Genomic DNA, 120332 nt, shown 5'->3' on the forward strand with positions numbered 1-120332 from the left:
AATCATTGCCTTAAGAAGTTCTTGATCAACTAAAAGAGGTGTGTTAGATCTCAAGATAGGTAGATCTCAAGGAAGAAGGTTGGTGACCGCTGCTGTATACTATAATGTCAGCATGAATTAGGGTCCTGACCAACTTAAGATTTTCATTGTAAACTTAACATTGTAAGGTGCTATTAGTAGTCAGAGGTATGCTGAAATTAAGAAAAGGATTTGCTAACCTTAAGAAATTTTTAATTATCATTTGTGTTGTGTTGGTGAAACATGATATGGGCAACCAACATATTTGTCATAAAATATATTTTGTATGCTTATTATTTGTATCTTCCTGGACATATCTTCCTGCTGTTCTTGCCTGGTTTCCCACTGAAGTTAAGCAGGGTTTAGCCTTCCCAGTACCTAGATGGGAGACCTCCTGGGGGAAACTAAGGTTGCTGCTGGAAGTGGTATTAGTGAAGCCACCAGGGGGCTCACCCTGTGACCGTATGGAGCCTAATGCCCCACTATAGTGAGGGGACTGTAAAAACAGCACCGTCTTTTGGATAAGATGTTAACTGAGGTCCTGACTCTGTGGTCATTAAAAATCCCAGGACACTTCTTGTAAAAGAGTAGGGGTATAACCCCAGTGTCCTGGCAAAATTCCCCCATTGGCCCTTCTCTGTCATGGTCCCCTAATAATCCCCATCTCTGAATTTGCTACATCACTAGCTGGTCTCCACCAATAGGTGGGTGTTCTGGTGCACTGTGGCTGCTGTCACATCATCCAGGTGGATGGTAGTGGTTGAGGAGCCCCCCCCCCCCCCCCCCCCCCACCACCACCATGTAAATTGAGTGTCTAAAAAAGCACTATATAAATGTAACTAACTAAATAAGCAAGTAAATAATCTATTAAAGATCATTTTCTGTGGTTAATCTACCCACAGTTACATGACATAAATGTAGATAATTGCTATTTAATTAATGCTGGTGGAAATCATGTCATTTAATCTGCTCTTAAAAGCTAAATTCTTTATTACACTGTACATACTGCATTGTATATGAAAACCATTTAAAACTTCTTTTATTTATTTATTTTTACAGCTATGGTAATTTTGCTTATTAATTTAGGTAATTATGTTGCAGGCCAATAGTAACTTCCATGGGATTGTTTTGGTGGAGAAGACTCGTCTCACTGAGCAATACTTCAGTGGACTGCAGAAGTTTGTGGTTTTGGAGCTGGGCCTGACCCTGCTGCATGTCCCAGGTCCTGGTGAAGCAGCTCAACTGATTGCACAGATGGTGAGTCACAGTCAGATGTAAAGCTTTACCCAAAATAGTTTAGCATTAATAACAAATACACTACTGTGTTATTTGCATTCATTTAAATAGCAATAAAATAGGTCTACCGTTTAAAAAAAAACAACACCACTGGAGTTCAATCTTAACTAAATTGAACTAAAACATACTTAAATGTTGTCCACTTGGACCACATCATAATAGACATTAAATGTCTTTATATCTAGTCTTGTTTGTTCCCATTAATAGAGAATTCCAAGCACTGTTAAAGTCTCAGTGAAGTGCATTGAAATGTGCAGCATTATTCAACGTGTTGACGTAATTAGCAAATTAAACACTCCTCTAAACCTGCACGTTAGGGGTGTAATGAATATGAATATATTATTCAGATTGAACAGATAATGCATCCAAAATAAAGATGAGTACAGATATGAATAATAGGTGTTTGTTTTTTTTTTTAATGAAAGCTTGCGAACTTCAGGGACTGGGATCCTGCTGGACAAAACAAAAAAAAAAGTTGGATGAAAACAAGGTTTTTGCTTTCATTTTTAACTTTAAAGAACAGCTCACTGTAGCTCATGGGGAGGGATGGAGTAACCCTGAAAAAACCCAAAAAACTTCCAAATCAAAAACTGCATTAAAAGACTTTAAACTAGCCCAAAATATTGAGGGATAAGAAAAGTTTTTTCTGATTTTCAGGATATCTCTGCGAATAGAGCAAGTTCATTAGCATGATACTAAGGGAAATGCACTCTTTGGTTTAGACTGCTTTATTGAGCTCCAAAATAAAACCACATATGTACCATATTTCTGTACAAATAAGTATGCTTTCACATATTGAGTCATGGCTCCATAGAGCGAACTCAGACTGTGCACAGGGCAGCATGTCTCTTGGGCTGTCCAAAAAGAATTTTGTAAGTCATATTGCAAAATTGATATGTTCACTGTTGTACGCTTGATATATCGCTTTGCTTGGATTTCCTCATTTGTAAGTCGCTTTGGATAAAAACGTATGCTAAATGAATAAATGTAAATGAAAATATGTTCATTGCTTTTGTTTTTTCATTCTTAAATGATCATTCTTCAAAGTTATTACAAGAAAATATTCTCAGAAGATCACATAGGCATTTTAATGAAATGATGCTTAAAGGATCCCATTTTGACTCACAGCAGCACTATGAGTACATCCCAGTTTTATAGTAGGCTCTGAGATCATGTCCAGTTAACTTTTCTGATCTTTTGAGTGCAACCCCAAAAAACCAAAGTTAATCTGATAAAATATTATTAGCTGGCTATTGTTGTCAATTGTAGCCTATATAACAGTTTCTTGATTTGGGTAAGACATTGTTGTTTTGAAACATGGTTAGCTTGCTTACTCAGTCACATTAGACAGAAGATTAAATGTTACCCAAGAAGTTCCGCAGGACATTTAGTATTATATTCTTTTTCCAGCAGTCCTGGGTTGTTTTTTCAGTCTTCTAGTGTTTACTCTAGCATACTTTACATTTTACTGAGGTAGAGTGAGGGATACGCATACTCAAGTTCCACACTGAAGTCCAGTAACTTATCCATGTGAATGCATGCGGATAGCTGTAGCGTTAACTACATTGTGTAGAATTGTGCATCATGGTCGGTGATGAATTACACAATAGCATGAATCGTGATCATTTTTGAATGTGAACTTTTATTTATGAGCATCACACATGGCAAGGCAGTCACTAAACACTAACTTAAAACAAAATAGCAGCTTTCCAGCTTGCTATGCACTTCTGCAAATTAGCTTGCCTTACACACAAAGCTCACTACTATTACAAGAAGGAGAGAGAAGCACATAAGTACATATTGGGGAAACAAATATCAAGATGTGCCACATCAGCCATTAGGTTCTCTCTGACTTGCCCCAGATCTCCTCCTTCACAAATCAGACTCTTCCTAAGTCACATCCCACTTGCTACAGTTCTTTCCGAATGCCATATTATAAATGTTTTCTCCCACAGGTGCATGGCGAGAGCAAGGAGAACCCATTCCGCAGGAGAAGCACAGCCAGACTGCTGGACCCAGTGGTGCTGAACCTGGTACAGCAGATCCCTGGGGTTGGCAAGGTGAAGGCCATGGCCCTACTCCAGCACTTCTCTAGCATCCATAAGATCAGCAATGTCTCAGTTGAAGAGCTGGAGACTGTTGTTGGGCAGGCCACTGCTCAGCACATCTGGGCTTTTTTCCATGATATACTTCCATGATATTCTGACACATGGCACTGTGTAGAGACTTTCACAGATGACTTATCTGTTCTTTGCCATGTGAAGACTCTAACCTAATGCAAACAAATAGTCAAACTCCAAGGCCATAAAAACTTAATAGAATTTAGTTCTTGTTCAAGGAAAAGTGAATTGTTTTTTTGTTCTGGCAAGCCGAAGAGTTCCAAAACATTGTTCTGCAGTGCAATTAATAAAATTTGGATAAGCTGTTTTTGTTGTTTTTTTTGTAATTTTTATTTGCTTATTCATTCATTTTCAGTCAACTTTGTCCTGGTCAAGGCACTAGAGCCTATCCCAGGAACACACCCTGCATGAGATACCAGTCCATCACAGGGAAGCATGCACACACACACATACATTTGAACATTCACTCGCATCAGGGGCAAAAAGATTAGCGAGTCCACCTACCAACATTTTTTTGGGAGTTGGGAGGAAACAAGAGAACCTTGAGGAAACCCATGTGGGACCCTGATCTCTGAGGCACCAACGCTAGCCATCATGCCACCATGCTGTCTTATTTCAATGAAACTTATTTCCTGCTGTTCTGCAATAGCGACTGAGCCAATTACAATTGAGTAGCCTGTTGATAAGTGTAAACAGTACACAACAGGGATAGATTTGAATCAGCCGCAATCCTGATGGAGTGTGTCCCTAATTAGCTAGACAGTCTTTCCCAGTTGTGGTCAAGTACACCTGCACTGCTTGATCTAGGGTTTTTTTTTTTATCTGTTCTAACCCAATGGACACATTAAAGAAACACTGAAATAGAAGAAAATAACCATTAACTAATGTATGTGATTATTTTTTTTAAATAATGTAGATGTATCTAGTTAATTTTGAACATTTCTTTTTGGATAGTCCTACAAGATGGAGCTGATGATAAATTGAGTTGAACTTCCTAAATATATATACTGCATTTGACGCTTAGACAGTATGTAGACCTTTATACGGACTATTATTTAATCACGATTTAAACTTTAGTCTTGTATTGCTGTCTTTTTGGTAACCTCAGAGTGCACGTATTTGTCTTGATGGTTGAGTAAGGTGAATTTTACCAACAGATGTCATATACCGTGAGTCTCAGTGTGTCCTATTTTTCGAACTGTAATAAATTCAGGGTGCTTTAGAGATCCGCTAGACTCTCAAGGTATTTAGTGAGTATGCTCTCATTGTCTCAACGACTCCCTCATTCAAGCAATCTGTCATTCCCTCAGTTTTGGTCTCTCTCCCTCTTTCCTTGGTGGCTCTTGTGATGTATTGGTTTTCTGCTCGACTTCTTCCTTTAAGGGCTGCACACTGCTGGCAGTGTTTGCGCCTTCCTGCCGGCTTACAAAGCAGCTCCACTTTGAACAGGCTCTCTGGCGGGGATCAACTGAATCCAGGGCCCTTCATTGTGTGACCGGCGCTGTTAGCCAGGGAAAAGCCACAGCACAAATTCACGACTTGACTTACTAAATTCCACGCCAGAGATCCTTCAAGGGTGAATAGGGGTGTGAGGAAGCTGCTTCATTGTAAAATACGTCTTAAGTGCTCCTGGAATTCCTTTATACGTTACTTCTGTGTTTTTACCTTCAACGTATGAGATTCAGCCCCCTCTTGAACTGCATGAGAGTAACATGGTTGGATTTAACAACAGTCTTGTTGGACTGGGATATAGGGAATAAAGGTTAATGTTCAGCATCAGGTGGAATAGCAGGTTCAAGTTACAGAGTGGTAAACAAAATGGACTTTTTTTCTACACAGAATTTCTACACATCTCCATCTGGAGACAGTGATGGGTCCGGTGATCGGTCTGAGAGCTCTATCCTACAGCAAAACCACAACTCAGTCGAACGTTGAAACACATCTAAAACCCATTAGTCACACGCCATTTCCTTATATAGAGCAGTCAACTAGTCCTCCACTCATTCACCTCTGAGGAGTCGTTAGCATTCTGTCCTGGACGGCGGCGGATGCTGCGCATGCGCCTTCTTTTCACCGTGCATCAATGCTCTGAGAGCAGTTCAAGAGAGGGAGAGAGCCGAGCTTGCTTTTGGGGCTGCTCGCTGAAATGCATGGAGCGGAGCGGCAGAGAAACGCCAAGCACAAGGCCGAGGCTCAGCCGAGCACCATGAAAGACGGAAAGGTAAAGTGCGACACGATCCCGGAGCGAGTGACTCTCAAAAAAGAAATAGGACTGCTGAGCGCCTGCACAATCATTATAGGTGAGCTAACGCACGTGCAAAAGTTTTACATTACTTTGTAATGGAAAGTAATGTAGTTACTTAAATTCTTCTTCTTCTTCTTCTTCTTCTTAATAATAATAATAATAACAACAACAACAACAACAAACTTTATAAAGGCTCCTTGAGAGAAACTTAACCTAGATAGACATGAGGTTTGGAAAACAATAAAAATTTGCACTGAGAAAGAACTTGAGGGAAAGAACAATTTATTAATTATTTTGATTGATTACTGCTTGATAAACAACTGCGTTTGATCTATAAAAAGTTATGTTGTCAAGAAGGCATGTTCATCTCTGTAATTAGCAATGTTCTATCACATGATTTATTTATTTATTTATTTATTTATTTATTTATTGTTTTGCATTGCACAGGGGGGCATAGTGGCTTAGTGATTAACACGCTTGCCTCACACTTCCGGGGTTGTTGGTTCGAATCCTGTCTCTGCGTGGTGCTTGCATGTTCTCCCTGTGCTTCGGGGGTTTCCTCTGGGTACTCCAGTTTCCTTCTCCAGTCCAAAGACATGCATTGTAGGCTGATTGGTGATTGTGCCTTACAATCAGTTGATTCCCCCACCTTGTGCCCCAAGATCACTGGGATAGGCTCCAGGCTCAACTGCGACCTTGTGTAGGATAAGCGTGATGGATGGATTATTTTGCATTCCACTTTAATAATTAGCTTAATGCTTTATGGTGTTACACCGTAATATAAGCTACAGTAGTGAATTGGGCTCATGGCATGCTACAAGCAAATGCTCATTTCTTTTATGACTTTATAATTTTATGAGGTGAACAGAGTCGAATTAGTAAATACTGTCACTTCAACTTGCCCACAGAGACGTTTTTTGTAACTGTCTATAGATGTGTGAGGAACGGATACGGACTCTGGCATTGAGATGAACACCACCTGACCTATTTAATTATAGGCCTGTGATTGATGGTTTGGAGTAAAAGTCTGGTTTGAGTTTTGTTGTTAGTGGTATTGTGGACAGGAAGTTACAATGTACACTGTAGTCTCACTCTAAATGCTTTCCATTTTTTAAGTAGATAAGGCACCATTCTAGCTCCGCTTTCTCTCTCTCTCTCTCTCTCTCTCTCTCTCTCTCTCTCTCTCTCTCGCTCTCTCACTCAGACACACAAATAACATGACGAATTAGTACACTATCAATGGTGCCATTCACATTTTTTCATTAATCAACTTTTTATTAGTTTCCAGCAGATAACAAGCCTTTCAGGTTTAGTAATTTTACATTGTCTCATTTACAACACAAAAGCATTTGGCAGAAACATAACAATTGAAAAAGTCCAAATTAGCTTACATACAGTCCCCTCCACTAATATTGGCACCCTTGGTAAATATGAGCAAAGAAGGTTGTGAAAGTTTGTCTTTATTGATTAACCTTTTCATCTTTCGTTTTAAAAATCGGAGAAATACTCTGCTCTCATGGATATTATACAATTGCAAACACAACAAATGTTTATTCCAAAAATATATATATTTGTTAAATATAGGTGTGCAACAATTATTGGCACCCTTTTAGTCAATACTTTGTCCTACCTCCCTTTACCAAGATAACAGCTCTGAGTCTTCTCCTATAATGTCTGATGAAGTTGGAGAATACATGGCAAGGGATCGGAGATCATTCCTCCATACAGAATCTCTCCAGATCCTTCACATTTCGAGGTCCACGCTGGTGGACTCTCCTCTTAAGTTCACCCCACAGGTTTTCTATGGGGTTCAAGTCAGGAGACTGGGATGGTCATGGCAGGACCTTGATTTTGTGGTCAGTAAACCATTTTTGTGTTGATTTTGATGTATGTTTTGGATCATTGTCCTGCTGGAAGATCCAACCATGAACCATTTTAAGCTTCCTGTTTCCTATGTGAAACAGGAAGTCATGGCTGAACAATTTCCTGTTCCTTGTCACCCAGGTGTATTAAAAAAAGTAAAATATCAGTCTGAATATACTGTAAATATATTTTTCTCATATGACTTTATAGGGGTGCCACTAAATGTGGCACAAATATATTTAACAAAGATTTGTTTTAATAAACCTGTGTTGTGTTTGCAATTGTTTGATATCCATGAGAGCAGAGTATTTTTCGTGAATTTTTTTTTAAACAAAAGATCAAAAGGTTAAACAAGAAAGACAATATTTCACAACCTTTGCTCATATTTACCAAGGGTGCCAATATTAGTGGAGGGCACTGTATAACCAGGGTGGAGTATAGGGCTTTAAAAAAAAAAGAATAATAATTTTTTTTAAAAAAATAAATAAATAAATAATATCCTTAAGGAACAATGCAATCCTTGGCCTTGGTAATATTGTAGCAGGTTTAGCTCTATTAATCAGAGCCTCTAAAGAGATATCATCATTATAGTATCAGTACAGCCAGCAAAAGTGAAATGTTTTCGAAATAGTACTTAAAAGAATTATAATCATTTAATAAACACAGACAAGCATCCTTCTCAAGTCAGATAGTGTTAATAACACATAGACCCAAAACCTGCCAATCACACCAAAGTCCTAAATCATGAGTAATTAGATACACACAGTGAACACATTACAGATGAATGCTATTACTATTTTGAACTTAATATCTAGAATGAGTCACAGACAGTGTGTGGACACATAGGGAAAGTCATATGCACGTATTCGCTATACTGCAAGTATACTTTTGACACCAGTATATCTGCTGACACTCAGTGCAGTAAATTACTGTTGCATGCTCTTATGTAAGCTCAGTGTGTACAACTTGACCTGTGACTAAAATGCTTGTTGGGGTGACTTGGCCGTAATTTCTGCATATTATTGCAGCACTATATAGACAATACAGGCTTTGCAATATTAGTAAAAACTTGACGTGGCATGTGTAAAGATTGACCTGAAAATCTGAGGCTGGTCACATGGCCACATAGAACAATGACACATTTAGTCATTTCATAGAGGGGCTCATTTACATACTGTAACTATCTACTAGAGGACTTTTCAGTTATTTTGATTGGTTTCAGCCAGGTCAACCATAGAACAGAACTGTCTGTGTTGTGGTATCCTCCTTGTAAAAATGATTTTCACTCATATCTCTCACATTTTCATTTATTCATGTTTTTCGTAGGTGAAAGAAACAGAAAAAAGACTTTCAGTTCTATTATTTTATTTTTCTATCTATCACTTTAATTTAATTTCATCCTTGTCATCGTTATCGTATATAGGCAGTGTCCTCCTTGGCCAATTGCCACAGCTATGTTGATGTACAGCTATGTTATAATGCTTTGCGTGATACTCTTTAATGTACATGTTTCATAAGGCCTAATTAAGCATTAGATTAGAGTGCAATTGTAAAATCTCACCATAGTTTATAGACTGAAAGAACTGCTACATTCCACGTGTTCCACTGTAAATGTATTTTAGGGGTCCTGAAACTTTTTTGCAACTACAGGATCCCTTATTCAGTGTAAAGAAAATTTAAATGTATTCATTTGGAGCAGTACGGCTTTGTAATCCTGAACTTTTCACCCACAGAATAAATGCATATTTATTAGTCTTATTTATACAGTCTTATAATCTAGAATCAAAATGATGTGTGTCATATTAACAGCAGTGTAATGAGTTGTGTTAATATTGCAGGTAAATTCACATTAGTCTGACATTAGCATCTTTTAAACCCATTCAAATCAAGTCACCTGTCTATTAGGCTTATACGTTTAATAGCTAAACACTAATAATTATATCAGCAGTAGTTGATGGTTGATATCAACCATCATTATGTCATTAGAAATAGAAATTTTAAAATTGCAATCCCTCTGCCTATATGTCACAGATCCCTGGGGGTCACCCACCACATTTTGAGAATCATGGCAGTATAACATCACAGCCTTTTTCTCTGCAGGTAACATCATTGGCTCTGGGATCTTCATCTCTCCTAAAGGGGTCCTGGAGCATTCAGGTTCTGTTGGATTGGCACTGGTGGTATGGACATTAGGAGGGGGCATCGCTGCTCTTGGCTCTCTCTGTTATGCTGAACTTGGGGTCACCATCCCTAAGTCAGGAGGAGACTACTCCTATGTTACAGAGATATTTGGAGGCCTTGTTGGGTAAGTTATCATTTTTTCTTTTTAAGTCATCAAGCTTCAGCTACTGTAGAATCTGCTTTTTAACTTTTGAATATACACCAGTGCAGTTCCTCTAAAAACCTTCATATGCTCAGTGCTGTAAAGCAAAGCTATTTGACATGTCTAAACATTGCACAAGAGTAAGGTATATTACAAATAATCAAGCATTAAGTTCAAACAGAAATTTAACTTCCTAAACTTCAGTTGTAAAGGTCAAAGTATTTCTTCTAACTGAGCGAAATTATGTTCTCATGGACTTCTGATTATGAAGTACATCAGCAACACCTAAAATATCCCATCTCTTTCCTCTTCCCACTTCTTCCAGGTTCCTGCTTTTATGGAGTGCAGTACTGATCATGTACCCAACTACTCTAGCTGTAATAGCCCTCACTTTCTCAAACTATGTCCTACAGCCAGCCTTTCATAACTGCGTTCCTCCGTATATGGCCACACGAATGCTCTCCACAGTCTGCATATGTGAGTAAAGCAACGTCTTATAGGTTGTTTCGTTCATTTTTCACACGTTGGCTATTTCTAGGGTAAATGGCCCTGAATTTTTTTTTTTTTAAATGACGGTTATTAATAAATGACTGTAGTTTCTTTAGTAACAGGGAGATAAATTAGTCAAATAAGCATGCTGTGTCTAGGCTGCTGTAGAAAACCTGTGGGAAAGTTCATTTTTCTGAATGGAGAAAGACAGAAAAGTCATAGACGTTCAGGGTCTGACGAAAATTCATAATAAAATCATGTGGAATGTTAATTCAAGGCATCACACTTGCATGTCCTGAAAGTTTGGAGTCTTGGCATGATGCTAACATATGTTTAAAGGAAAGCTTTCAACCGTAATTAATGTGCGATGATACTAACATGGACACCAAGACCAAAACGTGTGTAAGGGTTTAAATAGTAGGCACTTAGACAGTAATGTAAGAATTAAAGGCACCTCTCAGCATCATTTTGCATTAACACAAGCTGTGTTAGTTGAATACAATAGAATAGCACTATTCGTTCAATACCGAAGCACATAAAGATGCTAAGGCATATTTCAGGGTCTTAATGGGCTTGGCTCATTAGCACAGCTTAAGAAGCTGTGAAGCACTAAGAAGTAAATCTTACTCTTTTTTGGCTCTGTGTGCTTTAGAAATACCAACCTGCCTAATTGACCAATCAGCCAACCCACCCTCCCAGAGTTCCAGCAGCTACACTCTGTGAAACAGTGGCAATGTAATGAGAACTCAAAAAAAGTGATCAGTGAATAGAAACAACACACTGAATGATAAAAACCAAAACAAGAAGAGTAGACGGCCAATGTGTCACATGCAGAGCACATTCATTCTTGATTAGGCCAACATCTCACAGGGGGCAGTGAGCAACAACACGGCGCACTTGACTGTGCTGTGACGGAGACGACTAGGCGTGTGATTATTGCATAACCTCTAATTACTTACTCTTGTTTGTGGAGCCCACACAAGAGAAGAGTTCTGTAAAAGAGTGAGGCGCTCTGTCTTTTCACAGACCTGCTCATTGCCCTCTGTTTTTGTTCAATTACACCACGGAGCAGTTTGTTAGTTGAGGTTAAAAGGGACCTTATGTTTCACAGAGGAGAAAAAGAGAACATGTAGGAAAAGAGAGTGACTGGGACAGTGATGGATGAGCTAAAAGAATTACAATCCCACTCCTCCTTTTTTTTTTTTTTTTTTAAAGGATTCCCACATTCTCATAAGGGTTTTTTTTTTTTGTTTTTTTACAACCCCATTTCCAAAAAAGTTGGGACACTGTGAAAAATGCAAATGAAACAGAATGCAGTGATTTGTAAATCTCATAAACCCATATGTATGAGATTTGCAAATAAATGATTTTATTTACATTTTACAAAGTGTCCCAACTTTTTTGGAATTGGGGTTATAGCTGCTAGAATTCTTTTGGCACATTTTCCACTGGTCTTGGAAGAAGGTATATATCTTAAATGTTTGTTGTTGCACTGGAATTTGGAGCAAGAAGAACCAGGGTGACACTATTAAGTGTTACCCTAGTTTTCAAGCAGATGTTTGTGACAACTATTTAGTTTAAAACTTTATTCATATTAGGGTGCCGAGTGCACAGTATGTACTCCCAAATTTAAAACTAAATCCATGATAAGAACATCTGATTAAACAATTAGTCGTGGCAATGTTTTTATTTTTCTGCCAACAGCAGTGTCATTTGGTCTTGATAAATGTGCTCTATGCATAATGTCACTGACTGGTTTTGAGTAAGACTGTGTGATTTTGTTCATTTCACATCATTGTTTAGTAATTTGAAATTAAATATGCAGTATATAATATTAAAACTTTGTTTAGGACAAATTTGTTCCTTCCCACTACAAGCGGGTGTTTGGGTCGTTTTAAAGTTCAGTCATAGTGTAGCTTCTCCCCGTTCTTCTGTAACTCACCGAGTTTCCATGCTTCAGGTGCATGTGTGCGGTCATTTCGTACAATATCTGTGGAATGGAAACATATTTTTATATGATTTTTTTGTGCAGTCCTACACCAAACATGGATCTGAACCAAGAGCACAGCAGCAGATATCACTATCCTGGATTTGTAACTAGTTACCCTTGCAGTTCTATTACTCAACTACTGCTAACAGAAGTATGACTGGCTTCTGTTTTACTATTAGCTACTATCGTACCTTTTTTGTGGAGGAGTACATTCATGGTTATATAAAACATTAACAAGACCAACAAACTGAAAAGCAGCCAGCCACGCAGCTAAATTAAGAGAAAGTGTCACAGAGGAGAGTGTAGGGAGACGGATGCACATGCAGAACTTCTTTATTGCAGACAAGAGTCAGGGGAAACAGTGGCGTCCACAGCAGTGACGGGAGGGGCGGTGATCCAAGTGGGGCGGGGTGGGAGGTCAGCAGAGAGCCTCCAGCTCTGAGCTAGTGGGATAGACCTAGTCATTTCTATCCCACTGCCCCAAATGTCCCTCCTGTTGGTGAACAGGCTCTTAAGGTATCACCGCCTCAGCTCAAGAGCCAAAACCCACTCCAGTCATAACGCTTAATTTCTACTGCATCCATTAGTGGCTGGAGCATTCTGTCACAGAAGAGAGTCCAGGGAGACAGATACACATGCAGAACTTCTTTATTGCCGACAGGACATAAGGAAACAGTCTCAGGTTAACAGACTCAAGGAACAGGAAACAGTAGGGAACCAGGACAAAACCAAAACTAGAAAATACTCAGTATAGACACACAGTGCATAAACCAAACAATAACAAACGTAATAACACGAGAACCACAAACACAACCTGACTTCATGTAATGCTCCAGCAACTGAAGAGAAAATCCAGGGAACTTAAATAGAGCACTAATCAAGCAGGGAAAATAACAAATTCATGGGTATGGTTACACAGGAAATGAGGGCGACAACAGAAGAAGTTCTACATGGGGTAACGAGGGTGCCCTCTGTTGGTCTGGAATGGAACTACCCCTTGGGGGACATGACAGAAAGCCTTGTTAGTTTCAGCCATTGTAGAGATTTCTGTATAGTTGACTTTTTTTTGTCACTAAAGAATAGACTATATAATTGTAATCACTTTGAGTTATTGTAAGTTAGCATTTACTAGCAAGTATCCAAGCATATTAGTGATCACGTTCTTGCACAAGCTGTTGTGTGGGTGTTTGCAAACAGGTGACTGAAAATGACTGTAATTTATAGAGACTGGACCCCATTCTCTATTCTTAAATGTTTTTCTTTACATTATGAGAAGAAGACACCTGTGTTATCAAAAAAAAAAAAGTATGCATCCAGGAACAAGACTGTCGCTAATAGAAACTAGTCAAATTTCTGTTAGCAGATTTTATGTAATGTACATGGTTAGTTAGCGACAGTCCTAGAATAACAGTGTTCATTGATGAGCACTTGGTTCAGGTGAGAAAATGGCAGTTTTTGTGTGTGGTTGTGGCTAGGGGTCACTCTCCTTGCCACTCCAAATTCCAGCTGACTAACATATATTTAAGGTGTACACCTAACTTTGTATGAGAAATATCCCAAAAATCAGAAGCCAAAAAAATAATAATGATGTTTATCTTTGTATTATTTGTAGCAACTTTTGAAAATGCCTATAAAATAAAAGCTGGTGTTTCATAACACGTGTATCTCAAAATCAGTCAAGCCCTTTGACACACACACACACACACACACACACACACACACACACACACACACACACTCCTATGAAAGGGAACATATCTTTAAAGTCAATTCATTTGCACTTTAGAAGATGCATTCTTTTAAATCATCTTTTACAAATATCACACATATATCACAACTTTCAAGATTATGTTTATCACTAGAAATAGCTATTAACTAGCTGGCCAATTTAGCATGCATGTTTTGTGGCTGAAAGTGTCCAGGTACCATGTCATCCTCTAACAATTTGCACAAACATAATTATATACAGTTGACCCCAATTTCCTCTTGGACATCTGATCTTTAGTGTGTTTGGGTGTGTAACTATGTCTGCAGTATTTCTGACATGGGTGAACTGCTTCAGTGTGCGTCTGGCTACACGTATACAGGATGTCTTCACTGTAGGGAAGCTGATGGCCCTGAGCCTCATTATAGTGGTGGGGCTGCACCAGATCTATGAAGGTGAGAGCATTGTACAACCAGGTACCATTTAACACAGGTCTCATCTACGGACGATAATAGGAAACATGACTAGTTTAGTAGGAAAAGTACAATAATGATGATCTAGCTGTGTGGTAGATGGCCTTAGCCACTGAATGGTGTTACTGTACACAAGAAAGAGTAAAACATTCCTATTTAAAATATAGTAAGTCTTATATCCTAAATTAGGAATCCACTTACTCAAGAGTGGTACAATTTGCATTCTGACTAATAAAATGCATGAGAATATGGAAACGGTAGCGTCAAATCGTGACTCAGTCGGAGTATTAGGTCAAATCTAATTAGAGCAAACTCGATTCATCTTGATCTTTATCCTGGTCAGGGTTGCAGAAATTCCAGATTCTCCCCGTATAAGGTTTCAAGTGGTATTCCAAAGAAAAAGATTATCCTTTTGTATTTTATCTAACTGTATTCAGACCGATAAATGTAAACACTGATATAATGTCCTATCTCCTCAGGTAATTACGAGGGTCTTACACCACAACTAGCCTTTGAGTTTTATAAGACACCATCAGTGGGGCAGATTGCTCTGGCATTCCTTCAGGCCTCCTTTGCCTTTAGTGGCTGGAACTTTCTCAATTACGTCACAGAAGAGATTGTGGATCCGAGGAGGTGAGCATGGACTCGTTACATATTGAGTGTTTTGATAATGGTGCTGATAATGTTATATTGACTGTTATCAAGGAAAAAATACAGCATTTGGCATTGAATGTTGGCATTGGTTGAGTGCACTTTTAAAATAAATAACAATGTATTAATAAGGTGCAGTTACAGTTTGGTATATTGTAAATATGGTTTCATGGAATTTTGTTTCATATTTTTGGTGGCATTCAATGTACGGTCTGGGAAAAAAGCTTATCTAACAGCAACAAGTTCTCAAAATGTGCTCTTTTGGCTGTTTGATTGAAGAATAAAAACACACTGTCCATTTATTACCCACACTCTCAGTTGGTGATGTTTTATGTGCCAGTGATTGTAGCTGTATGATAGAATCCCTGAATATCTACATCTTACTGTATTTTTTCATACATCTGAAATACTTTACACACGTAAGTGCTGTTGAACAATACTCTAGTCAGCAGTACAGTGTTATAACAGCAGTGCTGCTGTTTCATCAGGAACCTTCCACGGGCTATTTACATCTCCATTCCACTGGTGACCTTTGTGTACACGCTTACAAATATCGCCTACTTCTGCTCCATGTCCCCGGATGAGCTGTTGTCCTCCAATGCTGTGGCTGTAGTAAGTACACAACACATTCTTCCCTCTCGCAAGCTACTCAGCTGCTCAGATTTTACATAATTTCCAGAACTTTAGGTTATATACCCCATCTCATTCTTAAAGCTGACATCTAATTAGTGAATGTCTTGAGGATGTGCTACATTCTGACGCTTATGTCCAACAGACATTTGGAGAGAAGCTGCTTGGAATGTTCTCCACAATCATTCCCATCTCCGTGGCACTCTCCACATTCGGAGGCATCAATGGCTACCTCTTCACCTCATCCAGGTCAGATCAGTCATCCCAGGACTTCTGTCTCCTAGAAGACATGTGATTGAATATAGTGAATTGCCTCCTTCTGGATGTACTGTGACCTACATTCAGTGTAAGTGTCATGCAGTGGGGACAAGTGGGGTCTGCGGAGCATAGCCTGGGGACTGTGATTTATTTTATTTTTTTTAAACTCCCATGCTAGAAATCAGAACCCAGCACTACTATTTATCTGTCTTTAATAACCTGGTCAGGGTCTTGGTGGACCTGGAGCCTATCCCAGGGACTCTGGGATGATGCAGAAATACAGCATGGATGGGACACCAGACCATCATGGGGCACCTTACATTTACACACTCATTCACACCTAAAGGCAGTTTATCATACCCAATCTACCTACTGGCAAGTTTTTGGGAGGAGGTGGGAAGAAACTGTAGAACTAGGAAACCAACACAAACAGTAACCTGAGCTCAGGATCGAACCACGGGACCTGGAGTTGTGAGGTGGCAATGCTGGGCCTCCTATCATCAAAGTTAATTTAATTTATTTTTGAGTTCTTATATTTATTAGCTCATTTGACTGGTCATTTGAATTGACTGGGTTTAATCCCGACCACAATTACTCAAACTCGAGTAGGCCTATAATCTAATGTAGTGTTTCAATGAATACTCCATGAACTGTATTGTTGTATTCACTCATAAGGAGAAAATAGGGAGTGAGAGATTTGGGACAGGTTGTGTACATATACCCTGAATTAACTATTCTAAATGAGCTTAGGAGTAGGACTTCCTATCCGTAATTACACTCAAACCTTTCCATTCTATTCTCACTCAAGAAAAAAAAAAGGGAATAGAACTGATCCTGAAAATGCTTGCGTACTGGCAGATGTTTTTTAATTTGTTTGCGCGTATTTATGTTTTACTCTGTGTGTGTGTGTATGCTATGTTTTTGTGCACATGCAGACTTTGTTTCTCTGGTGCAAGAGAAGGACATTTACCCAGCTTACTAGCTATGATTCACTTTAAGAGATGTACCCCAATTCCAGCCCTGCTTGTCTGTGTGAGTTGTTATATGACATACTGCATACTTCATATATTGTTTTTGTCATGGCTGAGTTTAACATCAGTTTGATATCAGCAAGTTCTAATGTTTTCATTTGCCTTTGTCTGTCTGTTTCTCTTCCTGTCTCTTTTCCTCTCAATTTCTCTCATTTTCTTATACAGTGCACTGCCACGATTGTCATCATGTGCATTGGTGAAACACATAACCTTATAAACTATGTGTCTTTCATCAACTACCTCTCCTATGGAGTCACTATTGCTGGCTTGCTGTACTACAGATGGAAGAAGCCAAACCTGTACAGGCCTATCAAGGTATCATTAAAACAAACCCCACTCAGAAAATAAGGTGCTTCTTTATGTGTCAGCTAAGATCACATTGATGTACCAAGGAGAAAACACCTCAGTTTTCAACTCTACTGATAGTGTAGTATACTGTATATTGTAAATTTATACCTTCTAAGAAATGCTGCTGTAGTCATAAATACTATCCCGTGCTCACCACGGGAATGTTATTCACATCACATTACATTACATTACAGCATTTGGCAGACGCCCTTATCCAGAGCGACTTACAATTATCTCATTTATACAACTGAGCAGTTGTGGGTTAAAGGCCTTGCTCAAGGGCCCAACAGAGGCAGCTTGGCATCACAATAGCTCATCACAATAGCTCATATTGAACATTCCTTCAATGCACATATTATTTGTTTTCCTTTACTCTGCTACACCTGTATACTGTAATGATTTATAGTGCCTTTATCCAGAAGAGGATGGCTTCCTTTTTGAGTCTGCTTCCACCCCAATTTTCTTGCTCATGTTGTCTCAGGGAGTTTTTCCTTGCCACTGCCACCTCTGACTTTCTTATTAGGAATCTAAATCTGGATTTCTGTAAAGCTTCTTTGTGATCATGTTTCTTTTTAAAAGCACTATATAAATAAAATGTAATTGACGTAGAAAAATGACATTAATGAACAGTTTGAATTTCTCCATTGACTTATTGCATCTAATCACATCTGATCTCTTCTTGTGTCCTGTGCAAAGGTGAGTTTGTTGGTTCCTGTGTGTTACCTCCTGTTCTGGGTCCTGCTGCTGGGCTTCAGTCTGCACTCGGAGCCTGTGGTCTGCGGAGTGGGACTGGTCATCATGCTCACTGGAGTACCTGTCTACTTTCTAGGAGTGCACTGGAAAGACAAGCCAAAGTGTATCTATAACTTCATTGGTAAGTTTACTATAATAAAATCTTTTTCATACAGTATCCTATTACATTTCAACTCAACATTGTCCAATAACTATAAATTAAAGGGCAGACTAAATCATAACCATGTAGAAATTATAACACTTGAATGTGTTTGCCTGGAAATTCATTTACATGTATTGAAATTGCATCAGTGTGGCTGGACCTTTCATAAATACTGTTTATAGTGTCTGAGACCGCACTTAAATCTGGGATTTTTTTTATCTCTCTCTCTATCTCTTTATCTATCTATCAATCTATCATGGATCTATCATTAAACTTTACACAAACCTATGGAGTCCCATGTCAGCTGAAGTGCATGCTGTCATTAAAAAAAGGCAGACATACCAAATATACTAAGAAGTTCTAAAATTCATGTAAATATTTCCAAGACTGTACTTTTTACTCACATTGTTGATAATATCATTTGTAATGAAAGCCATATTGATGTTTAAAGTTTAAACACGTGATTGTCTGTTGTGTTTGCTACAGAGTGGGCCACGTATCTGGGTCAGAGAGTGTTTTTTGTGGTTTTCCCTCAAGTTGACCCCATTGAAGACATAACACCAATAGAATGGACAGACAAGTCTTCTGCCATTCGCAAGGCCTCTGGACCTGTTTGACTTTTATATTTTTGTTTGTTTATTACCTTAATTGTATCATGTTTTTTCTTAAACATTAGTTGCCCTCTTATTTTAAAGCTCCAAAATAGGGTTCTTGGGTAAATATTCAAACACAAATGTCTATAAGCCTTGTATAATGTCTTTCTCTCCTTTTTTTTTTTTCTTCTTTTTTTTTTTGTATCTACTAGTACACGTAAGTTAACGTCACTATCTTAACACCTCAAGTGGACTTCCCATAGATGTACATTTAAATATTTTTAAAATATTTCTAACAATTTATTTGATATATTGCCTATCATCTTGTGTTTACTGTGCCTTACACGGAAAAGATACACTGAATACTTTAGTTTGTTTTAACTGGATTAATTCAGAATTATTACCTGAAGTGTTTAAGTGCCTTTGGGTCTTTCGCTAATAGTTGCCTGTCTATAAACATAAAATACATAACATACAGTTATGTACATACAGTTGTGCTCAAATATTTATATACCCCTTGCAGAACCTGCTAAATGTTAATAACTTATATATATAAAGGTGGATTATTAAAATTGCATGTTGTTTTTTATTTAGTTCTGTCCTGAATAAGCTATTTCACATAACAGATGTTTACATATAGTCCACAAGACACAATAATAAATGAATTTGCACAAATCAACCAGTTTAAAAGTTTACATACCCCTGATTCTTAATACTGTGTGTCGTTACTTGGATGATCAACAACTGTGTTTATGTTTTGTGATATTTGTTCATGAGTCCCTTGTTTGTCCTGAGCAGTTAAACTGCCCACTGTTCTTCAGAAAAATCCTCCAGGTCCTGCACATTCTTTGCTTTTTTTTGTTATTATTTTTGCTCATGAACAACTATCACAAAACATAAACACAGTCGTGGGTTATCCAGATAACGACACACAGTATTAAGAATCAAGGTTGTGTAAACTTTTGAACAGGTTCTTTTGTGTAAATTCAGTAATTATTGTGTCTTGTGGACTATATGTAAACATCTGTTATGTGAAATAGCTTATTCAGGGCAGAACTAAATAAAAAAACAACATGAAGTTTTTATGATCCCTTTAATTTTTTTTAATTATTAACATTTTGCAGATACTGCAAGTTGTATATAAATGTATGCACACAACTGTAAGAGCTAATGATGAATATATTTATTGCTATTTGGCAGTTAGAGAAGTCCTTGTATTTTGCAGTGTATGTTACCTCTTTAAAACGCAGGTAGGAATCTGCGATTCAGGAATGCATTATCTTTGCTAACTAAGTAGGGTGCATGAAAAGCTGCATACCCTATACCTTATCTTAAAACCCTTTACTTAATATTGGTTTAATTATAGTGACTTCAGGTGAATCATATTCCTCTATACACAAATGTTAAACCTTATATACACTCACTGAGCATATTATTAGGAACACCATACTAATACTGGGTAAGGCTATGAATTACTCTATGAATAATTATAGTGTGTCTTTATATATATATATATATATATATATATATATATATATATATATATATATATATATATATATATATATATATATATATATATACAGATTCAGCTTGTATGCCTGAGAGTTTAATGAAAACCACAAAAATGCTTTTTCATGAAAGACGTTTTACAAATATCTCTTCTGCCCTCCCTAAAAATGGTTTAGTCCGATGGCTGTTAATTATTTCAGCTTAAGTGAGTGACAAACAGCAGAGGGACCCAGTAAAATTGTATGTCCCACCCCAGCTAGTGATCAACAATCAGAATTGAGGCTGCTCTGAGAACAGTTGAAGTTAGAAGTAGTTACAGTGGAAGAACAGGAGATGTCGGGTAATTGAAAATGTGTGTGTGGGGGGGATAAATCTTGGGTACCAGAAACGTAATGAAAATAAGCACTATTATGTAAATAGAGTTGGTTTGTATAACATGTGGGGGGGAAATTATATGCGTATCACAAAGATTACAGACCTGCCAGATGCTGATGTGATATGTTTTTTTAGATAACAATACTGTCTAGAAAACATGAATACAACTCATTTCTTCTTGGATGGATATATTTATTAGCTTTATTTAATATGTTATGCAGTAGCATATTATCTTCATCAAAAATGAAGACAATGAGTAATTTAAGTGACTTTTTATTACATTGCTGGTACTTTCTGTTACTTTATTTTATTTTTCTTATTTCATGTCGTTTGTTATTATTTTATTAGTTTGTATTTATGTTGTCTGTTTTGTTATTTTGTAAGAAATCCCAATTAGGTTACATGGCACCGTAGATGTGGGCCTCGAGGCCCATGTCTTATACCATATATGATAAGGGTGGAGGACAGTAGGGGCACACAGCGATGTTTTTTATGGGGCCCAGTACTCCCTATCTATTGCCCTTGGTAGGGGCTCCCTTTGCTCTCAAGACAGCCTCAATTCATCATATCATGGATTCCACAAGATGTTGGAGGCATTCCTGGTCGATGTTGACATGATTGCATCACGCAATTCCTGCATATTTTTCAGGTGCACTTTCATGCTGCGACTCTCCCGTTCTACCACAACCCAAAGGTGATCTATTGGATTCAGTGACTTGGAAGGTCACTGAAGAGTTTTGTGACATGGTGCACTATCATGCTAGAAGTAGCCATTAGAAGATGGTAAGTTGTGGCCATGAAGGGATGCACATGATCAGCAATAATACTCAAATAGTTTGTGGCATGTAAGCGATGATTGATTGGTATTATTGGGCCAAAAGTGTGCCAACTAAACAATCCCAACACCATTGCACTACCTCCACCAGCCTGGACTGTTAACACAAGGCAGGTTGGGTCCATGGGTTCATGCTGTTGGCGCCAAATTCTGATCCCACTATCTGTGTGCCTCAGTGGAAATTAAGATTCGCAACCGCAGTTCCAAGACATCGCACCAAAACTGCCCGCATCAATTGTAGTCCAATGCCATCTCAACTGCTTCCAAGTGTCCCCAGGATTAACATATGGGGTCATCCTCAGCAACAGTGACTGGCCTCCAAGTGATGAGAACTCCAGAAGCAGGGCACCAAGACAGTCCAGGCCAGCCCAGAGAGCAGAACAGGTCAGGCCCACTGTTACCCCAGGAGCAACACATGTAGAGCTTGTGAGTGTGATGATTAGACGTTGGTATCATCCAGTCTTTGCAGGTGTTGGCGCCATCTGAAATCTTCGTAGAGGCTGATTCTGAGATGGAGCTGGCACATTCACTAATTACCTTGGGATAGGCATCCCGAGGTAGGAACAGGAAACAAATGGAGAAGTATTAAGATGGGTCCAATTAGCAACACCTCGGTTTTATCAGAATTTAGTAATAGAAAATTAAGGATAAATAAAGGAAACGGCAGGAGGCCTAACACCGATCCTTGCTTTACTGCCATTAATTTAGACAGTTTATCATTTAAACAAACAAAATGGTAGCGGTTAAACAGGTAGGATCAAAACCATTTTAATGACCCTGAATGCCAACGTACTTTTCTAATCTCTCTAAAAGTATGCATGATCTGTGGTGTCGAATGCAGCACTAAGATCAAGGAAAAACAAGCAGTGAAATGCAGCCTTGTTCAGATGCTAGGAGTAAGTCGTTTGTAATTTTGACACATGACACATTTTCCCTCCATTCTGATGGTTGATGTGAACATTACCTGAAGCTGCTTGCCATATCTGCATGATATTATGCACTGCACTGCTGCCACATGATTGGTTAATTTGATAATTGTATGATGTGTGGGTGTACAGGTGTTCCTAATAAAGTGATCAGTGAGTGTATATTTCAGTGCTCTGCACTTGTGGAAACATAATACTAAACCTATGCACATGACACATTTCCACAATGATCCCTGTTATGATACTGTACTATAAGTTTCTTTGGTATGTTTATGTAATATGTTGCTTTGGTTATACACTGCCCATCAAATGTTTGGGGACACAACTTTCTCAAAAGTTTTTTGTTTGCAGATTAACATATAACATTTTAAGCACTGACCATGCTTATTCTGATGAAAATTACAGTCTATCTTACATGTAATCATTTGTGATAGTCACTGAAAAAAAATTATTAAACTACACATTCATCAAAAATCTCTTAACAGCCGCACACACTTTCTCCATAAAACCGGTCTTTCCAGGCATTCCTAAGAAACGCTCTGCTGTGTCTCTTGCAGGAGACAACCTACAAGGATTTTGGAGCTGGTGTCTAAATCATCTCTAAAACCTTTAGCTCTAACTCCATGCAGAGCAGCTCAATTGGTTTAAGGTGGATTGACTTTTCACGCCATTCCATTACAGACAACCCTGCTTCATTCCACTCCAAATATGTCCTGTGTAACTTTGACGTGTGTTTGTGGTCAGTAAAAACAATTGGGACATTTCAGGAAATGGGCAAGGTGTCCCTAAACCTTTACTGTAAATATTTTTGCAGAGCCACTGAACTGAAATAAGCTTAGGAATGTGGAGATATCAAATCACCAGAAATCAAGCACGGTGTCAGTTACTTTAAGATGTACTTTTTTTCCAAACATGCTCATTTTTGCCTATGCAGACCTATGTAGAAGAATTTTCAATACCTTGAAATGAGATTTGATGCTGTAAATTATTTGTATAGTTTATTTCCAGTGGAAGAGATACTTCCATGTTTACCGGTTGTCTATCTTTTTGTAAATGATAAAATGGTTTAACAGTTCTGGTAGTGAATAAAGCATAATTAATACTATTTTGGGTTTGACTGTTGATTATTTAGCCTAATTCTACAGAATATATGGATTATCTGTGTCATTATTGTATCACACATCATGACGTTGCTCTCAAAAGGCACCGCTGGGATTCGAACCCAGGATCTCCTGTTTACTAGACAGGCGCTTTAACCAACTAAGCCACGGCGCCGCTGCGGTGGTGCAGTCACACCTTACTCAATGCATCCTAATACGAGGCGCACTTTCGATTCCTTTGCTATCGTTAGTCAGGACTCGGATAAAGAATATTAGCTAGGATATCCTGAGATGGGCCAGTATTTTTTTTTTTATCAAATTCATCCCCTGTCGAATAAAAATTAAAAAGTAAATTATATAGTAAAAAAATACTAATTAATAAATAGCTCAAGTAGAACCTTACAAACATGTCGACGTTACAAACAGTAAAATGGCGTTACACAGCCTATGCTAAGTACAATTGGCTTTTGGGAAAGTTTTAAATGGATACTATCTGCATTAGTGCCATTCATCTAGAAATTCATAGAAAATACGTCTTTAGTTTTACAAATTGTTTTACACAGTACGTGTTTTACAGGTTCTTGTTTTGTATTTAGCAAGTTTTTTTAAATCCGTGTTTTGGAAAAACAAAATAGAAACCTTCATAGAATTTGTAATGGTTTTAATGGTTATAATGGAAATTGTCTTGGTTTTAAGGGAAAGTGTAATGGTCCCTGTGGGTGTCTACTGGTAATTTGTTGCCTTCTATTGGTATGTCTAGTGGATACCATTAAGGAACAATAGTGGTAATGGTTTTAATAGTTAGTTGATGGTTTTTAATGGTATTTGTAGTGGAAACCATTAGAATTTTTTTGATCGTTTCTATTGTTTTGGGGTTGTTGTTGTTGTTTTTTTTTAGGATTTCACAATCATTACAAATTCACAGATGAACAGCATTAAACTGCCTCATAGGTTTTATCCTTATGCACAAAATTGTGTGGATACTTGACCATTATACCCATCCATATCTGCTTGTTGAAAATCTCATTCCAGATTTAGGCCCCTTTACTGTAATAAAAACCTCCACTCTTCTGGGAAGGTTTCGACTAAATTTTGGAGCATGGCTGTGGGGATTTGTGCTCATTCAGCCACATGAACATTAGTGAGGTCGGCCGAGGAGGTCTGGGGTGCAATCTGTGTTCCAGTTCATCCCAAAGGTGTTCAGTGGTATTATTTAATTATTTATAGTTTTTTAGTTACTTAGTTTTTTATTTATAAATTACAATTCACCTCCTTATATTTATTCATGAGTGAATGTAGTTTTTGTAGTTTATTTGATAAAAATGACTCAGGTAAGCTAGAGGGTTAAGCCTTTTTGTTTTGCTATACAAATTGCTATAAAAACTTAAAAGGCACCAATTTACCATAATGAGCCTTTTATTTTATTATTTGTATATGTAGTTGTTTATCTATATTTTATTTTGATTGTATATATGAAATTTCTGTATATAATTCTAATAAGAATTTATTTTTGCCATTTTTTATCATTATATATTCATAAATATTTACATTTATTTAGTTGCATGAATAAAAAGTTTTGTTTGTTCATTTGTTTGTTTGTTTGTTTGTTTGTTCCTAGTATTAGTGTCCACCCTGTTAGTACAGTATGTAGTGCTCTGCTTTAAGAAATCAGACAGTGTTTAGGTTTAAGAAATAACATGCTGAACAATAGCTCTGTATATGCATGTTGGATTTTTTTTTTCAACTAAATTGAGCAGTTTTGCTGGCAAGATAAGCAAACAAGTGACGATGTGCATCGTAATTATCTCTTTATTTATAAGGAAGATGTAGAGAATGGGGTGAAGCCACTCTGGATGTAAAGGCTTTAGTTGGAGGCGATGGTCTGATCAATCCAGGAGCGAAGCTTAGTGACCCGAGCGTACACTCCAGGTGAGGAAGTACTGCAAGTGCCGCTGCCCCAGGAGACGATACCAACTAAGGTCCAAGCTCCAGATTTCTGGCACACCAGGGGGCCACCAGAGTCACCCTGAAACAGAAAAGAAACAAAACATATGCATACATTTGATTTCCGGTTAATTATGTCAAATTAGCCTATTTCTATATCCAGAAATCTGTAAAGTTGCTCTGTGATAATGTCCATTGTTAAAAGCTCCATATAAATAAAATAGAATTTAATTTAATTATTAACCAGAAACATCAATATTTCCCACAGTATTGTGGGAAATGTTGTATTAAACTATATTGAATGGTATTAAACCTTGTATTAAATTATAATTTTATAATTTCTTTTTTCTTAACAACATTGTGGTCTAAAATATTTATTACATACTGTAGGGGTGGCTTTAGATTGATTTTATTAACATAAACCTAATATAATCAGCACATTAAAAAACAATTTGTTACATGTTTAGATATTTTGTTTTATTTGATATTAAAAACACAACAAAAATATAAAAGTTAAAATATTTGTTTCTGTCTAATTCTTTAACTTTTTTTTTTAACTTTATGCCCCCACCCCCTTGATCTGCTACATTGTTACTGATACAGTTTTAATGATGATCAAGATTACCATGCAGGAGGAAGCGCCAGAGGCTCCAGCACAGATCATCAGGTCGGTAATTTTACTTCCCCAGTAACGCTGGCAATCGGTGTTAGTCAGCAGTGGCAGAGCGGCCTGTTGCAGTAGAGGAGGAGTGTTTGCAGCTAAAAGAGACCAAGAGAGTTGACATTAATGGGAGAAATCCCTTCTAAAAAAACAGAAATAGTTCTTTAAAATCTTTAAAAAGCCTACAATTTCACTTGATATAGATAAAGCCTTTCCATTACCATTGTATCTGGTCAAGCCCCATCCAGTTGTGACACACTTCGAGCCACCTGGGAAGTTATCACTGGTCTCAGCCAAACACACAGGGGACACACGGTTGTTGAGCTGGGCAGGAGTGGCCAGTTTGATCACGGCAACGTCATTGTTGATCGTGAATGAATTGTAGCTGGGGTGCCTGATGGACTGTGATGGAGAGAGAATGGATATAATAAGAGTAGTTATCATTTTATTATTATCTTACTGGTTAATCTGAACCAGAAACTATTTTCTGATCAAAACATCAGCTTACTATAAATGTGCTAATTAACATCTGATTATATGAGTTCATGCACTTTTGTAGACCAAATACAAACCTTTGCAACTTTCAGGACCTGGATGTTCTCTGCATTAGAGGAGCGGTCATGCTCTCCAAGGACCACAAGGTGAGAGGTTCTGCAATCCAAAAATTACATTATATTTTGGTTTATAATTTAACTTGCTGGAAAAAAGCTTCACTTCTATATACATTTGTGTAAAGATCAGATTTCTGTCCCTACTTGACATTGCAGTGAGCAGCAGTCACCACCCAGTACTGATTGACCAGGGAACCACCACAGAAGTGGAAGCCAGTACTGTCCTGAGAAGAGAACAGCAAGAAAATGAAGCATGGTTCCATTCAGCTTATCAGTACCTGTATTGTAAAGGGAGTTCAGCATGGTAGAGATCAGAAGAGACGGGAGGGTGCGTCTCACCTGCAGAGACACTTGCCAGGGCCATGAATGGGGCACAGCCTGCTCACCATTCACAATCCTGGCATATCCAGAGATCACAGGAGTGATGGCAGGCACACCACAACCTTAACATTTCACACAAACACACACACACACACACACGCACACACAAATTCTTTTCTTGTTGAATTGCTTTTAAACCAATATTTCCATGTGTCACTATGATCTGAAACTCCTGAATCATCCTGAGGGCTATGGCCTGCTGTGCGACCATGTAGATACTCAACTAAAACAAGCAGTGTTCATGAGACTAGAAAGAAAACAACTGTAGGCAAGACAGAGCCTGTATAAGACAGTAAATAGCCTGAGTTTTAGTCTACAACACAAGTACTATGTGAATATTATTAGTATTAAATACAAAGTTACATACCGTATGTTGCACCAAAAAAGGCGAGGCAAGAGAGGATCCACAGGAGAGCCATGATTTCACACTGCTATAACTGGATAGAGTGAGGGTTTTTATAGAGCTACTGTGGCCTTGGTTTCACCGTATCTTGTTAAACCATTCTATAATAATCCCAACTTCACCTGTGCAGTTAGCGATATCAGAATATTTTTCCCATGACACGTAATGAAATTCTTATTGCAATTCTTGTAATAAAAGCATGACAAAGAGGATTTAAGGAATTATGCCTATTCATTTATTTGTTTGTTTGTTTGTTTGTTTTTTGTTCAACCTAAGCCCATATAACCCTTATGAATGCAATAAGTAATTATTTATCATGAAATTTATTTATTTGATCCTTACACTTGGATTAAAAAAAAAAAAAAAAACCTGGTGTAACTTTTATAATACATTTTTGTTGCTTTTATTCTGATTGTAAGACAAATAAATACATTAGATTATTTTAAAATACAAAATATCCTTGAACTGCCCTGTTAATACTTTGGAAAATGTTGATTCCTGTATTTATGAAATGTTTATTCAAGCATTGATAAGCAAGTTACTCTGTAACATGTAGGCTAAAAATAAGAGACGTGTAAGGGGTTGACTGTGTTTATGTGTTTATGTTCATAAGACAACATTTTTTGTAATTTTGCCACAATGGATTTGAAATGGATCAAAATGTGATTGAAGTCTCAATTGGGTTGAGGTCATCTGACATTTAAGAACATTTAATTTCTTTGCCTTAAGAAGCCCTTGGGGTGCTTTCGCTATATGTTTTAGGTCATTGTCCATCTGTACTGTGAAGCACCGTCCTATCAGTTTTTCCACATTTGGCTGAATCTGAGCAGAAAGTATAGCTCTATTTGCCTCAGATTTCATCTTGCTACTTCTATCAGTAAGCACAGCATCAATAAACACGGTTCTATTGATAGCCATACATGCCCATTCCATAACAGTCCTCCACCATGTTTGACAGATGATGTGGTATCTTTGGATCATTTGGATTCCTTCTCCAATCTCTTAGTTAATCCTGTTCCAGAACTGGTCAGGCTTTTTATTTTATGTATTTTTTTTATTATTATTTTTTTTTTTTTTTAAAGATTTTTTTTAAACACTGTCTAATCTGGTTTTTCTGAACTTGTGTGTTACCAGTGGTTTGCATCTTGCAATATTTGAAGGCTTTATGCCATTTTTATAAGCTTTGTGCCATTTAGAGAGGTTTTATTTCATTTAGAGACGTTTAGTGCCATTTGGAGAGGTTTGGTGCCATTTTGGAGAGCTTTTTTTTACCTGTGTTTGGATAACCTTACACACAATTTTAGGGGTTAGAGATAACTTCCTCATATTTTGGGTGTTCATGGACAAGTACTTGGGGCATCTTTGAGACCAGGAATGGCTTTGATATCAACATTTGCTGTGAAGCTATAACATTTGTGTTAAAAGTAAAAAAATTTTTTTAATAATTAAACAAAAAAATACTGAATGTATTGCTCCAGGTAGGCTAGGTCAAAGAAGAAATACTTGAAATAACTGCTAATTCTTAAAGTCTTGTCTACTTTCGTATGAGCCATTTACCACTACTGTGGTGTGTGAGATCACAAAACAAATCAATGCTGAACACAGGTACCCCCAAAACAGACAAAAATGCCATTTTTTGGCTACCGGTAAAAGAGGTTAAATTCATGAAGGTGTCTCTTGACAGTAGACTTTAACAATGATACATATACCTTCTCCAGAGTGTTCTTGACTCGGCTATATGTTGTGAAGGGTTTTTTTTTTTTCAACAAAAATTCTGCATTCATCCACTTTAGTTGTCTTCTGTGACTGTCCAGGCCTTTTGGTGTTGCCGAGCTCGCCAGTGCATTCCTTCTTTTTAAGAAATTGTTTATTTGGCCACTCCTAAAGTTTCTGCGATCTCTCTGATAGGTCTGTTTTGTTTTGTTCAGTCTAATAATGGCCTCCATCACTTGCATCGCCACCTCTTTGGACCGCATATTGAGAGTTGCTATGAACAGCTACCAAATGCAAATTCCACGCTTGGAATCAACTCCAGACCTTTTATCTCCTTAATTCATCGTGAAATAACAAGGAAACAGGCCACACCTGGCCATTAAACTGTTTTTCTGTCAATTGTTCAATTACTTTTGAGCCTGTGGAGGGACTTTTAAGAATGAAACCCCCTTTGAATTAAAGCTACACTTTAGGCTACACTTCAATCACATCTTGACTGCTTCATTTCAAATCCATTGTGGTGGTGTACAGAGACAACATTACAAAAATGGTGTCACTCTCCAAATACTTATGGACCTGACAGTAAATGATAGTATATGCATCCTGACGCTCATAGGGCATGGTGTGAAATCAGTGTACTGCTCATATCTTCTGTAAAGCTCAAAATGTCCTCAGTACACAGTCAAGTGTGACTTCAGTGTTAGATCTCTCCTTTTTTTTTTTACATTGTGGAGCAATTATTTTTTATATAAGTTTTCATAGTTAATTTCTAAGTAGTATGCCTTCCTATTTATTCACATACAATTGTTTGCTTTAGGTAAGTAACTGTAAATTTTCCACTTTATCCCACACACAACATTGCTATCATCATCCTTCCACTTTTACATCCAAGGACGCTTTGTTTCTATGAGAGACGCTTCCATTATCGCGTGCGTGGTTACAGTCAGAGGGCCAATCACTGTCCTCGGTCACATGATTGACGTGTGAGTGGCGCAATCTCCGCGTAGAGAGGCGGGACATTAAAAAGCAGACGCACTCGCACACACAAACAGAGTGAAATCAATTTAGTTCATTGTATTGCTGTTGATTTACTCCAAACGCTGGTGAGTTATTCATGCTGTCTAAGTTTACAACTTCACCGTAGCTACATTTATAGGAATATAGCGTCATAGCTTCCGGCATGTCTTTTTAAACAAACTTTAACTTGACCGTTAGCTATAGCCATAGTATTGTACAAGCTAACCAGCTAGTTAGCTAGCATTAACTTCATTCACTCCAGTTTGCTGTTGTTGTAAGCATAATAAAATGCTGTTAGATGGCTAACTAGACAAACACACTAATTATTAACTTCATGACGGAGTTAACAAAGTGAGCTAATTAATTAAGTTTTGTGAATTTAGGGAAACACTGCACTTCTCAATACTGCAGACCATTGAAGTGCCCCACAAACCAAAATTTTGTGGGATTTAACCCTTGTGCGTCAATTAAAAAAGTTATACATAGGTCCATAGAAGATAAAAATGTCTATGTCCAATAACTGTCTTATAAATATTAATATATTCATATTCTTTTCCACTTTCGATTTTTTTTTTACCAGCATCAATTCTGATCATAATTACCTAACATACTGGAATAAAATTGGTTTGATGTTCGATATTCGCAGATATGCGGAAATTAAGGGACCGTCTCTAAAGTTGCATACGACATTATACACGTTTCTAACTTCAATAGCATTTGAAGGGAATGACTTACAGTCATATAACCAACTGTAAAGTGTTCATGTAGGTATCTGCTATAATGCACACCTTTTTAGATTTTTGATATTTAATAAAGTAAACTATTATATCATATATAAAAATTGCCACGTATTTCATTACTGCATGGGCTCATCCACAAAATATACCATTATTTGAAGGGAATGATGTACAGTCACACATCCAACTGTAAAGTGTTCATCTAGGTGTCAGGTATGAAGCACACCTTTTTATATTTTTCAAATTTATTAAAATAAGCTATTAAACCACATGTAAATTAGATATGAATTACACTACCGAATGGGCCCATACACAAAATATACCATAATTTAAAGCTCAGTAGTATTTGAAGGGAATGATGTGCAGTCATGAAGCCAACTGTATAGTGTAACTATTTTGTGTACCTAGTTTAAAATAGATTTCTGAAAGCAAATTATGGTGAAATATTAAAATTCCAACAAAAATACTCACCTTTTGCAAAATTTATGCTGTTTGCATTAACACAGACAAAATGATATTTTAAAAAAAATTATGAAAAAAATGTCCATAAGGATGCACAAGGGTTAATATATATATATATATATATATATATATATATATATATATATATATATATATATATATATATATATATATATATATAATATAATATAATATAATATAATGTCCTTCACAAATATCTATATCTAGGGGGGAAAAAGTTTCTGTGGTCAGAAACTGACACTTATGTTCCATCTGGAACATTGTGGTGGTCCTGTTGCATGACTTGATGATTTAGAGGCCACTGAACTTCCATCCATCGCTTCTCCATACCTATCCCAGAGAACCTATTGCAAGAAGTCTGGGCACTAGGTGGGAGACACACTGGACTGGGTGCCAACCCACCGCAGGACACAATTGCACACACATTCACACATACCAATCAGCCTACATCGCATGTCTTTGGACTGGGGGAGGAAACTAGAGTACCTGCAGGAAACCCCCGAAGCACGTGGAGATCATGCAATTTCCATACACACAGGGCGGAGGCAGGAATCAAACCCCCAACCCTGGAAGTGCGAGGCAAATGTGCTAACCACTAAGGCACTGTGACCCCCACCACTGCACTTGCTATTGATATTTCTTGTCCTGCCAGGTTTGAAATGTCAGCCCTTCAGTCTGCCTCATCGAAAAGTTTTACCTCAACTCCACTCAAAACCAAATCCAATGTCCCGAGGAGCATGCCGAGAAGCAGGAGCGTGGAATCGACTGGCGACTCGACCTACTCCGTTCTGTCACCCATCTACCACGATAGCTTTGAATTATCAGATGACGATAAGGAAGAAGCACTGAAGCAGTGTCAGCCACATGATGACCCCTCTCTCACAGCAGATGAAGGTGAACCCATCAGTCCTCGCAGGTATATTCTTAAAATGTTCTTAAAATTCTTGCAAATGTTTCATATTATATGGTCAACGATTTGTCTAAATCTGTATGCAGTATGATGTATGCAGCATTTACAGAGTACGATGTGTTTGTTTTTTTCAGGGATGAGTCCCTTCATGCAGAAGATACTTCTAGAGAAATGCTGAATCTAAGTGCATGGGAGCAGTGGCTTGTAAGTAAAGCCAAAGAAGAGCGAATCAAAATGCATCAGAAGTCCCTGCAGGTAGATTTTATTTATTAGGGTATTTACTACAGTGCTGTGACCATTCAGTATTTTAGGGAGAGTTTTCTGTGATTTGATTAATGTTTAAATTTGTCATATACTTTTGTTCTGCTTTAGAACAAAATCATGAAACTATGTATAAACTATATATTTCAGCAACAAGCTCTGAAAGAAAAGAAAGAACAAGAAGAAATGGAGCAACAAAGAAAAAAAGCAGTCAGAGAGTGTAAAATTCAAGAGTGGCTTCAAATGAAGAGAGAACAGGTACCACTCACTTTCTTTCCACATTTTCTTTAAAGGGATGGAAATCATATACTAGACATATAAAATATGTGAGGAATAAAACAAGGCATGATGTTGTAGGAAAGTAATTAACGGCAAGGTTGTGTGATCCAGCTGACTCAAAGTAGCATTACTGTTACCACCCCAGAGTTGATTGTTTTCCAATAGTGGCACATTTCAACAATTTGTTTTCTGTCTCATACCACAACAACTTGCCAACTCTAACAATTTTTATTTTGTTAGCATGAAGTGTTCACCATACATTTCCATGACTGTAAATGCAAAAATGTAACAATGTGCATGCACTGTGCAGGAAATGTGTGTCAACATTGTTTTCTTTTTTTCTGTATTTAATGCAGTTGCACCATTTGAACACCAGAGGTCCCTATCTGCGCACCACATTAAGTTAAAATACATTCACAGAGTACTTTATTAGGAACACCTGTACACATTCATGCAATTATCTAATTAGCCCAGCGTGTGTCAGCACTGCATAAAATCATGCAGATACGAGCCAGAAGCTCTGGGTAATGTTCACAACAACCATCAGAATGGGGGGAAAACGTGATCTCTGTGATTTTGACTGTGGCATGATTGTGGCAGCTAGTGCCATAGTAGCTGGTTTGAATATTTCTATAACTGCTGATCTCCTGGGATTTTCACACTTGTTCAGTGAGCAGCAGTTCTGCAGACAGAAACGCCTTGTTGATGAGAAAGGTCAACAGAGAATGGCCAGACTGGTTCGAGCTGACAGAAAGGCTACAGAAATGCAGATAACCACTCGGTACAATTGTGGTGAGCAGAAAAGCATCTCAGAATATACAACATGTCAAATCCTGAGGCAGATGAGTTACAACGGCAGAAGATCACGTTGGGTTCCACTTCTTTCAGCCAAAAACAGAAAGCTGCAGTGGGCACAGGTTCACCAAAACTGGACAGTTGAAGACTGAAAAACGTAGCCTGGACTGATGAATCTCGATTTCTGCAAAGGTACACCGATGGTATGTTCAGAATTTGACACCAATTGCATGAATCCATGGACGCAACCTGCCTGTGTCAACAGTCCAGGCTGGTGGAGGTGGTGTAATGGTGTGGGGAATGTTTTCTTAGCACATTTTGGGCCCACAATTTACCCATCTTCTAATTGCTACTTCCAGCATAATGCACCGTGTCACAAAGCAAAAGTCATCTCAAGCTGTTTTCATGAACATGAAAATGATTTTGATAGTCAAAAGTCTGATAGCTTTGGATTGCAATGCTCAACATGCGTTACACAACCACATTATAATTGTGTTAAATTATACTAGGGCAGAAGAAAATGGTATTTTAGCTGACTTTGGAGCTCTGTTTGTGCTACAGAGCTCATTCTGTTTGAGTTGATAATTTTCCCTAGATCAGAGACTTTGTTTATTCAGTCATAATATTTGGGAGAATTTATACATTTATTTGTTTATTTTTAAGGTATGCTGAACTTGTAGTACATTTTGTTTACAATATTAAACCTCTGTTCAAAGCAACTTTTGATTTATTTGGTGTTATACAGACAAAAATGCACATTGGTTTGCATTTGTTTTCTGCATTCAAATTTTGTTTAAAATAATGAAATCAATCGAAATAATGAAGTCATTATTGTGAATTGAATCGAATTGTAACTGTAGTGTATTGTTACACCCCTACTAATAAATGAGCACCCTTGTATTGTAACACAGCTACCAAAAATGAGCACGAACTCAGCTGTATTAATATAAAAATAAAGAAAAAAACGAATTCCATTTCCCCCCACATTCGGGGTGTATTCTGTTCAATTACGTTAAACTTTTTGTAATAGCGATCAATTTTCTTTTTAAATTCCCAGGAGAAACAGGAAAAGCTTTGCCGGGAGTCCCAGAAAACAAATAAAATGCTCCATGAAGAACAGAAACGGTTGGAGATAGAAAAAAAAGCCCAAGAAAAATATAAATCGTGGCTCCATAAGAAAAAGCACGAGGAGAAGGAAAAGAAATTGAAAGAGCAAGTACGTTCATAGAGGCATTTCAAATTATTCACGTAAACAAGATGAACTGTTTTCACTTTATGTATGTATGTATGTATGTATTTATTTATTTATTTGGACTAACAGGAAGAAATAGCTAGACGAGAACAGGAGGAGAGAGAACGGAAAGAGAGAGCAGATGAGAAGTTTCAAGAGTGGCTTAAAAGCATAAAGGACAAAGAAAGACGTACAAGCCAGTCATCAGCATGTTCAGCTGGTAAGTGGAAAAAAAAATCTTCTTTGGAAATTAAATATTTATATCATCTTATCCAAATCTTTATATTTCAAAGTTTAGTCATGTAAAAATACACCTTCCCTTCCTTTTTTCTTGTTCTCAGGTGGCTATGACAATCTAAACTATCCAGCTCCCAGTTTTGTGAATCCTATTCCATGGAAGCCCATTCACATTCCCCAGCACGACAGAACACCAAGGAACAACTTGGCAGACAGGAAACGGCCAGGTCCCCCGAAATATCGCTCAACTCCATGTCTCGCTTACAAAACAAGACACGATCAGCTTTGCTGACAAAAGACTGTGATACTCTCAGGTTAATATCACACATGGAACTTTTACTGTGCAAAACTGTACAAATGTACATGTATGGGAGGATGATTTTAGAAATGCTTGTGGTCCTGATCTTGCAAGGTTTTACTGTTCAATGGTTTATAATGCTTACAGGCTAGTTTTTCACATCACTGACACTACACAGGAACGTGAGTAATTTTATAACTCTGTAATTTTGGAAAAAATTTGTTGAATTATCATTGTTATTTGTTTTTGTTTTTTTACTGCATAGGCAGGGATAGGAAAATCCAAGTTGTCAATATGTCAGCACACTCTGTATGTTTATTTTCATGTAAGTGTTTCCAAGGAACCAAAACAAGACTTGCTGGGAATGTGACTTGCTGGGATTAGTAATTAATGAGTCTTTATTCTTGTTTATATGTACAGGCTCACTCCTACACTTCTTTCACAAAGACTCCTCTGTCTCAACAGACAGCCTGTGTAAAAGGCTCTAAGCAGCATGTATTCAGTGGAGTACAGAATTCAGAATAAATAGTTATCATCAGCATATGTTAGTCCTACGTCATTTTCATCTTCACAAAAAGCAGATTTTTTTTTTTCATTTGTGTGGGCACAGGAAAGCTTTTAACCTAAAGTAAAAGCCAGATGTTCACTTCACACACTTGTGTACTGTCCAGTGCCCGGTAGTGCCTTGTGGCTCTGTGAACTGTGTTGACCACACAATTCTGTGTGTGTGTGTGTGTGTGTGTTTGTGGATGAATACGAAGGGGGTCTTTCACACTCGGACAGCATTAACGTCATAACTTATTACATAAACAAACTTTCTGGGACCAAAGGTAATATATCAGTTCTCACTTTAAGTTGTTTTTTTTTTTTCCTTCAGTTATTCAATGCTTCCAATGCAGGATGTTGTTGTTGTTGTTGTTGTTGTTATTATTATTATTATTATTATTATTATTATTATTATTATTATTATTATTATTGTCACTTGTATGTTTTACTTGAATGTGTTTGGTGTGAGGAGATGACAGTGGGAGAGAGAACTGAATGGACAACTTTTATCAGTCAGGATCTACTGTAATTCTCGGTCTAGTAATGAATGCTGTTGTGAAAACTGAGCTCCTTCTTGGTGTATAAGAACAAAAGGCTGTTAGAACAAGACAAGGCATGCTTCACTGAGCTACGTGTTTGCATGCTGCTTTGCCGACCAAAGGTCACCTCCCAAGACACTAAAATTGAAAATGTATGTGCTAATGTTTTCACTTTGCAAGGTGAAACTGTTGTTTTTTCGCCTATTTTAAATACCTGTTAAAAAGTGAACGAGGAAAAAAAAAAAACATGTCAAAGTGTGTTGTTCTCTGGTCACCAAGGTTTGCTTAAAAACATTTCCAGGAGATGCAGTGGTGCAAATGGGCTGGCAAATGGAAATCTCACCTACCAGGACAGGTAGGGGTGTGTTTGTTGACAATTTAGTTCTTGTAAAGCAGGGAAGAGAAAACAAAGGAGAAGCGGTGATCAGTTCATACAATTTATTCTTCGTTCATAGGAGTCAGTTAGTTAGTTACTTATATGTATTAAATGATGTAGATGATTTAGATGTAGAGGTGCTTTTCAAACCTTGGTTCATTTTTGACAGGAGAACTTAAACCCATTTTCGGTCATAATGATATTCTATCATATTCTGAACACTTCATTTTGAAGAGTGAAAAGCCATTTACATAGTTATAAGCAAGCTACAGGGATCAGTCGAATGTGGAAGCTCTAGGTGTGTTACAATCTCGGTGCTGATCATGACTATGCAGTCCACAGGAGTACAGGAAGAGGACGCCTGTGATTTCCTATTTAAAATTATCTTTGTTGGAGACAGCAACGTGGGAAAGACGTGCATCATCCACAGCTTAAAGTCTGGAGAGTTCAGAGACAAACAGCATAACACTATTGGTGTAGACTTCACTGTGCATACCATGGATATAGACGGCAAGAGGGTGAAGGTGAGTACCTAATAAAATAATTAATCATTGTTTTAGCAAAACTGATTTACAAGTATTAAGAGCTCAGACAAGATGGTAGGAGATGTATTTGTGGTATGTAGCATTTACCTGCTTTCCCACTGTATTGGCTTATTTTTGATCAGCATTAGAAGTTTAGAAAACTTCAGGTCCCACTGAAGGTCATTATGTACAGTGCCCTCCACTAATATTGGCACCTGTGGTAATTATGAGCAAAGAAGGCTATGAAAAATTGTCTTTATTGTTTAACCTTTTGATATTTTGTTAAAAAATACTCTGCTCTCATGGATATCAGACAATTGCAAACACAAAACAGGTTTACTAAAAAAAAAAACTTTGTTAAATGTGTGTGCCATAATTATTGGCACTCCTATAAAGTCTTATGAGGAAAAATATATTTAAAGTATATTCCCATTGATATTTAATTTTTTTTTTTTTTAGTATACCTGGGTGATTAGGAACCAGAAAGTGTTCAACCATGACTTCCTGTTTCACATAGGAAACAGGAAGCTTAAAATGGTTCATGGTTGGATCTTCCAGCAGGACAATGATCCAAAACATACATGAAAAATCAACACAAAAATAGTTTACTACAAAATCAAGGTCCTGCCATGGCCATCCCAGTCCCCTGACTTGAAACCCATAGAAAACCTGTGGGGTGAACTGAAGAGGAGAGTCCACCAGCATGAACCTCGAAATTTGACGGATCTGGAGAGATTCTGTATGGAGGAATGGTCTCCGATCCCTTGCCATGTATTCTCCAACCTCATCAGGCATTACAGTAGAAGACTCAGAGCTGTTATCTTGTCAAAGGAAGGTAGCACACAGTATTGACTAAAAGGGTGTCGATAACTGTTGTACACATATTTAACAAAGATTTTTTTTTTTTGATAAACCTGTGTTTGGTTTGCAATTGTTTTCAATTGAGCAGATTATGTTTTAACAAAAGACCAAAAGGTTAAATAATAAAGACAAATTTTCACAGCCTTCCAAGGGTGCCAATATTAGTGGAGGGCACTGTGTATAGAAATTTCTTTGTGTGAGACTTTATCTGACAAACCTGTTTTTCTTTGTAGAATATTAACTTTGTGTTAACTGAGCTATTACACTATTTCCACAAAATCTAACATTTTGGCCTGGGTTAATGATTTAAGGTCAAGCCTTTTGATTTTTAAATGTTACATGAATAGATTCGAGAATAGTCCCAGACTGGCTGACTAATCCCTAATGCTATATAGATTAGATTAGTTTTTCTCATGAAATAAATTTACCCAACCCCATATTAGCAGGTATGAGTGTGGCTGTAGTGTAGGCACTGATGCTGACTCTTTAGCACACGGTTTCCAACTGGGGTCCTGGAGAACCTATAGTCCTGCACGTGCTAGTGTTTTCCTGCTCTAACACATACTTGGAACTCTTAAAAGTGCATTAAATAAGATTTGTCAAAATTCGGCAAGATTAGGTCTCTAACGGTTAAATACGTGGCGTTAAATAAGCTCCACCCCCAGAAGCTACAGTGATTCAACTAGAGTTAGCATTAGCCAGGACTGTTATGACATCACTTTCAAGCACATATAACTAACAGGAGGCCCATCCAAACATAAACAAACACTCCAAACTGTAATGCAGTTTTCCAAGTGTGTTTACTGAGCTATATAATATACTTGTGCTGAAGCTATGGCTTGAACCATTATTGATCATGTTCTACACATGTTTTCTACATTACTCATTAAAAAACTGCAAAAAACTTTAATCTTTTGTTGAAAAAGGCGTGTGGTTAGCAGAGATTGGTTGGGAACCTGTGCCATTTATCAGTTATATAAAGAAGACTAATTAAATTTTGAACTGTTCATGATTTTTAAAGCATTTTGGTCTAATGTTTTCATTGCTAACTTGCAAAAGATGTTAGTAGTCAGTAGGCCCATGTTTTTAGTACTAATTATTTACAGTATAACAGATGGTTACCACAATAAATAGTGTTTGCCACATTACTTTCCCCAAGATACTGGTAGCTAATTTATTGTAGAACTATGAGAGTCGGGTCCTGTTTCTGGAGGATCCTCCTGCAAAATGTTGTTAAGGTTATTATTTGAATGTACCTGGTTTTCAATACTTATGGTGTATTGCAGATGCAGATATGGGACACGGCTGGCCAGGAGCGTTTCCGCACCATCACACAGAATTACTATCGCAGTGCTCATGGGGCTATGATCGCCTATGACCTGACGCGCCGTTCCACTTTTGACTCGCTACCTCACTGGATACATGCAGTAGAACAGTATGGAGTTGCCAATGTAGTCTTTGTACTTATAGGTATGAGTTCTTGTATTTTATTACTCTGTGTTAATGAACTTGAAGAAACCTCAGGTGAAACTTTTCGGATTGGCAGCCAATATAAATGAGTGCTATGTTTTAAGTGAGAAAAGAGGAACGTGATGGAAAGTCTGAAGGTGTGATTAAAGTCATTGTGGATTGTTTTGAAGGCATTTGTGAGAATGGAGTATATTGGAGTTTTTTTTTTTTGTTTGTTTGTTTTTTTGCTGCATTCAGTTGTGAATTACTTTAGTGTATATGATGATTGCCAAACAGGTCTATAGAGGACCAGACCAGGATTGGTCCAGGAATTCCTGGATATAATTAACTGGTAAGATACAGCAGGGGTTCGTCGCTATTTCGTAGAGAGGCCCCATTAACTGTCAAATAAATTCCACAGACCCATGCAGTGCAAATTTATTTCATGAATATTCATAGTGGTTCGAGTCATCGTGGTTTCTATTCCTGAACCTTCCACTGACAAAACACATTCCAAGATGACAATATTTATAGGCATACTTGTTTGAGTTATTGAAGTTTGGATTAAACCACTCTATTTAAGGGATAACGTTGATTATGGTTGGTTCTAAATTTCCAAATCTGTAAGACCCCCCTGGCTATTCTTCCCAGCTATGATTGGCACAACAACTAGCTAACTTCAGCTGACTGCTTGCTCTCAGCTTCCCTTGAGAGAACGACTTGGCTGAGCTACTTCCTGTAATGTCTAGCACTTGTTGAAAAAAGACACATTAGAAAATTTATGTGAACTCCAGTATTTAATAAGTGTAGCAGCAATAACCTCTACCAAACGTTTCCTGTAGGTGCTGATGAGGCTTGCACAACAGTGAGGAATTTTAGAAACTTGCTCCCTACAAAATCTTCAGTTTATCTTTATTTCTGGCATTTCTTGAATGAACTGCCTTCTTCAGGTCATGCTGCAGATTCTGGCTTGGAAAATCCCAAATTGATTGTCTAAACAATTAAGTTTTTGGTTTACTTGTATGTTTTAGGTCATTGTCTTAATGCATCAATGATTCACCCCCAAATGTCACACAGAGTATTAGGTGGAAGAAAGAAAAAGAAACTAACATTACAAATATACTGTGTGGCCAAAAGTATGTGGACACCTGACCATCACACCCATATGTGGTTCTTCACCAAACTGTTGCCACAAAGTTGGAAGAACACAATTGTTTTGAATGACTTGTCTGCTGTAAAATCTAAAATCTCAGGCTCATTCATACAAGGTGGACATATACTTGAGTCCTGATGACCTACAGAATGCACATTAGCAGAGGTTCCACTTACAAGAGAGTATTCATGAAGTTTATGTATACTATAGGGTCCATACCGTGATCACTCCTGTAACTGAAAATTAGGGATAAATTCACACACTTAAAATCTGTATAATGTGTTTATATGTTTCTGTAAAGCTGCTTTGAGACAATCTCCATTGTTAAAAGCGCTATACAAATAAAATGTGGACTTGAGCTTAAAATAAACGGACAACTTTTTGTAAAATTCCATAAGCTCTAACATATTTTCTCATTTCAGGCCATGTTGTTTTCTTTTGTATGGAATGTATAAAGTTGTACAGAATTGTTTTCAGGACATTTTGACTTGACCAAGAGTCCAATTAAAATATCTCAACATTTCCATTTTGTTGTTCTCTCTTTAGGTAACAAGTGTGACCTGCAGCCCCATCGACAGGTGTTGTTTGAGGATGCCTGCACTCTGGCTGAACAGAAGGGTGCTCTGGCCGCCCTGGAGACATCTGCTAAGGAGAACCATAACGTACAAGAAGCCTTTGAGCTGATGGCACGGGAGCTAATAGTACGAAATGGAGGCATAGTCCCACATGAAGCCTTGTCAGATTCCTCAAATCTCTTTCTATACGCTGAGACTCACTCAATTGGTGAAGTGGAGTCCCTAGAGAAGAAGTCCTGTGAGTGCTGAAATATTGGGATTTAAAGGAATGGTGTTCTTTCAGAGACCATTTAAAGACTTCTAAAACATTCTCAAGCGTTAAGTAGTTTTCAAATACTTGCTACTTGCTCTCACGTATATACACGGTGCACAGGGGGACGTGCAATATTGTGTGCAATATGATAGTTTAACTTATAAATTAACTTTGTGTGTTCTTTTCCCATGTTAATGAGAAATAAAATGGAAAAATGATCATTATGGCTGTGAACTTTCTGAAAACACTTAAGCCTCGAAAGTCTTATTTTTATTTTGCATAAAAACAAAAACAACTCGTTTTAAAACAGCACGTGGCAAAATATGATTCAAACATTTTTCAAACATCCTAAAATAACATGGAGGTTTTCATGCCAGCATACTAACAAAACATTTTACATCCAACAATAAAATGATGTTTTATAGGGAAATTATTACAATGCTTACAACCATCATGGCTTTACTTAAATATGGTAAAGATGATGTCTAATTTAAAACACACTATAAGTAGAACTTCTCCAACTAAAATATGGTTTTATTAATATATTGCCAATAAAAACACTTCACTTTCTATCTGTAATTTCTACAAATCCTAATCCTAGCTACTGTTAGTCAGTCATTTTCAGGGTCTTGCATTACAGTATACGTTACTGACCTGGAGGTGCACTGCATTTCTTTATGTGCAGGGTTTCCAGTGTGTGAGGTGTTCAGTTTTGTTCTTAAAATTGTCTATGTATTTGTGCTAGAATGAGAAGCCTCTGGATTATTCCAGACTAGAGCCCTCTTGTTGGAAGACAAGCCCCACAGCCTCGAGTACATCTTGAACTACAAAAGAAGGCTGGGTCAGGGTTGGATCGAAGCGGAAATCTCTGTGCCCATGGAAGATGTGCTGCTCTGTGACTGTTTGCTCGGGGGCAAGCTCCTGCTGCTCTCTGTTGTAGACACCTGTGCACACCAGGATGGAGCTGCAACTCTCAGGTAGACGGTGCTCGTATGAGCCCCCGACCATCACCTTGCCTGAATTTTTTGCATCATCAACGGTTTCATAGTGGAAATCACCTGCTACGTGACTGGCTGAGCCACCTTGTGCATGTACCCGAGTCCTGGCATGGTGCACGGACTGCAAGTAGCGGTTATAGAGGTTTGCACCATAGATGTCAGCCATGGGGTTATCCCTGTGGGAGGCATGAATTTTGTTAGAGGAAATCGTCATTAAAGGTACCGAATACTATAAAACAAGCTTTGTGATGATAGAGATCAGAAAGAGGCTAACATAGACAGCATTTTTATGATCAATTATTTTATTGTCCAAATGAACACGGCATCAAATAAAACAAAAAGCAAATCCTACAGCCAAAGGCCTTTTTTTTTAAAATCAGTAGCTAAATTCATCCTACAGGCCTTCATATACTTTCAGACAAATGAAGACGCTGAAACCACCGTTTTACAAGCTCACATACTCTCTCTGGTTTTTGGCTATTGGGTATTAATGATCCAATCACACGATTTGTCATGTAGTGCATGATGTCTTTGTTTTTTTTTGTTATGTTTTTGACTCAATTATATCATGTGAACATTGTCTCTGTAAGAAGTACACCAAGGCCTTAACTCACCCAATGGCATACAGTCTTTGGACAGGTTCTGTCCAGCCTAGCTTCTCTGCCTGCTGTCTGATCAGCAGCTCTGCGTAGTTATAGGTCACCACACTGGGCTTCCCAATCAGAGCATCATACTGCAGATCATAACCTGTGATCTTCTTATAGATGCTCTCCAAACACAACAGGAACATTCCATGACCGAATCTAAACAGCAATAACAAACCAAATAAAATATTCACTGATTCAAAGTTTTGGATTTCTTTTTTCTTTCTTTCTTTTTTTAAATAAGCGTGTTAACCACAATATGATATTAATATACAGGGTGTCCCAAATGTCTCTATACACAGGGGAAATTAACTCTTTTTAGCAAAATGTCTTCCAAAATCATTTCATACTTGGTTTATATTCTAGATGTATTTTCAGATAGCCTTTAAGAACGCCTTTGCCTAAAGAAGAGCGTATTGAAATCATTCTCATGGCTGGATCGGGAAGCTGTCTTAAGGTTGCGATGGACTTTAACAGGAAACATGGCAAGCACATCACACACGACACTGCTGCCAAACTTATTAACAAATTCAAAAAGACTGGAAGTGTTGCGAACCAACTGAGAAGAAGTGGACGTCCACCAACATCCACTGACAAAGGCACAAACAACGTGGTGCTGATCTACACAGTACCCTGTGTATGGAGACTTTTGGGACAAACTGTAGAAGTAATAAGTTTAACCACAGAATTGTACCTGCGTTTATAAAAATATGCATTTCAATGTTTTTGGATTTTCCCCCTGAGGAGGGTGAAGGCTAACATGTGCTTCCTCTAAGACACGAGGCTAGCTGACCACATATTTGTGAACTGCTGCGCATGTTGCATCACTGGGAGGCATAACACTCAGAGGAAAGCGCTTTCTGCCCTCTTACGCATAAATGAGCTCACAGACACCAACAATTGGCTAAGGTCACTGTGACTGACAGGGGAGAGAGAATATGGCCCACTTTTAATTTCAATTTAAATTAAATTGTTTTAGACTTCTGACCGAGCACTCTTTGCTTCTGCCATCCATAACAGGTCCATGTTGCAGGCCAGCACAGGGATATGTGGGTAATGCAGTGATGTCACAGGATTTCCTGGCTTCCCATTGGTCAGGAGAACATCCACAATCAGCTGAAGGTTGGTCTCCCACCTGATTGGCTCACCAAAGAGAATGAGAGCTGAAAATGAAAGCGTTTAGTGAAATCTAAGTGGAACTCAAAGTGTAGGCAATAGATTAAGTAAAAATAGTACATTAAACTTGAGTAATAATACCTTCAATTGGTTGGAGGTCCTTGGATGGAGGAACCTAAAAATAAATTGTGTGAAATTTACACTTCAGTACAAGTTTTCATGTTTAACTGTTTTCCTATTCAAATATTCCCAAGAAATTTCTCATGTTTTTCAAATGTTTTCAAGTTTACATGCATAAAGGAATGCATAGTGTGTAAGAAATGGGAAAAGGGGGTGTAAAGGAGCCATTTGTTATATGTATGAAAATATATTGCAGTTTTGTTTTGTGAATAAAGTATGAAGTCTTCAAACAAATCTAAAAACTAATTTTGTTTTAATCCCAATCAGTCATGTGAAAACTGTTGAATTACTGGAAATGTTGTTCCTCACCACATCTTTGGGTCTGCGATTGTGATCCACCATATCCAGTAAAGGGTACGCCTCTCGTAGCATATCAATAGTGACAACATTCTGAAAGCCTAAACTGGAGTTAGTTTCTGTTAAAGACAATTTTTTAAAAAGAAATTCCAGGATTGTTTTAAACTAGAGCAGTAATTATTATGCCGGGGTAGTGGCAGCGCAACATAAAGATTCCCCGCCCGTGACTAAAAAGTTGTGCTTTGAGTAACATATAAATAAATGTTATTGTAGGTACAGAATACAAATGCAAAGAAACTATACTCACTATGGTCAAAAGGTCAAGGTTTTATTTCAAATTACTGCTGCACAATCCATCAGCATATTTTGACTGAGGTGACATAAATATGAACAGCAACACAGGCTGTTGAGAATAAACAGAATAAACAAATATTTAAGGATACTTCTGTGCAACTTCCACAACCGGCCCCTGTCCAGACACTAACACACACATCTTATGGAACTGACTGAAGACCCGTAAAGGACTGTGAGACAACACAACCTGATCTGGTGACACCTAAAACAAACAAACAAACAACAAACAACAAAAACATTAAGAGATGAATGCTGACTTCTTGGACAGGGTAGCACTTTGTTGATCCGCAAGACTGACCTCTACTTCTAGCAGATGAGATAGCTGCTCTGCTTTTGTCTGCCGCATAGAGTTCCCTGCGTTGGTAACGAAGACCACTGGGACTTTATATTTTCCATTTCCATCCACCAGATTCCTAAAGCACTGCTTGGCTGCTGGAATGGGGGTTCTTCCACGGACCAGGACCCCATCAATGTCGAAAAGCAGACCAAAAGAACTGTGACTGCATTGCGAAGGCTTAAAAAAAAACAGTATTCAAAAACAGATCAGTCAGTTTCAAGAAATTATGCTGATGGAAAATATTCAAAATTCTACAGAAGCCCTAAGAAGCCATGCATTATTTTTTTTTCTTGTTTTGTCTAGATCTCGACTTAATTTTCCTGTGATCTCCACAGAACACAGTTGATTTCTCGTGATCTCGACTTTATTTTCTTGTGATCTGCATAAACAGTTGATTTCTCGAGATCTCGACTTATCTTGTGATCACAATACATAAATATATACATACAAGGCCTCTTAGAGCTTCCGGAAAATGCTTAATAATCGAATGGAGTTAATTTGTTTTGATGGACAAAAATATCCCTCAGTAGAAGGGAAGTCGTTTTATTTTCATTTTAAACTATTTGTGTACTTTGGAAGGACAGGAAAATTACAGTGATTTAAATCATGTCAACGACCATGAGTCAGGACACCACACGGTCCTGATCCACACAGACCGGCTCTTTCTAGTTCTGACTGCCGGTATTTTAAAAGTGTTATTAGTGTTATAATGCGCATGCGCACAAGCAAACAGCCAAACAATACCGCTTCCCTGACTACCGTCATTATCATTCATTATCGGTTCTCTCACAAACAGCTCTGTTGTTTTTAAACACCACTAGGAAAGAAACATTTAAAGTCGATGACTGGGTCAACTTACATTACTGTAGCGCCGTATTTGCGCCGTGCTGCTGAATTTCAGAGCCTGCCACCCGAATTTAAACATGTTCAATCGCGACATGAACTCTGCCATTTCTTTACAGTGTCACGATGCAGTAGTAACTAGAAAACGCCCTTGTACAGTAATCACACTTCATAGGTTATAGTTTCAGTTTCTAAACATCTGGTTAAACTAGTTTAACTCTCTCGGGCTAGTTACTCAGGCTAACCATCGTTACCGAATACATATAATAATTTGCTACCTAATGGCATTAAATATTTATTTACAGAAAACAGGACACGGTCCTAGTCCATAAACAGTATTCCAAGAACCGATTAGTAAAGATACATAAATGGCGAGGATTCCGTCGACTGATATCAGCAGACACAACTACCTAAAACTCTTGCTGCATGTTTTGCGCATATAAGGCGCAGTATTGATGCCCACTGGTTTACCCTATCGCTGATCAACTTCCGGATTACGGGCAAAAAAAAAAAAAAAACAACAAACAAAAGCACGGATTTGTGTCACGTACAAGGTAAACAATGAATTATACGGCAGCAGTTTTCAAAATAATAATTAAATATAATGAAGCGCGTTTTTTAAACAACATTATAAATAAATTAAATCAATTCCAGAAATTTGGCTTGCAATGCTAATAACGGCCACTGCTCTTTATGCTTGTTTAGGTAACTTTTAAGTTGGGTAACAATTTTTTTCAGCGTTTAATCAAAATTTTATTTCAATTTATAGCCATACAGCTGGGTTGTACATATAATAAATGCATATAAATATTTAAATAGGCTACTGAAACAGATTAGCCAGTTGCCTGGCCTGTGTAGCGCAAACGGTTTTTGTCTGTTTAAATTTGCCGTCACTGTGCTGCGTCATTTCCGCTTGACAACCGCGCAGTATTTAACAACCACTCGCGGTGTTTACGCCACTTTACACTGCCTGTTTTTACTCCAAGGCTTCATTTAATGCAACGTTGCAAACATTACTTATATTTACACTCAAATTCTGGTATTTCAGTGTGATTTCCTGAGCAGTTTAGTCATCAACCGGTATGTAAAATCCCGATACTACTGAATATAAAGAACGGTACGTTAGTACACATTGGATGTTTTGGCTATTTTACTTGATACTTGATTGTGCTGTTTCCTGTTTTTCCAGGCAAAAGAAGCCTGATGGATTCACTAACACGTGTCAGAGAAGGGTAGGTGTTCAGGAGTCCACACAGTGCCACATACACTATGGCCAAAAGTTTGTGGAAACCTGACCAGGGGTGGCACCACTGCTTTAAAAATGGTGGGGCAAATTTCTTGTCTGAGAGAAGAGGTACATCTGTCACTTGTCTATAAAAACATACAGACTAATTACATATATTGCTCTGGAGCCAGGGTGTGATTATAGTACAATAACAGGGCACCACACACCTTTTAATGAACGTCAGCGTAGTTTGTTTCGACCTCACACCCATCATTTTGCATTTTACTCCTCGGGCAGCTAATCACAGCAAAAACGTCATTCACAAAGGCAGATAAAACTCGAAGACATGTTCATATTCTGCGATCAGCTGTTTGTCACTGTTTCGCAAAACATTTTTCCAGCAAGCCTTACTTACTTTATTTGAAGGACGTAATTTGAGGAACGTGTCTGTAATCGATTCAGAATACAGAATATGTGCATATGTCACTTAAAATATTGAAACGTTAGCGATACTGACTCAACACATGTTTATTAAGCAGTAGTGAGCCCCGAAGCATGATTAACCCTTTATCGCTCATAGGAGATTCCCTTTAGGAGAAATGTCCGACAACCCAAGCTGAACTGATTGGTTTTTCAGCCGAGTCAGACCGGTCTGTTATTGCCTGAAGTGCTGGGTCACCGCCCCAATAGTTTGAAAAGTGCCGGGCCAAATGCCAGCTCGTGGCCCTGTACCTGACCATCACATCCATATGTGCTTCTTGAACTTCCCATTCCAGGTTTAGTCCTCCTTTACAGTTATAATAACTTCCACTCACCTGGGAAGGCTTTCCACTAGATTTTGGAGTGTGGCTGTGGGGATTTGTGATCATTCAGCTACGAGAACATTAGTGAGGTCGAGTGCTGATGTCAGGTGAGGAGGTCTGGCACACAGTGAGCATTTCAGTTCATCACAAAGGTGTTCAGTGGGGTTGAGGTCAGGGCTCTGTGCAGGACACTGAAGTTCTTCCACTCCAACCTTAACACACCATGTCTTCATGTGCACAGGGGTATTGTCATGCTGGAACAGGTTTGAGCCTCTTGGTTCCAGGGAAGGAAAATTGTAATGCTACAGCATACAAACACATCTTCTACAATTGTATGCTTCCAGATATGTCAGGTGGTGGTATTTGTAAAATGAGTGTCAAAATTATTAAGGTATAATTAGATGGAGTGCACCATAAAATCTCTTGTTTATCCAGATCTGAGTTTTGGACTTAATTTTTTAAACTAGAATTTTCTTTAAAAGTGGCAAGATGATTTTTGTGGTTGTTTACTGTTAATTATAAAATGAGTTTTTTGCATTTGTTGATGACTGTTGAAGACAGTTGTAATTAACTCATTTTGCCTTATTTTAATGATTTATCTAAGTATTTCTTCTCTCTCACCTCACAGCATAGCCTCGAACCCAAGTTGATTTTTTTTTAATGAATATGTTCTACAAATCTGGCTTTACAAAGGTTTTTGTGAGCTGTTTTAAAAAATTTAAAAATCTCTACTATAATGTAGTTTGTAGTAAAACTCTCAAAAAAAATCTGGAATATGTAGACCATGTTGGTAACACCTTACTCTTCTTTCATTTTCTGTGTGGATTAGCTGTGAGACCATGCAGGAGACCGACTCCCCGCTGCCTCCCATCTCTGAGCGCTTGGCTTATCTGAGACCATCTCGTGAGCTGCTGGAGTTTTACAGACAGAAAGTGGCTCAGTTTGATGCAGAACATGATGACCTGCTGCAGCTGCTTGAGAAGTATAAGAGCACTACAGAGGACCAGGTAGGACTTTACAGTGCGAACAGTGAGGAAATGTGTGTACACATTCCTGTGTGTGTGTGCTTGCATATGTATTTGTACTGATGTATGAATATGGAGTGCTCACAGCACGAACCACAAAGTTTAATTCTGCGGGTGTGCACTTGTGTGTTTAAACCTCGGTGTGTTCCTGTAGCACAAGCTGCAGTGGGAAGTGCGTCAGCGGGAAGAGGAGATCGCAGAACTGCAGAAGGCTCTGAGTGACATGCAGGTCTACCTCTTTCAGGAGCGAGAACAGGCTCTTCGGCTGTACGCCGAGAACGACCGCCTGAAGATCAAGTGAGACTTTAGTTTTTGCAGTTTGCAGGATTGCTGTGGTTCTGGAAATGGTGAAAAGTCATAGAAAATGACATTTTCTGGTGGGGGAAAAAAGTGCTGAAAAAATGTTTTGGCAGATGACACAATATCCATTAGGTTTTGGAATAGTAATGGGATTTTTCGTTATCCCCAATATCATCACCACACTTTAAAGTGGCTATGTTTTTAAAATAAAAAAACAGATAATGTGCAGGAGATGGCTTAGAGCAGGGATTCCCAAACTTTTCCAGGGCAAGGCCCCCCAAATGGCATTAATTTTGACTGAGGCCCTCCTTTTGCAAGATGTCTTTAAAGCACATTAAAAATACAGACTTCTGAATATATCCCCCTTTTTTATTAATAATTACATCTTGCATCCTTACATTACATTAGGAATTGATGGTGTGTGTGTGTGTGTGTGGTTGTCTGGTTGTCTGAGAGTGAGAAAGAGAAAATCATGTATTTGTTTATTTTTCACACCAAATTGTTGAGGCGCCCCCTGGCGACCCCCACTTTGAAGACCACTAGTTTAGAGAATAAAATGTACAGGGAAAAAGGCCCAGGGAATGAATCCAATACCTCTGTGCTAAACTGTGCGAGTGTTTTTATATTTGCAATATTGTGGGAAATGGAAGGTATGTGGGAAATTTTGGAAGTTCTGAAAATGTAATAGAAAAGTCATGGAACATATTTAGTAAAACGTGTGGGGAAAATGAGTTTATTATATAATGAACTTTAATTTCATTCACTGAGCACCATTCATTCACGCAATTCCTGCAGATTTTTCAGGTGCACTTTCAGGCTGTGAATCTCCCGTTCTTCCACATCCCCAAGTGATCTACTGGATTCAGATCCGGTGACTGGGAAGGCCACTGAAAACACTGAACTCACTGTCATGTTCATGAAACCAGTTTGAGACGACTTTTGCTTTGAGACATGGTGCATTATCATGCTGTAAGTAGCTGTTAGAAGATGGTAAATTGTGGACAAATTGGGGGATGCACATGATCAGCAACAATACTCAAATACGCTGTGGCATTCAAGCGATGATTGGTTGGCCAAGAAAGCATTCCCCACACCATTACACCACCTCCACCAACTTGGACTGTTTACACAAAGCAGGTTGTGTCGATGGATTCATGCAGTCGGTAGCAAATTCCGACCCCATCATCTGTGTATCTCAGGAGAAATCGAGATTCATCAGACCAGGATACGTTTTTCCAGTCTTCAGCTGTCTAGTTTTGGTGAGCCTGTGCCCACTGCTGCCTCAGCTTTCTGTTCTTGACTGCCAGAAGTGGAACCCACTGTCATGCTGTTGTGAAATTCCCAAGAGATCAGCCATTATAGAAATACTCTAACCAGCCCGTTTGGCACCAACAATCATGCCATGGTCAAAATCACTGAGATCACCATTCTGCTGGTTGATGTGAACGTTACCTGAAGCTACATGATTTTATGTATTGCACTCCTGCCACACGATCGGCTGATTAGATAATTGCATGAATGAGTAGGTGTACAGGTGTTCCTAATAAAGTGTTCCATGAGTGTATATAGCACCTTTTTTTTCTTGCATCATTTCTAAATGCTTTACATAAAACATTACAATTTCTGACGATAAAATAAAAGTAAAATGAGTAACAAAATAGTAGCTTTACAAAGTATAAACCTACAGGACCCAATAAACTAAATATGGCTGAGTTGTACTGCCTGATTAATTTGGCATAATGATTGATTGTATAATTGTTCACATATACACAGTGAAATTGTTTTCTTCACATAGCCCAGCTTGTTAGGAGGTTGGGGTCAGAGCACAGGGTCAGCCATGATGTTTAAAGTGACATTAAGTTGTACAAGAATCATCAGATTCCCCCTTACTGTATATAAAATTGCCAAAGTGAAAAGATTTAACAGTCTGGTCTATTGCTATCTAGAGAGCTTGAAGACCGGAAGAAGATTCAGCACCTTTTAGCGCTGGTGGGCCCAGACACAGGCGAGATCACCTATTTTCACAGAGAGCCTCCACACAAGGTTAGATACTTTATTTTTGTTGATGCTGACATTGTTGCTGAGGCATAAAGGTAAACATCAGCTTCCTGTGCAACGTTTCATTAGGTCACTATTCCACAAAAGAAACTCCAAGCCAGAACCCAGGAGTATGGAAATGTGGCAAAACCAACGCCTGGATCATCTAAAGGTTTTTTTGTTGTTTTTGTTTTTATGAATTATACATTTATGAGCTAAATTTGGTCTCAGTTCCTCAATTCACCATTTGTCTCCTGTAGAAGGGAGTAAGAGACTGTCCAAAAGTGGAGGAGACGACACAAACTCTGAGCAGTACAAGAAAGACAACCAGACACTTTTATTACAGGTGTGTATCAGAAACTTTTTAAAATCTCACTTTAAAATGCTCTTGAATGTAGTAGCTTGTGTGCATTTGTGTTTCAAGTGAATTCAGTCCAATGTTTCCCCTCAGTGCTGTGTCAGTTTAGTGGTCTATAAAGAGCATTTGAAGTGAGTGAGTTCAAACACTGTGTTGGTTTCTTGATGACAGGAAGTGTGTGTTATGATTGATTGATTGGTCTTTCTAGGTGGAGGCACTGCAGGCACAGCTGGAAGAGCAGACACGCCTGGCTAAAGAGCAGGTGGAATGCCTGCTGGAGGATAGACGAATTCACATGGAGGAGGGGCAGGTCCAGCATCAGAGAGACCAGGAGAGAACCACTGCATTAACTGAGAAGTAGCTCCATCCTTTTGAAAAATCCTTATATTTATTTCCGAATGACCTAGAGCTTTAGTGAAAATTGACTGTCTACATTGTATATAAATGTACTTTCTTTTCTTGATCCACTTTTGCTCATCTCTTCAGACTCCAGCGCACACAGAATTTGCTCTACGAGAGCACCAGAGACTTCCTGCAGCTGAAGTTTGAAAGTCGAGCCCATGAGAAGAGCTGGATGGTGGAGAAGGACAGGCTCCTCAGAGAGATGGACTCGTGTCAGGAGAGGTTAAGGGAGACGCGCAGCTTCCAAGAGAAGCCGAGAGCCTTCACAACCCCGTTGTTTCTCACCCAAACCACTCCAGAGAGCAGCCAGATGCATCGTGATGAGATCAGGGTAGGAGCAGAGAAACCGTGTCTGCATTCTAAAACTGTTTTAACATACCGATGACAACTTCCTCTTGCAATTTACCCTGGGAGGAATCCCTGTTACCTACTTCAGGAAGTTTGGTAGATGAGACATAGGAGAGTTCAGGAGCAGACCTTAGCTATAAGATATTGCAGTGTAATGCAATTTTCTGTTTATTTTCAAACCAGAAAAAACAGGATTGGTAAATGTGGACCACATGTAAAAACCAATGGACTACTGAATATTTACATAATAATAATAATATAATTGCTGCTTAATTTAGTTTTTTTACTCATTATTCTGATGGATAATCAAAATAGCTTGTTACCAAACCAGTTAGACGACATGCTGATGTAACTGTATATAGAAAACAAAAATGCTACAAAAATCACTTTATTGAATCAGCTGTTCTTACAATTTAAAAAATCTGAAAATTCTACTTCATCTGGAAATGGCCACTTGTGTAACTTGGATCATGAGGAATATCAAAACAGCATTGAAATGCTTTTCTTTCTTTGTGGCCTTTCCTGCTTCAGTCGTTCACTTCACCATGGAGGAGTCTGTCTATTCCGCGACTGATCCAACAAAATACTCTAAATAGAAACATCTTCTAAAGAAACATCATTATCATCAGTGACGACCTCAAGTACGAGTTGCTCTGTTCTTTCTTACTTAGGCGCTGCAAGAGGAGTTGAAGCAAGCCCATAAGCTAGCAGACATGTACAGGGAGCAGTGTGTAGGTCTAGAGACTGACCTGGCACAGATCCGAGAGGAGGGAGACGTAGGCAGAGAGATCTTCAAGGCAAGTTGAGAAATGTAAAGGCACTTTAATGGTGAAATGAAATTTGAAGTGGTGTACATATGATGCGACATGTATACGTGGGTGTGCAGGAGCGCTCGGACAAAATGGCCAAGCGTCTCCAGTTAATGACTCAGCGTTATGAAGCTCTGGAAAAGAGGCGCTCCATGGAGGTGGAAGGCTTCAAGACTGACATCAAACATCTGCGACAGAAACTCAAAGATGTGGAGAAGCAGCTCTTTAAGGTAATTAGCCAACATAAACAGTGTTGGGAATTATTCAAAAATATAGGTTCACCCTATCATCAATCGCACGTGAGTTCAAATGATGATGATGTCGAGGGAGCATAACTGGCTGTGCTCTCTGGGTGGGAAGGATAGCTCTCTCTCTCTCTCTCTCTCTCTCTCTCTCTCTCTCTCTCTCTCTCTCTCTCTCTCTCGTCAGGCACAGCAACACTAGCCAACTGCTGGCGTCTGAGCCTATAAAAAAAATGTTTTGATTTCTTCGCCATTTTAGCTCCTTTTGTAGTGTTTTTTTTATGGCTTAGCGATTAGTTACGTAAGGAATAAAACATCCTGGGCCATGCTATTCGAGGAAAATAATCAGTGTTTGGGTGCTGTAATGTAGCCAGATATATACCACAATTTGTCAATTAGTTTTTAAAATTATGTAAAGAACCAAGCCATCTTTTAATTGTTTTATAGATACTTTTAATATTGTGGCATGTCTGCAAGAGAAGTTAGTTTCTGTTTTCACTCATTGCTGCTCAGATATTCTCACCAGTGATCTGCTTATGAGCATAAATCAAATATCACTGTAACAAAACCTCAACATAATTTGGGGTATTTTGTGCTTTTTCGGAGCTGTAAAACACAGGGGATTAACTTGACCTCATGTAAATCCCATGTAAATGTAAATGATGACAATCCATTCCTTTTTCAGGTGACTCTTAACGTGGGGCCAGATCAGGATTTGGCCATCCTGCATGAAGTTCGACAGTCAAACGCACGCACAAAGAAAATCCAGGACGAATTAAAAAGCCTAAAAGCAAAGATATACGGACTAGAGAATGAACTGAGATTCAGCTGAATTTTAAAATGTGGAAAATCTTGCCCTTTTTTGAGCACTTTCTATGCAGCCTAATATCGATTTTTCACAAAGGAATGAGTGAGGAGTGAGTTAATCAGTTTTATTGATTGATTATGATTGACCGGTTCATTATTCAGTATCATTATTGTGTAACATTGGCGTGTAGACAATAGCCATGCAGAACAGAGGACTTGTGATTTTATATGGTTGGTATATGGCAAAAAATGTGTATTGTAGATTTTTCAGATGTTTTCTATTTTAGTCATTTATTTATTTATCTTAAACGGTTTAATAAAAAATGAAATGCTTTGCAGGTATTTTTGGCCTTTTTTTTATATTTATTTTTGTCTGAAGAGCAATTTTGCATAACAAAGTATTATCTCCATTTGCAGATCATTAATGAATTCATTAACAAACACTTGAATTTTTTTATTTTTTTTTATTTTTTTAAACCATTTAATTTTTTTCTGTTCTTAAAACATGGCAATACTGAAATGCTCAGAACGGACACAAAAAGCACACCACTGTACCGTACAATACCGCATGATGCAGTGCTACAATGAAGAGGTGTCACTAGATCATATTCTAGTTTTGTCTCAAAATAGAAAAAAAAAAAAACAGACAAAACGTGTTTTAACCTCAGAACTGAAAACAAAACTTGACAACATATTGCACAACAGCACAGACTGTACCATCATGATTAATTGGCAATAATATTCATGGTACTAAATCCAATACTTCCAAAACAGCATGTACAAATATAAACTCGTATCAGCGTACATTCAAAATACCGTTAAGCTGTAACAGGCATAAAAATGTAGCAGCACTCTACGTGTACCCATTTATTACATAACCCCTATACTGTAGCTTTCACTGCCACTTAATTGTTTTAAAAAGTTTTATTCTTTCTCCTGAGTATCTGAGGTACAAAGTGCATTGTCATAGATATGGATCATCGATAAAAATAGTAATACAAATAAAATATTGGAGTATTAGTGTTTCGGCTTCGGCCTTTTATTGGTGCTAGCGTAGTACCTTTTTTTTTTTTCCTGAAGGTTAATGGTGGTCACAGCTGTCTAGTGTCCTTTCCTCATATCACTATCCATTATTCCTGTCTGGCCTACATCTACATTTCTTCAGTCTGTGTATAAAGTGAGTGCTCCCTGTCACAAAGATTATTTGCGTGCCTTTATCCATTATTTTTGCACAGAAGCAGACGCAGTTCTTTTCACTAGGTGACACCAGTACCAATTCTGTTGCCAATACTTCAATGGAGATTCACAACAGGCACAAGAACAAGCACAGATCCACCAGAAGAAATTGTACACGAAGGCTGTAAAGGGTATTTTACAGCACTAGACCAAATAACATAACTGTAAAACAAGTTAAATGGTAACAGTGGTTTTCTCTCCACACACAATTCACCTTTACTTAAAAAAAATAAATAATAATAATAATAAGGTAAAGAATTTTTCAGTCATATTTGTTGTGCTAAATCCCACTGGCCCATTCTAGTGTGAAAAGTTTCAGATCATGTAATTCTTTTTGAGAACCTCCAGGTACTGTTGTGTGGCTCTGCTCAGTTTGTCCTGTGGCTCCACAATCAGATTTGAGTTGAGGTTCTTCTGGGAGCCGCAAGCAGAACCCACTGGAGACATCCGGGTAGAGGCACCCTCCAGCTCGCTTGTACCTGACCGAAAGAAACCAAGATTACAGATGTGTTTCATCCGGAGGAGTTTGGCTTCACAAACTTATTCGAGTTTGTTTAAAAAAACATAACTGTACGGTAATAACTGAATTATGTACGAGAAGCGGTGAAGACAGACAATGTTCTTTGCTGTATGTAAACAGAAGCGCTCACCGTAGTCCAGCTCCTTTGATATGTTTTTCTCCAGTTCAGACTGCATCTACATAGGGCAGGTGGACAAAAATAGATCATTACTGTATGTGCATCAGTTATTCTGCTGCTTTTATTTTGCATACCTCATAATATAGAGCAAAAGCACAGGCTGAATGTTTGGTTGCTGTAATAAGCTTTGATAATGTAAAAACATAAGGATTCAAGCACAATACTATGAAATGAATGCATGTAATGGAAACTACAGCACATCTGATGTTAAGTTTCCATCAGTGCTCAGTATGAAAGTTGAAAAATAAAACACTCAGAATTTTTTGCCAAAATTAACAGCTAAAGTTCGGATTAGTGAATAACTCATTTGAAAGCAAGGGCATGCTTTTTCATAGCAGTGAGTTACACCCAACTACACACCTGCTTATGAATCAGGCTGAAGAGAGGACAGGTGAGAGACAGACTTTTGAGCTAGGAGCTGAAGAAGTAAGAAACAGGAGAGGTTATGCGTGCAAAGTCTATAGGAAAACCCGGGGGGAAAAAACAAGGAGTGACAGAAATAGGAAAAGTGGAAGAGCAGTGTTTAGTCGCTGATGTAGAAAAGAGTGGAAAGCTTTACTTTGCTGAAGAGTGGAGATGGCTGATATTTGACAAGGAAGGACTTGTTAATTCCTTACTTACAAATATGCCTGTAATGACACTAAAAAAGGAAAAGGTTTCGAAAGCTAAATCCCCACATGTACTGAATGCTGACTCGAGCCTGCTCCAGCATACCTTTGCCAGGTAGGTCTCCACACGGTTGGTGTGCTGTTCCCCCACAGGGCTGAGCAGAGACGCTCCCAAACCCAGGCGGCCCAGAGGGGGATGTGTGTCCAGAGCCGGTCCTCCCAGACTTCCGTTGATTATACTGCTTCCGAGGAGAGATTTGCTGCGCTGCCTCTCGCTTAGTAGCTTTGCGTTGGCCTCTGCTAGCCGTTCATTAGACCTGAAAAGAAAAATTATATCGGTGATAAAAACGTCACAATGCATATAATTGATTGTGGTACATAACAGCAATGCAGCAACGTATTTAATATTTAGTTCAGCATTACAAGAAAAAGCAACCTGTTACCAGTGCAGATGTGTGTGCGTGTGTGTATGGCTCACCTTTCAAGCTTGTTAGTGAGGCTCTTCCGGAGTCTCAGCTCGTCAGTGTAGAGTTGTCTGTAGCGTTCAAGCTCTGTGCGGCTGGAATCTCTCTGCAGTAGACTGTCCTGCTGAGTGGTGTGTGCGCGGCTCAGGTCGGCCTCCAGCTCCCTAATGCGCTGCTCCAGCTCGGCTCTCTGACTCGCCTCGTTAGCAGCCTTCATCTGCTCCAGAGCTTCCTGAGACGCTGCCTGTGTCTACAAACAAATAACACGTTGTCACGGTTACTACACCTGAACATAGGCACGGCCTGAAAATCAGTTATACAACCTACTCGGATGACATTTTAAAATACTGCCACCAACATTTCATTTCATTCTGGAAGCAACACTTCTAAAACCAATGGCATGAGATCATGAGTATCTTACACGCTGCCAAGAAATAGGCTGTCCCGTTATAAAGGGACTGGAAGGACAACTGTTCGTATAAGGTGTTTTATTTTGCTCAGACCTGTTGTTCTAGGAGGAATATGTTTACACGATAAGCGCTTTATAAATAGAATTTTAGATAGATAAGGTTGATATTTGTTATTGAGAACTGCGTGGTGTCGTTCACAAAAAATAAATTCAGGTAGTTAATGCAATACATCCTAAGTGGCAGAATATGTATCTTGATAGCTTGCAAGATTCAACTGCTATCTACGAACAAGTTTTTAAAAAAGGGGTAATTTATAGAATATTGTAAAATCATAACTCATCATTATTGCATTATGAAAGTATAATATAAGGATTGTCTATTTGGCATCACTAGAGGTCAACCAAAATTGATTTTTTAAAATAACCTATACAGATATTTGCATGTTTATGTGCCTGATAACCGATATGCAGAACCGATATTTATTTATGTTTTGCTTGTTTCTGACACAATGATAACACCACCACTGAACTGAACAAACTGTTTTATTTATAACTATATTGTCAATTTTACTTCCTCCTTGCATACACCATTAAATAGAAAGTGCAAAAAATAAAAAATAAAGTGCATTATTATTAAAGTGTATTTATTTAGTAAAAGCTTCCATGAGGTAAACATATTACAGGACTCCATGAGTTTGTCTCTATTTCCTAGCACCAAGCTGCTTAAACTACATATCAAGCGTTTATGTAACATCAAGTTTATCCATGAATGGCTGTTATGTTAAATGAAGTTTATTAATTAAAGCAAAGCGAGTCTACTTTAGTGCTGCAATAGCGCTCTGTGAGCAATTCTGAAAATGGCCACAACGGTCACGGCACCATTTATCGGTTTTCCGATATTTCTAAACCGATAACCGATTATGGAAAAATGCTTAAATATCGGGAAAGATATCGGTAAAACCGATAACATAAAACACAAGTGATGCATAAATTACAATAAACACTAGCACTACAAAGCCTGCTTGTGTAATAAATTAACTGAGCAACACTGTAGAGGCATGACTCATCTTGGAAGTGGTATTAATGAGGCCAGCAGGGGGCGCTCACACAGTAGTCTGTGTGGGTCCTAATGGCCCAGCATAGTGATGCTGCTGTTTTTACAGTATAGTGTCCCTGTCTTTCGGATGAGACGTTAAACCGAGGTCCTGACTCTCTGTAGTCATTAAAAATCCCAGGACAGTTATTGTAAAAGAGCAGGGGTATAACCCCAGTGTCCTGGCGAAATTCCCCCACTGGCCCTTCTTTATCACAGCCCCCTAATAATCTCCATTCCTGAACTGGCTACATCACTCTCTCCTCTCCACTAATAGCTGGTATGTGGTGGGTGTTCTGGCACACTGTGGCTACCATCGCATCATCCAGGTGGATGCTTCACACTGGCGGTGGTTGAGGAGACACCCCCCCCCCCCCGCCACCCAACCATCCCCTTACAATGTAAAGCGCTTTGAGTGTCTAGAAAAGCGCTATATAAATCTGAGTAATTATTATGAATTTTTGATGAGCTGAGGGTGTCTAAATACAACATAAAGGGTTTGGGATTACACTAGGTCCATGTTTCTGTCCGTTTTCCAGCAGCCCACAGTTGGGCTTTCTGCACTGCAAAATTAAAAATGTGTGGTGACCGCAATGATTAATACAATCATCATGCAAGAACTGCTATGGATTGACAAATACATCTCAATGAAAACCTTTTTAAAAAACCTTTCTAAGCTTTGTCATATTCCATTTACCTGCAGGAAGAGGTTGATCTCATCTAGTTTATGCCGTATCTCCTGTCTGGCTCTCTCCTCCGTCTCCCTGCGGAATTGCTCGGCTTGGCTCTGGTCCATGACCCCTGCCTCCATCCTCCTGCGCAGGCCTGTCACCTCCTCTTCCAGCTGCTGCTTACTGCGCTCCAGACGCTCGTGACTGCGACCCAGGCTCTTCAGAGAGCTGAGCTGCTCCTTCAGCTCCCGGTTCATGTCTTCCAGCTTGGAGCAGCGTAACGCCTCCCTCTCCAACTGCACTTGCAGCTCATCCACCTGTAGAGATACAGTAGGGGGGAGGATGGAGGGATTAAGATAACTGGTATGAGTAGGGAAGGAGGAAGACCAATAAATAAGTAGGAAAAAAAGAAAAATGGTAGAGTTCAAAATAATAAAAGGAGAAAATCGATGTGTTGTTGGTCAGCCCTGTACAATATCTTTAAGATGTAAAATGCACATAACTTCCAACAAGTTTGCCATCTTTCAGCATAAACAGTTTTGTACATGGAGACATACTTTTATCTTCATCCTGCTGACGGCTCCCTCCGTCTCATTCTGTCTGTAGGACAGCTCTCCTCTCAGACTGCCCATAGGAGAACCCAGCTCTCCTCCATTCTGCTCCCGCAGCTTCTTCTTAGCAGTCTTTACCAGAGTCCGCAACCTACAAACACACACGGCTTCATTTATTCAACATATACTGTACAAGTACAATAAACAAACGTTTCTGTACATAGAAAACAGCTCCAGGGTCCAGAACAATCCTGTTCTTGGGTTACTGTCAGTGCAGATGTTCTCCCCTGACTACATGGGCTCTCCTATGGGTTCTTCAGGTTCCACTTTTCAAATGCATGCTGGTAGTTAAATTGGCTACACTAAACTGCCCCTAAGTGTGAACAAGTGTGTGACTGTGGTACCATGACCATGACCCGGATAAATCAGTTACTAAAGATTAATGAAGTAGGTTAGAAGTCCAATTTCTCCCAGTGGTTACTGGACTATACTGCTATAAAAAGGCAAATCATAGTAACTTCAATTTCAATAACGTAACTTTTGTTGTCTGGTTTATCGTCTGACAAAGTGACCAAGATCAAAATCTCCATAAAAAAAAAAAATACAACGAAAGTCCAGACCACATTAAGTTCAGTTACGATGATTTATCATGATTTCCCAGCAGCTCTGCTTGCAATTAGTGCAGTTTGACTTGGAACTCATCTGCAACTGCCATGGATATTATACCAAAACTAAATGATTCATTGGCTGCAGATTTGAAATGATTGCAGTTAGAAATCAGAATTAGAAATTCATGTTAGCTAATTATTGTTGACCACTGCTAAAATGCACTGCAAACTTTCTTATTGTCAGTGCTACTGCCATGTTGCCTTTGTAGGACAGATATAGATAAACAAGTATCAACATGCCCTGCTATAAACATGCTATAAACATAGGTTCTAAACGTTTGACCAAACTAGACCTTGGTGTCATGAACATCACTCATCATGGCATGGCATCTAATAAAAATAACTCCCCTTAGTCCCACAGTCCATTGTGTCACCCACAGGTACTATAGTAATATACACACGTAAGCACAGCTGGGTCTCTCATTACTGCAGGGAGAGACAGGTGGGCTTGAAGTATCACCTGTACATTTCTTTCTGAAGTTCAGTGTTTCTCTTCATCTCTTGGTCCAGTCGGGCATCGACGGCCTTCTTCTGCTCTGCTATCTTTTTGGCTTTCTTCCTTTCTAGCTCCATCTGGAGTACACAGAGAGTAGTGGCACAAAACCGGCAAAGATTTAGGAAATTACCTATGAATAAAATGAACTACTCTACTGACACAATGATCGTGTTCACACAGCCTTAATTCACTGTATGTTTTTTTCCTTTAAGAAGAATTTCATTGTACAGAAAAAAAAAAAACCTATGGCTGATTGTTACAAGGACCTGGTTGCTGAGCTCTCCTTTCTCTTTTTCCAGTTCAGCCAGTCGGAGACCAAACCGTGATCGATTCTTCAGCTCCTCTTCCCACAGGGCCTGAGAGTCATGGGCATTGTGGGAAAGCATACTTTGCTTCTGGACCTGAGAGGAGAACCAATATCAGTCAACTCTAATTTTAAGCTTTTACCAGCCTATTTAAACAAAGCAAGCCCTTAACAATAGTAACATTAGTGAACAAGTCTGTTATACTTATAATCTGTTATGAAGGTTCTATACTGTCCTACCCAGTATGTTCCTAAATTAATCTGAATCACATTAAAAATTGTAATTAAGACCTGTAATAAATGTTTAAAAAAAAGAAACAAACAAAAAACACATCTCCAGTCTGTAGCATCTGCAGCACTTTTGACTTGCGCACATAAGCTAACATCTTACACATCAATTAAAACACCTCAGATCTGAAGATAGTGTTAAAATGATCCCTCCAGATATGTAGTACCATATAGTAACAATACTTCTATCTTATTTTGCCTATAACTCATCTTGTACTTGGTCACTATTAATCATTTTGAATAGTACAACAGTCTTCTATATCTGTATTCTCTTGTCCTGTGAAAAAAAAAGTACATTTTCCACTCCTGATCCTCCAGTAACAGTACGAGTCTTGTAGACTTGCTATCCAACCGTCACCCTCTGGTATAACTACAACAGCAGCTACTGAAGTAATGCTGAATGTACTTTAAGAAACACAAGTTTAACACACTCCTCGTCAATGCGACTGAAAAGTCAAACCAGACACTTTTATTTGATAGCAGAGTGAGAAATGTCGAACCTCACGACTGAGCTGATCCTCTAGTGTCATTTTGCTGCTTTGCAAATTTGTGACTAAATTCTCCAATTGATTTCGCACCTGTGAAAATGTAAAAGAGGTAATGCAAAGGCGTGTGAGGCATTTCCACAGAGAGACGAAGAGTTCTTTGAAATCTTTAAAAGGTACAGCGACACACTTCATGCAGATTTTAAACTATTTTCATGATAAACCAATAATATGAAGTTCAGATCCCCAAGAAACAGAAACACAGAAGAAGTTTCATGTACAGTAACAGCAAGCTCAATCAAATGAAAAAAAACCCCCAAAACAAATCATGATAGAAATACCACCACCAAGATCAGAAAATGTCCATAAACAACCCAACTAATTATTCAAATAAAGTCCATGACCGACAGTGTCTTGAAGGTCTTGACATGTTGTGTAATGAATTGGAAACTCAGTAACAGTGATGATGTACACTACCGGTCAAAAGTTTAGACACACTTATTCTTTATTTTTATTTATTTGACCACATTTTAGAATAATTATAAAGTCATCAAAACTCTGGTATAACACAAATGGAACTATGGGAATTATGTTGTGATAAATAAAAAAAAAATCTAAAATAAAATCAAAATAATTTAGTATTTTAGCATCTTCAAAGTGACGCCCTTTTTGTCTAGAATTTCTAGAAATGTATTCTTGGCATTTTCTCAACCGATTTCTTGAGGAATCCCCAGAGATGCTTTTTAAACAGTATTAAAGGAGTTCCCACCTACGCTGGACGATTATCGGCTGCTTTTCAGAATATTTCGCTCCGAGTCATCCGTTTAAAAAAATATATTTTTGTAAATAAAATGTTAGTTTTCTAATTAAAGTAATGGATATGTCAGCATAATTATATTTTTGTTTACAACACCGATTTCAAACATTTAATCATACACCTTCAGATCAAAAGGATTTTAAGATCATGAAGAACAGTTCAGTCACATGTCTCCAAACTTTTGACCGGTAGTGTATATATCACAAGAACACTTTATACCATTTAAAATAAAATTTACTACAACATATGCCTCAAAAAATGTATACATTATATTTCTGTCTTATGAAAATGAGTACTTAAACATTCTTCTCGCTAAAAATTGGACAGCCATGATTTTGTTATTTCACCTATTGTAGTTCAGCACACTTAATTTGAAATGAAAATAATGTAGAAGATGCAGAAGGTCTTCTTTTGCAACAAAAGCTCGTAGTATAAGGATAAAAGACGTCTAATTCCTTTATGAGTCATCCAACAGAGATGTAATACCATCTAGTTCACCCAACTGAAATGCAAATATTCTGCGACATTCTGCACTTACACTCAACATCATTTTATTAGCTGGAGCACAGGAACACAACAACTAAAAGGTTTGTACATTGGCTTGGGTTGTATCTGGACACCTAGTAAACTGGTTGATCAAGAACTCAGTGAAAGATGCAGTTAGCTTCACAGCATGTAAAATACCAACCCCTCCTCCTGGTGATGAATCGGTCAGCTGTGAAAAGAACACTCATACTATCAGTTCCGAGCAGGTGAGAACGTACAAGACTGAAGAGATAAAAATGCACACTCTGGTTTTAAGGTTCTACAGTAGAGGATCTCTGTACCAGTGCTGGGGACTCACTGCACTGAAAGGTTTTGTGTGGGTCCCCAGAACTAGGGTCGAGTACCCCTGTTGATGCATGATACAAGTAAAGACACAAGCAGTCTATTAATTGTTAAAGAGTTCATTTTTTCCCTTTGGTAGTCTTCAATATTTATTCACTTCATCTCATTAACAGAACACAATAGAAGAAACATAAAAGTACTCCAATTAGTGAGATAGCTTCATTATATAATAATAATAATAATAATAATAATAAAAATCTGTGTTATAAAATAATCTGTACTTACAGCAGTAGCTTCCTGAGCTTCTTTTTGGAGGATTTCAATGCGGTTATTCTGTTGTTTTGCTGTTGCCTCTAGTCTGGCGTTCTCAATCTCCAATCTGCGGACAAAAAAACATTATCTCATCAATCATTGTAACAAATTAAAACAAATCCACAGACTCATCAGGACAGACGTTTTTTTAAATGAACTTTTTAAATATTAGGCTCATTACTCAAATATGTACAATAATATTTTGATTATTTATTGGACCCATAGAGTTTTGTTTTTTATTCCTGAACTTTCCCACAGACAGAATACAGAATACATTAGGTCCAAGTTGACATTATTTATAGGCCGATTTGTTTTGGAATTTTTAAAGTTTGGATAAAATACCATCAATTCAAGTAACCAGTCAATCAGGTCAAAAACTATAAGAACTCAATAATACAGTAAATATAATATCTTTGGTAAATTTGGATTGTGATTTACACTGCTGTAAAAAATTAAAAAATAAATAAAATAAATGCATGGACCCCTTGGGAGTCCCTGGACCATACTTTGAGAACCACTGCTTTTTTATGATCAAATCCGGAAAAAAAAAATCAAAGATTTTACGCTTTATTTATTACAAATAAAATCAAGAACCATAATCTAGCAACATAGTACATAAAGAAACACATAAAAAATTGCATGTGCATATCCTGTACCTCTGTACTGCCTCCTCTAGTTGTTTAATGGTTTGTTCTGAACGTGTTGTAGCAGCGAGCACCTCCTGGAGTTTCTGACCAGTACAGATGAGGTCCCGCTCCTTCTCATCCAAAGTGCCCATCAAAGTGTTAACGCGCCTTTCCACCTGAATGTTGTTTTCCTCACTCTCCTGAAGCTGGAGGTAAAACAAAGAGAAGATGCACTTCACAACACTTGGTCGACCTGATATTGCTTGTTAGTTTACTTGAGTAACTGAACTTTACAATTTGATTGAACTTCAGTTTATTCTACATTCATCATCCCACCATCATCACACAGTATGATGTCATACGACAACAGGACTTTGCACACCTTTCCCCTGAGTCTGTCCATGTCCTTCTGAGTGCGCGCTTTCTCTTCCTCCAGGTCATTGCGGTACCGAGTGTTCACCTCCAGAGACGCCTCACACATGGACAGCTTCTTTAGAGAATCAGCCAGATCCTGTTGAAGCTGCCTCAGAGAGCTCTATCATGGGCACAACAGTGCATCACAACTCTATTAAAATGACTATAAATGTTCTGTAATGAAAACACATCTAACAGAACCAATTCATCTTCCTAAATTGAAACCATGCACACCTCTCTATCAGCTTTCTCCTGCTCTAGTCTGTAGTTTTGCTCTCGGAGCTCTGCGTTTTTGGTTGCCAGCTCTTTGCTCCTCTCCTCGACCAGCTGCACTCTCTCCTCACCGTTGGCACGCAGCTGGCTGAGCGCTTGGGTGAAGCACTCCTGCGCGTCCGTAACAGCCTGCTCCTTGGCTGTGCCCCTGTTCTGTGCCTCCTCCAACTGCTGCCTGAGCAGGGCACCCTCGCTCTGTGCCTGTGCCAGCCTCTCCTGCATGGCATCCTGTCTAGCGACGGCACGGCTGGCCCGATCACGCTCGCTCTGCAGCGTCCCCTCCAGCTCTTCGAGCCGTGCACGGGCCTGTTCCCGTTCGCGAGCTGCCGTCTCGAACATCGCACTCTTCTCAGCCACGCTCAGGGTGGCTCTGTGCCACTCATTCTCCAGACTGTTGGCGCGGGCCTCGACCTCACTCAGCTTCTGAGAAAGTGACTGGATGGTGTCACGCTGTGAGTTGGATTCTGATGTCTGCTTCTCTTCAGATCGCTGATGCTGTTCACGCTCGCGCTGCAGAGTGCGCTCTGTCTCTGCACGTGCCGCCTGACAACAAGAGCAGAGGGAGTTAGCAAAGAGCAGTGCTAACACCAACTGATCTGAATGAACTTTGTTCAATGATGCCATGCATATTAAAGGCTCATCCTTTTGTGGCCCCCTAGAGTCGTCTAATTGTCGCAATTTTGTTTGTTTTTTTAACGCTAGGCTCTTCTTTTATCAGTGTGGTTAACAATACTGTACACTAGTATGTCTATGTTTGGTGTGTGTCTTAGTGTGCTGTGTATAGTTGATTTTATTTATTCATATTTCTTATTTTTATGTACATCATAGTTCAAGGGTTGACAATCCAGACTTGTCCCGACTCTACCGGTCAAAAGTTTGTAGACGCTTGACTGAAATGTTTCTCATGATCTTAAAAACCTTTTGATTTGACAGTGTATGATTAAATGTTTGAAATTAGTGTTGTAAACAAAAATATAATTGTGCCAACATAGTCATTACTTTCATTAGAAAGCTAACATTTTATTTACAAAAAAATATATATATTTTTATGAATGACTCTGAGCAAAATATTCAGAAAAGCAGCCAATAAGTGTCCAACGTAGGTGGGAATTCATTTATACTGTTTAAAAAGCATCTCAGGGAAATTCCTCAAGAAATTGGTTGAGAAAATGCCAAGAATACATTTCTGGAAATTGTAGGCAAAAAGGGCATCTACTTTGAAGATTCTAAAATAATAAATTATTTTGATTTATTTTGGATTTTTTATCACAACATAATTCCCATAGTTCCATTTGTGTTACTCCAGAGTATTAATGACTTTATTATTATTCTAAAATGTGCAGGGGGGGGGGGGGGGGGGGGGGGGGGATAAAGAATGAGTGTGTCTAAATTTTTGAATGGTAGTGTACGGGTAAAAAAAATTTTTTTTCCAAATAATGTTCTAGAATTTCTATGCGGCCCCATTTGATGCCCCCCCCCCCCAGTGGACCACAGCCCCCAGTTTGAGAACCACTGCCTTATGCACCTTATTTCAAGAGCACAAACAGCACACATACACACCTGACACCTCTCAGTCTCCTGCAGGGCTGCCTGGAGCCGTGCTTTGCTGGTCTCAGCCTCAGTCTCCAGCTGTTGGCGCACCTGCCTCTCGTGCTCCAGTTTGGTGCTGAGCAGTGTACAATCTGACTTCAGGGTGCTCAACTGCCCGTTGTACTGGAAGACAGTCTGAGCTAGGGTCTCATCATTTAGCTTTAGGTCACGTCGAGCATCCTCTAGTCTCTCCCGCAGCGCGTCTCTCTCATCGACCAGTCTGCTCTCCTCCTGCCGGCTGAGTGAACGAAAGTGCTCCAGCTCAGCCCGCACTGAGCTCAGCTCCTCCTGCAAAGTGCAGACCTGCTGCTGCAGCTCCCTCTCACGCTCACTGGCTTCAGTTAGCTGGGATGTGGCCTGGACAAGACAGTCAACAACCTTAGGTAAATGCGTCTGTCAACACCAACTGACCTCAGTGACAAACACAATGCCTCCAGGTATGATTCTTACCCAATCAGCATCAGATTTATTATATAATTTAAACATTACCTCGTTGCTCTTGGTGACATTTCTAAGGTTCTTCTCTTCAATTTCCTGCTGCTTGCGCAGGTGACTATTCAGCAGGTCCTCCTGTAAGGCTCGAGCACTTTGCTCATGGGCCAAAAGACGCTGGGTTTCATTCCTGTCATCTTCCAACTATGCAGCATACCACATATACTCGTTAGACAAAGTGAAAGTAAAAGGAGTAGATTACAGTGTATTCCGTTTTAATTATGTACAGCAGTCCTATGAAAAGTATTTCCCCCCTTATTGCATATTTGTCACAATGAATGGTTTCAGTTTTTTTAGGGAACAAACAAGCATTGTTTAAAATAATCAACTCGGGAATCTCAGAAGTTTCCGAATGATATATATGAACAAATCATTATATCATTTATATCAAATTTTGATCATAGATGACCTGCTTCATGTTGTTCATCAGGGCCCTAATCTCGAGTTCCAGGTTTCTCATTTTGAGCTCCGCTCTCTCCCTCTCCTCTGCCTCGTCTCGGTGCTGTTCCTCTTTCCTAAACAACTGCTCCCGGGTCTTATCATACAGCATAGAAGCACTCTGGTGCTTCTCCTGTTCCTGCTTCAGCAGAAACCTACAGTGAAAAGTGAAAAGTTGAGCTCAAAGACTTTGTGGTAATAAAATGACCTGTGTTTCTAGTGACCATGAAAACATGATGACAATGTCAATATTTAGAACATTTTGTCAAAATCAAGTGCAACTCACTTGAAGTTGTTGAGGTCTGTCTCCAGCTCTAGTCGGAGGTGCTCCAGGCTGGACTTGCTCTCTCTGCTCTCATCCAGCAGGAGTTTGAGCTCATTCCGCTCCTGCTCCAGTTGAGAAACCTTATCAGCTAGTCGGCTGTGTCTGTTGCGTTCCTTCTGGATGGTGTGCTCATACTCATGGAACATGTTCTGCAACTTCACCATGCTCACTGAATCTACACAGAGACAGGTAGAAACGAGGATTAAGGATCAACTAGCATTAATAGCTGCGTTTCTGCATGAAGTGCATCTTGCTACATTATTAAATTATCCTTAGGAACCAAATGATGTCACATGAAGCCTGCAGGAATTAATCAGAAAATATTTATTGGTCTATCTGAAATGTATAAGTCCAGCTCACCTATAGAGCTGGTATCCAGCTGCTTGATGAGCAGAGAGGCATTAAAGTAGCCTGATGTAGCAGAGTCCAGCTCTTCAGTAGCTGTGTCAGACGACTGTGTGAGGTCTTCAAAGTCATCTGCTATTTCCAACTCTCCACCATTCTGCACAGATAAAAGTTTCACAAAGTTTTACATTTCCGCTTGGCAATATACGGATTGCATGTTATTGACTGAATAGGAATTTTAAAAAACAACAACGATCATATTATAAGGGATTTATTAATTGAATACAATGTTTTAATAACCAACCCTACCTTTTTCTCAGCCCTATGTCGTGAGGATGGAGACCTACCCAGAATCAACAAAAGACAATGCAAAAATGGTTTTTAGCTTCATATGCTCTTATTTAACATAAAAATGACACCGATATCCAGGGATGACCTGGGTTGCGCAATCTAGAAATGGTACAATGCAGTATCTTTACTGTAAAACACATGTATGCGGCATCCAGGACAGACAGAGTTTAGTAGATATTTGAGTGCATAATGAGCAAGCCAGAAAGTCCAAATCATATGAAAAGAATGCCATACTGCATATGTACCTTCCTTCATCTTCTGACACCTCACTTAAAGTACTATCATCAAACACAGACAGGGGGCCTCCATTACGATGGTTCACAGGGCAGGGATCGCTAGACTGCTTTGAGGCAGGAACACGTAGCAGGTTCCCCTGGCTACCCATAGTTCTCTTCTCCTCATCATCAAGCAGTGTTGTCTTCCTGTTAAGTGTTGGGGATTAAAAATCTCATCATTCATCACGAGGGTGAAAAGATTTTGCTGCCCACCACCAGCCTTCACTCAAAGATGCTAAAATAACCTTGAGAGGGTGTTTCCGACGAAGTAATAGCAAGAACCACAGAACACAATTATTAGATATTTTTCCATTACAGTCTCTAAATGATTTATATAGTGAAACATTTACACTACACGTCAAAAGTTTAGACACACTCATTCTTTATTTTTATTCCCCCTCACATTGTATAATAATAATAAAGTCATGAAAACTCTGGAGTAACACAAATGGAACTATGGGAATTATGTTGTGATAAAAAATCCAAAATAAATCAAAATAATTTTGTATTTTAGCATCTTCAAAGTAGACCACTTTTTCTCCTAGAATTTCCGGAAATGTATTCTTGGCATTTTCTCAACCGATTTCTTGAGGAATTTCCCTGAGATGCTTTTTAAACAGTATTAAAGGAGTTCCCACCTACGCTGGACACTTATTGGCTGCTTTTCAGAATATTTTGCTCCAAGTCATCCGTTTAAAAAAATATTTGTTTTGTTTTTTGTAAATAAAATGTTAGTTTTCTACTGAAAGAAATGAATATGTTGGCACAATTATATTTTTTGTCTACAACACTGATTTCAAACATTTAATCATACATCTTCAGATCAAAAGGTTTTTAAGATCATGGGAAACATTTCAATCGAGTGTCCACAAACTTTTGACTGGTTTTGTAAGTGTTTTTGTTCATTGCTAAAGGTACCTGATGTCATTCAGAACAAATGCAAAAGAAATAAAATTATCCACAGCCTGAAAGTCAGACTAGGAACTGTCACTGAAATAAAATTGCTTGTACTACCATGAGTATGTAGGTTTGTATACATGTAGTGAACTCAGGTAAGTGGTGTCTCACTAGCAATGTTAATCTGAATGGATGGAAGCCAGATTCTTAGACGTATTCACATTTCCAAATGTCAACCCCAGCTTCCACCTTATAGAGTCTTACCTCCTTGGGCTTCTTGTTGGCCATTTTGGTGAAACATGATCCTTCTGTTGAGATCCACTATCACAAGTCCCTCCCTGTTTAGGGTTTGGCTTGTCAGGGTTGGTGTCTGCTTTCTTGCCTTTTTCTTGGTCAATGTCAGATTGTTTACCAGAGCCATGAGTCTTCCATAAGACACTGGATTTAGGTTCTCCTCTCATGACACCAGCCTAAAAACAATAGCATATGCTGTCTGTTTAGTTTTCATGAATTTAATATTTGTGTACAAATATTTAACATTTGAATGACACAAATACTGAAACAAGCAGGAAAACACAAACACTGAACAAAGCATTCAACAAGACAGAAGTCTTCTTTTAAAAAATTTTAAAAGAAGCACTAATAATGGAAAACGAACAGTACCAACAAGCAGTGTAAATGCACACACACTCACACACTGTACACTACTCAGGAAAGATGAGATGTGATCTCCAGGTGGCTGAAGGAAATTATGAGTGAGACACAAAAACTGAAGTGTGAGGTGAGGCCCTAAAGACAGTATTAGGTGCCCGATTTGATAACCAGACACCTGGGCAAAAATCACGCTGTTAATTTTTAATGGCTCAGCAGCCTGAGCCAGATGGGGAATAAGGCATGAGCAGTTCAGACCTTGCTATTCGAATAAATAAGTAGGAAGGAACAAGTAAATACTTAATGTGCACCACTTGGATCGTGATCGTGGGTTTTCACAAAAGGCTACAAACACAGAATTATGTTTTGCCTATTCACTGCTGCTTTGGTGTCTTTAATATTATAATCACTAGTAATAAAGAACCATCATGCATGGAGAGGTCGACCAATAGTGGATTGTACTGATACCGATAACTAAGTTGGGCGATAGTTACCTGCCGATAACCGATGAATCAACTGATAGTTTTTAAAATTGATACTGAACACAACACTCAAAGTAAAATATTGCTGAGCTTTTTTTACCATGAAAATGTTCTGTACTTTTTTAATGAAATAAATATATAAATATTAATATATTAAATAGTAATAAACATTAAAATAAATAAAAGATATACAACCAAACTGATCCAAAAACACTCCAAGATAACTCATATATATATATATATATATATATATATATATATATATATATATATATATATATATATATATATATATATATAAAATAAAAAACACTTCCAATATCACAAAAAAATTTGTCAGTGATGATTTTATTTCACCTCTAGAGGCCGCTCTTGTATTGTACAATGACAAGGGACCCTTCTCAGCCACTCCGCAACGGACTCAGCCGGAAAAAACGATCAGTGAGGATTTGATAACTGGTAGTTCCAGCGATCAATTCTTTGTGCCAATTTATCGGCAAAACCAATCAATAGGTCGACCTATATGTGCACGTATCCTGTAAAGCACTGAAACAGTTAAGCTGCAACAGCAGCCTGGTGAAATGTAAATACTATAATATATGAAGGGAAGAAATAGGACTAATTCAAAATCTGTCCTGCTCATAGTTACAGTATTAGTGAAGGAAAGAAAATGAAAAAGACAAACATGACACCGGAGATTACTGCTACAAAGCTGTGATTTCCTTCTTCTCCATTTCCCTACCTCATTTATGGACCTCTGTAGGCCCTCCTCAACCAATTCCTCTGAGTTGCAAGAGACTGCATCTGGGATAGAAGGAAGGATCCTCGGCTCCCCAACCAAATGCAGCGGACTAATCCCAGCTTCCTGAGAAGATTCTTGGTTCATAGCAAATGAAGTTTCGAGATCACCCGAGTGAGCCAATCTTAAGTTCTCTATATTTTCACTTATATTAGAGAAAGCGTCTGCACTATAGCCAGACCTTTGGTAAGAGCTGCTTAGTGTTTCGTGAGCAGTTTCATTCAGAGTCTCTAAAGAATGTTGCTGGATATCTTTGTGTTTGGCAAAATCGTTATTGGGAAGATCCTCAGAGTAGGATTCCTCTTGTCCAGACTCCCTCTGCTCAGGAATAGGCAGCAGTCGAACACTCCTAGCCCGTGTAGTGGGTCGCACTATCAACTCTTCCTCGTCTTCAATGGAGTCTTCTTCAGATGCACCCACAGGAACGTCTTTTTTTATATTTTCATTTCCTTCTTCTTTTTCTTCCTTCGCCTCTTGGTCCTGGGCAGTCTCACTTTGCGCTTTCTGCTCTATCTCTCCAAACCTTTCTTTAAGCTCAGCGGTTACGTTTTTGTATTGGGATTTTGTCTCCTTTTTCTCAATTTCCACCCAGATTTTCTCATAGCGTTGCTCCCAGGTAGTCTCATGGAAAGATGTATTTTCTACATCTTCTTGCTTTTCTTTATCCTCTTCATTCTCTCCTACCTCAGTGGTCTGGGATTCAGAGGGGGCTAGCTGATATGGACTACTTACATCTATCTCAAGTGCATCTAATGTCTGTCTCTCCTTTGATAGCATAAGTGGACAAAGAAATACAATTAACATTCAAAAAGAAAAAGGAAAAAAAAAAAAACATTGGGAATAACTGTGCATTAACCAAAATTACTTTTGCAGGATACACAATACTTATGACTTGAGAAGTCTATAAGATATCATAACTCCACAAACACTGCTCAAATGGTTTATCAACAACAATGTCAATTACAGGAAGACACCTAAATAAAAAAACAACAACAAGGGGGACGGGTGCATGAAATAAAGATGTGCGTGGGTGCAGTAGACACTGAAATCTGCCCACCTCTTCAGGATGTTCATTGGCCTCTGAGCTATGGTCACACTCTCTGTCTTCCTCCGGTGGTGACACTGGAGCATCAGAGGAAACAATGTTCGACGATATAAATATCTGATGGTATTTGTGTTGAGGAGTTTATATGAAGCTGGCATCAGTATAGGTTCAATTGACCTACATACCTGTACCTGTTTCAGTCTCAACAATGTTTGGCAGTGGAGTTGTCAACTTTGCACGACTGGAGGTGTTGTCTGTGTCCCAGTCTGACTCTGCAATATAATTTGAAAAATAATAACTTTAGATCGACTGATCATTCCGACATCTTTGTATACCCAAATCATAAAGGACATGCTTCACAGGTTTAAATATGCAAAGTTATCTCTCACCTTCATCACTCATTGGTTTCTTAATAGACTCCTTGTGAATGTGTGTTTGAGGTTGAGGTTGAGGTTGGGGCTGTGTGCTGGTAAGAGTTTTGAATGAGCGTGGACTTGGCAATGGACGAGTTCTTAAAAGGGAAGATTCTTTTCCTTCTTCCTTTTTTGTGTTGGCAGCTCCTTCTGTTTCTGCAACAGATGCTCTTGGATGTTCCTGCCCTTGGACGACCGGCAGAGGCAATGGGGTTTCACTCGCTAACTCTTCCTCGGGTTTATAGACCGGCAGGTTTTTACTGGCTTTACTGGTAGTACTTGCTGAGTCCCAGTCTGAAGCATCTGTGTTGAGAATAAGATCTTTAATCTGGGACTATACTTTAAGGTATTAATGTTGTGTGATATGTGGTGTTGTGTGATATGTAGTGTGACAAAAAAAATTAAATAGTACTCTCCGGTACAATGTGTGCAGTTTTATAAGGAAATGAGCTCTAAGTTTTATTGAGCATCCTGCAGAACCAGACACGATTCCTCTGGAGACTTTGACTGTTGCACTTGCTTGTTATTTTTGCAGCAAAACCCAGCAGCCTTCATTATGTTTTTTTCTGAAAAGTGTTTCTTACATAATATGCTGCTTTCTTTAATGTCATACAAACATTTTTCTGTAAAATGTATTTTTGTGCTGGAAAACTAATGTTTGGGAATCTAAAATGTTGTTTGTACTGACTTGATAATGTAGAAATCATAAAATAAAAATCTATAACAAAGTTTGTACTAAAAAAAAATAAAATAAAAAAATAGGGTGCCTAGACTTTTGCACAGTACTGTATATAATCCTAACACTACAAAGCTCAGAGCAGAATGAAATACAGAGCATCTGACCTGCTGGGATTTTGTGATTTTCTTTTAGATAAGATAAAAATACACACACAAAAAAAGTTTAATCCTTACAAAAAACCTGATTGAGAATATCAAGAAAAATCCAACCAGGTCAAAAATTACCTTCAAGATCATCAACATCTCCTAAACCAAGTTCCTCCATTACATCTGTAAGCAAAGACAATGCATTGAGATTATTAGGAATGTCTAAATAACAGGTAAACGCCATGTTAAAATAAACACACTGCTTTTATTACCGGTCCTTTTTCTAGTATCTTTAGACTCCAGCAGTTTATTCAGCATTGATACTGGCTCCCTATGAAGCAGTTTGTGCTGGAAAAAAAAAAAAAAGAATCATTCATAAATTTAAAACAAATCAAATATATACATGTATATATGTGTATATATATATATATATATATATATATATATATATATATATATATATATAAAACAAAACATTAACACACAAAAAGTCATGAAAAGGCATACTGAATGTTTACCTGCTTTTCCAATTTCTCTTCATCGCTGTTATCCTCCTCTTCCTGACTAGTCCTTAAAACTGCATAAGGAAAGAAATTTTAAATCTTGACACTTAAAGTGTAAAAAAAAAAAAAAACACAAACAAACAAAAAAACATAGCATACATTTAACACGAACACAAGACACAAACAATTTATATACAAGCCTCTAGAGCTGCTACACTGTAGGCATGCACATGCAAAATAGCAAGTTCTTTAATGCATATGAGCTTTTGATGTGCAGGCAAAGCACTGAAGGTAATGCAGTTGTTTTATATACATTAATATCTACAAACCGCATAGCACCATAGAATATGTTAGTGCAGCTTGCGTGTGCTTCTACGTGAGAAACCAAATTAATAACAGCACTAGTAGTCTAGGAACTGGAAGTAACTATATTCTTCAGCATAACACAGGAATATTTTGTGGTGTGCAAGCTGTAACTTAGGCACTAATGCTAAAACTAGGCTTAGATCTAATTTACACACAACCATTACTGGCTTCATGTACCAATTTCTTTTATCAGGTACACTACCGGTCAAAGGTTTAGACACACTCATTCTTTATTTATTGTTTCCCCACATCTTATAATAATAAAGTCATCAAAACTCTGGAGTAACACAAGTGGAAAATAAAATCAAAATAATTTAATATTTTAGCATCTTCAAAGAAGACCCCCTTTTTGCCTAGAATTTCCATGTATTCTTGGCATTTTCTCAACCGATTTCTTGAGGAATCTCCCTGAGGTGCTTTTTAAACAGTATTAAAGGAGTTCCCACCTATGGTGGACACTTATTGGCTGCTTTTCGGAATATTTCGCTCCAAGTCATCCGTTTAAAAGAAACATTTTTTGTAAATAAAATGTTAGTTTTCTAATGAAAGAAATGAATATGAATATAAACTCACACAGGTGCAGATAAGGTGAATGGTACACCTCAAAGCACAAATATTGTGTTGTATTTTCGTGGACTCCAAACATATTCCATGCTCCTAATATTCGCACAAGCTGTTTCATTATTTCATATGCTTCACTGTCACTGTCATTGTCTTAAATTAGTACCATGACAACGCTATAGGACTAGTTTTATAAACTAGTAGTCTGTCAACTCAAATGTAATTAACTCAACCTCAATGCTTGGTGGGGTTATCTATAGCTTCATTTTAAGTATAAATATCTAGACAACCTATCATAGTTTAACCCTCCTATTATGTTATGGATCAATTTGACCTATTTCCACATTTGAGATGTCTGGAAATACTGGTTAATCACTCTTTTAAATTTTTTGACTTTCCTCATTTAGGGTCATGAACTTATATGAAAATGTTTCTTCTTTGCTGTTTATGTGTGTATTTAAACTGTGGAAGTTAATTTGACCCATAACATAATGGATGTAACTTTTTTTCCCAACATAATAGGAGGGTTCATTGTAAATCCCCTTCTCTCTTCACAGTAAATCAGGATGCAAGCCACACAGACTACCGTGTTCAACATAGGCACTGACAACAGATATTCAAAAACACAAATGGACCATTATGGACTGAGACCTGTAACAGATATGAGAAAGTAAAGTAACGTGAAAGTGAAATGGTGAAAGCAGGGGGTTATGGGCTATAAGTCCTGGAGAAGAACGGGACATCGTGCAGCAATTTAATTGGCATACCCACTGCCTTCTGACCTCCAGGCCAAGCAACACTCCTGAATACACTACTGTGCTTCGATCCTCTTAAGAAAGATGGAATATAATGCAGGGCTAAAAAAAAGGAATCGATTACAGAAAAATCATAGAGTGTGTTCAGCTGTCCTTTACAAAATGTATAATTTTTATTTCAATGAAAATGCTCCTGCACAAATAGCTACCCGTTATACCTTTATAAATCTTATAATGGTAAAGTCCTTACCGAAATGCTTAAATGGCATCAGTCGATACAAAGCAGAAGCAGCGAACCACAATGAAAACTTTTTTTCAAGCTTTGAATGTTTCTTAAGGCATGAAATGGCTGCAGAGATGGCTTACTGAAGCAAAGCTTGCTCTGTTTAAAACTGTTTTTCCAGCTCTAAGCACAAAAGGGCCAGAAGTGCTATAGCTTACATACCTTCACTGCTCTCCTCACGAATACTGGACATGGGTTTATGTGACTTGGTTGGGGAGTTCAGCCTTTCACTTTGCTCCTTTTTGCTCGGGCTGTCTGAGCCAGACTGAGAGAGAAGAGTGTCACTCAGCTTGAAAAGAGGAACACTAATTTGCAGTGATCATGATAATGCCTTACGTTGCCATTTTAATGAGTTCTGCGTATGGGACTGTACGGTACTCTATTTTAGCAGCTAAACCTGCAAATACCAAAATACTAACCTCCGAGTCCCAAGGCGAATCCTCTTCATCTTCTTTTTCAATTCCTAACTCTGACAAAAAATCTGAAATGCAGTGTTTAAACAACTTCGTGAAGTACATGAGAAGCACATTTCTTATGCAATCTTTACGTACATGGTTCTATAAGATTTGAAACCTTACCCCTCTTCTTAGAAGTTTCTGTCTTTTGTAGATTGTCAACATCTGATCTTTCATTTTGTATCTCATCACATTCTTCATCCATATCCTCTTCCTCATATTCATCTTCTGAAGATGACTTTTCCTCGATTTCCTGAGAACAAAGATTTCTTAAAAGCAATGCAGCATTATAGCTTAATTCAATGAAGAAGCAACAAAAAAATTATATGATGTTACATAAATTTTAGAGTACAGTATTTTCTGGATGAAGAATTTGAAGAACATAGAATGGAAGGAATGAATAATTATCAGCACCTTAATGCACCAAAACAGAGGCTTTACATCTTAAATACAACCATCTAAAACTATGTGAGGCTTCCCTGTACCTGCAGTGTTCCTTGCTCTGGAATAGTATGGTGTACATGCTCTTGTACCTTTAAATTTCCATCCTCTTCATCTTCATCATCCTTATCAGAATGAGAAGTCACATCAATATCATCAATGACTGTCTGCGGGATTTCTTCAAGACGTACAAGTTCTCCATCCTTAGCAGCACTTTCTGCAGGTAACCCGATACGACTTTCTGTAACTTCTAAATCATCACTACCAACGATCATGGACACTGGCAAATTCTCATCATCTCCACGATATATTGCTGTCCAGTCCTCAGCTCTCATAATTTCCCTCTCATAAAGCTTAAGATTAACTGGCTCAATGTCTGAAGAGTCACCTTCCACTGAACCTTCTTTTTCATTATCTGAGCCAGGTCCCCAGGTGTCTTCAGAGCTTTCAGGTTCTTCTTTACGTCGCAGAAGGTTCAAGGTTAATTTTAATGGCTTTGTTGTGTCGTTTACATTTTCTTGATTGAGGTCATCTTTGTTGCCCTGATTTGTGGATGACTGAGAGAGTGTTTGTGAAACAGTATTATCAGCCTTCATGTCATTGGTGATATGTTTTTCATCACCTATTTCGTGTGGTTGCTTAGATACTGTACCACCGTTCTTACTTTGTTTGGATGCGATATTTGGTTCAACTTCCAGAGTATTTTCTGCAAATTTTGAAACACCGACAATACCGTGTTTCCCAGCTCTGACTGGTTCAGTGTCTTCATCTTCATCATCATCATCTTCATAATTCTTATCAGAAATTTGTAGAGGTGTTCTAAATGCTCCTGTGGTGCCCATGTTACTGTAATCATTTTCCTCTTCATCGGAGGATGTTGACTCAACCCTAATGGCCGTTAAAAGAGAGCCATCTTCTATATCTAGTGTGTGTGGAACTGCCTTCTCCATGGCATCATCTGTGATCTCTGAAAGCATTATATTTTGTCTCTCAATGTCCTCTAACTCTGTTCTCTCTATAAGATCATTGTTTTCTGAGACTTTTGCCTGCATCAAACTAAAGTGCTCCTTAGTGTGATGACTTTTCTCAATCAATGTGTTTGATGGCTCAGGCTGTACAGCAGCTTCTGTGTTTACATCAGGCTGCATCTGAACATCACCGCACTCCTCACTTCCCTCTACAGCAGCGATCTTTGGCATCTCAGGAACTTCTCTCCCATTATCACCTTCTTGTGTTATTACAACCCTGGTCTCCTCCTCTTGTTCCTTTTCACCATCACTTTCTTCACTTTCATCATCTTCATCTTCTTCATCGTCCTCTTCATCGTCTTCCTCTTCATCATCATCCTCTTCTTCTTCATCCTCATCTTCGTTGTCTTCACCTTCCTCTGATTCTTCTTCTGAACTTTCACTGGCTTCTACATCTGATTTGCCGCCACAGGGCAACTCTGAGAACTCTGAGACTTCAGCCTCATCACCTATCCCAAAAGGATGGGATGGAATACAGAATAGAAAAGCAGAATTTAGAAGAAGACCGCACCGAGGGACTGACTGGTGAGATTACCTTTTGGGAGCTGATGAGGGGGATGGAGGTCATCTGGGGAAGGTTGGAAAAGGAGATAGGTTTAGGGGTTACAGGATGCTGGGTGGAGGAACTGCTACCAGGGAAAGCCATGGGTTCTATTGCATTGCCCTCGCTGATAGGCTCGGACTCAGTGCCACTCCAGGATTTATCTGGATCCTGGACCACAGTGACTACAGGGCAGGGGTATCAAGTTAAATCACAGCCACAAGCTAAAGGAAGATGTACTAAACATCTGACGTGGTACTTACATCTTTTCCCCTCGATTTTGGAGGCACTCATGAGTTTCTTCAAGTTTAGCTTTTGAGGTTTCTACAACAGAACAAGTATCATCTTATTGCAATGATAATCTATTAACTTTGTACAACTCAAATATAATTAGTTGATATTTCAATTATACTTCCTTCTGATAGGAAGATCATGAGTTCAAATCCCAGTACTGCCAAGATGTCACTGGTGGGCCCTTGAGCAAGGCCCTTAACCCTCAACTGCTCAGTTGTATAAATGAGATGAATGTAAGTCACTCTGGATAAGGCCGTCTGCCAAATGCCATGAACATAAACGCTGTGTTCAGCCAGTTACAATATACTGGGATGACGATTGTGCATGGATTTTAGCTAACTTGAGTCTCCTTGGAGCTCTTAAAGGAATAATTATTGCTGGGCACAATGCAACAGCATCTAATCTAAGACTAAATATATCAAGCATTCCCAGAACTGGTCTATTATAATGCTTTTGATCAGTACTGCATAAAGACTAACAGCACATGAAAATGACGGAGATGCTGTGCTGTCCTTCATTGAATAACTGGCGTTGCAAAGAAATTTTCCATCAAGCTAGAAGTTGCCAGTGTTTACTGCAACGTTTCGGAGGAATCTCTGCACTTAACATTGTGATCCAACACTTCATGGCTTATTCCTGCAATATGCAGGATACTGACATAGAACAGAATAGAATAGAATAGAATGCCGGACGCAGAAACAGAAATAGAATAGAATGCCGGATGCACTTATGCTTTTGAAAGCACCCTGTATGAGATCGGAAACAGGTTGTTACTTGCAGAGTACATCATGCTACACTATACCAAAAAGACAAATGTTTACATTACAAAGATCTATATAAGAGAAAATGTCTCCAGTATATGAAGCTCTGCAAGGTACTAATAATTACCTTTGGGCCCAGGTCAAGCTGTTCATCATCATCATCATCATCATCATCATCTGTAGAGGGCCAGGAATCAGCAGGACCACTTTTTGATGCTCTAAAATTTGATTTGTTTATTAGGAAGATGATCTCATATTCACACACAAGCCTGATCAATTGATGAATTCTAGTTTTTCTGCAGATTTTCTTACCTACTGATGGAGTCTGCATGTGAATTGTCCTCTGTATCTGGAAACCACAATTTACATATTTATTACACATCATATATTCAGGTTGTGGATATATTTTAATGATGCTATATTTACATTTATGGTTTACTAAAATCTTGTTTGTAAGCAATACAGATAGAATTGGCAGAAGAGTCAGAACAAAAGATTTGGGTTGTATTAGTATGAAACTAAATCGATCGCTTAGCAATTTCAGGTGATATCTATACGTTAGTTTAGCTTACTCACACCATCTTCAACAACACAAATTCAGTGGGGTCCAAAAGTCTGAGACCACCAATGACAACGCTTCTGTCTTGCATTTTTTAATTAAATACAAACATTTTTATTATGTTATCAGCAATCATTTGAGTGAAACGTATCCAAATCAGAATTTCTTAGCATTTGGCCTTTTGCTTTAAAGACAGCGTGAACTCCATGGACTCCATAAGATTGTCAAAACCATCAGTCTCTTGAACACATGCTTTAACGCAAGGGATAAGACTAGTTAGTTAACATCCATCCATCCATTTTCTGTACCACTTATCCTTACTGGGTCGCAGGGAACCTGAAGCCTATCCCAGGGGGCATGGGGCATAAGGCGGGGTACACCCTGGACGGGGTGCCAATCCATTGCAGGGCACAATCACACACCCATTCATAAACTACGGATACTTTTGGACATGCCAATCAGCCTACAATGCATGTCTTTGGACTGGGGGAAGAAACTGGAGTTAGGTACCCCCACAGCACGGGGAGAACATGCACACTCCTCCAACACAGGGCAAACCTGCTAAATGCGCTACCATGCCCCCACAGTACTCAATATATCCAACATAAATTTTCTTACATTTAAATAGTGATCTATAAACAGTGCACAATCTTGAATATTGAATAATCAACATACTGAACATTTTCAGTTTCTTTGTTTTAAAATATTCAAAATTCTTTCCAAGTGGTCTCAGACTTTTGGACCCCACTGTATATTTTCATTAACTAGCTGATTTGTGGTAAACAGTATTATGTCTGCTCTGTGGCATATTAGCAGTTTTGTTCATCCTTGTTATACCTTTCCCTTCTTCTTTTGCACTTCCTCCTGCAGTTATCCATTGACATGCAAATGTAAGCAATATGAATAGGAGGAAAATAAAAGGACTTCAGATGGAACATTGCACAGCGTTATGAAATGTTTTAATATGGTAACGCGGCATCTAACAGGAGTTCTCAAGGTTACATTCAGTACAGCCAATAATGAAACCTGAAGAATCATTCTGAACCATGTGTATCATATGAAACACTGAATCTTAGGAAAGCACTACACATTCATCACTAACAGAATACAGGGGTGAGTGACGTTCAGCACTCACCATCTTTCCCTAGAGTTGGACCTCCGAGAGCAAAGCCGGCCTCAGGACTGCCCAATAATGAACTCTGCTTATTTTTATTGAAGGAAAGATGGGAGGGTGACTGCAAGGGCTTCCTCTTCGTCCCATGCTCAATGATTAGATGTGAACAACTGAAAATTATTTGCAATAGACATTACGTCTTTATACTGTTTCTGCAAATAGGGAAAGATAAGAGTAGTACTTTTGTGGCTGAAAATTGAAATCACACAGATAAGCATACGGAGTACTTACGCATGATGCCCATTCATTACAGCATAGTCGTCAGATGACCATCCTTTATTATCCTTCACAGCGATATCAGCATTGTACTGCAAAAGCAGTCGCACCATACTGATTTGGCCATTGCAAGCAGCAATCAGTAAAGGGGTTCTTGTTGGCAAAAAAGATGTGTAAATTATGATGTGCATTATTTGTGATAACAAGCAACTGTTGGTTGTCAAGAAGCCGATATTTTACTTGAGATTTAAATTTAAGGACTAGCATCCTTACCGGCACTCCTGGTTTTGGAGATTAACATCTGCCCCCTCCTTAAGTAAAAATTCAGCCATCTCTGCATGATTTTCTTCCACTGACAATATCAAGGGAGTATTGCCTTCCTATAAATACATTAAACAAAGGGTTTAACAAACCACAAAATAAGTTTAATTTCATTTACTTCCATTTGTGAATAAAAATGTAATATATCGATATCCATTTAGATATTTACCTAATGCCTAAACGTATTTTATGTATCTATCTAAAACCTAAACACCTAGCATACTGGGAAAATAAATAACATAATATTATACAATGAAAGCTGTGATCTTATCAGAAAGAAAGCTACAGTTCTCTTCGCTCTTTCAGCTGTTGGTTTGTGAGGATACAATTTCATGGTGCCACTAGGATCCACTAACAGAAATGTATCCCTCACCTGTGGTGTAGGGATAAAGCTAAATGGAATGCTAAATGGAAAGGACTGGTGAAAACCCTGTTGTGGCTTCACCTTGTTCTGGGCATTGATGTTCGCCTCATGTTCAAGGAGGTTCAGTGCCACAGGTAGCGAGGGGATGCGGGCAGCCAAGTGCAACGCTGTGTTCCCGTTGATATCCACCAAGTTGGGATCTGCCTCATGCTCCAGAAGGATAGACACACAGCGATCCTGCTGGCACTGCACAGCCTACCAAGGCCCACAGAACACCCAACAAACACATTCAAGGAGACACACTGAGTAAAGATTGTTCTCTTTTTTATAGTTAATGCTCTTGGAGAAAAACAGAATGAACCGTCTAGCTTTGGGTTACAATGATGCAAAACATTTTTTCTGACTGCCACTGATACTCTGGCATTTAGGAAAACGTTAACATACATGTGAACATCTGGTCATACCTTCATTAAGGCGGAGCGGTTCTGATTGTCACATAGGTTGAGTTTAACTTTGTTTTCCACCAAATACTGAACCACTTCTGTGTGTCCATGAACGCAGGCTATATGTAGTGCAGTTCTGCAGATCCAAAAACACAGTGACAAATACAGCTTTTCCATACAACTCAATTTGATCATGTTGTGAAAGCGTAATGATACACATATAGTACAAGACAAACTATGCATGTCTCAAAGCTAACAATAATAAGAAACATTCATTCCAAATGATAGCAAGAACTACCAAAGATCAGACCAGTTAAGACCAATGCTGAATGTGCTGTTGAATTCTCGATCAGATTGGTGTTGGTGGTAGATTTCTATAACAGCATGGATCTAACAGATTTCATGGCTGTATTTCAAATCACAGGCTTATATATTATAATGCACTTATTCTAATACTGTATGTTATAGTTTCTGTTGTAAATGTTCATTCACAGGGTCTTGTGTAGCAGACTATTCAGCCACAAGAGCATTAGTGAGGTCAGGCACTGATGTCGGACAAGTACGCGTGGGGTGCAGTCAGAGACATTGTAATGCTGGAACATGTTCGGGCCCAGGAGTTCACTACCAGAGACCACATGTTCCCTTGTGCAGGTGTTCAACGGGGAGCTGCAGGAGTTCACCAGTGAAATTGAGAATATTCACATGGTATAGCTGGATGACATTCAGCAGGAGGCTAAGCGCATGATCTCCAGGTATACAGTACAGATTTGAATTACAGTGAATGCTGCGAAGTCTATTGTGTCTAAGTATGTTTTGTTACAAAGTCCATACAGGTGTCCACATCCTTTTGGCCTTTTAGTGTATTTAACATTTATGGAAGGAGTGTCAAATATTGGAGAGTATTCAGGATATGACCAGTTGATTTTTTTGTCTTATTAAATTCAAGAGACAGAAAAAATTAAGTCTGGTGAGGGAACGACCGTTTACTCCTGCTATAATTACATTTTTTTTATTACACTTACGGCATTTGGCCGACGCCCTTATCTAGAGCGTCTTAGATTTATCTCATTTATACAACTAAGCAGTTGAGGGTTAAGGGCCTGGCTCAAGGACCCAGCAGTAGCAGCTTGTCAGTGCTGGTATTTGAACTCACAGCCTTCCAATCAGAAGTCTAGTTAGCTGTCGACAGGCACGGTGGCTTAGTGGTTAGCATGTTTGCCTTGCACCACCAGGGTTGGGAGTTCAAATCCCGCCTCTGCCCTGCCAGCGCTTGCATGTCCTCCCCGTGCTTCTGGGAGTACCTCCTACTACTCTAGGTTCCTCCACCAACCCAAGGACAAGACGTGAGTTGTAGACTGACTGGCATCTCTAAATTGTTCATATGGGTTGGCACACTGTCCAAGGTGTCCCCTGCCTTGTGCCCCAAGTTCTCTGGGATTGCTCCATGTAGCATAAGCGGTTTGGATGGATAGATATAGATAGATATAGTTATCTGTCATTTGAGTAACCTGAAACCATCAAATCATTAACGGTACTGTTATGACATTGTTAGGGATGAGTAATATGCCTACAACTCACCTGTTCTCTTTATCAAGCTGGTTTAAGTCGTTCTTTTTGGTGAGTTGTTTGAGTTTAGCCACATCTCCAGTGAATGCAGCTTTATGCACTTTGCCCAAGTCTTTCTCCTTCAGGTCATAGCCAACAGAAAGCACACTGGCTGTTTCAGACGCACTTGGAGAGCCTTTTCTTCTTTTGGTGAAATGGAAAATTTTCTTCATCTTCAGCGGTGCAGTCCACAGGAGCAATATTTCATTCCTGTTACAGGTTTACCTCAGGCTCATGTGCAGGCACTGGCTCATCACGTCTTCCCGTTATCTTACTAAAAATAAAATGTGTAAGAGGATTCACTTTAAGCCTTTTAGAGCCCAAGGACAAAATGCATCAATGAGCAGAGATGCAAGTGAGGAGGATTTCAAGGAGTCAGTCTAGTCTCAAACTCCACCGGCTCTATATGAGATATGACGTTAATGGAAAGAAAACCTCTTCTTGTCTAAGTTAATATTCGAGATAAATAAAATAGCATCACAGGGTATGAGAGGTCAGTCAATCAGCCAAGCAATGAGTAACGTTACATGACAATACAGCAAGCTAATTAACCATCCAGCCGCACACGTCAACGTTACAATTCGGACGTAAACAAATAACTTACGTCCCTGGATATTTAGCTGGATAACTACTCGTTTTGTTCACTGGTTCAATCTGCTTGTTAGATAATATTTAAATTCATCCTAGTTTTCAGAGCTAGTTCTACAGTGTTAGTTAGCTAACATTACTGGCCAACCGACCAGCTCTTAACTCACCTTACTAATCAACAGGCAAACTGGGAGGGTCTTCATTACACATCAGTCTCACACATCAAATAAATATACAGAGCTAAATGTATTAAGTTTGAAGATTAACTAGCTAACCAGGAGCGCAGAACTGAAATTCCCCCAGTTTAGCTAGCCAGCTAGCCGATTACCAAGAGGACGCTGAATCCACGCTAGGCTAGCTCGGTAACCAAGGCAACGCAACACAGTCTGAGCATCTGATTCAAGCTGCTGTTTCGAAGCAGATAAAATTTGGTTTGAACTCGGCAATAAATTAGATTTTTAATTTATTTCATGATGTAATTAACTTGGAGACGACATAGGACAATTAATGCAAAAAACTTTTAAATGCGTCTCAAAGCGTTCACATGTTCCTTAGTAGGCAGCTGGATATTTTGATATGAAAATATGTCCGCCATTTTTGTTCAGTGTTATCTAGTGTAAACGTTGAACCACTCTTTACTTTGGTGGTGGTTGTTGTTGTTGTTGTTGTTGTTATTATTTTTATTTTTATTTATTTTATTTATTTAATTTTTTTTACACACCGGAAAAATAACCAGAAGGCGGAACTAGCTGTTTCATTTCCAGTTGGCATTTGCTTGGGTGGTTTGAATCAATGATGGATGTCCGGATTGTCCAATCAAATAACGTGATTTTATACTTCCTCTAAGAGGACCGCCCATTGTGTGTCAACTCGTCTTTTCTTGGTTTTGATTGGGCAGGTTAAGTCTGACGGACAAGAATGTCGACCAATGGCTTGACGCGTAGCCTATGATTGGTGTTCTCCGAATTTTAAATTACTTAAACCGTTTTGAGCGGGTGCCTCGAATAGACGACTTTATATTATACCTGAGAGTAATCGCTGTTGTTTTTGTAGCGCAGTGGGTTTTTGAATGTTTATGATTAAAGGAGACACGGGGCCAGAAGAAGACCTCAAGTGAACTGTTAGGCTTGTTTTTTCCCCCCATAACAAAAGGTAGAATGGTTCGGTGTTTCTCTGAAGTTGATAGTATGTTAGCTTTTTGTTGGTAGTAGTGTTAGCAAAGCTTCTACGGTTTGCAAAGTATCTCATTAATGTTTGTTTAGTAACGATATCGCGACGCTTTTTTTAAGCAGATATATTTTAAAATGGTGGTTGTTTGTGTTTTGAGTTATGTATTAATATTTATTTTGCTCCTAATGATTAAGATGCAATGCTAAGTTGTTGTTTTTTTACTAGCTAGCTAGTTACTCTCCGCTAACTAGCTAGCTACAATAAAAATAACGCCTTGACTAATAAGCTAGGTAATTAGACAAATAATGTTGTCGTAATTTTATATGAACACATCTTATTTAGCCATCACAGAATGAGTTTGGCAGCAACCGGAAAGAAACATGAACTTGTCTCTAATTTAAGGTTAAGATAAAACTAGATGAGTGGATACAGTGGTGTGGTCCAGTTTTCATGGCATAATTCACAAAGAAATGACTAAATCCTGATCTTTGTCATATCTAGCTCTAATAAATATCCTGACGGTTAATGTTGACAGTCTTGTTTTGATTTTAACTGTATATTCCTGTTTATGAAGAAGTATTTAAAAGGGGTCGGTGTATATGAGGTCGAATCTCCTTTCAGTAAAGTGATCTACAGTTCTGCTCCTGAGCAAAACACATGCATCATGTCCATTGTGCATTTCTATAATCTGCTGGGGGTTTTTTTATGTTGTGCTTTGTTTCTTAGTTCTGACCTCATCCCTCATTGGATAATCTCATTTCATGTTTGTTCTTTTTAAGGGACGCAGCCATGAGTTCCCTGCCGGAAGCCACGCGTTCCCTCGTGCAGGTGTTCAACGGGAAGCTGCAGGAGTTCACCAACGAGATTGAGAATATTCACATGGTATGGCTGGAAGAGATTCAGCAGGAGGCTAAGCGCATGTTCTCCAGGTATACAGTGCAGATTTGACTCGCAAGTGAAGTGAAATGAAGAAAAGCGAATGCAGCTGTTTCTGTCGTGCCTAAATACGTTTTCATTACTGTACAGATTGATCTTTGTCGTCATGTGGAGATGAATTAATTGTCTGGGTTTGTCTTGCAGCGACTTCAGCACAGAGCCAGAGCTTATGCCAAAGACTCCATCGCAGAAGAAGACAAACCGCAGGAGACGCGTGTCCACAGAGCTCGGTGAAGCTCGTAGCAAAAGACGGTCAGTGGTATAAGATTGTACCGTTGAATCTGTGTGCACAAGAGTTTAATTGCGCTTGAAATTATTGAGTTTGTGTACTATATGGCAGAAGTAATGCAGTATTTAAACGTGGATTCGGCAACTGTTTGTTGTTGTTGTTTTTTTTTGTTGTTTTTTTTAAACTCATTTCAAGAAAAACCTTTGGTTAATTTTTATAGCCTGTTTTACAGCTATTTGTTGGAGCACAAACAATAAATCATTACGAATCTTTAGTTATTGTGTGCCAATCTTTTTTTATGATTTATTTTTTTCTCTTTTCAGTTTCTCTAAGGGGAAGCGCAGTAACCTGCGACGTTCCTCAGTCCAGCTCACTCTAAATTCAATCTCTGAGTTGGTGGTTACACAAGCCCCCAATGACAGTACTGACAGTGTGGTCGAGGAGCCTGCTCGCCGCACACGCCGCAACAAAGCCGCTGCGGCTGCAGACAGCGAGCCGGTCAAACGTAGCACACGCAACAAAGCAGCTGCCAAGGCAAAGGAGCAGGCTGAGAAGGTGGAGGAGGTGCTGGCAGCTGCTCCACAGTCACCTGAGAATGTTGCAAAGGAAAAGGAGCACTCGGTAGAGGAGTCGAGCAGCTCTTCAACTTCAGTGCAGACACTGGTGTCTGAGGCTGTGGTGAAAATCCCCTCGGTTGAACGTCTTTCTGCTGAGAAGCTGCTCCAGTGCTCTCCCTCTCCAAACCGCTCCGCACAGAAGATTACCATAGCAGCTGCAGGTGGCCAGGCGTCGACGAGGAGCTCAGCCCGACACTCCCTCGTAGTGCGGCGCTCTCTGGCAGGCCTGAGGCACAGCATGACTCAGGAAGCAGTGCGTCGTGCTTCTCGACGCTCATTTCTGAAGAAGAAGGCCAGGCTGGGCAACTCGACATGCAGCAGCACCATCAGTGGTGAGAGCCGCTAAGATTAGCAAGCAGGATGGTTAAGCTTATGAGGAATTGAGTCTTTCCATAAGCCAGATTTCTATCCCAGTCGATTTTTGGGCAAATTTTTTATTTATTTATTTTATTTTATTTTTAAAAAAAAATCTTTTAGCAATTTGAAATGTAGGCAATAGAAACAGTATCAAATAGTGTGAAACATTAACTTTAGTGGATACATTTGTCCATTAGTGAAATGATTTGGGAGCATTTTGACAGGAAGAAAACTGCAGTTACTGACTGTAAAGTACAGCACATTAAAACGGTAGAGGTTATAATTCCTTTGTGTGACGTCAGGCTGTGCTGATCTTATGTGGAAGTTATACACTGGCGATTTGGTAAGACACGGTCCTAAAGAACATTGTAAATCAATGCACTGTAGATCAGTGGTCTGTTTTTGTTTGTGCAGCTACATCTAGTGGTGTGACGGAGGAGGCAGGAAAGTTTACTATATTATTGGTTTAAATGTGTCAAATACGTTGTTTTTTTGTTGTTTTTTTTTTTTTTTTTACCAACACGGGGGAAAAAAATGGACGTCTGGTTGCTGCAGGAAGTGATGGCGCCACATAAAGCATTTTTATCACAGAACATCTTTTTAGTGTAATAGAGCTCCTGGCATTTTTTTTCACATTTCGTGCGTGCTTAAACATGTTGGGAGCTTAACTATAGATTTTGTTAGAAATGGTTGCACCAAATATGACACTTAACAGTTGTGATTTTACAGAAATGGTAGCATCAGCTCATAGTGATTCTCTTGTTAACATGGACGTCAGACTCTGACTCCAGGGTTTGTCATAACCCCGTTACAGATGAGGGATTTTGATTTTGTTCCATTGGTAATGATTTACAATTCCAAATCCACTGCTTTCCCATAACTGAAAATTGGTGAACAGATCCCATCTCAGAAACGGCATCTTTTTATTACCGGATGGAATTCTGTAGTTGTGTGTGTTTACTTGCATTCGAGCATGACGCACACTTGTTACAGTGTTAGAGTACACTGTTTACAGAAACTTTCAACGCATTTTGATATGTTTTTGTAGTATATTTGAGCTTAAACATGGCTCAGACCTTCATTGCAGAGGCCAGTTGTGATTATAAGACTAAATACATATCTTGTATTGCTGCTGCATATAACTTCATTGCTGATGTTTGTTAGTTTTTTTTGTGTGTGTGTGTAGGCGACGTGGATGTAGAACCAGAGGAAAATGACGAAGCGGTGGAGGACAGGATGGAGGAGTAAGTCAAAACTTTGCTTTTTTCCCCCCTTGATTTATTTTTTGGCTTTTTAAGTATATACGTGGTGGTGCTGATGTATCAGCGATGAATCACCGCCTCTTTTGCAGGGTGGTTGGTGAGGAAGAGCCAGCAGCAGAATCGAACACTGAAACCGAGCCAACCCAGCCTGTGGTAATGATATTAATTAGTGCTGTCAGTTTAAATTTCACTCATGAGATATTAAAATTTCATCTTGACCTCTACATTGCAGGCACGGAAGGCATTCTTGTTTTTAAAATTCAAGTAAATTTATGAAATATTTGATGAAAGTTATGACCTAACGTCAAATAATAGGGTCTAATATGCTACAATAATTATGACAGTCTTCTATTTTCCTCAAATTTCTGATTTAAATATTAACAAAGACCAAGTATGTTTTCCATAAGTGATGATGTGCAAGTAGTTGAATTAAAACAGCTACTTATTGAAGTTGTTCTAGCTTCACCCAAGTAATTAAAAACAAATCTGGAACATTACCATATCTGATAACATTGATATTGATGACTTTTATTTAATTCTTTCTTTCTTTGCTTGTGAATCTTAATTTGTTTTGCCTTCCATGATTTGTGAATCCAACAGTGTAATGCTACTGCTAGGCCTGTGGCAATAGTCAATATATCGACTTATCGCACGATATATGGAAATGAGCACGACCATTTTTATTGACGCGATATATTGTGATTGATCATTTTTATAATTGAACATGATGATTACATTCATTTTTACATAAAAATTAATGTCGCTGACGTTTTAGTCGATCGCGCTGCCTCTGTCATCTCATCTGCTCTCTGTGGCGGAGGCGGGGCTCTGGCAGCAGATATGGCCTGTTGAGGCATCTGTGCGAGGCACTTTAGAAGTCTAAACTGATTTTGTTAAACCTTTTACTTTTTGTTCTTGTTACCGTGCACTTTTTTGTTAAGATAAAACGATAATAAATACACTTGTTAAGGTGTATTTATTATTTATTTGTTTTATTTATTGGCGGGCGGCTGTGGCTCAGGTGGTAGAGCGGGTTGTGCACTAATCGTAATGTTGGCGGTTCAATTCCCGGCCCATGTGACTCCACATACCGGAGTGTCCGTGGGCAAGACATTGAACCCCGAGTTTCTCCTGATGGCAAGTTAGTGCCTTGCATGGCAGCTCTGCTACCATTGGTGTGTGTGTGTGAATGGGTGATTGAGACGCACTGTAAAGCGCTTTGGATACAAGTGCGCCAGTTTACCATTTATTTAGGATATATATTTTTGGACATTCCAATGTCTAAATATTCTTAAGAATTAAATGTTCTTTGAAAAAGTGTACTTTGCATTATTATGCTATTATATTGTCATTATATAGTCAGTGGCATAAAATGGTCTTAAAATGACAATCATTTAACGCAATTTATTTTGGGACAATATATCGCACAGCAAAAAAAGTAATTATCGTGACTGCCCTAGCTACTGCTGACGTTTTCTGTGAGCAGTTTTTGATCTCTAAATTTTTTACATTGAAGTTCATATTTTAAATTAATCAGACAGCTATCGTTCTCTATTTATGCCGCTGGAATGCACTTTAAGTTCATTTAAAATCCATGATCTCTTAGCAGTTAACTTTTACACACTCGAGTGATTTTAGAGGATTTTCATACACGTGTGTGTGTGTGTGTGTGTGTGTGTGTGTGCAATTTATCAGGAGTCTGAGCCCGTGAAACCAGTAGGTGAGGCTGTTCCCATACTGGCGGATGATATGACCACATCTCCCAATGTCCAAGAAAACTGCCGCTTCACGCGCTCCATGGCCCAGCCCTCAGGATCAGGTGTGTGCCTCCTGTTCATTGTTAGAGTGGCTGTTAAAGCCTCTTTTACAAAAACTGGAGCTTAGGCCACACAGTAAAACAATACCCATCATCAAGAAAGCTATTGCTTCGGGTGGTATAGTTTAACATCTAGTAATGAAAGTCCTGAAAGGGGTGTAACAATGTTTTTGTTTGTTTATTTATTTATAGATGACGGTGGGAAAAACAGTCAGGATGATGTTCGGTGAGTGTGCTTTACTAAGACTTTAGGTTTTTCTTTTTGTTTAGCTTCGTCATCTGTGATCATGTGTACTAAAGATTGTATATTTTAGGGCGTCTCGCTCAGCTACCAAACGTGCAGCTGCAGAAGCAGCAGCAGAAGTACTCGGCACCCCCAAGAAGAAGCACTCTCCTCCTAAGAAGTGCATGACTGTAAGACACCTTCCATAATTAACCAATTATAATGCATGGAATTATTTATTTTTTTCCTTCTAAAATGTCCCCTTAGTGCTGATCGATGCATCAAATATAAGCAATGTTAACACTAAAATTTTGCTGACTATATAAAATTTGTGAATATCGAATAATGGTGAAAATTAAGCTTACTTTTCTGAAAACACCAATAGGCCAATTTCACTCCCCCTTTTCGTCTCACGAGATGTACTGATGGGGAGGATCTGTTTACACATCAGTAGCAAAATGGCAACAGCAAGCGACACTGGTTGGAACGAGACACAGTAGAGGATGATTTTGTATATATTGATGCGTGTTTTACTTCAGTGTAAAATAATATACTTGAAATGCTATCAACTAAACCATTTTCTTTAGTTTTATATTGGTACATTTTAAATAAATATGATTAAGTCTTCCTTTTGAGAACATTTAGTAAAAGGCGGTCACTAGTTCTAGGTTTTTTTTTTTTATTATTATCATTATTTATCTATTCATTTATTTATTTATTAATTATTGTAAGCTGTGTTTTTGCACTCAACATTTTGTATGTGCTTTGTAACAATAGCTGTTTTATCCAAACCATATTTTGTTTTTTAACGGGGGGGCGGCAAAAGAAAATCACCTTTCTTTTTTTTTTTTTCTTTTTTTTTTCTTCTTTTTTTTCTTTTTCTTGCAAGAATATCGAGATGTATATTGAATAGAGTCCAAATTTTGGGAGGAAAAAACATGTTGAGATCAAATATTTAGGTTCATCAATATATAAATGTCTGTTTTTTGTTCTATGACCTAAATGTTAGTTTATCTGGAAATCGTCGACTTTCCTTGGTCTAGTCTTTGGTTGGCTACATAGCTGCTTTTTTTTTTCTTTCTTTTTTTCCCCCTTCTTCTAATATTATGGCCGTTACAGGGCATCACACCCGGCATGCGCTCCTTCCTGCACACAGTGCAGAAGAACCAGCTGCTAATGATGACTCCAAGCTCTCTTGGTCGTACCTCTGTCATGAAATCCTTTATTAAACAAAGCGGAAAGCTCGAAGTCAAGGTAACAGTCTGTTCACCCTACATGCACACACTATTAACGCTAAAAATTCACTGCTTATCAAGGTCTTTCACCGAATAGTTGTGGGTTTGGAATTGTTAAGATATTTGATCATTGTTAATCAGCTAAAAGCATATGCAGCACACTTGCTGAGCTAGTAATCCTGCTCTTCTCTGTTCCAGCAGTTGAGTGCTGGCTCAGTGGTAAGTGCAAACTCTGGTGTTGGTGTAAGCCATTGTAACTTTATGTCTGGTGTGTGTGCACATGTACATGTCAATGGGTGCTTACCTTTTATTCGTCTAACCTTTAGGGGTGTAACCTAAAAGTTCGCCCAGTTCACAGTTCTGTTTAGTTCTCAGTATTTGCTTTGATGTTTTTAGTTGGTCTTAAAATCTAGTGTGATTGGGATATTGTGCTGTGGCTCGCATGTTTAGCACTGACCAGATTCTGCACAATTTGGTATGTTCACGTATCAAATAACACGCACCACGTTGTTGCTTGTGCACACTCAGAAGTAGGTGTGAGGTGGGCATTGTTTAACACAGAACGTGGTGGAAGGAGCTGAGCTTTATCTAGTGCCTTTCCACTTGACACTGTAGCATGGCTCGATGTGGGGAAAACTACCTCTGATCGAACAATTTGTCAACATTTTCACTGCCATGTAAGCAGTGCTATATCCTTGCTGAATTTGGTTCTCCTCTCTGTCCAAGTACCAAGTAAGTCTACCAGGGACTTGCAGGTGGACCTAAAAGCATCCACTGATTGGTCACATTTCAGTCATCCTGTTAGTAGCTGCGTTTACATGGACAACAGTAATCCACTCTTAATCAGATCAAGACCATACTCTAAGAAACTACCATGTAAGGAGCAATTTTTACTTACCTTAATCTAATTAAGGTTATAATCAAGGTAAGCAATAATCGAATTAGGACAGGTGGAGTACTCCCTGTTTTAAGCGCATTATGGACGTGTATTACAGACATGTAAACACCTTAATCACATTATGAACGTCGTGTGGGAGTTTTCACTGCATTTTGTGACAGGACACGATCTCACACAGCAGTTTAACGTTTTACGAGTTCGGACGCGTCCCAAATCGCATACTTTCCTACTATAGGCCTGTAGTGTGGAAAAATACATGCATCTCAGCTACTATATAGACGGTAAGTACGCGATTTGGGACACACCCACGGCTCAAGCAGTTGTCTATACGGCTTCAAGCAGTTGTGTATTAGCACGTATAACATGACAAATAATTAACTGCACTTAAAGCGTTCGTAAAAAAAAATAATAATAAAAACACCAAAAACTGTATACGGTACCATAACGAAGACGAACTGTATGTTGATACGTGAAATTCTGGAGGGACGGCGTGGCGCGGTGACGTAATGACGCGGGCGGTTAATCTAATGTTCTAAAACATGTAAAAAGGGAACATGACAGGAGTATTCTAAAAGCGACTCATGTAAACACCTTAATCACATTATCTTAATCAGAGTGAGGTCAATAATTAGATTAATGCTGTCCATGTAAACGTAGTCAGTGTCTGGGGTCACTTCTCCAGTGTAGTAGTAGTGTTGTAAACATGGCAAAGTTTATTTTACTTGCCAAGTTTTTTGGCTGATTTTAGCATGTTCACATCTAACATTTGCAACATCAACATTTAATGTCAGTTTTATCAATCATTTCAATTTCTATTTATTCATTTACACACAGTTTCATTGCAGTTTAGCTTGATTTTACACACGGTTATGTGCAAAAGTTTTAGGCACATGCAAGGAAATGCTGTAGAGCAAATATGCCTTCAAAATAATAATTTTCACTGTTTTTAAAAAAAAAAAAAAAAAAAAAGCACATTCTGTAAAGAAAGGTAATAAGTGAAAGTCAATATTTGGTGTGACCATAAAAATGGTCTCTGGTACAATTTGTGCAGTTTGATAAGGAAATGAGCAGTAAGTTTTACTGAGAATCTTGCAGAACCAGCCACGGTTCTTCTGGAGACTTTAACTGTTGCACTTGCTTCTTATTTTTGCAGCAAAACTCAGGAGCCTTCATTGTGGGGTTTTTTTTTTGGGGGGGGGGTGATCATGTAATATGCAGCTTTCTTTACAGATATACAAACATTTTTCTGTAACATTTAATTTTGTGCTAGAAAACGAATGTTTGGGACTCTAAAATGCTTTTGTGTAAAATTTAAGTTTGTTCTAAAAAAAATTAGGATGCCTAAAACCTTTGCACAGTACAGGTACCCCTTTTTGTTTCCGCCATCTTCTAGCTTGCCTAAAATGTCTCCCTATTCACTTTGTCTACACCCTGTATAAGGTATAACATAATGATGTGCATCCAGTCTAGTGCCCTATATATCTAGTATAGAATTCCATTTGCACTTCAGCCACAGAACCTATGCATATCTAAATTTATGTATATATTTGGCACATTTGTTATGTTCATTCTGTCATTAAATCAGGTGAAAAGACGCTATTGGTTGAAATTCTAGTGCATAGTTTTGCACCATTTAATTTGTTCATTGTCAAACGCCCGCCGTCCCCCCCATATGGGACAAGGGACTCGTATTTTGTTTATGCATATAGGTTTATTAAAGATCTTGCTGAAAGATTGGTGTATACTTGGCTGTGCTTTACTACTCCAACACATGGCTGCACTTGGGGGAGGGAGCATTTACTCATTTAATCATCCTCATTTCCACCCATTAACTTCTCACCAAAATCACTCCATGTCTGTCTGATTTGGCACCATGCATATCTGTTTGTCGTTACTCTCACTGACCTACGTCCTCTTCTGTCAGGAGCGGGAGCGACAGAAATGGGACGCCCTTAACAAGAAGATTGAGCAAGAAAATGAAAGAAAGAAAAAGCTGGAGGAGGAGAGAAGGAAGAAACAGGAGGAACTGAAAAAGTATGGAAGTCTCTCTCTCTCTCTCTCTCTCTCTCTCTCTCTCTCTCTATATATATATATATATATATATATATATATATATATATATATATATATATATATATATATATATATATATATATATATATATATATATAATATAATTTTTATATATATAAAATATAGATACACACACACACGTGTGTGTTTGGGTAGTGTACACTGTAAAGGTGATTTTCTTTTTAGGAAACGGGATGAGCGTTTGAAACGTGTAGTGGAGGCCCGGGTGAAAGGAGAAAAGGAGAAAGAGCAGGAAAAGAAAAAGAAAATAGAAGAGAAAATGGCACAAATCGAGAAGAAACATGACATGGTTGGTTGCTCAGTTCATCACTTAAAGTTTTTTTTTTTTTTATGCTTATCAAGTTACATGTTCAGTTTGTAGGTTTAAATGTCCACGATAAATTATTTGTATTAAGAGGCTCTGAACAGGTTTGTGAGAGTCTGGATTGTAACCTTTTATTGTCCTGTCAGCTGCGTGTGGAGCGGCTCGCTGAGGAGAAAGCAAAGAAAAAGGTGGCAACGAAGCGTCAAGAGGAATTGGAACTTCGTAAGAAACAGGAAGAAGCGGCTCGGAAGAAAAAGCTTCAGCAAGCCGTGAGTCCACTTGTACACCCTCACCCCCACTGCATGAAAAATACTTTGCAGTATACACCCTCAACCCTATTTAATTTTCTCAATTACAGAAGCTGTTTTTTACCTTTCTTACTTTGGAACAAAATCATCTTTTAAACAAAATGTGACACTAAAAATTTCTGTGTAATTATATTTGAGTAAAAACATACTGAAATCAGTGTGTACATGCAAAGTGCAAGTTTATCTATTTATCTAGTGTCTGGTAGTTGTACTTCCCTCAATTCTCCTATATTCAGTGTAGTGCTAAATTTTAAACATTAGTTGTGGGTTGGCTTGTTTTTTGGTTGTTTTAGGATTTGTTTTTTCACGTTCTTTCTCATTTGGTTAATACAATGATGCCATTGCTTTGGTCTGTGCTGTCCTCAGGTGGGCTTTGGTGGTACTGCAGAGACGCCATCAATATTTTGTAAAATAATTGTTTAATTTCACTAATACCATATTTTAATTTTTGTTGATATTCTCATTTACACACTAAAATAATAGTAGGCTATGTGAAAAGCTGAACAGGCAGCCTCTTGATTAACCCGTGCGATGGCTTTATAGCTTTTGAGGACCTTTTTGTTGATCAGTACTGATGTGCTACAACCATAACTGCATTTTTAATTGTAGATTAGTTAACTGATGCAAGTTAATACCCGCTTCCTTCAGTTCCACTTAACCGTGTGTGTGCGCGTGTGTGTGTGTCAATCAAAACCTAGTGTTTCATTTGGGCAAAATTTGAAGCAAGAGCAGTCATGTGTCTTCAATGTAGGGTTATATACAGTGCAGTGAAAAAAGTGCTGATTACTTCTGTCTTTGTGTATATCTTGTACTAAATTGTTTCAGAAATAAAACAAAGGCAACCTGAGGAGTAAAAACAAAATGCAGTTTTTAAATGATACTTATTTATTGAAGCAAAAAAACTTATACAATACCAACTGGGCCTGTGTGAAAATCTGTGCCCCCGTAGTTAGTAGTTCGCCAAATCTATGAAACTGCATTCCTTATGGTGTTCAGCTGGACTAGACAGAACCAGGCCTGATTACTGCCAGCCCTTTTCAATCACACCAACACTTAAATAGAAATTTTTCCACAGCATGAAGTTGGTTAAAAGGTCTTACCCAGTAACACACTATGCCAAAGTTTAAATAAATTCCAGAAGTTATGAAGAAGGTGGTGATTGAAATACATCTGTCTGGGAAGCGTTACAAATCTATTTCAAAGGCTCTGGGACTCCAAAGTACCACAGTGAGAGTCATTATCTTCAAATGGGAAAACCTCAACACAGTATTGAACCATCCTAGAAGTGGCTAACCTTCCAAATTCCTCCAACAGCAGAGCAACTACTCATCCAGGAAGTCACAAAAGAGCCAAAGACAACATCAAAGAATCTACAGACCTTGCATCAATGAAGGTCACTATTCATGACTCAACTATCAGAAAGACACTGTGCAAAAATGGCATCCATGGAAGTATGGCGAGGTGAAAACCACTTCTAACCCAGAAGAACATAAAGACTTGTCTGAATTTTGCCCAAACACACCTTGATGATCCTCAAACCTTTTGGGAGAATGTTCTTTGGATTGACGAGTCGAAAGTGTTTGGAAGACAGGGGTCCTGTTATATCTGGTGTAAACCAAACACTGAATTCCACAAAAAGAACATCATACCTATGGTCAAGCATGGTGGTGGAAGTGTGATGGTGTGGGGATGCTTTCAGGGTCTGGGCAATTAGCATTAACTGAGGGAAACACAAATTTTTCTCTCTACCAGAAAATCCTAAAGGAGAATGTCAGGTCTTCAGTCTGTAAGTTGAAACTCAAGCGCAACTGGATTATGCAGCAAGACAATGATCCAAAGCATAGGAGTAAATCCGAGTCCTAGAAACAAGTGAAAGATTGAGCTCCAGTTATTGCAAGTGTTTGGTCGCAGTTATTGCTGCTATAGGTGGAACAACCAGGTTTTAAGTTTATGGGGGGCAGTTAGTTTTTCCACATTGGTGATGGGTGTTGGATAACTTTTTTTTTTTATTTTACTTTTTGCTTTAATATAAATAAAAACTGTATTGTATGTTTACTCAGGTTGCCTTTGTTTTATGATTCATTTTGTTTGAAGATCTAAAACTATTTTGTATGAGACACAAAACCAGAAGAAATCAGGGGCAAATACATTTTCACAGCACTGTATGTTCAGTAACCTGATTTTAAATTGGAGTGATTGATGACTTGGGTTTTTAGATGCATCACATGCATTGCAACATTTGTGTCCCAGTCTAGCTTATAATCTCGGTATAAACTAAATATTTTCCCCAACCTTCCAAATAATTCAGTCATTTTTAAAACTGTAGTAGTTGTACATGAATAGTGTGAGCAGATTAAAAGCTGCAATCCTTCTAGGACCTTTTTCAGTCCAATCCACAACTGAACTCGGGGCCATAAGAAATTCTGTATATTTTGAGAACAGATCTTAACTTGATTTTTACTCAAGTATTGAGAGAGGGGGGGAACTTAAGCTTAACAAAGGTTTTGATGTTTCCTGAAACTAGGTGTTGTGGGGTTGATTTATAAGGTGACTGCATCCATCCGTACTGGCTGTGACTCTGAAAAGTGTGTTCTTTCCCAGGAGGAGGAGGAGCGGCGACACCAGGAGCTGTTGGCCAAGCGTAAGGTCGAGGAGGAGCGGGAGAAGGCACGCAAACAAGCCGAGGCTGCTCGTGCTCTGGAGCTCAAGAAGGAGCAAGAGAGGGAGCGGGAACGCGAGAGGCAGCGTGAGGAGAGAGAGCGGGAGCGAGAACGACAGGCTGCTGCTGAGAGGTTGGTGCTGAAAACCCACCAAGTCTGTATATGGGGTTTTGGGGGGTTTTTTGTTTTGTTTTGTTTTGTTTTTTTGGTTGATTGGTATCCCCCCCCCCCCCCCCCCCCCCCCCCCCCCCACACACACACACACACACACACTTTGATTTTCGTTGGTATTGGGGGGGGGTTTTGTTGACTAACAAAAGCATGTAATAGATAATTAAACTGTGTTTCAGGGAGAGGTTGGAGCGTGAGAGAGTGGAGCGGGAGAGGGCCCTAGCTCTTCAGAAGGAACTGGAGAGAGCGGCCAAGGAGAAAGAGAGGAGAGAGCTGGAGGAGAAGAGGAAGAAGGTCAGTGTCTGTCCTCTGCTCCTGTAATTCTTTTGTGTGGGCCTTTTATTTATCAGCCAATACACCTTGTATAATAGTAGCCTTAAAGAAAGCATTTACAAGTTTATCTTGTTGTAACCAAGCCTGTTTGTGGGGTTATGTTTTCAGTTTGTGCGTCCATTCAAGAATTCTCTTTAGCATGATATCTCAAGAAGGAGTGGTTGAATGTTTGTGGAATTATCACTGTAACCAGCATATGAACTGATTATATTTTGCACTGAATCGATCCAAATCAGTATCATAGCAAGGTCAAATGTCTGAATTAGTTTTTCTTCAGTAGCTACCTTTTAGTATATTTTAAGGGCATTTCATGCATACAAATTTTCAGTTAGTGTGTGTTCTTTATTTAGGAAGAGGAGCAGAAAAGGGCTGATGAGGAGAGAATGGCCCAACAGAAACGTGCTGCTGCTACTGCTGCACCCACTACAGTCACTGTATGTACTGGTTTAGTAGTAACTGTAAGCCTTCGTGCTACCTTACCATTACTTGTGTTGTAATATTTTTTCCCCCTACTTTTTCAGACTGTTGTAAACCTGCCTGTCAGCAAAGCTCTTAATACTGCAATTACACACAGTCCTGCACTAAATGTTACAGTAGATCTTGAGGTAAGTCCTCTTCTACATGTTCTGACAGATCATTCAGCTTATTTTCAGGTATTACTGGTATTCACTTATTTGTCTCCTTCAGCATTCAGTCATGAATACTCCTGCTGGCAAAGGGACCGCTCATAACAAGACTATTGATAAAGGAGCAGGGCTTAATGTTACTGTAGATGTAGAGGTAAGTTAACATTTCTCAATTCAGATTAATGATTGTTTATTAATCTGGTAGAGTTCTTACCATAACAGAATTTTGTAATACATAAAGGTAAACGAGGCCTGAAACTGAATTAATCGGCACTTAAAGGCTTTATTGATGTAACTCGAGTTCAATAAGATTTACATGCCAAAATAACCTTGCAGCTGTAGGAAACTGCTGAAATATTATTTACTACAGACTGACTGCTTATAGATTTTTTTCATAGAATATCAAGATGTTCTACATTAGCACCATAGTGATGCATCACAGCTCTCACTGTGTAAAATAGTTTCTTCGTTCCTCATAAGTGCATTGATGTATTTGTTCGTAATTGTGCTTATTAAGTCAAACAAAGCTGTTCTCTAAAATATGGTAACGATTTGTGTGTTCAATGTCAAATTCCTTAGACGTGTGTTGTGGTACAGATTGTTAAAGTGATGTGTCTGAGTGATGTTTATTGCTTCTATCCTACAGAAGTCTCCTCAGTCCTACCAGATTACACCTAAAGGCAAGAAGGTTGAGGTTTTGGTCAATCCAGAGGACTATGGCATGGACCAGAACAGTGATGACTCAACAGATGATGAGTCAGCACCCAGGAAACCCATCCCTTCCTGGGCTGAGGGTAAGATTTCAGCACCTGTGTGCGGTTCTCTGGAAGTTTATAATTCTACCTGCCTCATTACTTTGAGAAAGTATTACTTTTACAAAGCAATTTTTACAAAAGAGAGTTTAAACAAAATATATGATGTATTTTGTATATAGGTATGCAGCTTCAGCAAGCTATTATGAAGCAATATTATGACCCAGTGGATCTGCACTCCTACTTTGGGGTTGTTGAGCAGCCCAACCTGGAGAAGATTTTCCAAAGGAGCAAACCACGCTTCTTCAAGCGCACAAGCTCTGCTGTCTGGCACTCCCCTCCACCCATGGGTGCCATGCCCAACTAGCTGGGAACTGTCTGTTAGAATTTGTTGTTGTTTGTCTCTTTCTCTGTTTTTTCTTTGTTTGTTTTTTAAATATGAAAGCATTTTAGATTTTGTGTTTATATAAAACATTTGGATTTCACGTAAATAAAGTGCTATAAAAATGTATCAGAGGTAGAGTAATAGAAAATCCAAAAAGGGTTTTGCAACACAATGCTGTGCACCCTGACCCCACTCCATTATTCTTCCACTTATATTTTAACATACATTATTTTGCAATACTGGTATTTAGTGCTGTTAGTAACGGAGGCCTTCATACATCTGTTATGAAATGGCATGGCCACTTTGGGATACAATCTTATGGGTTACAGAAATCACTGTGTATGTATGTAAATTTTTGTTTGTTTGTTTTTTCATTTAAAACATGCCTCGGAAAAGAAATGGTCAAATGCTGCCTATATATTTCTGTAATGTGGTGGGGAGTTTTTAAATTTATTTTTGTTAAGTAGGCTAAGGTTGGGGGAAGGGGGGGGTGTTTTGTGTGTCTCTAAAATCAGCATTCATGTGATGATAGAGAGAGAGAGAGAGATAGATATAGATATATAATATACATACATACACACACACAATAATATAGATGGTATATTGTTTATGCAGAGTCATCATACACTCTCTAGCACTAGTGGGAATATCTGTGCACCTATTCATTCAGGCAATTATCTAACCGTGTGAGTGCAGTGCAAAGAAATCATGCAGTTACTGTCCAGCAGCTTCAGGTAATGTTCACAACAGCCATCAAAATGAGAACTTGAATGTGATTTCAGAGATTTCAATATAGAAAGAAAAAAAAAAACAACCAATGACCATCAGTTCTTGTTGAAATGGCAAGATGAACAAGAGCACCAGAGTATCTCAGATAACCACTCTGTACAATTGTGTTCAGCAGAAAAGCATCTCAGCATGACACTTCAAACCCTGAGGTGGATGTGCTACAACAGCAGGAGACCATGTCGGATTCCTCTTCTGTCAGCCAAGAACAGAAATCTGAGTCCACAGTGGGCACAGGCTCACCAAAACTGGAAAAATGTCACCTGGTCTGATGAATCTTGATTTCTTCTGAGGCACACAGATGGTAATGTCAAAATTTGGTGACAACCGAATAAATTTATGGACCCAACCTGCCTTGTGTCAACAGTCCAGGCTCGTGGAGGTGTAATGATGTGGGGAATGTTTTCTTGGCACACTGAGCCTGTTAATACCAGTTATTACTTAAATGCCACAAGCTATTTGAGTATTGTTGCTGACCATGTGCCACAGAATGGGCCCATACACAAAATATACCATTTTTTAAAGCTCAATAGGAATACAAATAGTGGCAGAACATTCGAAAAACTCACCCCCAGTCACATTACATCTAAATGCTACAGGCAGGGTCATGTCACGCATGTTGAGTTTTTCAAATGTTCTGTCACTATTCGTAGACCACAATGACTGTAAGTCATTCTCTTCAAATGCTATTGAGCTTTAAAAAATGGTATATTTTGTGTATGAGCCCATTCTGCAGTGAAATTAATGTCCAATTTAAATGTGATTTAATAGTTTATTTTGATAAATATCAAAAATCTAAAAGGTGTTTCTCATACCTGACACCTACATGAACACTTTACAGTACGTTATATGACTGTAAGTCATTCCCTTCGAATACTATTGAACTTAGAATCGTGTATAACAATGTCGTATGTAACTTTAGAGACGGTCCCTTAATTTCCGCATATCTGCAGATATCGAACGTTCAACGTCACACTAACTTTATTCCAGTGCTGAACTGGAGTAAATGAATGGATTTTGAGACTGATCTGGAGCGAACAATCGGATTTGGAGACTGTTGGAACGAATGATCGGATTTCAAGACTTATTTGGAGCGAAAAATTGGATTTGGAGACTGTATGTTTATGCACCTCTTGCTCCCATTTTCTAACATAATTCTGTTATTGTATTAATTGATTAGAGTCAGTGAATTGGTCTACTTATTCTAACATTGTATTCTTATTTATGACTACGTAGGTAATATTAATTTAATACAAGTCTTAAGGCATTGGTGAAAAGGCCTACTTAATGGTGCTTCAGAGATTTGTGTTATCGTTGTTGAGCTGCTTTGAAACGGAGATCTGGCAACCCTGGAGCGTAGGGCAAGGTTTAATTTTACGTTTAATTTGGTCATTTCATTAGTTATGGCCGTCACAACATTCCCGTATACATTAGCTTGGCACACTTGACTTCTCAGCAGTCGTTACTCAAAGCACCTTCCGCCATAAGCGGCAAATGGAAAAATATACGTCACAGCAGGATCACGTGACTCCCTCCGCTCAGCACCGCGTGCATGTTTAGTCATCTCAGCTCTTTAAAGAATAACATTTATTCAGATCGTGTTGGTTATTCAATTAACTGTGATGTATAATTCATATTTAATGTTACAACAGCTTATTGTTTAAATCCAACGCGTGTATAGTGACTGTTTCTGCTATAATTGCGAAGCTTTATGATCCATCCATGCATCAGTTAATTACATGTGTTCAAGCCATGAGATGACGGGTGAATCATATATATATATATATAATCGTATATAATCGTATATAAGAATCTATGGTCAACCGTGAAATGTGGAATCGACTCTGATTCCAGGAGTAGTGAATCGATGGAGTCCTTTCGAAGAATCGATTCCACAGAATATACAGTACAGTGCAAAAGTATTAGGCACATGCAAAGAAATGCTGTAAAGCAAGGACGCCTCCAACAATGATCAAATTAACTGAATAAAACTTAACTGTTTCTACATAAAACTACATAAAAGAACAGTAAACAGTAATAAACTAAACATAATCAATATTTGGTGCGACAGTTAAGTTATATTGTGCATCTTGGAGGATCTGCCACAGTTCTTTGGGAGACTTTGTTGCAGTTGCTTCTTTTTTTAAATGCAAAACCCAGGAGCGTTCATTTTGTTTCATTATGTTTTTGTCTGAAAAGTGGTCTTTTATGTAATACGTTGATCTATTTACTGACATACAAACATTTTTCGGAAAGTTTTTTTTTGTTGGAAAATGTAATAAATGTAATGCTTGGAAAGATGTGTTTGAACCGACTCAATCATGCAGAAGTTGTAAAGTAAACATCTTTATCAATGTGTACTAACAATAACGTTCGTTTGTGTGTCTATGAACCATATATATATATATATATATATATATATATATATATATATATATACTCATACACACACACACACACACACATATACATACATACATACATACATATGTATGTATGTATGTATGTATGTATGTATGTGTGTGTGTGTGTGTGTGTGTATATATATATATATATATATATATATATATATATATATATATATATATATACATATATTATTTAAACTTTTTTTTTTTAACTTCTACTTTTTTATTTAATTTTAATCCCATGTTTAACCGAATGCTACAACTTGTGCAGTTAATCTGAACATCCACTAAAAATTTAATTTAATGTAGCTGACCCTTCTGGAACATGAGTCATATATAACTGGGCGGACTCGACTCCTTTAAATTCCCGTAATCGGAGAATCGATACTTTTAGGATTCGCATCGCAGACTCTACCCGAGCGTTCTAGTTGTTGTTCAGTGAACAAGCGTCGTACAGTGCCAGCAGCCTCTCGGGTGAATATAGAGCATACAGAACGAGGTACATATATATATATATACATGTTTCTTTTTCTACAATAACGCTATGATTGGTCCCCGAGCTTGAGCCATTTATATAAATATGGTTCGTTCAGAGGAAGGATGTTATTATCTAGCTAGTGTTGCGCCGTACTGTAATGTAAGCTTAGCGAGCTAGCTAAGATAGTAAATACGCAGTCGTTAGATACCGTCTCTTGTACGCACACAATTAACAAATTATCTCAGTTACTACTTATTAGGTGTCCTACCTGTCGTTTATTACTCTATTACTACTTATTAGCTGTCGTTTTTATTATTAGTATCGGCCTGCTCATGTATAACAAGCTAAATAGCACTTTTGGAAGAGCAGACTCATGGGCATTACCAGTGAAAATGCTGTGTATTAGTTTACCGTCTGGGATGCTTCATTTTTTCCATTTCTCCCTCGGGGGCAATAACAAATAAATCTATCTGACAATAATAACGACACCTTCGTGGTACAGATGAGTTTTAAACTGGTGAAAGTGATGGGCATATAGGTCATATGGTGTCTTGGGTTTGGCTACCTGCCCTGCTGAAAAAAAAAAAAAAAACATAATAGAAACCCTCATAGAATTTATAATTGTTGTAATGGGGATTGTATTGGCTTTACTGGTCCCTGTGGGTCTCCATTGGTAATTTGTTGCCTTCTATTGGTGACATGTTATATCTAGTGGATACCTTTAAGGACTGGTAATGGTAATCTGATGGTTTGTAATGCTATTTGTAGTGGAAACATTAGAATTTCTGTGATGGTTTCTATTGTTTTTTCACCAAGCAAGGTTTCATTCCTGACAGCCTTTATTCACGTCCGTCTAAAATGTTCTGTTAACGTTTCTTGTTTTTCTTCTTCTGTATATTTAAAGATGAATCGTGTTGCAGTGTGGTTGGTGTGTCTGGCTTTGGTGGTGAGTGCGATGGCCAGACGAGGAGGTGGTGGATTTAAAGGGGGTTTCAGCTTCGGGAAGGGCAGTAGCACGGGCAGTAAAGGGACGAGCACGGGAAACAGAGGAGGCAGTAAAACCAGAGGGTCCTCGACTGGAGGAACACACTCCCAACCAGCCAATTATCCTCGCCAGCCTCAAGTACCTAACCAAAACCCTCCACCATATCCTGGCACTGGTGGAGGACATGCAGGCTCTTTTCCAGGCAGAGGGGGCACTGGAGGCAATCCGGGCCAGGGGGGCTATCCAGGTCAAGGACGCTATCCAGGTCAAGGGTCATATCCAGGTCAAGGATCATACCCAGGTCAAGGATCATACCCAGGGGCTGGGTCATATCCCAACAGTTACCCAGGAAGGGGTGGAGCGTTCCCTTATCCTCAAGGTGGTTCTTACCCTGGGTACCCAGTCCGAGGAGCATCCTATCCTGGTTCTAATCCCAACCAGTATGGTGGTGCAGGAGGATATCCTGGAGCAGCACAATACCCCTACTGGAACCCCAACAATAAAATCATCAGCCCTCGTTATGGTGGTAACTATGGATATCGTGGTTATGGAGCAGGAGGTTCTCCTTTCGCCCAGTCTGTGCACAATATGGGCATGGGGCCCTCTCTCCAATCAAAAGGGTTTGGTAAGCAGGCGCTGATGGCTGCAGGAGTTGGAGCTATGGCTGGAATGGCAGTAGGTTATGGCCTGGGCAGTTTTCCACGCCCACACTTCTCGTTTCACAACCCACAAGAAGAATATTATTATAACCACTACATGTCCCGGCGCTATGGTACCAGACCTGACAGTAACAAAGACCCCAACTCTCCAGGTACAGGGCCAGGTGACTCTGGAGCAAGTTCGACAAACATCTTTCAAAATCTTCCACCGAACTCACATGACAAGTACATGGACAGTTGTATGAAGAGGACGGATTTGTTGCGAGACTTGGAGGGCAGAAATAAGAGAGCTGCTGAAGACTCATGGCCACAGGAGGTAGAGGATAGTGAGAAGAGTCTGAACGAAGATGATCTAAATGAGCCCCTGGGTGGGAAACCAGTTGGGGAAGCAGAGTCTCAAGGATCAGACCTCATTACAGGAAATGAAAACACTGGGGAAGGAAATAAAACTAGCAATGCCACAGATAACCCTCTGCCATTTGCTGAAAAGCTTACTGGTGGTACAGAGCCACCCACTGAGCCTCAGGAGAAGATGAATGAGGAAGAAGAAAAAGATGATGATGATGATGATGAGGCTACTGTAAGCATATTGGAAATCGGCTATCCTACACTGATCGAACAGCTGAAATTCCGACGCTGTCTTGAGCTGTACGTGGTTTACGCTGAGCATCACGCTGAGAAACAGGTTCTAGTGGGCATTGATGATAGTGGTGGTGAACAGCTCATGCCACTTGGGCTCATAGTCATCTCTCTGCTTATGAACTCCCTGTTATTCTACTGAACCTACTGAGCTTTTCTGAGACCATGTACACCTGCTTTAGTCATGGTAAGGCATATCAAGTGAGTTACAAGAGAGAGAAAAAAACATCCAGAGAGTGAGTTGAGAATATAATGATGATCTGGTGATATACAGCCTTAGTCTTGGCTAATTCTAAAAATCAAGGAATGCATATTTCAGAATATTTCAGAATAAGTAATGATTTCTGCCTCAAACATTACTGTTGTTATAAATTATATTGCCTCAGAAAAACCCAGAGGACATTAGCTGTTAATGGCTGTTGCTGAAGCTAAACCAGGATTGCATTCGTCTACATGGGTCACGCAATCAGTGACTCTCATGATTGTCGTTACACTGTGTGAAATTTGTCTTATCATGATCTCACTGCATGAGTGTATACAATACTGCACCCCTCAGTCCTCAAGAGGTTGCTTCATTTCTGCAAACAAAGATAAACATCACCTTTTAATTATTTCCTGCTGATTTATAGGCATCACATGCACAACCTGGACACATGCTGCTTATTTAATCTTTTCATATCTTTAGGTCAGTGGCTTTACTGCTTGTGGTACTATAGAAATTACACTAGGCCTCGTTTATCAATTCTACACGTGCTCCTGAGTGTGTGTGTGTGTAAATTTACACAAGTCTAACTAATATTAGACTAACGTCACATTTCCATGGATTGCTGCACGTGTATGTCAGGATTACGTCAAGTTTAAATAGCTTTGTTTTATTGCATATCACATGATCATGCAGTGAACAAACGACACCGCTGATAAAGATTACGGTCATGACGGAGGATATTTAAATATAATGTTTATTTATTTTGGGAGGCTAAATATTGGCGTATAAATTGGTCCCGCTTTTAATGCTGTGCAACTAGAGATGAAACGCTTAGCGGTTTCACGATGAAATTCCCCGCCAGATAGTATTACCGTGTTGCATTTTAATTATAATTAAAACTGTGCGCGATTATCGTCATTTGTAAAATTCATGGTAAATGCTGTCCACACACACCCGGCTGAGTCTGATGCAAATCCAAAGTGTGGTCATATTTTGGGTTTTATAAAATTGCTGAATTGCTGATTCATTTTTATTCTTAATGAAAAACAACAACAACAACAAAACAGTCCAATGACAAACTCGCTTATATTGAACCAAATGTTCCACCAGGAAGAGTGAGGCAAGCTGACTGACAAGACGATGGTGGAACATTTGGTTTAATATAAGCAAGTTTGAACGAGTAAATGAAATCTGACTCCTGCTGATCTGTGACTCATTCGGCTCATGCTGAATTGAGCAGACATGTTCAGTTTTAATTGTAGTGTCCGTTCCGTACCTGAATGAAATGCTTTTTATTACTATAAAAAAGCAAAACGACAGTGGGGGCGGTGCCGCGGTGGGCGAGTGATGTAATCGGTGTGCGTGTAACACTGGGAACAACGACTACCACAGCAAGCTTAGTGATAACCGTGCATCACTTTATAGTCAATCATAAAACCTGTTAAATGATTTCAGTGTGTCTATCAGTACTTTTTGTACATTTTCAGCACATTTTAACAATACTGTGATAGTTTTGGTCACGATAATCATGATATGAAATTTTATACCGTTATATCTCTATGTGCAATCTTCCAGCACTTCGGGTGAGACACGTATAACAATTTAAACCGAGCAGTTTCCCTGTGTGATGAGCTGGTGTGCATGATTACTTGGATACAGTGTACAGGTTTTTTTTCCCCCTCTGTTTTCATTTGACACCATTTTCTTGTCATCCCACTTAATTCAGACCTAATTGACGTTTTCTTTTATGGCAGTGTTTTTCTTTCATTGGTATAGAAGTGAGGCAAAATGGCTTCCAATTTTACCTCTCTGCCTTTTCGTAACCGAACCATTTTGTGATTTCATAGTTTTGTGGGCATCATGACAATGATCTTTGCACTCTGTGCTCAACATATGTATGGGACAAGGAAAAAAACTCAACTTTTCAGAAACTTTTGTAAATCTTGTGGAACATTTACACAACTCTTTACTAATAGATTTATAAATGAGGCCCAGTGTCTTTTATGTAGTGGATTTGTGTTTAGTGGATTTACTGTTTACTTTGTAAATAGCTCAGTGATGGCATCTAGGACTAACGAGTAAAGTAGTCTGAAGACGATATAAATGATAACATTTTAAAGATTCAGTAGGCTATATGAATGTACATTTAGTTCGCTGTACTGTTTTGAAAGTTTTTTTAAATAAAATCTCCAGACAGAAATTATTTTTGAAGTGTTTAGTTTTAGATGTGATTTTAATATGTGACTTTATGTATGCTTTGTAGTAAGACTTGAGTTGACTTTTTTTTTTTGGTCACATTTAAATTTAATCATTATAGTTTAGACACAAACACTAAACACTCCCTATAAGTGAACCTCTGAACTCATTTGCACTACAGTATTTACAGTTCAACTTAAATACGTACATAACCCACCAGGTGTGCTTGGTAAATGGTTTTGTGTAGGGCACGATGATTGCATTTTGCTTTTTGATGCTCTGTAACAGATATGGAAATGTGGATGTTTTTTTTTTATCTATTTCTGAAGACTGCACTAACACATTATTGTACCCTGTACTCATGGTTTTGTAATACTTTTAACACATAATTGTCAATATTTCTCTATCCATGCTTAATCTTAAATTAAACGACGTGTTTCACCGTCTCACTGTCTGTCACTTTGTTTTATTCAATGTAGTCTGTAAACAGCACAGTAAGCTTAAGATAATTTATGCAACTCAGTTCGTAGGAGTATTTACACAAGAAATTTGCTATTCTTGAATATTTCGGGGGGAAAAAACATTCATATCCTACTTGTGCTCCCAAGTGTGTGTAAATTTAAGTATAAGAAGACTAATGTAAATATCAATTGTTCAGCTTCAGATCATATAAATCATGATGAGTTACTGCACTTTTATCAACTGCACACATGCGTTTACTGAATAATTGGTGAAACCTGGTAATTTCATATTAAATGCGTTGACTAAATAAATATTAAATATGAAAAACAAATCCATTAATTAAGACAAATAAGACCATTTGACCTTTTAATGTCAAACCATTTTCTTTTCTCCTCACATCTAATTACCATCTTGTGTAGTTTGGCTCCAGATTTTGGCCTCGTCAGCAGGTTGTTACACTGTTAAATCATATCTATTGTTATAAAACATTTTTTTCAATAAAAATAATATTTTATTAGCTTAAGCATGAGCCAAATAACTTTCACTTGTATCACTGAGAAAGTCTATTTTTGCCTTTTGTTCATCATTTCAGCACTGTGAGATTGACCTTTTTATGGAGTTTTGTGGGCGACACCAACTGGAAATAAGCTGTGCTGTGTACACGCATGGTAATTTACAGGTGACTGGTATTCAACATCGACACGTGAGGGAAAACCAGCAGATTTCTGAAACCTTTGTAAAAAATTTCCCACTGAAGTTTTTAGTTTGGTTTGGCTTTATTAAAAGATTGATAAATGAGGCACATTGTGTGCATGCTGCCGGTGATTGCTTGGCTTTTTTCCATTTGCTCTCAGATTCACATTTGAAGTCGAAGATCTCATCCCTGAATTGCTTGTTGGGTCAACTTGATTAAATTAATTTAGCTTAAATATACTGGATCTCATTCAGTCATATCCAAATATGTATATAATTATTTTTAAATGCTTTGTTTTTTTTTTTTCATAATAGTCAGTCATTATCATATATGTCTTGTCATTAATGCTGAAATGACTGAGATATCCCAAATGATTAATTATTTTGTCCTGGGTTTGTGCTGGATTCTCAGCTGTCTCAGGTCCGTTCCAGTAAACAGGATTTCCAAGTTAACTTGATAACATAAGTCAATATTTACAAAAATCTAGATTTTTCTTCTTTTGAAATAGGAGATCAATTACTGAGCATGTGATACTAATCTTGACAATGGCAGGTATGGAATTACACCTGACCTCACTTGTAGTATATATTTAGTCAGCGCCATGTCCTGCCATTTGACTGAATCTGTTACAGACAGAGGCGTTTTTTTTGTGATTGTTACAGCCAAAATGCTTTTAGCTGCACTCATGTTTGATGCACATGAATCGAAGAGGACTTTGACTGCGTGTTGTGATGATGTAAGCACAAATCTGCAGAAAATCTGCGGTAATTTTTACAAATGGCAAACTTCTCGGAATATTGCGGAGTCTGCTTGATTTTGCATTCATTTCTGCAATCGCAAAATCCTGGAGGGACTGATTAAAAATACTAATATAACGATCTAAAGTTTGCAGCTTCACGCTTAAATGCAACTTTTGTGCACTGACTTTCACTTTCACTAACCTCCAATGTTGTAGCTTTTATAGACTTTATAGATAGGAGCATTTCAGGAACACTATATATGCTTACAGTATCAGTATCAGGAATACCCCTGAAATATCATTAGCCACAGGCTAAACTCCACACAGACAGAAATATGAACTGAATTAGAATATCCTCTCTACTTATGAATCATCTGCCAACCCTGATGCACATTTGATCTTGAATGTTTAATTTACGGTTTAATAAAGTGGAGGAAAGCTTGGCCATAAGAAACTCTCAACACAGGGTTTATTATTGTTTTATCTATCTATCTATCTATCTATCTATCTATCTATCTATATATATATATATATATATATATATATATATATATATATATATATATATATATATATATATATATATATATATATATATATTTATTTTATTTATTTTTTTTAAGTCAGTGAGCCTGCTGAAACAGGGTTTTTACCCTTTTGCATTGTTTCATGTCATTGTCTGAGTAGTGTTTGCTCTGACTGGATGTTTGGAGTAATATGAGCTATGACTCGGCCACAGCAGCTTCCAGTTGTTGGTTAAAAAGGTTCCTGAAGGTAAAAAAAAAAGTAATAGATTAAAGGTAAATAGTACATGAACAATATCCTGAACTCTACATTCACCTCCCCATCATACATAATGGAGAAAATTATGCATTCACTTACAAATGCAATGTCATTCACAGTATTGTCAGAGTCTTTAACCTGTGAAAAGGGAATCGTCGTACTCTTGTTTCGAGGTTTCTGTCATTCTTAGATTCAAACTTTGAACAGTGTAGCAGCATCTATCGGAGAAAATGTGTAGGGTTTGTGTAAATTATTTGAATAAAATTTTGTTTTATTTCATATTGCACATAAGTGCAATGTAAGTGTGATCAATTTCAGGTTAAAGTGATGTTTGCTTTATTTCAAAAGACTCTCATTTTTAAATACATTCTAGTTTATATTGCTTTTGTCAAATACACCCTTTAAGCAAAACATGATTTGTGTTTTAATACAGCTTTTAATACTCCTGAGCCTTATCATCTGCTGTGTGACCTGTTTTCCCCCCGAGTTCAGTACAACTGATTTACATGGTTTGACATATGCACACATATACCCACACACATTTAACCCTAATGATCACTGATCAGCTATACTAATTGCTCCCAGGGTATGAATTAACAGCTCCCTTTGTCTACCTGGATTACAAGGCATCTTGATACCCTTCAAAATGCACACAAATACATGACCTTGTCACTGCCGCTTATCTTAATTTGCCTGTTATGGAGAAACACTAACACCTTGGAGAGAGCCATTCTTCCTGACTGGTATCACTGGTATCATTAACAGGGTTAATCAAGCGGATCTAAAATGAAATTCAGACCCTATGCATAACCACAGGGCTTTATCTTCTGCTAATATCACCAGTGTATTGAGATAATGAGCCCCACAGCCTCCAAATATCATGGCACAACATGTCTCAGAGATAATGGTTGCTGTGGAGTTAATACACATATGCTGCCTTCAATGACGTTATAATTTACTGTTGAAGCGTACATTTGATTGAGTTTTCAATGGAGTGATGGAGAAGAACTGTTATTGCATTTTTTTATAGACTTCTTGACCTTTAGTATTTAGTGCTGACTCAAATGGGATGTGTTTGTTTTAATGTTAAATGAACATCTAATACATGAAATGAATGTTTAAAAAAAAAAAAAGAAACAAAAAGTGCTCTGTCAAAGAATGCACCAGGTAGCACTGCCCTCTCACAGGGTCCCCGGTTTGGTCCATGTTACATTTACTAAACTATCACATTAATTAGCTAGCTAGATAACTAGTGCATGGGATTTACAGTGGGGGAAATAAGTATTGAACGCGCCAACATTTTTTTCATTAAATATATTTCATATGAAATTTTCACCAGACATCAGCATTAACGCAATAAATCTGGAAATATAAAGAATTCACAACATTAAAGTTCATAAATAAAGTTATGTGTAATAAAGTGGAATGACACAGGAAAAAAGTATTGAATACGCTAAGAAAAAGCAGTTCTCCAAGGCAAGGTAAGGCAAGGAACCAGCTGAAATCCATAAGTAATTATACCTCCTATCTGTGCAAATTAATATCAGCTGGGTTGGTAAATTGATAGTCTATAAAAAAAGCTTTTCGTTACTAAAGTGTCACACAAGAAACATCTCATGATGGGTAAAAGCAAAGAGCTCTCCCAAGACCTTCGCAACCTTATTGTTAACAAAACATATTGATGGAATCAACATGTCGAAGCTCATTTAAAGTTTGCTACAACTCATTTGGACAAGCTTATGAAATACTGGGAGAGTGTAGTCTGGTCATGGAATAGCAATTGTTGTTGTAAAGGATAAGCCAACATGAAGATCAGAGTGCTGTCTATGGAAGAAAAGAGATACATTTTGAAGCTGAGAAAAATGGGAAAATCAATCAGAGGCATTGTACAAACATTGGGCATAGCCTGTATAACAATTTGGATTGTCTTGAAAAAGAAATAAATAACTGGTGTACTGAGCATCAAACAATGAATGGGTCGGCCAAGGAAAACAACAGCTGACAGAAACATTGTTAGAGCTGTGAAGAAAACACAAAAACAACAGTTTGTGACATCACTGAACATTTCCAAAGGGCAAGTGTGAAGGTATCATAATCCACCATTTGAAGAAGACTTCGAGATAATACCACAAACTGCAAACCACTCATCAGCAGTAAGAATTTTAAAGTCAGATTGAAAGGCCAAAGTGTGGAGAAAGAAAGAATCTGTTCATGATCCAAAACATACAAGCTCATCTGTGAAACATGGTGGAGGAAGTGCCACGGATTGGGCTTGCATGACTGCTTCTGGAATGGTGATAGCATGATGGTAGCAGCAGCATGAATTCAACAGTCTACAGAAACAATCTGTCTGTCAATTTACAGAAAAAAATGATCCAATCTAGCTGGGATGAACTTCATCCTGCAGCAAGACAATAACCCAAAACACACTGCCAACAAAACAAAGGACTTCATCCGGGGGGGAAAGTGGAAGTTTTTAGACTGGACAAGTCAATCAACAGATCTTAAGCCAGTTGAGCAGCATTTCACCTCCTGAAGAGGAGACTGACGGGAGAAACATTCCAAAACGAAAAACAAATGAATGAAGCTGCAGTACAAGTCTGGAAAAGCAACATAAAAGAAAAATGCAACAGTTTAATGATGTCTGTGGGTCACTGGCTTGATGCAGTTACTGCAAGCAAGAGAAAAGCAACCAAATATTAAGTGTTATTTACTTTAATTTACTTTAAGCCTATCTGTTTTGCTTGCCTAAAAATTGGGTGGTCTGCCACAAAAGGTGCCATGTTCTAACACATCTAGATGTAAATATGAAGAAATGAAAGCTGAAATTTTGATCTATCATCTCATATTCATCTTTTGATATCAAACCCAAATGTCTTTAGTGTATGGCAAAAGCAAAATAATTAGCCTTGCTGTTTCAGTACTGTCGGAGGGGACTGTATCTGTTATCAGGCTATATCACCTCTAGAAATGAATGTGTTTTCTGGGACTAACAAGCAGCACCAAAATTGTTTAATGGATGCATTTTGTACATTATCTGCACACACAGAAAAGAGCTGTTTTGTTTTATTTTATTTAGTTTTTTTGTTTTCCAGTTGTTGGTTAATAATATTAAAATATAAGCTTACATTTTGAATACTTCACAGATGACTTTATAACATTAAAGCAAACTTTATTAATGTTAGAAAACCTTATATTGTGATTAATTAAGCCTATGTCAACACAAGTAGATCAGTTGCACTGAATCCGGGAGACAGAATTCAATTCAATTCAATTTTATTTCTAAGGCACTTTTAACAATGGACATTGCCACAAAGCAGCTTTACAGAAATATATCAATTCTGGCTATACATTTTAAATGTATAAATTTATCTCTAATGAGCAAGCCAGAGGTGACAGCAGCGAGGAAAAACTCCCTGAGACGATATGATGAAGAAATATTGAGAGGAACCAGACTCAAAAGGGAACCCATCCTCATCTGGGTGACACCGGATAGTGCAATCATAAATAATTCCCTTCTTTAACTGTGTACTACATGGTCAAAAAATGACAGAAGACAGAAAGACTGAACAGACAGACAGACAAAAACAGAAAACATCACAACACAATAGACTAAGAAATGTGACTGTCTTTAAATATAAGGTCAATAGGTGTGCAGTAGAATGAAAAAAGTGCAAATTAAAAATAAAGAAAATAAGTTAACAAAAAAATCAATTAAATAATTGTTTGCTCCGCATGAACGGTAATGTATGAAAGCTGGAATATTTTAAAATCCAGATGCTGAGAATAAGTGGAATGCTTGCTAGTTTGACCTTAAAAAAAAAAAAAAAAAACACAAATGTAACATAATTGTTTTTTTTTTTATGTTAAATTGCTTTAATGTGATGCCTGTTAGACTGGAGTATTAAACCTAAAATATGGTATTGTTTTATTTTTAGGCCACTAATTTAGAGACTCCATCTGGCGACAGGTTAATGTTATTTAGTCTGTTTTATTACGGCAGACCTTAGATCCCTTATAATGCAGAAAGTTATAATCATCTTCTTCTCTTGATGATGATGATGATGATAATTATTATTATTAAATTGTTTTATGTTATTGTATAAACATAATAGTGTTATCATTACAACTGATGAGAAACATTTTCAATTATTGACCCTGACCAGGATGAAGCAGTTACTGAAGATGAGTAAATGAATTTGCGTTTATTCCTTTTAAACTGTATTTAAAGTAACTTTTTTTTTAAAGGCTTTGCATTGGATAAGGGATAAATTCTAGATATAATTTTCACATTAAAGATTCATTCACCACCAACATGTTTTCAAAATTGGAGACGACGCCTGTGGTATGCCTGAAGCTGTCGATGTAAGCTGCAGGATCACTTATGGTGCGGATGTTTCTTACTTTTTTCTTGGACTTACATTTATTACATTTATAATACAATTACAAATCATTATGCACATCAAAGATAATAAAACACAACGGAAAGAAAAGAAAAAATATCATTTTAGTTAAATGATCATGAAATAGTAAAAAAAAAAAAAAACAGTTTGTATTATGTCATTTGGTCCTTACTTTTAAGTACAGTAGTACGCGGGTTTGGAGGTAGCATCTGACTCTTATTCTCAACATAAATCCTAAACAAAATCTTCAAACCCAAGCACAAAACACGTAATTACAACATATTAGCAGGACTGACAAAAAAGGCTCTTAACTTATCGACAACACAAAAATAAACACATTTAGTTGTATGCCTATTTGAACATATATAATCTGTTCCGTTCTCCAACCACATAATCAACTTTATAAATATCTTATATTAATCTGAAGAAGTATATTTCATGACAAAGACATCACGTTTTTACTCTGTTGGACTTGTTCTTCTATGTTTTGACTAGCATGGAAACAGACTGGACATTGGGTGCGACAGACCTCTCCCGATACCTGGATAAACTCTATATGGGGAAAAAGATAACAGCAGATGAAATGAACCAGCATTAGCCTATAGATAAACTGATTTCCTTGATGCATTTACTCTATGTGAGTGAAATAACAGCTGTGACACTGCTCAAGTGTTTCAATCCACCACAACAGCTAATCTAACACATGTATGTGAGGCCATCATTGGTGTGTATGATTTAGGCTAGAAGCAGTTCACCAGTCTAAAATGTAACCTAAAATAATGTGAGCTGTAAGCCCAGTTCTTTTCAATTTAATGACCAACACTACAGCATACAGCAGAGTGCTTTCTTGATCATGTTATGGAAAGTCAGCTGTCTGTAAAGCATTATTATTCCTTAAAAACAACAGCATTTTTGTTTTAGATTATAACCTAAGAGGGGGTGAATATAGCCAATCACACTGTAGAATCTTCAAGCTTTGCCCACTGTGTCCCTGCATAGTGTACATAAAGAGTCCTGTCTTTTTTCCTATAATGCTGAGTTTTGCAAATGGAGCCTATTATTTTGTTATATTGTATGCACAGCTGAAGGATACGTTCTGCTGTGGCCTATTTATATCACAGGCTTTAGTCAGTTTAACTACAGAGCAATCGCAATAGCAACATAAACAAGTGTTCGCAAGTTCTACAAAAAAAGTTGAAAGATTAAAAGTTTTAAATCCAAAACAATAACTCAGCAATACTACATTACATAGAGCCAGGATACATTCGTTATTTCTTATGTGTTACCGTAACAGCACAGTTAATAAACCAAGTGCCAGTTTTACAGTTTTGACCAGCTGTACGCTACTCTAGGCCTGATCATTTGGAAATGACACCTTAGTGTCTGTGCTGTTTGGCATTTAGTTCTGACACCCCTTATTATTCAAATTTCACATTTAGTTAGTTTCCAGTACCCAGCATTGGAAAGTTAAGAGGATTGGTTATGTTTGTGCTTTATGGTTCGTTCAGAGCTCTCTGATACAAACTCATATCAACATTGTGGATTTTGTTATGCATAATAAAGGTGAGGATTGTATGGTACACATGAATAAAGGTAGCAAACTGTACTTTTCCTCTGCGCTGAGGTGGTACTATAAGGGCTAGATCTTTGGTAGCGTCTCTTTATACCTTCATTTTTTTAAAATTTTTTTTAAAGAAGCATAGTAGGACTTTAAGGACTTTCCAGTTAGTAGTTTAAGGTAGGCCTACAACACATACACCTCCTTAGGTAAAACATGCATAATATTGTAAAGGTACAAAAGATGGCACCACCCCAGCGACAAGGAAAACTGAAGTTTAATGGGCTACTCTGTTTCTGGGAGTATGGTGGAAGGTTAATGAAAGTGTTGTTAATTTGAGGTGTGTTGTGTAGAGAGAGCGAGTGAGAGAGAGAGAGAGAGAGAGAGAGAGAGAAAGGCCTCGGATTTACCCTGTAGCACCCTTTCCACACTTTGGCGAGCAGTGTGGCGCGGATCCCCGCGCAGCCCCTGATGTACAGCACGGGTGTGAGAGCGG

General features: G+C 38.3%; 10 protein-coding genes and 1 non-coding gene across 33 annotated transcripts in view; 7 read left to right on the top strand and 4 right to left on the bottom strand.

The window, feature by feature from the left end:
* faap24 (FA core complex associated protein 24) overlaps positions 1–3741 on the top strand; it is a 5192-nt gene extending 1451 nt beyond the window's left edge. For 5 of the 7 annotated variants that reach the window (XM_017486223.3, XM_017486218.3, XM_017486216.2 and 2 more), the window contains 2 exons: positions 1105–1275; positions 3270–3741. In XM_017486223.3, the coding sequence (XP_017341712.1) occupies positions 1105–1275; positions 3270–3512 (414 nt within the window). In that variant the 3' untranslated portion in view covers positions 3513–3741. The remainder of the gene's footprint in view (positions 1–1104; positions 1276–3269) is intronic. The other 2 variants (XM_053685803.1, XM_017486217.3) reach the window with 1 other exon arrangement.
* Positions 3742–5454: 1713 nt separating this feature from the next.
* On the top strand, positions 5455–19525 carry slc7a10b (solute carrier family 7 member 10b). Its single transcript, XM_017484744.3, has 11 exons — positions 5455–5734; positions 9643–9847; positions 10191–10342; positions 14379–14504; positions 15002–15155; positions 15662–15785; positions 15949–16052; positions 16997–17093; positions 17258–17407; positions 18137–18314; positions 18822–19525. The coding sequence occupies exons 1-11, from the start codon at positions 5581–5583 to the stop codon at positions 18950–18952; spliced, it is 1575 nt and encodes a 524-aa protein (XP_017340233.1). The 5' UTR covers positions 5455–5580; the 3' UTR covers positions 18953–19525.
* Positions 19526–23777: 4252 nt separating this feature from the next.
* On the bottom strand, positions 23778–23851 carry trnat-agu (transfer RNA threonine (anticodon AGU)). Its single transcript has one exon. It is a non-coding gene; the product is annotated as a tRNA-Thr (tRNA).
* A 1616-nt stretch (positions 23852–25467) lies between these two features.
* On the bottom strand, positions 25468–27783 carry LOC108274430 (chymotrypsin A). The gene is made up of 7 exons (XM_017484602.3): positions 27641–27783; positions 27232–27335; positions 27037–27116; positions 26854–26932; positions 26503–26683; positions 26246–26379; positions 25468–25702 (listed from the first exon to the last, which is right to left on the bottom strand). Exons 1-7 carry the CDS (start codon positions 27690–27692, stop codon positions 25541–25543), a joined length of 792 nt encoding a protein of 263 aa, XP_017340091.1. The 5' UTR covers positions 27693–27783; the 3' UTR covers positions 25468–25540.
* A 2601-nt stretch (positions 27784–30384) lies between these two features.
* Positions 30385–36178, top strand: ccdc34 (coiled-coil domain containing 34). Its single transcript, XM_017485395.3, is given in 8 exon segments — positions 30385–30492; positions 32279–32542; positions 32671–32791; positions 32948–33055; positions 34929–35087; positions 35193–35322; positions 35444–35606; positions 35608–36178. Coding segments are annotated over 7 exon segments (975 nt in total). The 5' UTR covers positions 30385–30492; positions 32279–32285; the 3' UTR covers positions 35645–36178.
* Positions 36179–36307: 129 nt separating this feature from the next.
* On the top strand, positions 36308–42137 carry LOC124625936 (ras-related protein Rab-19). Of its 3 annotated transcripts, none has more exons than XM_047160096.2 (5): positions 36308–36467; positions 37002–37077; positions 37434–37622; positions 39770–39953; positions 41632–42137. In XM_047160096.2, exons 2-5 carry the CDS (start codon positions 37027–37029, stop codon positions 41907–41909), a joined length of 702 nt encoding a protein of 233 aa, XP_047016052.1. In that variant the 5' UTR covers positions 36308–36467; positions 37002–37026; the 3' UTR covers positions 41910–42137. The 3 variants fall into 3 exon arrangements, with proteins under 3 accessions (XP_047016052.1, XP_047016051.1, XP_047016050.1); XM_047160095.2 differs by having other exon boundaries at positions 37024–37077; XM_047160094.2 differs by lacking the exon at positions 36308–36467 and adding an exon at positions 36533–36874 and having other exon boundaries at positions 37024–37077.
* Positions 42138–42161: 24 nt separating this feature from the next.
* Positions 42162–47112, bottom strand: hdhd5 (haloacid dehalogenase like hydrolase domain containing 5). Of its 2 annotated transcripts, none has more exons than XM_017485390.2 (8): positions 46699–47112; positions 45801–46016; positions 45592–45704; positions 45161–45254; positions 44813–44846; positions 44544–44718; positions 43526–43714; positions 42162–43087 (listed from the first exon to the last, which is right to left on the bottom strand). In XM_017485390.2, exons 1-8 carry the CDS (start codon positions 46789–46791, stop codon positions 42676–42678), a joined length of 1326 nt encoding a protein of 441 aa, XP_017340879.1. In that variant the 5' UTR covers positions 46792–47112; the 3' UTR covers positions 42162–42675. The 2 variants fall into 2 exon arrangements, with proteins under 2 accessions (XP_017340879.1, XP_017340880.1); XM_017485391.3 differs by lacking the exon at positions 46699–47112 and adding an exon at positions 46433–46456.
* A 45-nt stretch (positions 47113–47157) lies between these two features.
* ccdc77 (coiled-coil domain containing 77) lies at positions 47158–55380 on the top strand. Of its 3 annotated transcripts, none has more exons than XM_017485388.3 (13): positions 47158–47236; positions 47731–47799; positions 47872–47914; positions 49540–49717; positions 49890–50032; positions 51982–52078; positions 52163–52244; positions 52333–52418; positions 52639–52787; positions 52917–53163; positions 53852–53977; positions 54067–54219; positions 54917–55380. In XM_017485388.3, exons 3-13 carry the CDS (start codon positions 47886–47888, stop codon positions 55061–55063), a joined length of 1437 nt encoding a protein of 478 aa, XP_017340877.1. In that variant the 5' UTR covers positions 47158–47236; positions 47731–47799; positions 47872–47885; the 3' UTR covers positions 55064–55380. The 3 variants fall into 3 exon arrangements, with proteins under 3 accessions (XP_017340877.1, XP_017340876.1, XP_017340878.1); XM_017485387.1 differs by having other exon boundaries at positions 47731–47762; XM_017485389.3 differs by lacking the exon at positions 47731–47799 and having other exon boundaries at positions 47165–47236.
* si:ch211-272n13.3 (ankyrin repeat domain-containing protein 26) lies at positions 55374–87169 on the bottom strand. 9 transcript variants are annotated; one of them, XM_053685794.1, is made up of 45 exons: positions 86633–87169; positions 85851–86151; positions 84294–84408; positions 83911–84084; positions 83418–83524; positions 83160–83297; positions 82890–83038; positions 82592–82618; positions 81508–81544; positions 81323–81413; positions 80404–80464; positions 80135–80325; positions 78254–78383; positions 78095–78156; positions 77838–77940; positions 77405–77494; positions 75726–75784; positions 75480–75555; positions 75346–75390; positions 74359–74685; positions 74161–74241; positions 73982–74046; positions 72868–73689; positions 71257–71462; positions 70066–70242; positions 69779–69812; positions 69485–69626; positions 69086–69299; positions 68771–68954; positions 68359–68505; positions 67840–68226; positions 66241–66822; positions 65975–66127; positions 65623–65798; positions 64940–65033; positions 64515–64541; positions 63025–63102; positions 62199–62333; positions 61897–62009; positions 60775–60919; positions 60244–60534; positions 58059–58294; positions 57687–57897; positions 56925–56970; positions 55374–56753 (listed from the first exon to the last, which is right to left on the bottom strand). In XM_053685794.1, exons 2-45 carry the CDS (start codon positions 86048–86050, stop codon positions 56590–56592), a joined length of 7092 nt encoding a protein of 2363 aa, XP_053541769.1. In that variant the 5' UTR covers positions 86051–86151; positions 86633–87169; the 3' UTR covers positions 55374–56589. The 9 variants fall into 9 exon arrangements, with proteins under 9 accessions (XP_053541769.1, XP_017340864.1, XP_053541773.1 ...); XM_017485375.3 differs by having other exon boundaries at positions 74155–74241; XM_053685798.1 differs by lacking the exon at positions 70066–70242 and having other exon boundaries at positions 74155–74241.
* A 266-nt stretch (positions 87170–87435) lies between these two features.
* incenp (inner centromere protein) lies at positions 87436–102967 on the top strand. 3 transcript variants are annotated; one of them, XM_017485384.3, is made up of 21 exons: positions 87436–87617; positions 88415–88564; positions 88716–88823; positions 89124–89749; positions 90961–91018; positions 91126–91189; positions 92732–92855; positions 93045–93078; positions 93167–93266; positions 94195–94329; positions 94509–94529; positions 97133–97242; positions 97468–97591; positions 97753–97875; positions 100516–100706; positions 100925–101039; positions 101429–101512; positions 101600–101683; positions 101766–101858; positions 102351–102498; positions 102639–102967. In XM_017485384.3, the coding sequence occupies exons 2-21, from the start codon at positions 88425–88427 to the stop codon at positions 102821–102823; spliced, it is 2667 nt and encodes an 888-aa protein (XP_017340873.1). In that variant the 5' UTR covers positions 87436–87617; positions 88415–88424; the 3' UTR covers positions 102824–102967. The 3 variants fall into 3 exon arrangements, with proteins under 3 accessions (XP_017340873.1, XP_017340874.1, XP_017340875.1); XM_017485385.3 differs by having other exon boundaries at positions 94512–94529; XM_017485386.3 differs by lacking the exon at positions 94509–94529.
* A 1651-nt stretch (positions 102968–104618) lies between these two features.
* On the top strand, positions 104619–111643 carry prnprs3 (prion protein, related sequence 3). Of its 2 annotated transcripts, none has more exons than XM_017485927.3 (2): positions 104619–104743; positions 107418–111643. In XM_017485927.3, exon 2 carries the CDS (start codon positions 107418–107420, stop codon positions 108936–108938), a length of 1521 nt encoding a protein of 506 aa, XP_017341416.1. In that variant the 5' UTR covers positions 104619–104743; the 3' UTR covers positions 108939–111643. The 2 variants fall into 2 exon arrangements, with proteins under 2 accessions (XP_017341416.1, XP_017341415.1); XM_017485926.3 differs by lacking the exon at positions 104619–104743 and adding an exon at positions 106413–106534.
* Positions 111644–120332: the final 8689 nt, after the last annotated feature.

The sequence above is a fragment of the Ictalurus punctatus genome, chromosome 14, assembly GCF_001660625.3.
Source record: "Ictalurus punctatus breed USDA103 chromosome 14, Coco_2.0, whole genome shotgun sequence".
In the NCBI taxonomy this organism is placed as follows: Eukaryota; Metazoa; Chordata; class Actinopteri; order Siluriformes; family Ictaluridae; genus Ictalurus; species Ictalurus punctatus.

Coding starts and splice junctions, on each gene's coding strand:
- slc7a10b (XM_017484744.3), top strand. CDS start 5,581: ATGCATGGAGCGGAGCGGCAGAGAAACGCCAAGCACAAGGCCGAGGCT. Junction 5,735..9,642: donor CGCCTGCACAATCATTATAG/GTGAGCTAACGC, acceptor TTTTCTCTGCAG/GTAACATCATTGGCTCTGGG. Junction 17,094..17,257: donor TTCCAGCCCTGCTTGTCTGT/GTGAGTTGTTAT, acceptor TTTCTTATACAG/TGCACTGCCACGATTGTCAT.
- LOC108274430 (XM_017484602.3), bottom strand. CDS start 27,692: ATGGCTCTCCTGTGGATCCTCTCTTGCCTCGCCTTTTTTGGTGCAACA. Junction 26,684..26,853: donor AGGTCCTGAAAGTTGCAAAG/GTTTGTATTTGG, acceptor TCTCCATCACAG/TCCATCAGGCACCCCAGCTA. Junction 25,703..26,245: donor CTGGCGCTTCCTCCTGCATG/GTAATCTTGATC, acceptor TTTCTGTTTCAG/GGTGACTCTGGTGGCCCCCT.
- LOC124625936 (XM_047160094.2), top strand. CDS start 36,824: ATGCTGCTTTGCCGACCAAAGGTCACCTCCCAAGACACTAAAATTGAA. Junction 36,875..37,023: donor AAGACACTAAAATTGAAAAT/GTATGTGCTAAT, acceptor AAACATTTCCAG/GAGATGCAGTGGTGCAAATG. Junction 37,623..39,769: donor TAGACGGCAAGAGGGTGAAG/GTGAGTACCTAA, acceptor GGTGTATTGCAG/ATGCAGATATGGGACACGGC.
- hdhd5 (XM_017485390.2), bottom strand. CDS start 46,791: ATGGCAGAGTTCATGTCGCGATTGAACATGTTTAAATTCGGGTGGCAG. Junction 46,017..46,698: donor AAATACGGCGCTACAGTAAT/GTAAGTTGACCC, acceptor TTTTTTTTTAAG/CCTTCGCAATGCAGTCACAG. Junction 43,715..44,543: donor GCAGAAGCAAAGAGTGCTCG/GTCAGAAGTCTA, acceptor ATTGCTGTTTAG/ATTCGGTCATGGAATGTTCC.
- ccdc77 (XM_017485388.3), top strand. CDS start 47,886: ATGGATTCACTAACACGTGTCAGAGAAGG. Junction 52,245..52,332: donor AACGCCTGGATCATCTAAAG/GTTTTTTTGTTG, acceptor TGTCTCCTGTAG/AAGGGAGTAAGAGACTGTCC. Junction 52,788..52,916: donor ACCACTGCATTAACTGAGAA/GTAGCTCCATCC, acceptor TCATCTCTTCAG/ACTCCAGCGCACACAGAATT.
- si:ch211-272n13.3 (XM_017485375.3), bottom strand. CDS start 86,050: ATGAAGAAAATTTTCCATTTCACCAAAAGAAGAAAAGGCTCTCCAAGT. Junction 73,690..73,981: donor CCAATGAACATCCTGAAGAG/GTGGGCAGATTT, acceptor ATGCTATCAAAG/GAGAGACAGACATTAGATGC. Junction 68,955..69,085: donor ACAGACCTCAACAACTTCAA/GTGAGTTGCACT, acceptor TTTTCACTGTAG/GTTTCTGCTGAAGCAGGAAC.
- incenp (XM_017485384.3), top strand. CDS start 88,425: ATGAGTTCCCTGCCGGAAGCCACGCGTTCCCTCGTGCAGGTGTTCAAC. Junction 88,565..88,715: donor GCTAAGCGCATGTTCTCCAG/GTATACAGTGCA, acceptor TTTGTCTTGCAG/CGACTTCAGCACAGAGCCAG. Junction 91,190..92,731: donor CCGAGCCAACCCAGCCTGTG/GTAATGATATTA, acceptor GCAATTTATCAG/GAGTCTGAGCCCGTGAAACC.
- prnprs3 (XM_017485927.3), top strand. CDS start 107,418: ATGAATCGTGTTGCAGTGTGGTTGGTGTGTCTGGCTTTGGTGGTGAGT.